Raw genomic sequence first — 122158 nt, forward strand, 5'->3', positions numbered from 1 at the left:
CCTCCAGAGAAAGGTCCCCTCACACATCAGAGAATATGGCCAGAAGTTCAGAGATTATATTTTCCTTCCTTCCCTCCCCGCTTTTTCCCTTTCTAAGCAAAGAACATAGTTCTGAGCTGCTTCAATCATCATGTTGCTACTTATTAATCTACCGTGTTTTAGGTACTACAGAATCAGAATTTCGTAGTGTGCATTTACTAAACATGTTCTGGAAAAAGCAAAACTATGGAGACAGAAAAAAGATCAATGGTTGCCAAGGGCTGAGACGGGGGGAGGAACAGCTTGCAGAAAAGTTTAGGGAAATTTGCAGGGGGGGTGATGAAACTGATCTAAATTTTGATTGTGGTGGTGGTTATGCCGATGTATGTATTTTTCAAAATTCACAGAGCTGTACACTAAAATGGATAAATTTCACTATATGTAAATTATACCTTAATCTTTGAATGAATAAACAAATGGGGGAAAACTGAACAAGATTCTAGACTCTTAGATTTTTTGGTACCTTGAAATCTTTGCAAGGGACTTCCCTGGTAGTCCAGTGGTTAAGACTGCCTTCCAATTCAAGAGGCATGGGTTTGATCCCTGATTGAGGAAGTAAGGTCCCATGTGCTACTTGGGGTGTGGCCAAAAATTGTTTTTTAAAAAAAGAAAGAAAACTTGACAGGTAACAGTGTCCTTAATCATTTAGTTACAGCATAAATTGCTATTTTTTCATGTACTCATTCATTTATGATAAAAATGAAAGTCCTAGAGTCCAACCCAAGAATCAGAACACCATTAAAAGTGAAGTCTGCTTATGGATTTCCCCATCATTTCTTTTTTTTTCCCCAAGACTTTATTTAGTCAAGTAAATATTTATTTCATCATGTATAGAAATATGAGCAATATGCAGTATTGTTGTTTAGTCGCTAGATCGTGTCCAACTCTTTCATGACCCCAGGGGCTGTGGCCCGCCAGGCTTCTCTGTCCATGGGATTTCCCAGGCAATACTAGAGTGGATTGCCATTTCCTTCTCCAGGGTCCCTGTCATTTCTGATCCCTCCACTACCCCACCCCCAGATAATCATTATTCTGAATTTTGTGTTCCTCATCATCTTGCTTTTTTAAAAAAATATTTTTTTCCACACATAAATTAGGCTGAAAGTGAAAGTTACTCAGTCGTGTTCAACTCTTTGTCACCCCAAGGACTGTAGCCTACCAGGCTCCTCTGTCCATGGGCTTAACCTTATGAATTATATATATATATATATATATATATATTTTTTTTTTTTTTAGGTCAAAAAGGGCTTCCCTGGTGGTCCAGTGGTTAAAAATTCGCCTTACAATGCAGGGGACATGAGTTCAGTCCTTGGTCCAGGAAGATCCCGTATGCCAGGGAGCAACTAAACCCATGCACCACAACAGAGTTCTAGAGCCTGTGCTCTGCAACAATAGAAGCCACCACAATGAGAAGCCTGAGCACCGCAACTAGAGAATAGCCCCTGCTCTCTGCAACTAGAGAAAGCCCGGGCAGTAATAAAGCTCCAGCACAGCCAAAAATTAATTAATCAATTCATTTTTAAAAACCGGTCCAAAAATAGCTATGCAATATGGTTCAACCCAATATTATACCTAAATATAGTACTTCCAGTTGTATTTGAACTTTATGAAAAGGATACCATTCCCCATGCACTCTTCTCTGACTCGCAGTTTTTTCACTCAGTATTATATCACTGTGATCTAGCCATGCTGCTATTTTTCATTCATTTTCTACTGCTATATAATTATTTCACATTTCTTTATCTCCTATCAACGGCATTTGGATGTTTTCACCACAGTTTGAGGTTACTGTGAACCATGTTTCTGCCACCGTTCTTGTACATGTCTCTTGGTATATATGTGAAATTCTTGTGGCTGTATCCCAGAAAACACTTACTGGGTCTTACAGTACACAGATATTCAACTGTACACGATATGACTCACTTTCTGAGGTCCAAATGAAGTTACAGTGGCCACTTGCCACCCCAGGTGAGAATGTGGACAAGATGTACTGAGAAGGACTGTCATGGAGGGTCTGTGGTGGAAATTGAGCGCCTACTCTGTGCACACGGCAGGGCACCTATAGAATAGGCCATGGTGCCCTGAGAGGTGAGATAGGGAAGGAAACCCCCCAGTCACCGTGGGAATTAGCTTCCAAGGAGTGTCCCACCCTGGCTGGGGAAGGGGAGGACTTGGCAAACCAAAGCGGGCAAAGGGTTCTCTCCTAATTGGCGGTATCTCCATCTGGGATTAGGAGGTAGTGAATCTTTGGCATACCTGGAGAAGAAGGGGCTCAGTGGTACTGAATTCCACTTACCCATCCTACCTCAGTGATCTCTTCCAATATCCTTTATCTCACTTTGCATCTGTACCCTTTTGAAATTCTCCCAGTTGGAGAGAGATACTATTATTTCCACAGATGAGGTTTGGAGAAGTCGTCTTGCCCAAAGTTACACCATTTGGGCCAAATGCCTGAGCAAATAATTTCCCCTTCCTAAGCCTCAGTTTCCTCACCTGTAAAATAAAAATGATAACACCTGAGGTGTTATTCTCAGGTGGAAGGATTAAATAATACTATGCAAGTAAAGGGTTAAGCATGGATCCTGGAGATGCTCCCTAGAGCATTGTTCACTGCTGCTATAGTTGCTATGAAGTTGGTATTAAGAGGAGTAGGAACCTAGAATAATCCGACTGCTGACATCTGCCGCCAATGACATTGTCTCTTACAGAGACCCCGTGGGATGCAGTGATCATGGCCTATTTTGGCCACTTCTGCTCATCTGGGATGTATTTCATGACTGCACAGCCCAGTCTGCTCTTCCACACTGCTCCTAGGCCCCAGAGCAGAGGCCCTTGTCTTCCTCTGCAGATTTCCTGGGACAGAGAAAGTGAACTGATCAGAACAGGCGAACCAGGCCCCCTCAGGACAAAGGGAGTCATCAGTGGTCATCAGAACCAGTGGTTCACTCAGCAGAGAATATCTGCTGAAAGTGTAAGTCACTCGGTCATGTCCGACTCTTTGCAACCCCATGGACTGTCCATGGAATTCTCCAGGCCAGAATACTGGAGTAGGTAGCCTTTCCTTTCTCCAGGGGATTTTCCCAACCCAGTGATCAAACCCAGGTCTCCTGCATTGGGGGCGGATTCTTTACCAGCTGAGCTCAGCATCTGCTATGTATCTGGTCCTGCTCTGGGCACCCAGGACACTGGGGAACATGACTATACCCTAGTCAGAGGCTAAAGGAGGAGACAGAAGAGAATAGTGTGCTGAATATTTTGATAAGGACTGCAGAGAACTGCTCTATATAACAGAAAACCAGACGGGCATAGTTGTAAAAGAGGAGGCTTCCCAGGTGGCCAGAGTGGTAAAGAATACGCGTGCCAATGCAGGAGACATAAAAGATGTGGGTTCAATTCCTGGGTTGGGAAGATCCCCTGGAAAAGGGCATGGCAACCCACTCCAGTATTCTTGCCTGGAGAATCCCATTTTCAGATGAGCCTGGCGGGGCTACAGTACACTGGGTTGCAGAGTTGGACACTGAAGCGAGTTAGCAGGCAGGCCAAAAGGAAGGCGTCTCTGGAGACATGCCCTTTGGGCTGAGCCTTTAAAGCCTGGCAGGCGCTAGAGACTGCTAGGACCATCTGCCCATTTAACAGAAAAGAAGACTGAGCCCAGCGTCTGTCCACGGTGCCCTCCAGGCCTCATTTAATCCGACTAGGCCGAGCGCTGCTCTCCGAGTCCGCAGGTCCAGCGCCAGAGCCCGGCCAACTTGCCCGCCCAGCTCCCGGGGCGGAGCCTCGGCCCAGGTGCGCGGCGGAGGCGCTTCGCGGAGGCAGGAAGTGTGTCCCCAGCGGCAGCCCGTGCAGCGCTCCCGCGAGACGCTCACCTGCGCCCCAGGTGAGCAGCGAGGGGGGGCGGGGGGAGGGGCCGAGCTGGAGGCGGCTCACCTGGCGGGACAGGTAAGCCCCGCGCGGGCCCGAGGGGGCGCGAATCAGGGCGGCACCAGTGTGGGAAGACCCCCTCCCGAGGCTACGGCCGGGCGGGCGAGGGTCCAGGGGCCGGTTCCTCCGGGGCCACCCTCCCACTTCCGGGGTGCGCGGGCCGGGCCCGGCCAGGGAGCGGCCTGAGCGGGCGCCTAGGCTGGGCGGGCAGACTGGGGGGTGAGGGGGCCGGGTTCGCCCTTAGGGTGGCGCTGGCTTGAGGTGGGAGCAGTGCTTGCTGGGGAGGCGGGGGCGGGCGGGGAGCGGGGGCCATGCACACCCCAAGGGGCCGTGTCTACAGGCTGGATCCTCCCGCGGGCGGAGGGCCCCTGCAGCCGGAGAGGGTGGTGCTTGCCCCGAGGGCACCGCTGGTGTAGGGGCTGTGCTAGCCCGAGCGGCAGAGCCGGGATCTGGTTCTCCCTTGCCCCCAGGACTAGGTGCCCGAGGGGGCGGGAGTCGGGGGACTGAGACTTTGGGGCCGGAGATCAAGGGTGCACGGATGCTCGGGCACGCGAGTCGACGGCTGTTTTGGTGAGCAGGGTTGGGGAGACCCTCTCGGCCGGTTGGGTGTGCCAGACGCAGCTGGGCTGGTGCGGCCGGGCCTCTCCTGGTCACCTTCGGAGGAAGGGGATGGAACAGAGAGAGACCTCCGATGTGTGTGTTCTCAGGGACTAAGGGGGAGTGGGAGAGCCCCAATTAGAAGTTTGGGGAGGGCTGCCAGGGTCTGGGGGCTTCTGACCCTGAGGACGATCCCTGCAGTGCCTTGGGGTGCCCAGAGACCCAGCCCCTCCCAGGTGCCAGGCACAAGCTCTAAGGCCCCTGAACGCAATATCTCATTTAAACCTGAAGGTGGCCCCTGAAGGTATTCCTCTCTCCCCTCGTTAAAGATGAGAAAACTGAGGCCAGGAGCCTTACCCCAGGCACAGCAGGACCTCCTGCTGAAGCAAGAGACTGGTGTTCCTAGGAATTTGGAGGTGGGGGCAAAAGCAGCAAGGGGGAGATAGAGCCAGGACGAAATGGCCTGAGATTGACTTCAGGAGGGTTCAGGGTCTAGAAAGAAGCGGGAAACTGGAGCCAGGCACTGTCCTTGCCCCAGGTCTTGTCCCCTTTCCTCCATCCCACCCTCCCTTCTAGATTTGTGGTGTAGAACAAACTACAGGGGCTCCAGAGTCTGGCAGACCACAGTACAAATCCAGCTCCATTCCCTCCCTGGTCTCTGGGCAAGTCACTTCACCTCTCTGAGCTTCAGAGTCGTGATGTGTAAAGTGGAGATATAATACTTACAGGGCAATTATGAGCACTTAAAGAAAGCAAAAATCCTCTTGAGCTGGAGCCTGTTTCTGGCCCATTTAGCACAGCCTTGGGCACATGGTAGGTGCTCAGTAAATATTTGCTGGATGAATTTGATGAATGGTGGTGGTGCTGTTCAGTCACTCAGTCACAGCCAACTCTTTGCAACCCCATTGACTGCATCACGCCAGACTTCCCTGTCTTTCATGATCTCCTGGAGCTTGCTCAAACGCATGTCCATTGAGTTGGCGATGCCATCCAACCATCTCACCCTCTGTCATCCCCTTCTCCTGCCCTCAATCTTTCCCAGCATCAGAGTGTTTTCCATTGAGTCGGCTCTTCGAATCAGATGGCCAAAGTATTGGAGCTTCAGTTTCAGCATTAGTCCTTCCAGTGAATATTCAAGGTTGATTTCCCTTAGGACTGATTGGTTTGATCTTGCTGTCCAAGGGATTCTCAAGAGTCTTCTCCAACACCATAACTCAAAAGCATCGATTGTTCAGCGATCAGCCTTCTTTATGGTCCAACTCTCATATCCATCCATACATGACTAGTGGAAAAACCATAGCATTGACTATATGGACCTTTGTTGTCAAAGTGATGTCTCTGCTTTTTAATATGCAGTCTAGGTTTGTTGTAGCTTTCCTTCCAAGGAGCAAGCATCTTTTAATTTCATGGCTGCGGTCACTGTCCACAGAGATTTTGGAGGCCAAGAAAATAGAGTCTGTCACTGTTTCCATTTTTTCCCCCATCTATTTGCCATGAAGTGATAGGACCAAATGCCATGATCTTAGTTTTGTGAATGTTGAGGGTTTTTTTTGTTTTTTTGTTTTTTGTTTTTTTTTGGTCTTTATTGAATTTGTTACAATATTGTTTATGTTTTATGGTTTGGTTTTTTGAGGCATGAGGGATCTTAGCTCCCTGACCAGGGATCGGACCCATACCCCCTGTATTGGAAGGTGAAGTCTTAACTACTAGACTGCCAGGGAATTCCTGGGTCTGGAGAATGTTGACTTTTAAGCCAAATTTTTTACTCTCCTCTTTCACCTTCATCAAAAGGCTCTTTAGTTCCTCTGCTTTCTTCCATAACAGTGGTGTCATCTACATATCTGAGATTATTGACATTTCTCTTGGTAGTCTTGATTCCAGCTTGAACTTTATCCAGCCTAGTATTTCACATGATGTACTCTGCATCTAAGTTAAATAAGCAGGGTGACAATATACATCCTTGATGATCTCCTTTCCCAATTTGGAACCAGTTTGTTGTTCCATGTCCAGTTCTAACTGTTGTTTCTTGACCTGCATCCAGATTTCTCAGGAGACATGTAAGGTGGTCTGGTATTCCCATCTCTCTAAGAATTTTCCACAGTTTGTTGTGATCCACACAGTCAAAGGCTTCACCATAGTCAATGAAGGAGAAGTAGATGTTTTTCTGGAATTCCCTTGCTTTTTCTATGATCCAGTGGATGTTGGATCTCTTGTTCCTCTGCCTTTTCCAAGCCCAGCTTGTACATCTGGAAGTTCTCCGTTCATATATTGTTGAAGCCTAGCCTAAGGATTTTGAGCTTTACCTTGCTAGCATGTGAAATGAGTGCAATTGTGCGGTAGTTTGAACATTCTTTGGCATTGCCCTTCTTTGGGATTGGAATGAAAACTGACCTTTTCCAGTCCCATGGCCACTGCTGAGTTTTCCAAATTTGTTGCCGTATCGAGTGCAGCACTTTCCCAGCAGCATCTTTTAGGATTTGAAATAGCTCAGCTGGAATTCCATCACCTCCACTAGCTTTGACAACTCCTAAAACCTTGGAGGTAGAGGAGAAGACAGTAAATGAAACCATGAATAGTAACCTCTTGTTCTTACAAATCCTGGGTACCCCAGAGCTCAGTGTAGTTCAAACAGGGTAGAAATGCCTACCCTCTTGATCCAAGGGCTAAGCCCAAGACTCAAGGCTCTCCCTATGCAAGCACTCCTTGAGCACAGGCTCATCCATGGAATTGGCAGCTGACCACTTTGACTGCCCCCTTCCTCTCAAATAATAGATGGGGTGGCATATAAATTGAAGTGGGCCACTTGCGTTCAAACAGATGTGTGGCTTTGGCAATTTAACCTCTCTTTAGCCTCAGTATAACGACAACAATAATACCTACAAATAGCGTTCTGAGAATTAATTGGTTGAGTACATTTAAGCATTGAGAACAATGTAAGCTATCAATAATTAACTCTTTCACTAGAATCAAACTCCTGAGGTTTGGAAATTTTGTCTGTTTTACCACTTCATCCACAGAATTTAGAAGTGTCCACCATATAGTAGGCTCTCAGTAAATATTCATTAATTGAGTGAATGAATAAATCCATACCCACCCCAGCATTGCTGAAACCAAGGCAGAAGGTTTTTAACCACTTGCCTCTCTGGACTGTGAGGGACTTTCAAGCCACCTATTACAGTTTCAGTTTAGGAACCTTTGGAGGGGGAGTTCACCTTACTCTCACCAGACTGCTGTTTCCCCCACTCCAGTCAGCCTGGAGCCCAAGCCCTTTCTCTTTCTACCTAATGGTCCTGGTTCTACCCAGAGGTCATGCAGAATGTAGCAGTCTCCTGAAGTACTTACTGTACCAACCCTGTTCTGGACACTGATGCAGAAAGGAGTCAGGCACAGTCCCTGTTCCCTTGGGTCATATAGGCTTATCTTCAAACAATGGGTTCAAGGCCAATTCAGCTGACTCAGAGCCAAGCAGAATGCTGTGGGGGGAGGGGCTCCCATTTGACTTGAGGTTCTGGAGAGTCCTTGGAGAAGGAGCGCTGAGTGAAACTAGAGGAATGGGTTGAAAAGTTGCAGGAATAAAGAACTCCTGTATCCTCCTCATCTGCATTCATCACACCTAACATTCCCTCCCTTTCTCTGTCTACGCATACCTTTCCTATTGGGAGGAACCTTTGAGATTAGGTTGCAGATACCATGCGTCTTTACCCCTAAATGCTTCAGTGTACACTGCCTAAGAATCAGAACATTGTCTTATTTCACAGTGAATTTAACATTGGTGATTTAACATTGACATGATGGTATTAAATAATATGCAGTCTAGTTTTAAATTTTACCGATTATCCAGATTGAATCCAAGATTCAATCCAGGATTGCACATTCCATTTACTTATCATGTCCCTTAATTTGGGCTTGTCTGATGTCTTTTCATGATTATGTTCAGGTTATACATTTTTGGCAGGAATACTCCATAAGCGATGCTGTATCCTTTTTAGCATGTAGTACCAGGATACACATCCTGTCGGTTTGTCCCATTATTAATAATGTTAACTTTGATCACTTGATTAAAGTTGTGTCTGCCTAGTTCCTCCAGATTCGTGATTGTTGTCATTGTTGCTGCTTTTTAAATTGTCACTGGCTGCAGTAAGTAGAAGGGAACAGAGGTGGCCAGAATGGGGGCCTTGATAGTATCTGGGTGAGAGATGATGGAGGCTGTGTGTAGGGAGGTAGCATTGATCTGCCCAAAGCACATCACCTGTTAAAGCCAGAATTGGGACTGGAATACAGATAGCCTGAGGTTCAGTCCCAGGTTCCCTTCACATCACCAGTTCTAAGACACTAGTAAAAGATTAATGTCTCAGAAAATCTAGGCCAAGGATAGTTACTGCCCAGCAAACCCTTCCATGTGATCAGAGAGAAAGAACGTGAAGTCACTCAGTCATGTCCAACTCTTTGCAATCCCATGGACTGTAGCCTACCAGGCTTCTCCGTCCATGGATTTTCCAGGCAAGAGTACTGGAGTAGGTTGCCATTTCTTTCTCCAGGAAATCTTCCTGACCCAGGGATTGAACCTGGGTCTCCCGCATTGTAAGTGGATGCTTTACCATCTGAGCCACCAGGGAAGTCCTCCACGTGATCAGTTCAGTTCAGTTCAGTCGCTCAGTCGCGTCCAACTCTTTGCGACCCCATGAATCGCAGCATGCCAGGCCTCCCTTTCCATCACCAACTCCCAGAGTTCACTCAAACTCATGTCCATCAAATTGGTGATGCCATCCAGCCATCTTATCCTCTGTCGTCCCCTTCTCCTCCTGCCCCCAATCCCTCCCAGCATTAGAGTCTTTTCCAAAGAGTCAACTCTTCGCATGAGGTGGCCAAAGTATTGGAGTTTCAGCTTTAGCATCAGTCCTTCCAAAGAACACCCAGGACTGATCTCCTTTAGAATGGACTGGTTGGATCTCCTTGCAGTCCAAGGGGCTCTCAAGAGTCTTCTCCAATACCACAGTTCTTTGGCGCTCAGCTTTCTTCACAGTCCAACTCTCACATCCATACATGACCACTGGAAAAACCATAGCCTTGACTAGACGGACCTTTGTTGGCAAAGTAATGTCTCTGCTTTTTAATATGCTATCTAGGTTGGTCATAACTTTCCTTCCAAGGAGTAAGCATCTTTTCATTTCATGGCTGCAGTCACCATCTGCACTGATTTTGGAGCCCCAAAAAATAAGTCTGACACTGTTTCTACTGTTTCCCCATCTAATTCCCATAAAGTGATGGGACCAGATGCCATGATCTTAGTTTTCTGAATGTTGAGCTTTAAGCCAACTTCTTCACTCTCCTCTTTCACTTTCATCAAGAGGCTCTTTAGTTCCTCTTCACTTTCTGCCATAAGGGTGGTGTCATCTGCATATCTGAGGTTATTGATATTTCTCCTGGCAATCTTGATTCCAGCCCAGCGTTTCTCATGATGTATTCTGCATATAAGTTAAATAAGCAGGGTGACAATATACAGCCTTGATGTACTCCTTTTCCTATTTGGAACCAGTCTGTTGTTCCATGTCCATTTCTAACTGTTGCTTCCTGACCTGCATATAGGTTTCTCAAGAGGCAGGTCAGGTGGTCTGGTATTCCCATCTCTTTCAGAATTTCCCACAGTTTATTGTGATCCACATAGTCAAAGGCTTTGGCATAGTCAATAAAGCAGAAATAGATGTTTTTCTGGAACTCTCTTGCTTTTTCGGTGATCCAGAGGATGTTGGCAATTTGATCTCTGGTTCCTCTGCCTTTTCTAAAACCAGCTTGAAGTTTACGGTTCACATACTGCTGAAGCCTGGCTTGGAGAATTTTGAGCATTACTTTACTAGTGTGTGAGATGAGTGCAATTGTGCCGTAGTTTGAGCATTCTTTGGCATTGTCTTTCTTTGAGACTGGAATGAAAACTGACCTTTTCCAGTCCTGTGGCCACTGCTGAGTTTTCCAAATTTGCTGGCATATTGAGTGCAGCACTTTCACAGTATCATCTTCCAGGATTTGAAATAGCTCAACTGGAATTCCATCACCTCCACTAGCTTTGTTAGTAATGATGCTTTCTAAGGCCCACTTGGCTTCACATTCCAGGATGTCTGGCTCTAGGTGAGTGATCACTCAATCGTGATTATCTTGGTTGTGATAATCTTGGTGTGATTATTCACCTAGAGCCAGACATGTGATCAGGGACCTTCCCAAATACATCATGACATAATGTTCCCACAGACAGTTATTTTCTCCCATAATGCTGCGTATATCCTACATGTTCCAGCTTTTAAGCATCTGTTTTCCCTACAAAACATGTGTGAATTACAGGAATAGCATCTATAGTTCATTCATTTTTGGTTCTATTGTGCCTAACACAGGGCCAGGTTCAGTGAAATTTGAGCTTGCTAGCAACCAAGTCAAAATGGGAAAGAAGATGCATCTTGAGGCTTGCTTTCTTGTCTAATCAAAGGCAGCAAAACAGTGCTTGATGTTAAATGTTGATAGGAGAGCCAGTCTGAGTCATACTGAAACATGGACAGGGGACCTGTTGATTCCCAAGTCTGATCTGAAGGAGGAGGGGAAGAAAGGGAAAGTGGTGAGGATCAGGTTCTGTAGCAAGTCAGATGGAAAGACATTTGTTGAGCAGCCTCAGGCTCTGTGCTGGTGGGCTTACCAACAGTAGGAAGAAACTCAGGGAGACCGTTACCCCAAAAGTGAGATCCCAGGAGCTTTTTCTTTTTATGTGGTAAAATATATCTAACATAAAATATACCATTTTAATTTTTAAGTGGTGTTGATGTTACAGGCCTGTATGTGACATTAAATACATTCATATTGTTGTATAACCATCACCACCGTCCATCTCCAGAACGTTTTCATTTTCCCAAACTGAAACTCTGCCCATTATATACTAACTTCCCACTCTCCCCCTGCCTCCAGCAACTACCAGTATACTTTTTTACTGTTCTAGATATTTCATATAAGTGGGACCATAAAATGTTTGTCCTTTTGTGTCACGCTTATTTCACCTAGCATAATGTCTCAAGGCTCATCTACATTATTTGTTGGTTGGTTGCTAAGTCATGTCTGACTCTTTGTGACCCCATGGACTGCAGTACTCCAGGCTCCCCTGTCCTTCACTGTCTCCCAGAGTTTGCTCAGATTCATGTCCATTGAGTTGGTGATGCTATCTAACCATCTAACTTTCTGCAGCCCCTTCCTCCTTTTGCCTTCAGTCTTTCTCAGCATTAGGGTCTTTTCCAGTGAGTTGGTTCTTCACATCAGGTGGCCAAAATATTGGAGCTTCAGCATCAGTCCTTCCAGTGAATATTCAGGACTGATATTCTTTAGGATTGACTGGTTTGATCTCCTTGCCATCCAAGGGACTCTCAAGAGTCTTCTCCAGCACCACAATTCGAAGGCATCAGTTCTTTGGCCCTCAGCTTTCTTTATGGTCCACCTCTCACATCCATACATGACTACTGCAAAAACCGTAACTTTGACTGTACAGACCTTTGACTGCAAAGTGATGTCTCTGCTTTTTAATATGCTATCTAGGTTTGTCATAGCTTTCTTTCCAAGGAGCAAGCAACTTTTAATTTCATGGCTGTAGTCACTGTCCACAGTGCTTTTGGAGTCCAAGAAAATGAAAGCTGTCACTGCTTCCACTTTTTCCCCTTCTATTTGCCATGAAGTGATGGGACTGGATGCTATGATCTTAGTGTTTTGAGTGTTGAGTTTTAAGCCAGCTTTTTCATTCTCCTCTTTCACCTTCATCAGAGGCTCTTCAGTCCTTTTTCACTTTCTACCATTAGAATGGTATCATCTGCATATCTGAGCTTGTTGATATTTCTCCCAGCAGTCTTGATTTCAGCTTGTTATTCATCCAGCCCAGCATTTTGCATGATGTACTCTACTGGTGCAATGGTAAAGAATCCATCTGCTAATGCAGGAGATGCAGGAGACAATTCAATCCCTGGGTCGAGAATATCCCCTGGAGGAGGCAATGGCAACCCACTCCAGTACTCTTGCTGGAAAAATTCCATGGACAGAGGAGCCTGGCAGGCTACAGGGGTGGTAAAAAGTCAGACACGACTGAGTGATTGAGCACACACACTCTGCATATAAGTTAAATAAGCAGGGTGACAATACACAGCCTTGTGGTACTCTTTTCTCAATTTTGAAGCAGTTGTTCCTTGTTATAGCATGTATCAGAATTCCATTCCTTTTTAGGGCTGAATAATATTCCATTGTGTGTATACAGCTTCTTTTTTTTTTTTTATTCATTCATCCATCAATGGACACTGGGTTGTTTCCATCTCTGCCTATTGTGAGTAATGCTGCTAGAACATTGGTATACAAATATCTGTTTGAGTGCCTGTTTTTCCATCCTTTGGGGTGTAAACCAGCTGGGTTATATGCTAATTTTACATTTAACTTTCCAAGGAAGTACCACGCTGTTTTCCAGAGCAGCTGTGCCACTCTGCATCCCCACCAGCAATGCACAAAGGTTCCACCCTCTCCATGTCTTCAAGGCTTGTCATTTTCTGTTTTTAATAGTAGCCATCCCAATGCGTATGAAATCCCAGGAGGTTTTGATATATAGGTTAGAGGCCAAAAAGAATTTCCTCTTTGGGGAAGCAAGGGGACAGGGTTCATGGGCATACTAGGGCCCATCCACATCACAGACCTCAGAAGCCAGAAGTGGGAAGCTCCTTAGGTCTCAGCGCAGGCACGTGCCCCAACCTCTGACCCTGTCTCCCTCCTGGCCTCTCCCTCACAGGCATCTGGCTACAGCAGACCATGCAGTGAGCCATGCCCCGCCCCGGACACCCCCGCCCATCATCCGGGCCCCCACGCTTGGGACCCTGGGAGCGGCCAGCAGAACTATGCCTGGAGACCTACGATGAGCAAGCCCGGGCCCCACCAAGCCGCCGCACCCGCAGACCAGACCCCAAGGACCCCGGGCACCACGGGCCCGAGAGCCTTACCTTTATCTCCGGCTCTGCCGAGCAGACTCCCGAGCCCCCCGCCTGCTGCCTGCTCTGGCGACCCTGGGTATGGGACTGGTGCCGGGCGGCCTTCTGCTTCCGCCGCTGCTGGGACTGCCTGCAGCGCTGCGGGGCCTGTGCACGGGGCTGCAGCCCCTGCTTGTCCTCGGGGGACTCCCCTGAAGGGGCCGCTGAAGCCAACTGGGTCAAGGAGCACAACGGCGTGCCCCCCAGCCCTGACCATGCGCCTCCCAGCCGGCGGGATGGCCAGCGGCTCAAGTCGGCCATGGGGAGCAGCTTCAGCTACCCCGACGTCAAGCTCAAAGGCATCCCGGTGTACCCCTACCGCAGCACCACCTCCCCCGCCCCCGACGCGGACTCCTGCTGCAAGGAGCCGCTGGCTGACCCCCCACCCATGCGGCACAGCCTGCCCAGCACCCTCGCCAGCAGTCCCCGGGGCTCCGAGGAGTACTACTCCTTCCACGAGTCGGACCTGGACCTGCCCGAGATAGGCAGTGGCTCCATGTCCAGCCGAGAGATCGACGTGCTCATCTTCAAGAAGCTGACAGAGCTGTTCAGTGTACACCAGATCGACGAGCTGGCCAAGTGCACCTCAGACACTGTGTTCCTGGAGAAGACCAGTAAGATCTCGGACCTTATCAGCAGCATCACCCAGGACTACCACCTGGATGAGCAGGACGCTGAGGGCCGCCTGGTACGCGGCATCATTCGCATCAGTACCCGCAAGAGCCGCGCCCGCCCGCAGACGGCAGAGGGGCGCTCAAGCCGGGCTGCCGCCCCAGCTGCAGCTGCCCCAGACAGCGGCCACGAAACCATGGTGGGCTCAGGGCTCAGCCAGGATGGTAGGTGGGGTGCCACGGCCCGAGGGGCGGAGCGGAAGAGGCTTTGGCCAGGGAGGGTTACACTGGGCTCTTTGGCCGCTGTGGATCCACCCCTCAGCGGGTCCCAGCTCTTTCTCCACCTTGCTCTCCAGCCCTCTACGTTCCCTCACAGGCTCCTTCTGTCCCCGGCTGCTACCTGCCAGAGGGGCTTCCAGGCCTAGCCAGCTAGTCTGGTTAACAGGACCCAGGTACCCATATGAATTTGGACCTCTGACCTGTGCTGGCCTAACTAAACCCCCCATCCACCATTGTACAGACAGACAGACAGACACACACACACACACACCCTCTGTGTCGCTTTTTAAACATCATTTCTCTACACACACACACACACATGATGTTTCTCTAACCCAGCGCACATGCACACACAAAACACACATTCCATGTCGTTTTTTAAACATTGTTTTTCTACACACTCACAGACACACACATGATGTTTCCCTAACCCACCACGTGCGCACGCGTGCACACACACGCACACAAAATGTTTCTCTAATCCAGCACGCGTGCACACTCACACACACACTCCATGTTGCTTTTTAAACATCATTTCTCTACCTACACACACACACACACACGATATACACACACCCTCCATGTCACTTTTTAAACATCATTTCTCTACACACACACATATGATGTTTCTCTAACCCAGCACACATACACACACACACACACGATGTTTCTCTAATCCAGTACATGTACACAAACACACACACACACACACACGATGTTTCTCTAACCCAATGCGTGTACACACACACATACACGATGTTTCTCTAACCCAGTGCGTGTACACACACACACACACACGATGTTTCTCTAACTCAGTGCGTGTACACAAACACACACACACACACTCCGTGTCGTTTTGTAAACTTCGTTTCTCTACACACACACACATGATGTTTCCCTAACCCAGTGCGTGTACACACACACACACACACACACACAATGTTTCTCTAACCCAGCAAAGGGCTGAGAAGTGGGGAGTGAGATTGAAAGGATGTGATAACCACCACTGCCCCTGGTGTTCCCTCCCTAGAACTCACGGTGCAGATCTCCCAGGAGACGACCGCAGATGCCATTGCCAGGAAGCTGAGACCCTATGGAGCCCCAGGTTTGGTCCTGACGTGATGAGGAGTGCGGAGAGGAGAGGGGACAGCCCTCGCGGCCCCCAACCTGCCCCTCTCCCAGCTTCCTCCTGGGGTGGGTGAGGATGGGTCAGAAAAGGAGGAGAGGCCCGAGCAGCCTCTTACCCTATATCTGTCCTGCAGGCTGGCTCAAAGATTCTGCTGGGAGAGATTCAGGGGGATGCCCCTGAGCCAGGAGGTGGGCAGGTGCCTAGAGCCTGAATCGAAACCCCGGTCACTGGAGAGGAAAGTGGAGGGCGGGGGAGACGGGCACCCACTGCTGCTGAAAAGGCACCCTGTGTGGTCTCTACAGCTATCTTCTTGGTTTTCATTCCCCTTGGGAATGACCCTTGGCAGGGTCATTCCCCTTTACAGGGAGCAAGACTGGGGTTGAGAGAAGCGAAGAAGCTGAGTGGCTCACCCAGCCAGGACGAACCTGACCCAGGCTCAAGTCCCCCTCTGTTTCTTTTCAGCAGGTTGTTCCCTGCCCGAGTGCTTTGCATGAGCTCCTCCCCATCTCTGAGCCTCTGTTTCCTCCTTCCTTCCCCCGCAGGATACCCTGCCAGCCACGACTCATCCTTCCAGGGCACCGACACAGACTCTTCAGGGGCACCCCTGCTCCAGGTGTATTGCTAACCCTCGCCAGGCCCAGTGCTGCCACCCCATCTGAGAGAAGTACAGTCTACAGCATGAAGAGAGGGACCAGAGCCCCACTTTGTGGGAGGCAGGGCCTGGAGCCCAGAAGCAGTGCCCACTCTGGCTCCTCCCGCCTTGGCTGAATGGTTCCCGAGCCACATGCATTTCACTGGGCTGTGGTGCCCACGTTCCCCCGGGGTCCCTCGCTGGCCTGGCCCCTGCCTGGGCCTGTTCCTTCCTGCCCAGTCTTCAGAAGGCCTGGGTCATGGAAAGCAAAAGCTGAGGAGGGGACTTCTGGGATTGAATCCCAACTCCACCCCCATAACACGCTCCCCCTGTAACATACAACCCATAATCTATCATGCAGTCCTCCCCCTCCCCAGGATAGAGGGGTAACAGCTCAAAGAAGCTTGTCTTAAATGTATTGGGTTTGAGGGCAGGCAGGACCTCTGTCTGGAACTCTGTGGACAGTGCCCACACCATGTTATGTTCTGTTGAGCAGTTAGGTTCTTGGCTGGTGTTCTACATACTAATGTGACCATAGTACAAACTTAATAGATATCTGTCTGCTCATCTTGGCTGTCATGCTGTCCTTTCTGTCTCATTTGCCTAACTGCTGCCTGGAGCAGAAGACCACACAGAGCATCCATCCTGGCTTAGTGCCATGGGGTTGAGATCAGAAGGCTGAACTGAGAGCAGTAAGGCCCATCTCTCAGGCTCATCACAGTGAGTTCCAGGAGATCGAGACAAGTGCAGTGTCTGTATCTTAGAAGGATTTATCAAGTGGCTTCTGTCATGGTTGAGAGGTCTGTCTAAGCAGACCTTTTGCCCCAGTTCACTGCCCACATGTGGCCGCTTCTGGCCATCCTTGCAGCTTCCCCAAACCCTAAGAGCATGTCAGCCTCCGCGCTCCCCACCTCAGGCCTGAGGCTCCCTCCATCTCTCCCTGGAGCCGACAGCACCGAGGATCCCTGGTGTCTTCTTGGGGTGGGGTCATTCTTTGACAGGGGCTGGGGCTCAGGGGCATTAAGGAGTTGAGAGGGTCACATACTAGTAACTGTGGCTCTGTACCCAGAAGCTGGCCTCTTGGCACTTCTGCCCCCAAGCTGGCAAACTGACCTGTATGATGTCCCCTGTATGGACATCAGAGCCCAGCTGGGTTCAGAAAAGTAAAAGTGAAAGTCGCTCAGTCATGTCTGACTCTTTGGGACCCTTGCCAGGCCAGAATCTGGAGTGGGTAACCTTTCCCTTCTCCAGGGGAATCTTCCCAGCCCAGGGATCAAACCAGGGTCTCCTGCATTGCAGGCGGATTCTTTACCAATGGAGCTCTGCGGGTTCAGAAGGCTCCTGCCACTCCTCACACACAGGGGTGTGTCTGTCCTCAGTGAGACCAGAGCAGGCCCGCCGGCCAAGTCCCCACAGATAAAGCTAGGTGTCCGGGGCCCCTCTCTGCCCCACTTCACCTGCAGCCGCCCCCACCGCCCTTTCTCCTGTCCTCAGGGGCACCCTTGGAAGCTGACTAGACAAACTGCTTGTCTGTTCAGTTTCCTACTGGACACAATGGATGGTCCCTGTGGCCATGACCGCAGGCTCAGTACCAGTGATAGAACTGGCCCCCCTCCTTAGGCTCTGCTGTTCCATCCAGGTCGTGGCCCTTGGTGATTGAAAGTAACCACAGGCCAGGAATTCCCTGGTAGCCCAGTAGTTAGAACTCTGCACTTCCACTGCTTCCCTGGTGGCTGAACCTATCTGCAAAGTGGGAGACTGGGGTTCGATCCCTGAGTCAGGAAGATCCCCTGGAGAAGGGAAAGGCAATCCACTCCAGTATTCTTGCCTGGAGAATTACATGGACAGAGGAGCCTGGCAGGCTAGTCCATGGGTTCATGAAGAGTCAGACACGACGGAGCAACTTTCACTTTCACAAGGGGCAAGGGTTAAATCCTTGATCGGGGAGCTAAGATTCCACATGCCACAGTGTGGCCACCAAAAAAATTTTTTTAAATGGTGAGGAAAATGACCATGGGGCACTGGAGCCCAGGGATATCACTGGACAGAGCAGAGTCATGCTACAGCCCCTCCACCTTAGCCTTGGCCCTTGTTCAGTCACTAAATCGTGTCCGACTGTTTGCAACCCCACAGACTGCAGCATGACAGGCCTCCCCGTCCCTCACCATCTCCCAGTTTGCCCAAGTTCGTGTCCATTGAATCGGTGACACCATCCACGTCGTCCCCTTCTCCTCCTGCCCTCAATCTTTCCCAGCATCAGGGTCTTTTCCAATGAGTCAGCTGTTTGCATCAGGTGGCCATAGTATTAGAGCTTCAACATCAGGCCTTCCAGAGAATATTCAGGGTTGACTCCCTGAAGATTGACTGTTTTGATCTCCTTGCTTTCCAAGGGAGCCCTCGAGGGTTGTTTCCAGCACCAGTTTGGTTCTCTGCTTTTCATGGTCCCACTCTCACATCCCTACGTGACTACTGGAAAGAACGTGGCCTTGACTATACGGTCCTTTGTCAGCAAAGTGATGTCTCTGCTCCTTAAGACGCTGTCTAGGTTTGTCACAGCTTTCCTGCCAAGAAGCAATCTGACCTTAGAAAATGGGCCTCTGGGGCCAAAGATTTTTTTGAGCCCCATTATCCAAGCTCAGCCTTGGGAACCACTACTGGCATTCCCAGAAAAAGGGGTTTGTAAGTTTGATAAACAGACAAAGCCAAATACTGCATAGCTTGTCTTTAACAAGCTATTCTGAGATGCCAAAAGGACACAGGCTGTGTCCTAGAAATTCAGGGGTCACCCGTGGCTCACAGGGCACAGCACCCTGGGCAAGTGAACCCATTCCTCTTGTTACCATAACCTCTATGGCACTCTGCACTGTGACCTGTACTTCCTGCCAAAGCGGGGCAAAGGTCAGCTCTGGTGGCTGGATTGGGGCAAAAGAGAACACCTCTCCAGCCTGAGCACAGCCTCAGTGGCTCACTCTGAGAAGCCCTAAAATCTGCAAGGGTCCAGGTCAAAGACACACAACAGGCTCCATTGGGCTTCCCCCTGCCTTCCCAGCCAGATCCCCACCACACACAAAGCCCATCTGAGGCCTAGGCAGTGCCCCTAGCCTTTGCTGCTTGCTCTCTGCCTCTGGGAAGTAGTGTGTAGTTTTAGAAACACTTGCTCCAGGACTAGAGGACAGACCCAGTGCAGTGGGAAATTGTCTCAGAGATGAAAACGGAAATCAAGTCAGGCTGGTCTTAAATGCTGCAGAGTCATGGGCCCCTGGGAGAATCTGACATATGTTTGATGCCTGTAACCAACACCTTTTGTTCAAAATCATACACAGACTAAAAGCCTTGTCTGAATCCTCTAAGGAATGAGAAACTGAGCCCAGGGAGGGGCAAGGACTTGCCCTAGATCACATGGCAGAGCCTGGGTGAGCAGCCAAGCCCCCAGGTCGCAGCAGCAGTCTTAAGAGGCCTGAACCCCAGAGAAAGGCCAGAGGGAAGAGAAGACACGAGTGGAATTGGGTAAATGGTTTTAATGTGTAACAGCAGGCCAGCTGGGGAGGACAAGACCCCCCCAAGGCCCCAACCCTTCTCCCATGATGGCCTGGGACCTGTGTGTGCCGGCCAGCCCCGTGCCTGCCCTGGCCCTGCGGCCCACCAGTCCCAGGGAGGGTGGGAGAGGAGAGTGGGGAGCCGGGAGTTCAGCCTGGAGAGTTCAGGGGAGCACACACAGGGGCTAGTTGAATCTGGCCTTGGAAAAGTCCATCTCTGGATGCTGATCCATGAACCTGCAGAGACAAAGCGGGAAGGTGGGACAGGCCATCCATCCCCCAACTTTGCCCCTTTCTCTCAGCCTCCAACATGAGGTCTCATCTGTTTACAACTCTCAGCAACCTGGAGCCATGCCAGGCAGGAGTGGGGCCCCCAAGGTCTCCCCAAGGTTGGATGCTGAGGTGCCAATACCGGCACTACTTTTTCTGTTGGTGACTGTGACCGCCTGTTACCCTTTCCTATCCTGTGGTGGCCTTGCCCTCAAGATGACCTCAGTAAGTGATTAGGGGAGGCAAGCCAAGGCTATAAAGCCATAAACTTGGCTGGCTCGTCCTGGAAGGGGCGGGGCAGCTCCTGTGTTCTGCTCAGTAAACAATCGTCGCTGTCACCCAGGTCCCAAACTGACACCTCCCCAAACCCCCATCTCTGCATTGCTCACTTCTTCAGGATCTCCTGTTTCTTCTGCTCATCGGAGGTAGGCAGCCCCATGGACTTCTGTCTCTGGTCGTACATCATCTTCTCCACCATGCTACGGGTCTCACTGTCCAGGTCTGACAGCTAGGGGCAGAAAGTGACAGGGTGGATGAAGCCCTGGGGCCACCCAGGCCCCAAACCTCCCAACCGCAGCTCCTCCAACCAGCCTGGGCTCACCTTGGAGTTCTCGGGGTTGATCTTCTTAGTATTGATCTCGGGGTCACTGGATACCAAGCGGCTCCACCACTCCATCTTGTTGATCTGAAAGGAAGAGGAGGGCCACCCGGGGACGGGTGGTGGCTCACTCTGGACCCTGGTGGCCACCCCCCGCTCTTCCAGAACCGAACGCTCTCCCAGCCACATCCTGCATCAGGGGCTTGCGAGGCTGAACTGGGACCTAGGGGCAGATGGGCAAGACCTCTGCCCTCCCCGGTGGCTGGGGGAGACAGACACGGAGACAGTCAGCATGATAAGGGAAAGAATAAAGTACAGAGGGAGATACTCACCCAGTGGAGGGAGAGGTTAGGACGACACACATGGGCTGGGCCTTAAATGACTCGCGTGAGCCACGTTAAAAAGCAGGGAAGGACATTCCAGGTGGGAGGAAACGCAAGGGCAAGGGCACAGAGGGCTGAGTGAGAGGCAGCCAAGGGGGTCAGGTAGGCTGGGCCAGGCAGTATGTGCCATGGGACACTTCCCTTGGACCCTGGCACTTCACAGAGACCACGTTCATTTACTGGGGTCTGTATCCCAGTTCTCTGAGAGGGGAGAACACAGGCTTCCCGAGGGGCATAGTTTTCTACGTCTTCTTCACTGTTTTCCCTCCAGCACTTAGAACAGTCTCTGGCACGTAGCAGGTGTTCAAGTATTTGCTGAATTGAATGCTTGTATCGATACAAACCTAATGGACGGACTTTCCTGGTGGGTCCAATGGTTAAGACTCTGAGTTCCCAAGACAGGGGGCCCAGGTTCGATGCCTGGTCAGGGAACTAGGTCCCATGTGCTGCAACTAAAGATCCCACACGCCACAGGGAAGATCCCGCACATGGCAACTAAGACTCATAATAAAAATTCAGACCCAAAGTAAAAACTAGAAGAAAACCTAATGGACCTGGAGAAGGAAATGGCAACCCACTCCCGTAGTCTTGCCTGGAAAAGTCCATGGACAGAGGAACCTGGTGGGCTGCAGCCCATGGGGTTACATGACTGAGCACGCGTGCGTGAGGGTGGAGGGAGATGGGTTGGTAGGAATAAACTGGTAGAACAACAACAAAAACCTAATGAAAAGGAAAAGGCTTTGCTACTAAAGACAATCCTGATCCTTAACTCCACCCTCTCCTAGAGGCAGGAGTTGGGCAGATCTCTTGGGCTGCCCTTTTTCTGACTCTAAAATGTGACAGACCTACTATAGAAGTCTTACTGTGGGGATGAAATAAGATATGCCCATCAGACCCCCCAAGTTCAGTAACAGCCAATCAGGACAGAGGGCAGGAGGCGGGGCCTTTCGCACCTTCTCCAGATGCACCGTCACCACCTTGCCGTCTTCGATGAGCCACGAGCTCTCCTCCACCTTCACCTCGTTGTAGAGCTCCCCGTCCACGATCGCTGGCTGTCCCTTGAGCCCCACCCGGAGATGCCGCCGCTGGATGTCCACCACCACGTCCTTCCCCTTCAGCCGGAAGTTCACACAGAAGGGCACAGCCAGCTGCATGGGGCAGGAGCAGTCAGGAGGCGCCCCAGGCCAGCTGCCTCCCCACCACCCCAGCCCCCGCACTCACGTCCAGCTCCGACAGGGTCTGGGTCCAGCGGTAACTGGGCAGGTCCGCCCCGTTGCCGAGGTTGGGCTTCAGTTTCCCTTTGTCCTTCTCGTCATCCTCCTCCTCCTCCTCCTCGGCCTCCTGCTCACAATTGGGGTGCTCGGCTGCTTCCCTGACAGACCCAGACTGAACCCCACTGGCTGGTACGGCACATACAGCCACAGACAACACAGCAGACCTGGTCCCTGCCCAGTCCAGCCCACTGCAAGTCAGAGCTAAAACCTGTTTGGCTCTCTGCCGGCTCTGCCCGAGAGGAGCTCAGATGGGGAGACCGTGGGACAGCTGGGGGGTGGCGGCACTCAGAGACAGACCCCGGGGACCCAGCCAAGGGACTTGGGAAGGAAGCCCAGCCCAGAGCAGGTCAGGAGGTGGCTCCAGCAGAGTTGTTCTAAAGGAAAACCAGCCTGCCAAATGGTCAGCTTCATTCTTCTCTGTCTGGAGGGTGGGGACCCAGCCCCAGACCAGAACCTCTGAAGAGCTGAAGGAGTGCCCCAAGGATTATGTGGGAGCGGGAGGAGCCCTGAGGAGAACATGCCCTAGGGGTGTCAGAAAAACCCACCGCGGACCCAAGCCCACCCGCATGGTGTCCATGCAGCACTGCCCATCTCTGTCTCTCTGGCTTTCCTGCCAAGGCTTAAATTAAGCCAGTGAGCTTTGGAGGGTTTTTTAAATCCCCCTTTGGCCCAATGTGGGGTCCTGGAGTATGAGGAGGATTCCCAAAGCTAAGGGAACGGTGGGGTGGACCTTCCAGAGAAAGGGAATGGATGAAGAGCCCCAGAAGCTCCCAAAGCCCTCCAGTCCATCTCACCTGCTTCCCTGGTGAGCCAAGGCTGCCATTCTTGAGCTGGGCCTCCTGATTCTCGGCATCCTTTTTCTGTGGCAAAGGGGAAAACAGGTGGCAAGAGGGGCCCCACTTCTAGTGTCCATGGGGTCAGGGGGCAGGGGAGGGAAGCCCATTCCTACCTGGTCAATTTCCAGCTGTAGCCTCTCAGCCTCCTCATCAGTCAGTTCTTTGATCTGGGGCCCAGAGGTCTCTGACTTGGCCTCCTTGGCCAACCTGGCTGCCCGCTCTGCCTTCTCCCGCCGCTCAGTCTCCTGCCGAGCTCGCTTCTCCCGCCGGGCCTTCTGTGCCAGCTGGTTGTGGTGGTTGAAGGTCTGTGTGATAAGCTGAGGAAGGAAGAGAAGGCTAAGAGGCACTGGAGGAGAAGACACGTTCCAAGACATGAAGCCAGTCCCATCTCTGAGTGCCTGGGCAACGCACTGCACTTAGAACCTCAGTTTCCACATCTTTAAAATGAGATTTAATACACATCTATCTCATTGAGTTGTAATGAGAGTACCTGCAAAGTATCTGCTTCAATAAATAGCAACCACTTAAAAAAAAAAAAAAAGGCAGTCCAGGAAATAAGACCCAACACTGAAGTTGGACAACCTGCGTTCTAATCCAGGCTTGTCACACACTAGCTATTTTGTTTTTGGCAAATTACTTAACCTATTAATGGTTTTAATGGGCTTCCCTGGTGGCTCAGTGGTTAAACAATCCACCTGCCAACGTAGGAGATGCAGGTTCGATCCCTGGGTCGGGAAGATCCCCAGGGAGCTTCAGAGTCCTTATCAGCAAGGATAAGTCCCTACCTCACAGGAATGTCGGGCAGACCAAATGATAAGTGCTTTGAAAGTCCTTCACAGCAGAGTGAAGCTGTCAGGAGAACTCCAGCCTCAGCCCCTCTGAGAAGCTTTTCCTCAGCTCTCAGGCCAGAAAGAGCATTCCGGAGGGAAAAGGTCAGCGGCTTCCTCCCCTCGGCCTGTAAGCTATCCATTTCAAATCCACCCTCTCCCACGCCTTCCTAGGATGCTTCTAACCTGCTTCGTGCTAGCTGCCCCCCTCTGCGGCCCAAAAGTGACCCCAAAACTGTTACCCCAGGGTCTGGCTCTGTGGCCTTGGACAAGGAAACAACTTTGACCTTTCTTAGCCTCAGTTTCATCAGCTGTCACGAAGATGCATATGACACTTGTCAAGAGACTGGCACAGTCCTAGCCACAAACCAACTGCCCATGAACTGCTGGCTTCCCAATACCCCCTGCCTGGCTGAGGCTAACCCAGGGTCAACTGGTGGAGAAGCACCTTCTCTGCTATGAAGATAACAAAAGGGGGAATGGTTACACCTCACGTTTTACATCAGGAGCTCCTGAAGTGTGGTTCCCTGATCCACAGAATATGTTGGCATCACCCAGAATTTGTTAGAAATGCTGACTCTCAGGCTCTACTCCAGGCCTACTCAATCAGAAGTCCCAGGGGTGTGGCCCAGCAATTTGTACTTTTAACAGGCCCTCCTGGCCAATTCTCATGCATACTTGAGTCACACCTGCATCTGAGATCCTGGCCTACTCCTTCTGCCTGTGTGACCCTGAGGTCATCTCTCTGTGCTTCTATCGTGTTATTTCTAAAAGCAGTCTTACATAGCTGTTCTTTGCCTACAATATCCTTGCCTCTACTCCCAGGTCACCTCACAAACAGCTTCTTATCCTCCAAGACCAGCTCAAGTGTCTGTTCAATTTCACCTCTTCTCCTTTGGCAGACTCAGGAATTTACCCAACTTAGGAAACCCAACTCTGTGTCAACCCACACACCTGGAGGAGCCCTCAAAGGACACCCACCACATGATCAGTGGTCAACAAACCATCTTTCAAGAATCTCTGAGCCAGAGCTACAGGGAAATGGATCTGCAAGAGTTGAGAGGAACCATGTGGGGCTCAGGGTCACCAAAGTCAGCCATGGGCTCCTAGGCCTAGGGTTCTGCCAAATGCCCTGTGGCTTCTCATTCATTGGGTGCCAATTCTTCCTGTTACCCTCAAAGCTCCAACTTCATGCCACATTACAGTAGCTCCACACTCTTCGAGGCTAAAGGGTACCAAAAGCGCCCCGAAACCAAATGGGTTAACAAAATGAGGTGTATGTAACAAAGAAATGAGCCACCTGAAGGCCACTGTGCTGTCAACAGAAGGGGCTGGTCATGGCCCAATTACGCCAGCAGAGGCTGTTCCACCCTAATCAGGGAGACCTTGAACTCAGGCCATCTGCTAACCAGTGGCCAAGGGGAGGCAGGAGCAGGGCCGTCCCCTCTCCCAGCTCCAGTGAATCACGTCCCATTCGTCCTGTTCCTTCCCAGCTCCTGGAGGGCAGATGAGGGCAGAGCTGAACCACCAGGCAGAGTCAAGGCCAGTCACAGCAGCCTCTGACCCTTCCTCCCAGTCTCCTCCCACCAGCTTTACCGGGGCCCAGGCCCAGGCCCAGGCCGAGACCCCAGCGAGACTGTAGCCTACTCAGGGTGCCAACTGGCAGGCTGTCAGAGTAAGCTTCTGTCACTGGACATGTCTTTGGGAACCAGAGCCCAGCAGAGTGAGAAAGGGGTGAGGAGGGCTGGGAGGCCCCCAGAGTGTTCGGTGGGCATACCTGAACACAGCTTTCCTGATCTAGCCTGGGTGATAGGAAAGTAGAGAGTGGGTCCCACCAGACTGGCCAAGGAAGACTCCAGAGAGATATTTAAGCTAAACCCAAAGGCATGAGGTCCTGGACCTGACCATGGAGTGGGGGGACACGTCTGAGGGAGAAGACACACTCCTGTTCTAGAACTTCATATAAATGGACTAATTCAGTATGTGCTCTTGTCTGTCTTCCTTTAGAAGGCTGAATAATATGTATGTATGTGTGTGCTCAGTCGTGCCCAACTCTGCAACTCCATGGACTGTAGCCTGCCAGCACACCCTGCTGCTATGGGTGTGCAAATCTCTCTTCAAGATCCTGCTTCCAGGGCTTCCCTGGTGGCTCAGTGGTAAAGAACCCACCAGCCAATGCAGGAGACACAGGTTTGATCCCTGATCCAAGAAGATCCCATATGCTGCACAGCAACTAAGCCCACGCACCACAGCCACTGAGCCTGGGCGCTAGAGCCTGGGAACCGCAATTACTGAGCCCACGTGCTGCAACTATGGAAGCCCACTTGTCCTAGAGACCACGCTCCGCAACAAGAAAAGCCGCCACCACGAGAAGCCCACGCACTAGAGGGTAGTCCTGGGGAGCAGCCCCCACTCGCCGAAACCAGAGGGAAGTCCACGCGGTAGTTAAGGCCCAGCACAGCCAAAAATTAAAAAAAAAGATCCTGCTTCCAATTTCAGGGGGTAATGGGATTGCTGGATCATATGGTAGCTCTCTTTTTCAATTTTCTGAGGCACTGCCATACCGTTTTCCACAGCAGCTGCACTATTTTAAATTCCCACTGGTAGTGCACGAGAGTCCCAATTTCTCCACAACCTTATCCAACACTTAGTGTTTCTGGGGGTTTCTGACAGAATCCATCCTAGTGAGTGTGAGGTGACATCTCACTGTGGTTTTTATTTGCCTTTCTCTAATGACTAGTGATATTGAGCATCTTTTATAATAAAAAAGAACTATAATTCACTTTTACCAACAATGTCTGAAGAGTACCCTTTTTTCCCCCCACATCCCTGTAAGCAATTAAAAAAATATATTTTTGTCAGTTTGACCAGAGAAAAGGGCATCTCACTGTTGAGTTCATCTACATTTCCTTGATTACTACTGAATATAAGCATCTTTTCATATGCTCCTCGTGGAATGGCCCATTTTTCCATTTATCCTTTTCTTGTCAACTTATAAGAGTTCCTGCATATTAAACTGGCTCCTAAATTTTATCTGTCCTCTGCATTGCACATTTTTCCCAGATCTATTGTTTTTCAAATGACTCTATATCACTGCATCTCTTCTGCCACATTTTCTATATCTGAAGAGACAAGCAGCTATCTTTTATTCTATAGCTTCCAGGTTTCTATCCTTGCTAGGTCTCTTCCACACAAGGTTATACATAATTTCCTAGCTTTCCTTACTAAGCTCTTCTTGATCTGGGATTTATTTTTAGATACGAGTACAACAGGCTTCCCAGGTGGCACTCGTTGGCAATACAGGAGACACAAGACACACAGGTTCTATCCCTGAGCCAGGAAGATCCCTTGGAGGAGGGCATGGCAACCCACTCCAGTATTGGTGCCCGGAGAATCCCATGGACAGAGGGGCCTGGCAGGCTACAGTCCACAGGGTCGCAAAGAGTCAGACACAACTGAAGTGACTTAGCAAGCAGCACATATGAATAAAACAGACGGTTTACACTTTTGGTACTTTTCCAAATAGCCAGTTGTAGCAGCACGACTTATCAAATCACCTTTGCCTGTGAACTGATTTACCTTCCTGGACACATCTTAACGGTAGACTTTTTCTGGGTTCTCTGTTTCACTAGTCTATTTGTCTCTTCCTATGTCAATAAAATATTGATTTGATCATTATGGCCTTTATGCAAATCCATAATGCCTAGCTTCAAAAGCTATAAAAACTAAAGTGTTTTTGTGTTTCTCTAAGTTTGAAGCATGAAGGTATTTACAGTCTTCATATCTTGGCATAAACATGGATATACACTTCTCTGCAGAAGTATCAATGTTTCATTACATTATGCTGCTCCTGACCCCTGGACTGGAGTAAAGTATATTATATACAGTATATGCACTGTGAAAGTGTTAGTCGCTCAGTGGTGTCTGACTCTTTGCAACCCCATGGACTGTAACCTGCCAGGTTCCTCTGTCCATGGAATTCTCCAGGCAAGAATATTGGAGGTAGTGGGTAGCGATTCCCTTCTCTGAGGGATCTTCCAGACCAGGGATCCAACCCAGGGTCTCCTGCATTGCAGGCAGATTCTTTACCATCTGAGCCACCAGGGAAGCCCAAGAATTCAAGTTCACAGACCCTTTTTTGAATCTATTGGGGCCAGATGTGTTTTGGGATTAGAATTCTTTTGGATTTTAGGAGGCAATACAGTGCATATTTAACCCTAAAATCCAAGAACTCTAAATTCCAAAATTTTGTTCATCTCTCTCCCTTCTGCCTGCTACCTCACTCAACCTTCATACCTCAGACATCTCCCTCAGCGTCTTCCCTGAGCGCTCAACCTAGGTTAGTCACCATTTTATGCTCCTAGGACAAACACCCACCACTTCCTCACAGTCTTATACATATTAATTAAATGAATGAATGCTGGTATTTTATGGTGAAGTCTGGCCCACAAAAAAATAGAAGGTGCTAGTGCTAATACAGAAAGCATATTTGAGCCAGAAAGGGTCCTAAAGGTCAGTGAGTCCACCTTCTTCTGCTTGACAGGTGTGAAGATTAAAAGGACCAGAGAATTGGTGGGAAATCAACCAGACCACACAACTAGACCAAGAACCCAGGACTCCTACTCCAGGACCACGTCCTTACTACAGAGTAGCCTCAGAGCAGGCATATTATCAAGCATTTCAGCTTGTTAGAACTCTGAGGCCGCAGAAAGCAGTTTGTAAAATGTCTCCTTTTGGTTATTATGTCTCCTGTTTAACTGAAAACAACTGTCAGTTTTCACAGTTCAGTGAAATGACATCTTCTTCATTATTTATGAATCTTCAAAAATATAATTACAACCTAGGCAATCAAAAGACATTCAAACTCTCAGAACCTGTACCATAAAGCACAATTCTCAGGAATCACCTAACAGCAATCAGAACGGCTATCATCAAAAAGTCTAGAAATAATAAATACTGGAGAGGATGTGGAGAAAAGGGAACCCTCCTACACTGTTGGTGCAAACGTAAATTGGCGCAGCCACCGTGGAGAAGAGGCTGCTGCTGCTAAGTCGCGTCAGTCGTGTCCGACTCTGTGCGACCCCAGAGACGGCAGCCCACCAGGTTCCCCCGTCCCTGGGATTCTCCAGGCAAGAACACTGGAGTGGGTTGCCATTTCCTTCTCCAATGCATGAAAGTGAAAAGTGAAACTGAAGTCGCTCAGTCATGTCCGACTCCTAGCGATCCCATGGACTGCAGCCCACCAGGCTCCTCCATCCATGGGATTTTCCAGGCAAAAGTACTGGAGTGGGTTGCCATATGATCCGGCCATCCCACTCCTAAGCGTATATCCAGAAAAGACAAAAATTCTAATTGGAAAAGACACGTGCACTCCAATGTTCACAACAGCACTACTTTTAATAGCTAAGACATGAAAGCAGTCTAAATGTCCAATGACAGATGGATGCACAAAGAAGATGTGGTGTATACACACACACACACACACAGGAATATTACTCAGCCATTTAAAAAAAATACCAGTTGCAGCAATATGGATGGACCTGGAGATTATCATACTAAGTAAAGTAAATCAGAGAAAGACAAATATCGTATGATATGATTTATATGTGGAATCTAAAAAAAATGATACAAGTGAACTGATTTACAAAACAGAACTAGATTCACAAACATAGAAAATAAACTTACGGTTACCAGGTAGCAGGGGTAAATTGGGAATTTGGGATTAACAGATACACACTACTATATACAAAAAAAAAAAAAAAAAAAACACCCCAAGGACCTACAGGGAACTATATTCAATTTCTTATAATAACCTATAATGGAAAAGAACCTAGAAAAGATACATATATATATAGGAGATAGACAATTAAAAAAATACACCACCACTATTCTCAAATCCCTGAACTTTGGGTCACAGCATCCAAGAAGACTAGGACTGGCTGGCTTTTAGTTTTCCTAGACCTCTGTCTTCTAAGCTCAATTTCTAACATTTGCCTACTCTCATCTCTCAGTGAGGTAATTAGATAAAACCTGGGCTTCCCTGGTGGCTCCACAGTAAAGAATCTGCCTGCAATGCACGAGACCTGGGTTCAATCCCTGGGTTGGGAAGATCCCCTGAAGAAGGGAATGGCTACCCACTCCAGTATGCTCGCCTGGAGAATTTCACGGACAGAGGAGCCTGGAGGGCTACAGTCCATGGGGTCACAAAGAGTCGGACACAACTGAGAGACTAATGCTTTCAGTTTCCTCAATGGAGAAAAAGAACCAAGAAGCATTGTGTAAGGGGCAGAATGCAGTTTTACAAGAGACTCTGGTTCCAACCCTGGCTCTCCCATAACTTGGCTCAAGAATCTGGACAACCCTGGCTTTCCTATAACTCACACCAATTTCCTCATTTGTAAATGGGGACAGTAACACCTGCCCCTCAAACAGTTAAAGGACCATGGGGAAGAGGGTAGGTAATGCAGTTGGCGAGGTGAGGGGCTTTAATAAACGACGGCTTGCTTCCCTTCCCCGACTCTTTGCCCCTGGCCTTTTACTTCTGCTAACAGTTACTAGTATGCCAAAGAAGGCCAGGTCAGCTCTTCTGGAGAAACAGAGCTGCCCAAAGGCCACTGGCCCCCAACACTCACCTTTTCTGCCATGCCTTCTTCTCCTCCAACAAAGAAGTCTGTTTTGCGTCGAAGGAAGCTGAAGAAAGTGTTCACCAGCTGAAAGGAGACAAAGACAGAAGCTGGAGAGATGCCATACTGGAAGCCCTTCAACTGCACAGAAGCGAACTCTCTTAGCCTAGGAGGGAACCTGGGACTAGACTGTTTCACCCCCAGCCTCTCAACTGGGGACACCTCCTCCCCACAGGCCCGGGCTCTGTCACTTCCGCCAGGAAGCCGAAACTAACTTTACCCGATCACTTGAAAGGCAGATTTCTCATTTCTTTTTAATTTATTTTTGGCTGCACTGGGTCTTCGTTGTGACACACAGGCTTTCTTCTAGTTGCGGTGAGCAGGGGCTGCTCTTCATTGTGGTTCACAGGCTTCTCACTGCGGTGGCTTCTCTTGGATGGACTCTTAGGCATGGACTCAGCAGTTGTGGCACACAGGCTTAGCTGCTCCATGACACGTGGGGCCTTCCCAGACAAGGGATCAAACCCGTGTCCTCTGCATTGGCAGGCCGATTCTTAACCACTGGACCACCAGGAAGTCCCAGATTTCTCATTTTCTTGTGTGCACGTGTATGTATATTTCACATTTTTTGTGGTGCTAGAGGCAGCCTGAGGATACGGGCATCTATAGCTTGAAACACTTGGGGCCCGCCTACCTTTCCTCTTCACATAGTAAAAAACCCATCCAGAGTGGCACTGGCTGAATTACTGGGGCAGAGCTAGAAGGAAGGGAACAAATGAAGCCATTTCAAAGAAAGTTCAGACCAACTAATTCTGGCTGGGTAGCCAAGTGATTTAAGAACATCAGTCTGGGTATCAAGACTGATAGACATGAGCTCTGTGACCTTAGGAAAGCTTCTTAACTCCACAAAAGAGAAACAGCAGCAGGACCTATTTCCAGGGATATACGTGAGGATCCTTTGTGAGAACCAAAGCAAGTAAAGGAGGTGAGGTCCCTAGCAGTGTCTGGTCCAGGGCAAGAGACCCTCTGCAGGAGAGTGAAGTCCACATAAGCATGCACCATGAACACCCTCAGCGCCCAGCATCAGACCTGATTCAGAGTACATGCTCAATAAACATTCTGATGAACAAAATGACCTAGTGGTGACCTAAGGTTAGCATCTATAAATAAGCCCTTTTATTTGTCCAAGAGAGTGGTTCTAAATCCGATGCTAGATTTTATCTCAATGGTTTCAATTCCTGCTTCTACACACTTTTTTCAGTTCACTCAAAAATGAATACACTTCAAATCCAGTTGTGTCAACAATTTGAGGCAGGGAGGGGAGAGGGAGCCTTTCACATCCTCAAATTAATAGTACTCTTCCGCCCTCAAAGGACTTAGAAGTCCTTGGTCACCACAGGTACCTACCTGAATGAGAATGGGAATGGAAAGCTCGAAACTTTTGTCCCCAGAGAGACACAGAACCTGAAATGGTCTGTGGACAGCACACACTGGCCTAAGGATGCTGGTCGCCTCCAGGTCAGGAGCCTGTTGGATGATCTTGGGCAAGTTCCTTCAGTGTCTTTAATAACAAGACTGATCTTGACAGGCTTTTCAACCTTTTGAACTTTTCCATGGTTCAAAACACCAATTCCAGAGCCCCTTCTAAGTTGGTCCGTATCCTTCATCCACTCTGTGTTACTGGGTCTGGTCACTACGCAGGAAATTATGTTCTTGCACAGATCAATCACTCGAACAAATACGTGTTGACTGTCCAAGCCTGGTTACTGAGAATTCCTCACTGTCCCTCCCTTCAAGACACTACTCTCCTACAAATTCAGGAAATAAAAGGATTCCCAGCGGTGTCTCAAATAAAGAAACTGAGGCTGGGAGACGTGGAAGGGTCTTAAGTTGGTAGGTGCAGTGTAGAACAATCGTGAACATAGGCCTCCTGTTCCCCCATTCAAAGACCACGTGTTAATATCGCCTCCCACTCTCACATTCTTTCGCTCGCTCCAAGTCTCCGTACAGGCAAGTCGTAATGTTTAGAAAGATTCATCCCAAGGGATGCTCTTCGGGGACAGCCACCAACGGAGAAACGGAGACGAAAGCATGTGGGGTGGGGGGTGGCAGGGGGAAAATCCCCAAACTCTGGGGCTTTTCCGGGGGCGGGTGCAGCGACGCCGGAGCTGCAAAGGCAGAAACTGCTGAGAGGTCTCGGGGGGAACCAGGCCTGGTACGAGTGAAAGCCCTGGTACGAGTAGGCCAGACCGGAAGCTCGAGTGCAGTAAGAATGTGGAGGGGAATCCCAGAGCCCGCGAGGCCCAGGGGTGTATCTCGGCTTCTCGAAGGCAGAGAAGGACGGAGAGAGCGTGGCTGGGGCCTTCCCCCGGGTAGGCCGGGCCCAGCCAACTCCGCGCGGGCCATTACCTCCTGCACGCCGCCCTCGTGCTGCTGCGCCATGGCCAGCAACATGCCGTCGAACCGATCCTCCTCCTGCTCCCCGCCCATCGTGCCAGCTGCTAGCCACGCTCCGAAAACCGAGCTCCGCACTCGCGTCCCGCGCTCCCCGATCCTTCGGATCGCGTCCGTCCAACGGCTCCAGTCCTCCGCCTTCCGCAGCGGAGCCGGAAACACGCAGGCGCCGTGCCGCCCAGGCCCACCCGCTCACTCCAACGTCCCGCCCCACTTCGAGCCTGCGGCCATTGACCGCGCGGCAGATAGCCCGCTTTGCCGGCCATTGGTCGACCTGCTGAGCCAATCAAAGAGCGCGTTCCTGAAGCTGTGGGCGGAGCAGAAGGCCCCGGAGTTTGGTGTGAGTTGCTATGGTTACCAGACGCTTTTTGGAGGCTTCCAGAAAGGTCTGGACACAAATCCGGCGTGGTTGGAATGGAAAAAAAAGGTACAAACTTTGTTCTTACGCCTTGGGCGTGACTTCCCAGCTTGCAGAAGGGTGAAGTGGAAAATGTTCTGTTATCTCCTCTAACCCTCCCATGGGTCAATTGAGGCCCAAAAAGGAGAATGGACTCGCCCAGAGAGCAGTCTGCCTCCGTCATCATCACATGCTCTATATAAATTGTGCAGTCGCAGGGGCCCTGGACTTAGAAGGACTCTGTGTTTGGATTAATCCTCTTCTGCTAAAGTCTGAAATTTTTAAACAAGAGAGCCCACATTGTCGGTTTACACTGCTGCTGCTTGCTAAGTCGCTTCAGTCGTGTCCGACTCTGTGCGACCCCATAGACAGTAGCCCACCAGGCTCCCCCATCCCTGGGATTCTCCAGGCAAAAACACAGGAGTGAGTTGCCATTTCCTTCTCCAATGCATGAAAGTGAAAAGTGAAAGGGAAGTCGCTCAGTCGTGTCCAACTCTTAGCGACCCCATGGACTGTAGCTCACCAGACTTCTCCATCCATGGGATTTCCAGGCAAGAGTACTGGAGTGGGGTGCCATTGCCTTCTCCCGGTCCCCGCAAATTATGTAATGAATGATGTATTCAACCTCACTTCTGTTAATGTGTGGGACAGGTCCCAGTCATCGAAGGCCAACCACTTTACTTTTTCATTGAATTTCATCTTCTCAGTCTCTTCAGGGATTCTACTCTTGTTATTATTCTTTTCTAAATCTCCTGCATCACAATTTTCTTTCTTCTAGATTATCCCCTTCAACTTACATTTAACTCCACTTCTTTTGTATGATCCCACTTTCTCTTCCTACTACCCCAATTTTCAACTCTCTTTCACACCAAAACTTGAAAAGATTGCTATACGTGTTTCTCCACTTGATGCTTTCCATGACTTCTTGATTTACTCTAGTCTTTTCTTTTTTATATATAATTTTATTTAATTTTGGCTGTGCCAGATCTTATTTGCTGGGCTTTTCTCTAGTTATGGAGAGCAGGGGCTACTGTCTAGTGGCTGTGCATGAGCTTCTCCTTGCAGACCACAGACTCTAGGGTGTGTGGGCTTCAGTAGTTGTAGCCTGTGGGCTCAGTAGTTGCAGTTTCCCCACTCTAGAGTTGCAGTTGCCATGTTCTAGCACACAGGCTCAATAGTCACGGTACCCAGACTTAGTTGCTCCATGGCATGTGGGATCTTCTGGGACCAAGGATGGAACCCATGTCTTCTGCATTGGCAAGAGGATTCTTTACCACTGAGCCACCAGGGAAGCCCTAATTAGTCTTTTCTTAATACTCTGAAATGGCAACCCACTCCAGTGTTCTTGCCTGGAGAATCCCAGGGACAGGGGAGCCTGGTGGGCTGCCGTCTATGGGGTAGCACAGAGTCCGACACAACTGAAGTGACTTAGAAGCAAGGTTACAATGACCTACTTATTGCCAAAGCCGGTAGACCACTATTATCTTACTCAGCTTCTCAGCTGCATTTGACACAGTTGACCCCTTCCGCCTTCTGGAAGCAATTTTTTTCCATAGGCTTCTCTTATGGATAGAATTTTATCCCCTCCCCCTAAATTTTTATGTTGACACTCTAACTCCCAATGTGACTATTTTTAGAGATAGGGCTATTTAAGGGGTAATTAAGGTTAATGGAATTCATAAGGGTGGGGCCCTAATCCAATGTCCTTATTGAAAGAGTAACACACCACAGAGACTCCTAAGCAAGCTGAGGAAAGGCTGTATGAGACAGCTATCAGCAAGCCAAAGAGAGAAGCTTCAGGAGAAAGCAAACCTGCCAACACCTTGATCTCGGCCTTCTACCCTTCGGAATTATAAGAAAATAAATTTCTGTTGTTTAAGTCATTCAGTCTGTAATAGCTTATTATAGCAGAGGTAGAAAACTAATAGGGCTTCCATGTATCACACATATCTGCTTTTTCTTCCCACCTTACTAACACTCTTTCTAAGTGTCCTGACCTACCCACATTTATAAATGCTGGGGGCTCTGTCCTTACCTCCTTTTCTTCTCTGTCTATACTTCCTCTGTAGGTGATCTCATGATGCCTCTGGCCCATATCAATCCTGAGCTCCTGGACAACCCCACTTGGGTTTTACAGTTTTTTCCCTTATTGTTGTTGTTCAGTTGCTAAATCAGGTCTGACTCTTGCAACCCATGGGCTGTAGACCACCAGGCTCCTCTGTCCATGGGATTTCCCAGGCAAGGATACTGGAGTGGGTTGCCGTTTCCTTCTCCAGGTGATCTTCCTGACCCAGGGACTGAACCCATCTCCTGCATTGCACTTGGGGTGACTAGCAGATATCTCAAAACTCACATGGCTGGTGATGGATGCTGGTGATGGTTGCATAACAGTGTAAATGTACTTAATGCCACTGAACTGTACACTTAAAAATAGCTAAAATGGCAAATGTAATCTTATGAGTATTTTAACACAGTAAGAAATTTTATAACTTTATGAGACAATTTGAAATCTGAACTCAATAGATACTCTATTATCATTTTCAAGAATTATTATTTTTAAAAACCAACATGGCCAATATTGATGCTCCCAAACACACACAAATTAATTCTTCCCAAAGTCTTCCCCATTAAACTAAATGGCCCCTTCAAGCACCGATTTGCAAAAGCCCAAACTTACTCATCCACCGATTTGGACCAGTCAAAATCTGACCTTATCTAATCCATTAGTAAGTGCTGTTAGCTCTCCCTCCAAAATACATCCTGATTCTCTTTCTCACCTTGCTGTTTGAAGCAAGATGCTATTACTAGTCTAAACCAGCATTCTCTCTTGCTTGACTTCTAATATATCCAACTTCTCACTGGTCTCCTTACTTCCTTTTTTGTCACTTTGTAGTCCATCCCAGTTTGGAACCAGTTTGGAACTATTTAAAATCCTAAAAGATGATGCTGTTAAAGTGCTGCACTCAATATGCCAACAAATTTGGAAAACTCAGCAGTGGCCACAGGACTGGAAAACGTCAGTTTTTATTCCAATCCCAAAGAAGTGAAAAGCGAAAGAATGTTGAAACTACTGCACAATTGCACTCATCTCATACACCAGCAAGGTAATGCTCAAAATTCTCCAAGCCAGACTTCAACAGTACATGAACCAAGAACTTCCAGATGTTCAAGCTGGATTTAGAAAAGCCAGAGGAACCAGAAATCAAATTGCCAACATCTGTTGGATCGTTGAAAAAACAAGAGAGTTCCAGAAAAACATCTATTTCTGCTTCATTAACTACACCAAAGCCTTTGACTGTGTGGATCACAACAAACTGGAAAATTCTTAAAGAGATGGGAATAACAGACCACCTTACCTGTCTCCTGAGAAATCTATATGCAGGTCAAGAAGCAACAGTTGGAACCAGACATGGAACAACAGACTGGTTCTAAATCAGGAAAGGAGTACATCAAGGCTGTATATTGCCACCTGCTTATTTAACTTATATGCAGAGTACATCATGCGAAATGCCAGGCTGGATGAAGCACAAGCTGGAATCAAGATTGCATGAGAAATATGAATAACCTGATACACAGATGACACCACCGTTATGGCAGAAAACAAAGAAGAACTAAAGAGCCTCTTGATGAAAGTGAAAAAGGAGAGTGAAAGAGTTGGCTTAAAATTCAACATTCAGAAAACTAAGATCTGGCATCCGGTCTCATCAATTCATGGCAAATAGATGGGGAAACGATGGAAACAGTGAGAGAGAGACTTTATTTTGGGGGGTTCCAAAATCACTGCAGATGAGAAAGGAAAGCTATGACCAATCTAGACAGCATATTAAGAAGCAGATACATTACTTTGCTGACAAAGGTCCGTCTAGTCAAAGCTATGGTTTTTCCAGTCGTCATGTATGAATGTGAGAGTTGGGCCATAAAGAAAGTTGAGAAAGCTGAGTGCTGAAGAATTGATGCTTTTGAACTGTGGTGTTGGAGGCTCTTGAGAGTCCCTTGGACTGCAAGGAGATCCAGCTAGTCCATCCTAAAGGAATCAGTCCTGAATATTCATTGGAAGGACTGATGCTGAACCTGAAACTCCAATACTTTGGCCATCTGATGCGAAGAACTGACTCATTTGAAAAGACCCGGATGCTGGGAAAGATTGAAGACAGGAGGAGAAGGGGACAACAGAGGATAAGATGGTTAGATGGCATCACCAACTCGATGGACATGAGTTTGGGTGAACTCCGGGAGTTGGTGATGGACAAGGAAGCCTGGCGTGCTGCAGTCCATGGGGTCGCAAAGAGTCAGACACGACTGAGCAACTGAACTGAGTTGAGCAGCCAGAGCAATTGCTCTTAAGGATAAGCCAGGTTTTGTTACTCCCTTGCTTAAAAGTAGCCCTTCATGGATCGCCACTGTATTCAGGATAAATTCCAAGCTCCCAACCACAACCTTTGAGAAGCAGCAACATCAGGGCCCTGCCTACCTTGCCAGCCTCATCTTGTCTCACACTCTCCTTCACACACCAGAATCTCTCTTCACTTGCTGCTTTCACTTCCTCAAATGCCCCGTCCTAATTCCAAGGCCTTTGCCAGCAACTCCTTTTTACCTATCAAGTCTCAACCCAAATGCCACTTCCTCTGTGAAACTTTGTGCTTAGTTGCTCAGTCGTGTCTGACTCTTTGAGGCCCCATGGACTGCAGCCATGAAATTAAAAGACGCTTACTCCTTGGAAGGAAAGTTATGACCAACCTAGATAGCATATTCAAAAGCAGAGACATTACTTTGCCAACAAAGGTCCGTCTAGTCAAGGCTATGGTTTTTCCTGTGGTCGTGTATGGATGTGAGAGTTGGACTGTGAAGAAAGCTGATCGCCGAAGAATTGATGCTTTTGAACTGTGGTGTTGGAGAAGACTCTTGAGAGTCCCTTGGACTGCAAGGAGATCCAACCAGTCCATTCTGAAGGAGATCAGCCCGGGGATTTCTTTGGAAGGAATGATGCTAAAGCTGAAACTCCAGTACTTTGGCCACCTCATGCGAAGAGTTGACTCATTGGAAAAGACTCTGATGCTGGGAGGGATTGGGGGCAGGAGAAGGAGACGACAGAGGATGAGATGACTGTATGGCATCACTGACTCGATGGACGTGAGTCTCAGTGAACTCCGGGAGTTGGTGATGGACAGGGAGGCCTGGCGCGATGCAATTCATGCGGTCACAAAGAGTCGGACACGACTGAGCGACTGATCTGATCTGATCTGATCTGGACTATAGTCTGCCAGGCTCCTCTGTCCACTGGGGATACTCCAGGCAAGAATACTGGAGTGGGTTGCCATGCCCTTCTCCAGGGGATCTTCCTAACCCAGGGATTGAACCCAGGTCTCCTGCATTGCAGGCAGATTCTTTACCATCTGAGCTACCAGGAAAGTGACCCTGATAAACAGATTGTCTCCATCTCCATGATTTTCACTGATCCTCTGTAATTACTTGCCACAGTTGAAATACACAATTAAGAAATTTTGGTTCTATATCCATTCCTTCTCCCTGGAATATAAACTTCATGAAAGATAGAACCTGTCTGATTTATCTGAGCATTCAGCACAGAGCCTCAAACATGGTAGAACCTCAATAAATATTTGAGGAATGAATAAATGGTCTTTGCCTGATACTGTTGACTTTTATTATAAAACTTATCAATAAATATTGGTAAAGTTATTTTACAAATTTTAAAATGTATTGGTAAAATTTATTGAGCACCCAGTACTGTGCCAAATGCTTTATCAACATTATTTGATTTAACATAATGCTCTCTTTAGGGCATCCCTGATAGCTCAGTTGGTAAAGAATCCGCCTACAATGCAGGAGACATGGGTTCAATCCCTGGATTGGGAAGATCCCCTGGAGAAGAGAAAGGCTACCCACTCCAGTATTCTGGCCTGGAGAATTCCATGAACTGTATAGTCCATGAGGTCGCAAAGAGTTGGACATGACCGAGCAACTTTCACTTCACTTCACTTCAGTGCTCCATTTAGTGGAGAGAAAACAGGGACAGAGAAGTGAAGTCATGTGCCCAGGGCCACACAGCTGAAAGGGAAGATCCAAGACTCAAACCCACGCAGCCTGACTCCAGAGGTCTTAGAGTTCTACCTCCCTGAATTGGCATTCTGATTTTATAATTCAGACCCAGGTTCTTATTTGATGTAACTATGCCCTGGGAGACCAAGGCCTGATCTTGAATCCTGGTAATTCATGGAAATAATAAACATTGCCCAGGAAAGTCTCTTAGTGATAAGTCAACCTCCCCTATTGCTCTCTGACCCCATCTACATTTGAACACCACCAGCAGCAGGTAAGTGGGTGATTACATCACCCACTAAGTGCTCCATTAGGACTAGATGACCCTGGGGAACTAAGGGAGGAAGCAATTTATTCTTACAAAGAGGCAGAGAGGGAAAACAGGCAAAGCCTGTGCTAGACCATAAAGGGTGACCCAGGAGCTTACCAAGGAGACAGGGTAATGGAAACATACCCCAGGCACGGGGAACAGCTTGGAGGGACAAAGTTGCATGACGCATTCAGAGCATGCAAAAGCACCTAGTCCTCACTTCCTACTTCGCAGTTCCAGCCCTTAACCCAGGCCCTCTGCTGCCCTGGGTCTCCCAGCTATACCATCAAGCAGTCTGAGGCCTCTGTACAGATGAGAGCAAACATGTGCACCCTGGTCATAGGATTGCAAAGTGTGTGGTCTCATAGGGTACTCCTTAATTTCCAAATGATGCCCAGCCCAGTGCCTGAACTGGGCAGTGGGTGCTCAGTGTCACTGGTAACGATGATGATGATTGTTGTCCCTGCTTGGATAGTAACATCTTCATCCATGAGGATGAAGTCACATGAGGATTAACTGAGATAACTGCTGTGAAGGCACCCTGTAAACCAGACAGTGCTGTACAGATGGGAAAGTGCTCTCATGGACTTTTCCTCCCAAAAGCCTTCCAGATTCAAGCTCTTCAGCCCCACTGCTCACGGTAGCGCTCCCACCCACCCCCCACCTATGCAGGCATCCTGGCTCCCCTCTTAGAGCTACTGGGAGTGGGGCTGTCTCTCTCTCCTCACCACAGGGGCTCCTGGGACTTCCCTGGTGGTCCAGTGGTTAAGACTCCATGTCTCTACTGTAGGGGGCCTGGGTTTGATCCCTGATCAGGGAACTAATATCCCAAATGCCACGCAGCACAATCCAAAAAGGAATGGGGGCTCCTCCAGGCTGGCCTGTGTTTCCCCGTTACACTGAAGGCTCCCCGAACCCAGGCTGATCTCCTCTATCAGACTACATCTCTGAGGCCTGGACTGTGTCACCCCCAATTAGATCTGGGGTTCCTAATGGTGCAGCTGTGTCTCCCTCTTGGGACTAGGGACTCCTGAGGGTTGACTTGTGTCTCTCCCTTCAGATAGAGAGCAGCTGAGGGGACATCTTGGCCCAAGAGACCTCCTATCCCTCCGAGTAAATGGTTCCAGTCAGGCTCTGGGCTCTGGAGATCCCAGCTGAGGTTTCACCTCACCTCCAGAGCCTCCAGGGCTGACATCCTGGCCTTCAGGCCAGACACAGGGCTCAGAAAACACAGCTCCTCACAGTGCAAAAAAGTGCAAGACTTAAAACTCAGGGAGCCAGCCTCCAGCTCAGTTTTACTATGACGTCTAGTGAAGTGTCTCCTCGCTCCTCTGGGTCTCCCTCTCCTGAACCTCCTCCTCCAGGCAACAAAGATGAGAACACCACCAATGACGATGACAACCGCCCTCCTTTACAGAGCACTTACTGTGCCAGGCACTTCATGTCCTCATAACACCTAGAAAAGGCATTCTTAGGGGCAGATTTGCTGTGAAACTAACGAGGCTCGAATTCCAGGGCCTTGCGTTTGCACGGGCCCTTCCAAGGCAGCACCAGGAGAGGTCCCAGTATCTTCTTAGGGTCAAATACATAGATTTTGTTTTTCCTTTTTAGCTTTTGAAAAATAAAAATTCTAAACAACACTGTTTCTTCTCACTCTACAGCTCTTCCTAATATGAATTATTCCCAAGACATCTGGAAGTATGTGGGTGGTGGAGAAACAAGGATTTGTGTGGGGCAAGAAGCAAATCTGTGCACAATTCTCTTACTCATCACTAAATTGTCATTTTATCTTCGACACTAACTCAAAAAGGAAGCTTCCTCCTATAAGTAATAGGCTGCTACTGCTAAGTTGCTTCAGTCGTGTCCGACTCTGTGCGACCCCATAGACGGCAGCCCACCAGGCTCCCCCGTCCCTGGGATTCTCCAGGCAAGAACACTGGCGTGGGTTGCTATTTTCTTCTCCAATGCATGAAAGTGAAAAGTGAAAGGGAAGTCGCTCAGTCCTGTCCAACTTTTCATGATTCCATGGACTGCAGCCCACCAGGCTCCTCTGTCCATGGGATTTTCCAGGCAAGAGTACTGGAGTGGGGTGTCATCGCCTTCTCCGAAGGAATAGGCAACATATGCAATTATAAATGCTTTTCTTTTTCAATAGGAATTACACAAAGTAGAATTTATCGTAATTCTGACTACAAACCTACAAGCAGTACTCCAGGTAGCGAACACATCTATGTGTGAAGGGGCATGTTTTATATCTCATTACTATCAAGAACAAAACTTAAAAAAAAATTAACCTGAAACTTAAATTACCATATGTAAAATAGATAATGAACGGGAATTTGCTGTATGGCTCAGGAAACTCAAACAAGGGCTCTGTATCAACCTAGAGGGGTGGGATGGGGAGGGAAATGGGAGGGAGGTCCAAAAGGGAGGGGATGTATGTATACCTATGGCTGATTCATGTTGAGGTTTGACAGAAAACAGCAAAATTCTGTAAAGCGATTACCCTTCAATAAAAAATAATTTAAAAAAATTAACCTTGCAGACTTCCCCAGTGGTCCAGTGATTGAGTCCACCTGGCAATGCAGGGGGAAATGGGTTTGATCCTTGTTCCAGGAAGATTCCACATACCCTGAAACAACTAAGCCTGTGCAAGACAACTACTTAACTCCGCGCTGAGAGCAGGTGCTCCACAAGAGAAGTCACTGCAATGAGGAACCCGCTTATCACAAGGAAGAGTAGCCCCCACCCGACACAACTAGAGAAAGCCCATGCACAGCAACGAAGACCCAGCACATCCAAAAATAAAATAGAATTTTTTTAAAAAAATTAACCTTGCAAGAGGAACGACAGAATCATCTCTCTATTCTCACTGTAGAAAATTTCCAAAAATCACTGACAGCTCTACCTCCTTCCCTTCCTTTCTCTTCCTGAAAATGTCCATCCTAAAACTACTGGGTAGAAGGGGGACAAGGTAAAAGCAGGCACCAGAGGAGGAAGAGCACCACACTGGCCTCAACAGGGACAGGAGGGTGTCCGCACAGAGCAGCAACCTGGCTCAGAGGGACAGGTCCAGCAGGGTGAAGGTGACCCTGAACGGGTGGAGGCAACCTGACCCAAGGTATCAGCACCCAGGTGGGAAGAGGAAGGCATCTCACAGCAGAGATGGTGCTGGCAGAGAAGGGAGATCAGTTACAAGTAGAGGCTTGATTCAATGAGTAAATAAATTAAGAATAATGGAAACCAGATTTCTCAATGTCAGAGAAGTGTGAGTCGTTCAGTCGTGTCGGAGTCTTCGTGATCCCATGGACTATAGCCCACCAGGTTCCTCTGTCCATGGAATTCTCCAGGCAAGAATACTGAAGTGTGTAGCCATTCCCTTCTCCAGGGGATCTTCCTGTCTCAGGGATCAAACCTGGGTTTCCCGCAGGTGGATTCTTTACCATCTGAGCCACCAGGGAAGCCCCTGTGTCAAGAAGGGAGGTATAATATATTTAATAGAAAGGGAGAAAAGTAGATTGAATCCCATTATAGTAGATTAAAATTACAGGTAATAGTATGCACTCATGAGCTCAGTTGGTAAAGAATCCGCCTGTAATGCAGGAGACCCCAGTTCAATTCCTGGGTTGGGAAGATCCTCTGGAGAAGGAATAGGCTACCTACTCCAGTATTCTTGGGCTTTCCTTGTGGCTCAGCTGGTAAAGAATCCACCTGCAATGTGGGAGACCTGGGTTCAACCCCTGGGTTGGGAAGATCCACTGGAGAAGGGAAAGGCTACCTACTCCAGTATTCTGGCATGGAGAATTCCATGGACTATACAGTCCATGGGGTCACAAAGAGTTGGACACGACTGAGCAACTTTCACATGTTTTTCAGTATGTATAAGTAAATATAACTGTGTGTGTGTGGACGCATGCACACTCAAATATTCCCTAGCTCTAGGAGGGCCTGAGAGCAGCAGTGCAGTGAAGTCGCTCGGTCGTGTCTGACTCTTTGCGACCCTGTGGACTGTAGCCCGCCAGGCTCCTCTGTCCATGGGATTCTCCAGGCAAGAATGCTGGAGTGGGTTGCCATTTCCTTCTCCAGGGGATCTTCCCAACCCAGGGATCGAACACGGGTCTCCTGCACTGCAGGCAGACGCTTTATCCTCTGAGCCACCAGGGAAGCTCTAGGAGGGACTAAGAGCAGTGGCACCCTAATAGCAATTAGCAGATCTTGGTTTCTAAATTATTAATTGTTTTATTTAATTAATTTTTTTTGGCTGTGCTGGGTCTTAGTTGTGGCACTCGGGATCTTTGATCTTCATTGCAGATGTGGGATCCTAGGGCTATGGAATGTGGGATCTAGTTCCCTGACCAGGGATTGAACACAGGCCCCCTGCATAGAGAGTGCAGCAGCCTAGCCACTGAACCACCAGGGAAGTCTCCAGATCTTGGTTTCCAAATATGATTCTGGCACCCAGATCATGGTTTTTAAATACTGCTGCTGCTGCTGCTAAGTCGCTTTAGTCGTGTCTGACTCTATGTGACCCCATAGATGGCAGCCCACCAGGCTCCCCCGTCCCTGGGATTCTCCAGGCAAGAACACTGGAGTGGGTTGCCATTTCCTTCTCCAATGCGTGAAAGTGAAGTCGTTCAGTCGTGTCCAACTGTTAGCGACCCCATGGACTGCAGGCCACCAGGCTCCTTCCTCCAAGGGATTTTCCAGGCAGGAGTGTTGGAGTGGGGTGCCATTGCCTTCTATTCCCCACTAAAACAGTAAATCAGAGCTTCTTTAGTACTGGTTGACTCCAGGGGCTGGAAAAGTGATATCTTCATATACCAGAAAACAAAAGACGTTTATAGAGTGATGGTGGTTGGTAGTGGCTTAGTTGCTAAGTCGTCTCTGACTCTTCTGACCCCATGGACTGTAGCCCGCAAGGCTCTGCTGTCCCATGGGATTCTTCAGGCAAGAGTACTGGAGTGGGTTGTCATTTCCTTCTCCAGGGGATCTTCCCAACCCAGGGATAGAACCCAGGTATCCTGCATTTCAGGCAAATTCTTTACAAACTGAGATACAAGGGAAGTCCCAGGCATGTCAAAAAGACATAGATCCCAGCTGGACGGGATGCCCATTGACAAGTCTGTGACAATCTGAGCATCAGAATAAATAATGAAAGTAACAGATTACAAGCCATTGAATAAAACAGGAGACCATGAATTCATACTTAAATATACACAAACACACATATTCAATGTATGAGGAGGAATGTTTACATAGTTTCAAAGTTCAGTTCAGTCACTCAGTCCTGTCTGACTCTGCGACCCCATGAACTGCAGCACGCCAGGCCTCCCTGTCCATCACCAACTCCCGGAGCCCACCCAAACCCATGTCCATTGAGTCGGTGATGCCATCCAACCATCTCATCCTCTGTCGTCCCCTTCTCCTCCTGCCCTCAATCTTTCCCAGCATCAGGGTCTTTTCCAATGAGTCAACTCTTCGCATCAGGTGGCCAAAGTATTGGAGTTTCAGCTTCAGCATCAGTCCTTCCAATGAACACCCAGGACTGATCTCTTTTAGGATGGACTTGTTGGATCTCCTTGCAGTCTAAGGGACTCTCAAGAGTCTTCTCCAACACCACAGTTCAAAAGCATCAATTCTTCTCCTTTCAGCTTTCTTTATAGCCCAACTCTCACATCCATACATGATCACTGGAAAAACCATAGCCTTGACTAGACGGACCTTTGTTGGCAAAGTAACGTCTCTGCTTTTTGATATGCTTTTTTTAAAAAAAGATCTTCATGACCCAGATAATCACAATGGTGTGATCACTCACCTAGAGCCAGACATCCTGGAATGTGAAGTCAAGTGGGCCTTAGGAAGCATCACTACAAACAAAACTAATGGAGGTGATGGAATTCCAGTTGAGCTGTTTCAAATCCTGAAAGATGATGCTGTGAAAGTGCTGCACTCAATATGCCAGCAAATTTGGAAAACTCAGCAGTGGCCACAGGACTGGAAAAGGTCAGTTTTCATTCCAATACCAAAGAAAGGCAATGCCAAAGACTGCTCAAACTACAGCACAATTGCACTCATCTCACACCCTAGTAAAGTAATGCTTAAAATTCTCCAAGCCAGGCTTCAGCAATACGTGAACTATACAATTCCAGATGTTCAAGCTGGTTTTAGAAAAGGCAGAGGAACCAGAGATCAAATTGCCAACATCCACTGGATCATCGAAAAAGCAAGAGAGTTCCAGAAAAAAAAAAAAACCATCTATTTCTGCTTTATTGACTATGCCAAAGCCTTTGACTGTGTGGATCACAATAAACTGTGGAAAATTCTGAAAGAAATGGGAATACCAGACCACCTGGCCTGCCTCTTGAGAAACCTATATGCAGGTCAGGAAGCAACAGTTAGAATTGGACATGGAACAACAGACTGGTTCCAAATAGGAAAAGGAGTACGTCAAGGCTGTATATTGTCACCTTACTTATTTAACTTATATGCAGAGTACATCATGAGAAATGCTGGGCTGGAAGAAGCACAAGCTGGAATCAAGATTGCCAGGAGAAATATCAATAACCTCAGATATGCAGATGACACCACCCTTATGGCAGAAAGTGAAGAACTGAAGAGCCTCTTGATGAAAGTGAAAGAGGAGAGTGAAAAAGTTGGCTTAAAGCTCAACATTCAGAAAACTAAGATTATGACATCCGGTCCCATCACTTCATGGCAAGTAGATGGGGAAACAGTGTAAACAGTGGCTGACTTTATTTTTCTGGGCTCCAAAATCAGTGCAGATGGTGATTGCAGCCATGAAATTAACAGACGCTTACTCCTTGGAAGGAAAGTTATGACCAACCTAGTTTCAAAGTACTTCCCCAAGAGATACTGATTCATTACAAAGAGGAAAAGAGTAACTGGTACATGGGAAAGTCTAGCAGAAATCCCCTTAATCAAGTAATCAAAGTGAACGAACCCTGGGACAAATGGAAATAGGTCCTCCCTGATATATCAGGGTGTATCAAGAACACAGCATCACTTCCAGGGACAGTCCTAGTAGGATACTAACCTGAGTCTAATCACAAAAAAGCCACAGACAAAACCTAATTGAAAGCCATGCTACAAAATAACAACTCTTCGAAAGTGTCAAGACTGTGAAAAGGGGAGGACAGACTGAGGATAAGTTTTCCTGACCAATAGAGGCTGAAGTGGGGCTTCCTCGGTGGCTCAGCGGTAAAGAATCCACCTGCAATGCAGGAGATGCAGTTTTGATCCCTGGGTAGGGAAGATCCCCTGGAGAAGGGCATGACAACCCACTCCAGTATTCTTGCCTGGAAATCTAGTAGACAGAGGAGCCTGGCAGGCTACAGTCCATGGAGTTGCAAAGAATCAGACAGAACTGAGCAGCTAAACAACAAGAGGCTGAAGTGTCATGGTGAAGAATTGCAACGTGTGATTCTGGACTGAGTCCTTTTACTACAGTGATTTCACTGGAGCATTTGATGAAATTTAAAAGGTAAAAACTAGAGATTAGGTATTAATTTCCTGATGTTATTCAATGAAATTAGATGTTAATTTCCTGGCTTTATTCAATGTCTGTTTCCTTATGTTGATTGTTACGTAGTATAGGAAAATGCCCTTGTTTGTAGGAATTGCACACTAAAGTATTTGGGGGTGCTGGGGCTCAGGTTGGCAACTTACTTTCAAATTATTTAAGGTAAGAAAAGTTCCCTGTACTATACTTGCAACCTTTTTGTGTCAGGCAGGATCTTAGTTCCTTGGCAGGGATCAAACTCACGCCCCCTGCGGTGGAAGCAGAGTCTTAACCATTGGACCGACCACCAGGGAAGTCCCAACAACTTTTCTGTGTTTGCATTAGCTTCAAAATAAATATCACTAACATGTGACGAGATGAGTAAAGAGTGTGCACGTAAAATATGTTGGCTCTTATTTCCAGGCACTTCATCAGTAAAAGTACTTTGGTGTTCTCCTGGGTTTGTGATGTTTGCATTTTTGGTCAGCTTATTTTAGTTTATAAATTATACTAACTTGTTTTTTCATTTATTAAATGTTCACTTTCACAACTGATTTTTCTACTCTTAAAGAAGGCCCTACAAAATTGTATGAGTTTCAGTCCCCATAAAACCAATATTCACGAGTGGCTTTCCTTTTAAAGGTAAGGAAGCTGAGGCACAGAAGCATGAAGTGACATGCCCAGGTCGCTCAGCCAAGTGCTGAAGCAGGGTTTAGACCTAGCTCATCTAACTCTAGACTCTCCTTCCAGGGAATGCTGTGAAGACATAGGAAGATATAAGGGCATTAAATGAAGTTTATAAGCGCAAGAATTAAGATTATTATGCGATTTCCGAAAAGGTCCACTTTCACAAATTTTATACAATTGTATGATCATGTGAACACATGGCTAGGGCTTCGCCCAGCGTCTTAGAGCAGCTTTTTTAGTATGTATGTGTGGCCATAAAATTGATGTCCTTAGTTTGACATTAAACCTAGGTGATCAACCTAATTATAATTTATCAAAATCTACTTGTGCTTTTTTAAAAAGATTATTATGCGACTTTAATTGCATGAAAGATGCGTGCCTGTCCGTGGGGCCTGTTTGCCTCAGTTCCTCAGTCAGGGGAAGGGGGGAGCAAAGTCCTCCTCCAGTATGCCAGAAACTGCTTGGAGTTTGACACCTAGGGCCTCACTTTGTCCTCACAGCACAGCCCTGCAAGCAGGCACTGTCCTGAGTGACGCTCTGAGGCCCACGGAGATTTGGGGTTCGGCCCACAGTCACACAACTGGGAAGAGAGAGAGCCAGGAGAGGATGTCGGGGGTGGCGATGGTTGCCCAACAGTGTGTCAGCAGAAGGCTTGCCAAGCTGGGCTTGCCAAGGTCCACAGACCTGACATAGCCAAGGACCTTGCCACCAGCATTCACCACCCGGGCCCCAGCATCCGAGACAGCTGCCTGGGGACAGAGGAGCCATGCAGCTGGCTGCAGAGCAATGTTTCTGCCCAGATCATAAGTGGGCAACATCTGCAGCAGTGAGGTGAGGGCCCAGGTCGTCACCAGCTCTGGCTGCACAACTGGCCCAGTGGGTCCAGGGGAACAAGTAAGGATTTTGGAGTCAGACTGATCTGGACTCTGTCTCTTTTTAGTGATGTGAACTTGGGCAAGTCACTTTACCTCTTTGAGTCTCAAAAAGTAAGAATCTTGCCTCAGAAGGAAGCTCTGAAAATTAGAGTGGAAAGTGCCTGGCACATAGTAGGTGCTCAATAAACAGTAGTATTTCACCATCATTCTGCCAGGGCTTCTCAGAAGACAAGGGCCCTTCAAGAGGTCCAGGAATCCAGGCTGGGGAGAAAGAGTTCTTAAGGACCTTATTTTTGCAGGCCTCCCCGCCACCCAGAACTTGGGGTCAGAGGAAGGGGGCCTCCTTCTAGACTGCACAGCCAGGCAAAGTCTTCCCAGCTCCCCCAGGATCCTGGCTCCCTTCCCTGCTGCCTGTTCCTTACTGACAACAGGAGCAGGGCCTCAAGGTTAGGCAAACAAGCAAGTGATAAGGCGCTTCCAGGTTGGGCCTTGCGTTCAAGGCTCGTCCGGCTCTGGGGCTGGCTCCCCTGCTGAGCGCAAGTCCTGCAGGCACCAATAGGGACACCTGCCATGGCCACCTGCTGATTGTGCACCTGAGGCCTTGGTGCCCTGGTACAGCCTGGGTTAATGACCCTGTTTATCCACTTGAATCATCTGATAAAGGGCAGCGGGGCCAGCGGGCAGGCGGCCCTGTGCCCTGCACCCGCTGCTTCATTGACTGAAGTGATATCGGGGCCACGTGGAGCTCCCAAGGCTCCCTCCCCCACCACTTCCCCCTGGGTCCTGCCAGGGTCAGCGTGAGTTTCTTTTTTTTTTTTTCAATGAACATGACTTTTGGAGTCAAGGTTGTTGGGCGGTTCCCCCCTCCCTCCCCCATTTGGGGATATAAATAGCACCCACGGCACCAAGCCGAGGGTGGGAGAGCCAGCAGGAAGGCGAAGCAGATCCTCGACCATGAGCTCCAGCCAGCCAGGGCCCTGCCCGTGCCAGGGTGCTGCAGGCCACCCGACCATTCTGTATACACTTCTGAGCCCCAGAGTCAGGGACCGGCCTTCCGTGGCCCCAGCCCGCGGCCGCTGCCTGTGCAGGCAGCACCGGCCTGTCCAGCTGTGTACGCCCCATCGCACCTGCCGGGAGGCCCTGGATGTTCTGGCCAAGACGCTGGCCTTCCTCAGGAACCTGCCGTCTTTCTGCCAGCTGCCCCACCATGATCGGAGGCAGCTGCTGCGGGGCTGCTGGGGGCCCCTCTTCCTGCTGGGGTTGGCCCAAGACACTGTGACCTTCCAGGTGGCCGAGGTCCCGATGCCTAGCATACTCAAGAAGATCCTGCTGGAGAAGCCCAGCAACGGGGCAGGCAGCAGCCAGCGGCCCGATCGGCCCCAGCCCTCGCTAGCTGAGGTGCAGTGGCTACAGTGCTGCCTGGAGTCCTTCTGGAGTCTGGAGCTGGGCCCCAAGGAATATGCCTACCTGAAAGGGACCATCCTCTTCAACCCTGGTGAGATCCCAGACACTCCTGGATGGGGGCCAAGGCTGGAGAGGGGCAGGGCTGAGGCAGGGAAAGACACATTCTAAGGACTTAACAACTGAAATCCCTTTGGGTCCTGATTATCTCCAAATAGCCATTTTGCAAAACAAGCTCAGAGAGGCTCAGTGACTTGTGAAAAGTCACACAGCCAGGTAGGGGAAGAGAAAGAATAGGGACTCAGGTCTATTGATGTCAGAATCTAGTCCTTACTGCTCTGCTAAGAAATTTCCCTGACCCTTAGGGCAGAAGAAGGGGAGGGGAGGGTGGGCAGACCTAGCTATGCCTTGGGCACGCCTTCATGAGCAGACTGCATGGAGAAGTTCTGAAGATGAAACTGTGGTTTCAGAAAGACCACGTAGAGAAAAGGAATGAAAATGGGGGTCAGTTGGGGGGAAGAGGGAGGAGTCTTCGTAAATTTCAGCCAGGACAACAAATAGAGGAAGCCTTCTTTTTGATCTGAAAGGCGCCTAGATGAGAATTCCTCATCAAAATGCCCCCAAGGAATGCATGATCAGAGTAATTCATTATAATAATAGCAAACACTTGCATTACATTTACTGTATGTTAGGTCGAGTTCTAAAGGTTTTATATACACTAGCTCATTTAAACCTCATAACAAGCCTAGGAGATAGGTACTATTATTTGTTCCAATTTTACCAATGAGGAACCCGAGGCACAGAGATTGAGTAAATTTCCCCAAGGGCACACAGCTAATAAGTGACAGTGTGGGATTCAAAGCCAGGCCACCCAGGGTCTTACCCATGGTTCAATCCTGCCTCTCCGTGGATGGATAAATGAAGTGAAAATAAATAAATGAAGGAGGTAGTGATGGGGCCTCAAAGGCGCCAAGCTGGTGGCCTCGGGTCTTGGGCCAGTCTTGCCCTGTGGTATTGGAGTAGGCCACTCACCAGCCATCTTTGCCTTCTCTGCCCGCAGACGTGCCAGGTCTCTACGCCTCATCCCACATCGGGCACCTGCAGCAGGAGGCGCACCAGGCGCTGTGGGAGGTCCTGGAGCCCTGGTGCCCAGCAGGCCAAAGCCGCCTGGCGCGTGTCCTCCTCACGGCGTCCACCCTCAAGTCCATTCCACCCAGCCTGCTTGGAGATCTCTTCCTTCGCCCTGTCATTGGAGACGTTGACATCGCGGACCTCCTTGAAGACATGCTTCTGCTGAGCTGACCTGCTCCAGCCCAAGCAGGGCCTGGGTGGAGGCTGGCAGCACTGATTCGGCCTGGCTGTCCCCTGGGTGACCCAGTGCTCCCAGAGGCTTCCCCAGAGCAGCTGGCCCCAGCCCAGCCAGGTGGGCCCTCACTCAGCCACACCCCACCCTGTCCCTCCTCAGTTTGGACACAGTGCTCCAGCTGTCTGGCCAGCTCTTGGTGGTTCCAGAACCTCTGGGCCAAGCTTCCTGTCCCCTCCTGGGGCAGGGTATAAGTTTCCACTGCTCACTGGGCCAGGAGTTCTACTGACTTTGCACAGAACTGACTTAAGTTATTGGTTTTTGTAATAAAAGTTGTGACACCCCTGGAACTGACAGTGTAGTTTGTACATGTGGAAGGGACTGGTTCATCTCCAGAGTCCCCCGCCTGTCAGAGGAGCCCATGAGGAAGGAACTACAGTGACACAGAAGCCAGAACTCAGGAAACTGGAGTTTTGACTTTTCAGGGTGGGACGGTGATTTCATTTCTGGCGGTGAGATTTATTTTACATGGATCTGATCCAGGAGTTAGTATCAGTTCAGGACCCCACACATCCTTGCCTTTATATCAAGGGGTAGGAGTATCCCTCCCTGTTCCTCAAATCCCCTGCTGATCCCTCCCTCTGCTCCTGCCCCAGCCTCCGTCTCACCTCACTGAGAATCACCAGTAAGGAAAATGAGGCAGCCCATTTCCAAATTGAAACAGTTTACGGGAATCTCTGCCATTTGGGATCATTCACTTCCCCTATGGCATCACTGATTCAATGGACATGAGTTTGAATAAACTCCGGGAGTTGATGATTGTCAGGGAGGCCTGGCATGCTGCAGTCCATGGGGTCACAAAGAGTCGGACACGACTGAGAGACTGAACTGAACTGAACTTCCCCTATTCTTGCAGCAGAGGGGAGTGGTCCCCTGTTCTCCTGATGGGAAGGGGCAAGGCAGTTAGGGCTGACCTGGGGGCTGCTTGGAAGCCAAGGCAGACCAAGGTTTAGCTACCACACCAGCTGTTAAAGTCTGAAACGCATCCCCATGGCAGCTGGCTCACAGCCACTGCCTGAAGGCCCCCTGCATTCTCTCCCACTGCCCCTCAGTGCTCACCCTTCTCCTGGTACCCATCCTCCTGTCCAGCACCTAGAGAGGCAACGCTTGGCACAGCCATGGCGTCCAGGGCTGCTCCATTCAGTGCATGGCTTGTGTCTATTCTGATTGGTCAATGTCTGTGCCTCACTGTTCATTAAATATTTTGAACATCACCCAGTTCAGGGTCAATGACCTGCAGGATGGGCAGGAGGGGATGATAACAACACACACGCCTATAGGACCCCCCTTTCTGGCCTCGCTCTTTCTCCAGCAATGAGGCCTGACCTGACCAGGCCCCACCCCCCTCACCACCACAGTCTGGATTCTTCTCACAGGGGGCCAAGTTAATGATTACTCCACAAGAGGTCATTCACTCAGGGACAACAGTCTAGGAGTCATCACTCAGACCTCTCCCTAAGGCCCCAGGGAAAGAGACCACAACTGAATAGGCCATAGACCCATTATGGGCACCCCGTGCTAGCAGCAAGGGTGCCCCTGTCCCTTACCCAATCACCCACTCACCACTCAGACACCGGAATGAGGCCGAAACTCACAGCTCAGACCCCACAGTGAAGACAGATGTGAAACTCGGACCTACACACACCCTAAGTTGAATAACTCAGACATTGCCTACATTGACCCGCAAAACAGACCTTCCATCAGCACACACACATCACAGAAATGCACGGCCCAGATACACTCACCCAGTGACACACGGCAAACACGTTCAGGGAAAGGAGAGACGCTCCCAAGCCAGATGTTCACACCTACGCCAACTCTGCAAATGAATGGGGCACACCAGGGCATGCTCACCATCTTCTGTGTGCCACAGGAAAAAGATCAGTGGCCCCCAGCATAGGGAGACCTGTGCCCGTGCACCTCCAGGGTCTACCCAGAGGCTACAAGTCCAGCCAAACTGCTCTGACCAGCATTAGGGCCTCAGTCACTCCCTTTTCCCATGGTGACCCCAACATCCACTGTCAGAAAGGCCATGTCCTGCTCAACAACCACCCCCAGCCAGGACTAATCATAATCCTTAAATAGAGACATCCTCTAGAGACCAGGAGCAAGCCCTACATCTCTCCACCCTCCTCCCCTCCACCAGAACCCCAGACCCAGACCTCAGCCCCAGGCACCCCTCCCAGCCCTGCCCCCTGCCACCCCTTGGGCTCATTTCACCTGGAAGATGGATGAGGCAACCCTTTCAAGAGCATATACCTTGGGGGACTTCCCTGGTTTCCCAGTGGTTACGATTCTGTGCTTCACTGCAGGGGGCATGGATTCGCTCCCAGGTTGGGAAACCAAGAGTTCACGTGCCCCAGCTAAGGATCCTGCATGCCACAGCTAATGAATAGAGAGGAGAGGCTCGTCTCCCCATGGGAGCCAGTTGCAGCAGTTCAGGGGTCCGGGGCCATTCTATCGTTTATGTCCCTTCAGTAAGCCCCCCAGTAGTTTACTGCGGCACCTCTCGGAACTCTCAGGCTGAGTTCTTCCTGCCTCTCACCCGCCACCGCCACCCACCCCCCCAGCTCCAATGCTGAGCAGCCATTAGACAGCGCTCTTCTCTGCTATCCACTCCAGCCATTTCCCTCAATTTACCTAATGTTTCCATCATCCAAATAGCTTTCCTTACTAGCCTACCTCGTTCCTTTGCAAATTTCTTTCCTACCCCTCCACACGATTGGGGAGCCACACTTCTATTTCTTGTCTGTGTCTCTTGAGTCACTCCCTGTACCCTAACCAAGCCTTCTAGATGAACATAAAGACAAACTGAGCAAAACTAAAGAAGTAAATTATAATACAGTTTGATAAAGGCAGTAATGCTTTCTCCATGAGACTGCAAGGTTTCCGAAGGTGGGGCACTGTGCCTTCATTATCAATATTTTAAGAGCAGGAATAGTGCCACATCACTCAGAGAGAATAGAGGAAGAAACAGGCTTAGACAGGGTCTACAACTCACTCAAGGTCTGCAGTGCTCACCCTCTGTGCTGGGATTTGAACTGTGTGACTGTGGAGGCCAGGCTCCAGCCACCAGCACAGGCTGGAGTGAGTCATGGCCAAGATCAGACTGTCTAGAGCCGGCTCAGTCACCATTTACTGACTCTCAGTCTGATTCCTGTCCTCAGGCCCAGCCAGGGATGACTCACTAGGAAGCAGGAGAATGGTATGGCTCTGGGTCAGCCTCAGGTGATTTGATTATCATCATTATTTCTACCTTCATTAGCCAAATCATTGACTGCTTATTAAGCAGTCAGGCTGCTGACATGTCCTGTGCCCTGTGCCGACACTCCCTGGCCTTGAAACAGTCACATAGCCTAGAACCTATGATGCCAGCAAAAAGCCAGTGCCCACTATCCATTCATCCATTCCTGCCATTTTCAACATCCTTCTCTATGTCCACTTGTACCACACCCAGTGCTAGATGCTGAGGAGCACAGAATAAATAAGATACAGTCCCTGCCTTCACGGAATATCCTATCTACAGCAGAGAAAGACACACGAGTAATTGCAACACAGAGTGATCTGAACTGTGATAGAGGGACATCCAACAGGCAGCAGGGGCTTAGAAATGTGCATGTAAGTGCTCAGTCACTCAGTCATGTCCAACTCTTTACGACTCCATGGACTGCCAAGATTCTCTGTCCATGGAATATTCCAGGCAAGAATACTGGATCAGGTTGTCATTTCCTACTCCAGGGGATCTTCCTGACCCAAGGATCAAACCCAAGTCTCTTGCATCTTCTGCTCTGGAAGGTGGATTCACTGTGCCAATCTGTCTGGATTTGGGAAAAATTCTTCAGCCAGGTGGTGACCACTATGACCTAAAGAGATTGAATAGGGGGTTGCCAGGCAAGCCAAGGGGGTGGGCATTCTGGACAGATGGAACACAGCTGCAAAGGCACAGAGGTATCAGAGCCCAAGAGTGTTCCACTCACTGCCAGTGGTCTAGGGCAACTGGATCCCAGGAGACCCAGAGTACCAGAGGATCCTGGAGAGGTGAAAAGCCAGCATGTCACAGAACAAGGCAGCAGAGAAAAGCCATCCCAGTGAAACTGGTGGAGGCAACAAGGTTAAGGTGTCAGGGAATCAGAGTTAACAAAGGGAACCCCCCACTCCTGGCAAGTCATTCTGGGGAGCTACTAAACAGTTATGGAGAGCGATGCTCTACACACGTTACATCGATTATGTTATTTAATTCTTACAACTCAGTGCTGGAAGTACTATCATTATCTCCATTACACAGATGGAGAAACCGAAGCACCGAGAAGTTAGATAACTTACTCAAGGTTACACAGTTAACAGTAGTAGGGTCAGGATTTGAACTCAGATGGTTATGATTTAGGTCCTGTGCTCCTTTTTTTTAAATTACTTATTTCTGGTTGCGCTGGGTCTTCATTGCTGTGTGTGGGCCTTCTCTAATTGTGGAGTGTGGGGGCTACCCTCTAGCTGCGATGCCCGGGCTTCTCATTGCAGTGGCTTCTCTTGTGGAGCACGGGCTCTAGGTGCTTGGGCTTCAGTGGCTGCAGCACAGGGGCTCATTAGTTGTGGCTCGTGGGCCCCACAGCGTGCACACCTCAGTAGTTGTGATGCACGGCTTGGCTGCTCTGAGGCATGAGGGATCCTCCTGGACCAGGGATCAAACCCATGTTCCCTGCATTGGCATGCGGCTTCTTATCCACTACACCACCAGGGAAATCCACAGCTCCTATTCCCTTAAACACTATGCTATCATGAGTCTTTAAAAGTCAGAGATGATCAAGTGGAGAATAAATAACAGCACCTAGACTCTTTCCTCTCCTCACTTCACTGCAAGGCAGACTGACAGTGAAAGTACCGTCTTGGTTACTTTTGGGTTTAAGTTTTTGATGAGAAATCTGGCCTGCTTGTTCCCCCAGGGAAGTGGCCAATTTCCCCCAGAAAGAGTCCTCAGCCACACTCAACAGCACATCCCCACGTTAGTGCCAGGAATATTCATTCCATCAATGATGATTTACTGAGAATCTACTACACACTGAGCATCATTCGGGGTCTTGGGAATTTCATCCCACAAATAACAGTTGCATGTAATCAAAAGTACATAACTTCTCGGGTCATCTAACAACTTTTCCAGAGCATGCCATCTTTATTTTGGCACACACTATTTACTGTATAACACTTACTTTTCAATTCTTGGATTTTTAAAAAAGATAGTTTTAACTAAACATTTTCTGTGTAATATAAATTATGCAAATCAAACCTGTATAACTTGGTGAATTATCATGAAATGAATACAACCTTGTAATCACCACCCGGAGCAGGAAATAGAACATTGGCAATGCCCCAGAAACCCTTCCCATCACTCTCTCTCCCTCCTGCCCAAAGGGTATCACTAACCCCTGATTTCCAACATGATAAACAAGATTGCTCACCTTAAATTAAAAAAAAATTTTTTTTTCAATTTACTTATTTCTGTTTTTGGCTGCACTGGGTCTTTGTTGCTATGCATGGGCTTTCTCTAGTTGCGGCAAGTGGGGGCTACTCTCTAGCTGTGGTGCTCAGGCTTCTTATTGCAGTAGCCTCTCTTGTTGCAGAGCACAGCCTCTAGGGTGTGCAGGCTTCAGTAGCTGTGGCACTCAGGCTCAGTGGTTGTGCTACATGGGCTTAGTGGCCCCAAGGCACATGGGATCTTAACGGACCAGGGATCAAACCGGTGTTCCCTGCACTGCAAGGTGGATTCCTAACCACTGGGCCACCAGGGAAACCCAAATTTTATATAAATGGAATTGTACAGCATGTACTCCTTTGTGTTTGTCTTCTTTTACTTGATATTGTATCTGAGAGCCACTCTATGCTCTATGTAGCAGTAATCTATTCATTTTCATTGTTGTAAAGTATTCCATTACACTACAATTTATTTATCCATTATGCTACTGAAGAACATTTGGGCCATCAAATAATATTGCTAGCATTATTCTTGCACATGTGTTTTGATACACAGATGTTTGCAGAACTGGTGCTATATAATAAGAATCGGAATTATGGAGTCACAGAATGAGTGCTCAACTTGAGTAGATCATGCTAGTTTTCTAAGAAAGTGAAAGTTGTTCAGTCGTGTCTGACTCTTTGCAACCCCATGGACTATGCAGTCCAAGGAATTCTCCAGGTCAGAATACTGGAGTGGGTAGCCCATTCCCTTCTCCAGGGGATCTTCCCAACCCAGGGATTGAACACAGGTCTCCTGCATTGCAGGTGGATTCTTTACCAGCTGAGCCACCAGGGAAGCCTAAGAATACTGGGATGGGTAGCCTATCCCTTCTCCAGTGGATTTTCCCAACCCAGGAATCAAACTGGGGTATCCTGCATTGCAGGCTGATTCTTTACCAGCTGAGCTGCCAGGGAATCCCAGCAATACTGGAGTGGGTTGCCATACCCTCCTTCAGGGGATCTTCCCAACCCAAGGATCAAACCCAGGTATCTCACATTGCAAGATCCCTGGGAGGGATCATTTCTTGATCCCTTCCAAAGGTAGCAAGTCCTCCAACAACCAACCAGCTTTCCCTAAGCACCTACTATGTGAAAGGCGTACAAAGATGAATACTGAAAATAAGAACAGAAAGCCCTCTCATATCTGCAGCTCCCCATTATCATGAAAACAACAGGGAACTTTTAAGGAGGGCTTACTGTATCTAATATTCTTGTCTGGGAACTCCCATGGATAGAGGAGCCTGGTGGGCTACAGTCCATGCTGCTGCCAGAGTAGGACACGATTTAGTGACTCAACCACCACCGCCACTGCATGCTAGGCAGTTACTGAGTACTCGTATATGCATGACGTTACATTCTCACCACAATCCTCCAAGGGGAGGCAGTAACTTTCCTATCCAGTAGATGAGGAAATGTAGGTTCAGAGAAGTTAAGTAACTTGCCCAAAGCCACACAGTTAGCTAAAGATTGAATTTTTGGCCATACCATGTGGCTTGCAGCATCTCAGATGGAACTCAGGCCCTGGCAGTGAAAGCCCAGAATCCTAACCTACCAGGCCACCAGGAAACTCCCTTTTCTTCATGATCTTAAAGTATACTTACATGTGTATCCTTAAAAAATGTTTTTGATTTGTACTTTTTGAACTTTATATAAGTGGAATATTCTGTGCTTTCTGACTTGCTTATTTTCATTCAATATCATACACCTGAAATTATTGTACTAAATGCCAGTTTTTGCTCTTACAAATACTGCAGCTATGAATTCATATATACTGTCAAATAAAAAGAAACCTGGACTAAGGAAGGAGAGATTTTATTTGTAACAGTTATTGCAAGGAAGGAAAAGAACTACTGTAATAGATACAGGGAAGCTATTGCAAAGAGAAGCTCTAACCATAAGATCCACATGTGCCTCAAGGGTCAGGCAAAGAGTTTTTCTTTCATAGGGAGGAGTAAATACAGCTAGAAAGAACTTAGTGTGACGAAGTGGGATGACTGGGAATGACATATGAGACAGTAGGTCAGAAAATGCTTTACTCTGAACCCAGACTATTCTTCGGGGGCAAGGGAGCTGTTAAGGAGGAGTTGCCCGCAGCTCAAGCTGGGGGAGAGAAACACAGGGCAAAGTTCATGGACCTGGAGGAAGGAGAGAAGCTAAACTATAGTTAACAAGCATTTTGTTTTTATTGATCTGTGGGGAAAAGCAGTTCATCTAAGCATTTATGAGGCAAAGAATTGGAATTTGGAGTCTGTATCCAGCCTTGCCACAGGTAAACAAGAAGGCACTCATGAGTTTTATCTAAGTCGTAAAAGGAAGGTTGTCTCTTTGCAGTAAGTTGGTTCCAGAACACAAAAGGGTGGAGGGGGTTTCTTAACTTCCACTGTTTTCCAGGATCACAGGGCTTGAGCAAGGTTCAACACTGTCAATACATCTCTTGATAAACACATGCAAGAATTTCTTTAAAATGTATAACTAGAGGACTTCCCTGGTGGTACAGTGGATATGAATCTGCCTGCCAAAGCAGGGGACACAGGTTTAATTCCTGGCCTGGGAAGATTCCACATGCTTCGGCCCAGGCAACTCAACTACTGAAGCCCATGCACCCAGAGCCTGTCCTCCACAACGAGAAGCCACCGCGATGAGAAGCCGGCATACCACAGCTAGAGAAAGACTGCACATGGCAGTGATGACACCGGGCAACCAAATAAATAATTACAAAAAAAAACAAAACATATAACTAGAAGTGGAATTTCTGGGTCAAAAGATATGTGGAGTTCCATAGGGTAATGCCAAACTGTTTTCCAAAGCAGTGGTACCTGTTTACACTTCTAACAATGTAAGGGAGCTCCAGTTGCTCTACATCTTCAGGATTTAAGAGAGGATTTGAGGATTTAAAAATGTTTGCCAATCTGCTGGCTATGAAGTGGGTCTCATTATATTTCCTTGATGAAACGAGATTGAGTATCTTTCATTATTAATTAGATGTGTTTCTCTTCTGTGAAAGGTCTTCCGCCCACTTTTCAATTGGATTGCCTTTAGTTGCTTCAGTCGTGTCTGACTCTGTACGACCCTATGGACTGCAGCCCGCCAGGCTTCTCTGGCGATGGGATGGATTCTCTAGGCAAGAGTACTGGAGTGGATTGCCATGCCCTCCTCCAGGTGATCTTCCCGACCCAGGGATCGAACCCAGGTCTACCGAGTTGCAGGATTCCTGGGAGGGATCATTTCTTGATCCTTTCCAACGGCAGCAAGGCCTCCAACAACCAACCAGCTTTCCCTAAGCATCTACTATGTGAAAGACGTACAAAGATGAATAATGAAAACAAGAACAGAAAGCCCTCTCATATTGCAGCTCCCCGTTATCATGAAAATATCAGGGAACTGAGCCACCAGGGAAGCCCCGGATTCTCTTCTTCGAAATGATTTGTGGGAGTTCACCAATACGTTTTGGAAGAATGAATGGATTAACGACTGAAAACGCTCTAAACTGATAATTACAATTAGGTTTGGGAAATCTTAAACACTGTCCCTCCCTCAGACTTCTGATTTGATCCTCACTAGTGTAAAAGAGGAGAAGGCAATGGCACCCCACTCCAGTACTCTTGCCTGGAAAATCCCATGGGCAGAGGAGCCTGGTAGGCTGCAGTCCATGGAGTCGCTGAGGGTCGGACATGACTGAGCGACTTCACTTTCACTTTTCACTTTATGCGTTGGAGAAGGAAATGGCAACCCACTCCAGAGTTCTTGCCTGGAGAATCCCAGGGACGGGAGAGCCTGGTGGGCTGCCGTCTACGGGGTCGCACAGAGTCGGACACGACTGAAGCGACTTAGCAGCAGCAGCAGTGTAAAAGAACGCTGTAACACCACTTCTCAGGTGACTTTTTTCCATCACCACTTGCCTGTCTGTGGGAAAGGGACAGAACGACTTCATTCGAACCTTCCCACCTCTCGGTTCCATAGGCACAATCCCAGCTGACTCATCACCGAATACGCAATATTGCTACGCCTCAGCGCCAGCTCGCGATGTTCTCGCGAGAGTTGGTTCCAGCCGATCATGTGACAGCTAAGATGGCGGTGTCCAGCGAGGCAGAAGAGGAGGCGGTAGTTTATTTAGTCGTGAGCGGTATCCCCTCGGAGTTGCGGTCAGCACAGCTTCGGAACTACTTTAGCCAGTTCCGGGAACAACGCGACTGTGGCTTCCTCTGTTTCCATTACCGGCATCGGCCTGAGCGGGCCCCTCCCCAGGCTGCTCCCGACTGTACCCCAACTCCTATCCGCCAGGGTCTTGCCCAGACTTCACTCAACGATGCCGGTGCTCTCTCCACTCAGGACTCTAACCCTACCCGGACCCGCACCTGCTGCTGTGTTGTCTCTGTACGGGGGGCCGCTCAAGCCCAGAGGTTTCTCCGCATGTACTCGGGCCGCCGGTGGCTGGATTCTCAGGGGACTTGGTTACCTGGTCGTTGTTTCATCCGCAGACTTCGGTTACCTACTGAGGCATCAGGTACCCGTGGGAAAGAGACTAGACTTGGCCTACGGGCACTGGAACAGAGGTACCTTTCCTGAGGAGTGATGAGGATAAGTTAGGTCCCTCGTTAGGGCTCTTCAAGAGTTTAGATAATTTGTGGACAAAGTTTCAGGCTTAGTTTGCACGGTAGAAAAACTTGGGGAGAGGGGAACCTATTCAGATGATCTTTCCAGTTTGTTAAGTCTATTCCTAGATCCTTTCGATTTTGCACTGACATAGAGGGGTGAAAAGGAAGTCAAGTATTGTTTTTGTTGCCCCTTCTTTGTTGTCCGCCGCCCAGTCCTCTCTTGGCAAGATGCAGTTGCTCAGTCTCCAGCTGTTTGCAATCCCATGGATTGCAGCATGCCAGGCTTCTCTGGCAAGACGCAGATGAAGAGACAAGGTTTTTTATTTGGACTGTTCCCATTTTCTTGGGAAATCACTGATATGGAAACAGGAACCACAGGGCAGGGCCCTCTAATTTATTCATTCAACAAATCTAGCCTGTATTTATAGACTGAGTATGACTCTAGCTGGTATGTAGAAAACAGTCCGACACAGTCTGTGCTTCGAATTCAAAAAGGAACACAGATTTATAAAAAGATAATTGTTACAGGGATGCCATTCTAATTGTTAACATTTACTGAACGCTTCCTTATTAGGCACTGTTCTAAGCCTTTCATTTTCTTATTGACGCCTGACAACAATCGTATAAGGCAGGAGCTATTGTCACCCGTTTTGTAAGTGAGGAAACTGAAGGATGCAGAAGTTATGTTATAAGATGACAATCACAATATTAATCAGGCATTTTGCTCTGGAGCCTGTGCCCTTTATCTCCCATTGCTGTGAGATGGCAGAGGAGAAACCGATTTCCTAGAAGGATTAGGAGATGTGGCTTTCCATCTGGATCTTGAAATATAAACAGGAGTTTGTGGGAAAGAATGGTATTCAAAGTAAGTGGTATTTACAAAGATACAGAAATGTGAAGTCCAAAAACTTTCAGGGCATGTTAAATTGTTTGATGTGATTGGAACACATGATATGAGGGTGTGCGTGGGATGAGGGTTAGTGGCAGTTGAGAATCAAAAGGTCGTCAGGAACCAGATCTGAAAGAAACCTGTGAGCTTACCGAGGTGATGAGAAATGGCATAAAATTACTAGGTGGTTCTGGTCAGGAAACAGAGGAAAGGACTCTGGAAATGTTTGAAAGGGAGAAACAGTATTAGTGAAAGGATTTAAGCCTTGTCCAGTTTCTGGCTTACGTGTGGCTGGAGACTTTCAGGTTTCAAGTGCCATTCTTCTCCCTGCTTTCCAAGGTTTGGGCTCCTTTCCCTTCAAGACCCGGAAGGAACTGCAGAGTCGCCAGGCTAAGAGTGAAACCTTCACACTGGCTGACCTGAGGCAGCTGCCAGAGCTGAATCCACCGGTGCTGATGCCCAATGGGAATGTTGGCACTCCCCTGCGGGTCTTTTTAGAATTGATCCGGGCCTGCCGCCTACCCCCTCGGATCATCACCCAGCTTCAGCTCCAGTTCCCCAAGACAGGTTCCTCTCGGCGCTATGGCAATGTGCCCTTCACTTATGAGGACTCAGAGACTGTGGAGCAAGAAGAGTTTGTGTACACAGCCGAGGGTGAGGAAATACCCCAGGGAAGCTGCTTGGCAGACATACCATCCAACTCCCGTGAAGAGCCAGAGGAAGAAGAGGAAGAGGAAGAAGAGTCACACTCAGATGACGTGAGTATGGAGCACCATCTTGTCCTTGCTGGCAGCTTAGAGAGGCAAACGCATTGCTGCTGCCACTCTTCAATTGTGTGTTCCAAGAGCTCTAAACCTGGGGTCCTCAGGAGGCTTCTAAAGACTTGGAACTCCCTGACATTGAATATAAAACTGCATTTGCTTGTGCAGGTGTATGTTCCTTTGGCAAAAGGGACCAGAGCTTTTTTCCAAAGATTCTCAAAGGCATCTTTTCATTGCTTCAGAAGACATGTGAGGAGGGTCTCTTTCATTGATGAAATCTACTGACTAAGAGATACGATCACCTAAGGAAGTAGAGGCAGAGCTAGGATGTGAACCCAGTCCCCTTCGCTCCTTGTCTGACCTCTGTGTGCTTTCATCATGTTGAGAACTCACCTCTGTTTTCTGACCTTGAATCTGTGGATTGAACGCTAGCCTCCAGTCTAACCTCATCAGTGAAAGAGACATTTCTTCTACCTCTTTCTCCAAACTTCATTGTTCACCCATTGAATCAGGAGATTTTGTTATTTATTGGGAAACTTTTTTTTAAATGCGTGCCTTGTGTAAAAAGCAATTGATCTATGTCTTCAAAGCTCCCCGCTCAGAGTTACTAACACATCTGGACCACATCCTTAGTGTGGTACTGTTATGCCTTTTCTCCAGCACTTTCTCTGCAGCAGTGATTCCTGAGGCCTCCTGGAGTTTAAATGGGGCAGGGGGCCCCCAGGATTTTAAGCCAGGAGTCATTCTATCATTCCACAAGTCCAGTCAAGCAGCCGTAAACACAGGGGCTAGCACAGGATTCCAGAGACCCTCTAAAGCTCATTTCCTTCCCTCCAAGAGCCTTCAGTCTCCCTGAAGAGGAAGAACCAGTATCTGCAAAGGGTACATGGTACAGAATGGGTTTGCAGGCTGGTGCTGCCCCTCTCTTGGTGTACCATCTTGGGCAAATCACTTTGCTTCACTAAATCGAAGTTTCCTTATCTGTAGAACGGGAATAATGGTACTTATTCACAGAGTTGTTCGGGTGATTAAAGGAGCTAAGGTATGTGAAGGGTCTGACACAGTTGACAGTAGGTATTAGTTCTTGTCCCTTCTTTCTTTGTGACATAATGTAGAAAAGCATAAACAGTGTATATTGATTAACACAGAAGTTCACAGACCAGTGAGAGTGCTGTGGGCCTCAGTGTGGGGGACTTCATGTGCGCTAAAGCACTTGAGGATTAAGGAGGTGGTGGCGGAAGAGCAGGGCAGAGAGGCCGGGAGAGCGACGTGACCAAAAGTGCAACGATAAGAGTGAGTCAGGCTTGGGACTTCCTGGAGGTCCAGTGGGTAAGATTGGATGCCAGGGAAGTGCTTCCAGTGCAGGGGACACAGGTTCAGTCCCTGGTCAGGGAACTAAGATCCCTATCTGCTGTGTGGTGCAGCTTTAAAAAAAAAAAAGACTAGTAGGGGAAGTGGCCAAGTATGTTGAGAAACACTCAGGGCGTGGAGAGATTGTCAGGTCAGGCCTCAGGGGCCAAAAACATGCTGCTTCTCTGAGAAATCGGGAGGAATAGAGCTGAGGTCCCATCCCTAGGACCTCCTGTGCAGCCAGCTGCCTACCTGTGGGCCTCAGGTCAGGAAGCTGGACAGGCAGGTCTCCTCTCTCCACCTTCTCCCAGGATGATGACCGGGGTGAGGAGTGGGAGCGGCACGTGGCACTGCATGAGGACGTGACGGGGCAGGAGCGGACCTCTGAGCGGCTCTTTGAGGAGGAGATCGAGCTCAAGTGGGAGAAGGGCGGCTCCGGCCTGGTGTTCTACACCGACGCCCAGTTCTGGCAGGAGGAGGAAGGAGGTAATGCTAGCATCAGGCAAGGGCAGGGGTGGTCCCTGCTGCTCACCCTGCTGGCGGTGAGCCCGACCAGAGGGCTAGGAAAGAGGCTTACATTGTTGTATTTGAGAGACCAGCCATCCTTTCTAGGGGTTGGGGGTCAGGGGAGTGGGGAGAAAATGCCCTCCTCCCAATTCTGAGTGACCGTCCCAGAGGAGAGATTTGAATATACACTCCAAGTTCTAGAATGTCTAGATTTAACTCTTGATAGAACTGAGAGTCCTTGGTTCACTCTGCTTGATGCTTTTCTCTCTGCAGACTTTGATGAACAGACAGCTGATGACTGGGATGTGGACATGAGTGTGTACTACGACACAGGTACTGGGCCCGGGCTTGCAGTACTTGGAGATGGAATGGTGCCCTGGCCGTGCAGTGACACTTTACCAGACCTGCTTAGCAGAGTCTGTGACAGGGCACCAGTCTCTTAAAAGATCACTAGTTGAGTGCATTAAGTGCTGGTTGTGGGCAGCATCTTTTTTCTTTCTGTGTGGAGGAAGGACATGTGGGCACAGCCCTCAGGGAGGTCTGGTTCTGATGGGCAGGCCCTAGTAGAGTGGGAAAATCAGGAGTTCAGGCTCTGGTTAAGAATTTAGATTCTGGAGTCAAGAATCACCTAGGGTTGAGACCTCGCAGTGGTTAAGATTCCCAAGTTTCCAGTGCAGAGGGCTTGGGTTCGATACCTGGTTGAAGAACTAAGATCCCACATGCAGCGCAACGTGGTCAAAAAAAAAAAAAATGACCTAGGGTGATTTACAGAGTGGGAGGTGAAGACCTGGGTCCTAATTCCAGCTCTCATTTTTTGGTTCTGTGACTTTTCTGCACCACAGTTTTTCCTCATCTGTAAGATGGGACAGCCATGGTTCTTCCTCTTGGCAAACTCCCAGTCTAATGAGAAAAATACAGTAATGACACACTATAAAGATGAATATGTAAATCTTGTGAGGAGGGCCTAGAAACCTGATTTTCCCTACTTCTGCTGAGAGAGACCCTTCCACAAACTGGGCTCTGCTTCCTCAGATGGTGGAGACAAAGACGCCCGAGACTCTGTCCAAATGCGTCTGGAACGGAGGCTCCGTGATGGCCAGGAGGCCGGCTCTGTGATCAGACACCAGGTGGGCACCTTCGAGCGCCATACCAAGGTGAGCATTGTGCCCAGCCCACTGACCCCTTTCTTTTCCTTCTTTACCCCCATTCCCTCCCCTGCCCCCACAGGAGCCCCATGTCTTGAGTCTTCTCTCTTTCCTCTGCAGGGCATTGGGCGGAAGGTGCTGGAACGGCAGGGCTGGGCTGAGGGCCAGGGCCTGGGCAGCCAGTGCTCAGGCGTTCCCGACGCCCTGGATAATGATGGCCAGCATCCCAGATGTAAGCGTGGATTGGGGTGAGTACGGCTGAGGGACTTCCCTGGGAGCCCAAGTGAGCCTTTCAGCTATACCCAGGTTCCCCATTTCCCTCTGGTTCTGGGTTGGGCGCTAGAGACCCCCCAGGGACTGAACTTTAAAGCAGAATTGGAAGAAGTTGATCTGGCACTAGTCTTTTCAAGACTGAGTCCTCAAGCTTGATTAAGGATGATTAATCTCCTGGAGGAGTCATTCCCTCAAGTCTGAGGAATTTGGACTTGATGATTGCTCTTAGGGAGTGACTGTAAGTCACGAAGTGGTAACAGTTGTTCTGAATTTTGTGTACTATTTAAAATGAAAGCAGTATGTGAGGCCCCTGGTTGCTGGCACCATCAACAGATAAGATGAGGGGGCAGGAGATTCAATGCTCTGTCTTTGGGACAAACCAGATATGTTGGTGATGGACAGGGAGGCCTGGCATGCTTCAGTCCATGGGGTCACAAAGAGTCGGACACAACTGAGTGACTGAACTGAAGAGATACATAGTAGCTATTACCCTGTTCTTTCCCAACCCCTTTACTGGGGTAAGAGAGCAACCCTCTCACGGAGAGCCCTTTTTTTGTTTCAGGTACCATGGAGAGAAGCTCCAGCCATTTGGGCAACCGAAGAGGCCCCGTGGAACTGGCTTGGGGCTAATCTCCACCATCTACGATGAGCCCCTACCCCAGGACCAAGGAGAGTTGCTGCTCCGCCGCCAGCCACCCACCAGCATGAAGTTTCGCACAGAGGCTTTTGTGAGGAGTTCCAGCTGTGCATTGAACAGCCTCTCAGAGCCTGAGTGAAAGGTTCAAGGACTCCCCTTTAATCAGGATCACTCATAACTGCACAGTGGCAGCCCTGTGCCCAGCCTTATCTTCCACTGAAGGCAGAAAGAACTCTGGGAGCAGCAGTCTGCACGGTTGTTCAGGATGCTTTGTTCAGAACTTGCCTTCTGGTTGTCTACCTCAGGGACATTTTTACAAAAAGCCCCCTTTATATACTTCCCTTTAATGAAAGGAATTAATGACTTCTCCTCCTTGGTCTCCTAACCCTAGTCCCTATTTTTTGGGCTTGCTTCTGTTGCCTCCCCCAGCCCCTTGAAAAGCTGGACTGGCTGAGGTTATCAGCAAAACCTTACTGGCAGGAGGTTACCATGAAGCCCATAAAGAGGGGCGTTAAGGACACGGAAGAGGAGAGGGCTCATGTTCCTAACAGACGGTCTTGGGGCGGGCTCCAGTGCTGGGCTGGGGCAGCGAACAACCCGCCGCAGATGTGCCGGGTCTGCGACCTAACGGGAGAATAAAAAGGTTAACTACCGAATTTCTCTTTCTCTTCGGATTTGGGCCAGGAGTACGGTGGGGAAACCCCCGGAAAGGTCCCTGCAGGGCCCCCAATCGGCTCCACGCCCCAGCGTCACCACTTGGGGCTCATCTCCACAGCTCTCGGCGCCAAGCTGTGTCGTCACCGTAAGGGCGGGACTTCCTCTCCGGGCCGGGCTTTCCCGACGTCATCCGGAAGTCGGGTGCAGGTCCTGTCGGTACCTGGCCTTCTGATCCCCTCACAGCGCGTGGGTTCCCTCCTCTTCCTCAGGCGAGCCCCCGGCATCGCGGCCAGCCCGGGGCGAAGCGCACGTTGGGGGATCCCGTCGTTGCCCTCAGAGGTCGTCTCCGGTGTGGCTCCCGCCTCCCTCCCCTGCCGCGCTCAGCTGCTCCGCACGGAGCCGTGTGCCGGCCGCCCATGGCGGGAGCCGCTCCGACCACGGCGTTTGGGCAGGCGGTGATCGGCCCGCCGGGCTCGGGGAAGACCACGTATTGTCTGGGCATGAGCGAGTTCCTGCGCGCGCTGGGCCGGCGCGTGGCGGTGGTGAACCTGGACCCAGCCAACGAGGGGCTGCCATACGAGTGCGCCGTGGACGTGGGCGAGCTGGTGGGGCTGGGCGACGTGATGGACGCGCTGCAGCTGGGCCCCAACGGCGGCCTGCTCTACTGCATGGAGTACCTAGAGGCCAACCTGGACTGGCTGCGTGCCAAGCTCGACCCCCTGCGCGGCCACTACTTTCTCTTCGACTGCCCTGGCCAAGTGGAACTCTGCACGCACCACGGAGCCTTGCGCAGCATCTTCTCCCAGATGACGCAGTGGGACCTCAGGGTGCGTCTGGGGTCTGGCGGGCCTATTTTGCAGATGGAAGAACTGAGAAAGGGAGGAGGACAGATGCCACGCCCCCATGTCCCTCAGTGAGGTAGGGGCCCAGACGCTTGGAAGTAAAACAGGTGTGAGTTCGAATTCTGGCTTTGCCACTGACTCCACACTATGTGGTCCTGTGCAAGCCAGTTTAATCCCTCTGAACCTGCTTTCTCATCTGTAGGATGGATGTGTCACTACCCAATTGGGGATTATTGGGAGTATAGAAGGGTTTAAGTGGAAAGTGGCATGATGATTGTTGTTGTGACTTGGTAGGCAAAAGAAAGTGAAACAGTGGAGTCAGATGCAGTGCCCACTGGGAGGCTCAGTGCAAGGCATCTTGTAGGAAAAAGTGTTCCACCTCTCCTGGGATAAGGGTTAGCAGTGGCTGTTAGAAGAGGAGGAGACTAATGGGAAGACTTGCCCTTTGCTCTCAGAAGTCCCCAATCTGATGGGAGGGACAGAGGCCCTAATGTTCCCTGCTTCCCTGGGCCACTCTCACGCCTTTCCCTTCCTCTCTTCCCAGCTGACTGCTGTTCACCTGGTGGATTCTCACTATTGCACAGACCCTGCCAAGTTCATTTCAGTACTGTGTACTTCCTTGGCCACCATGCTGCATGTGGAGCTGCCCCACGTCAACCTCCTCTCCAAGATGGACCTCATTGAACACTATGGGAAGCTGGGTAAGAGATCCTGTTCTGGAAGCCCAGGGCAGCAGGTGGGCTGGAGTGATGCAGAGATCTCTGCTGAAGGAAGCCGCTTCCAGGGACTGTGTATGGCCTGGTGAGAGTAGCCACAGGCAGATCTGACCCCTGCCCATTTATTTTGTGCCCCTCCGTGCCAGATACTATTCTGGGTTTTGGAGACAAGAGAGCTACAGATGGTGATATGTATTATGAAGGAATTAGAAGAAAATGATGCATAGTGAGTGAATGAGAAGGAGGGTGTGAACTGTACCATTTGAGCTGAGTAGTAAAAAAAAAAAAAAGGCAAGTCAAGGCAGAAGTGTCCTAGACAGGGGATCCAGTAACAGTAAAGGCCCTTAGGGAAAGAGCTTTTTGTGTTCAAGGGAAAGGGGATGGGAAGTGGGGGAGCCCAGTGTAGCTCAGAGAGTGATAGGAGGAAGCGAGGTCAGAGAGGTGGGCAGGGGCTAAAGAGGAAAGCCATTGATGAATATGAAGCAGGAGAACACCATGAACTGAAAAGGCCCTTTTGACTTCTTTGTGAATTGAAAGAGGCAAGAATGAAACAGATCCTATAGGAGGTTTTTGCAGCAACCCAGGCGGTGGTTAGTGGGAACGAAGAGAAGGAAATAGATATAAAACTTAACTCAGGAAATAGGATTTGCTGGTGGATTGGACATAGAGGAATTAAGAATGCCTCTCACATTTCTGACCGAACCAGTGGACGGATAAAGGTGGGAACAACAAAGGGAGAAGCAGGCTGGCAGGAGGCAGGGGTGTTGCCTAGGTTCTAACAGCCAGTGTTTTTCTCCTGCAAAATTAGTGCTCTGCTGACTGGAGCATCAGTTCTCTAAATACCATCTTCAGCCACAAAGAATGGAGAGAACAGCTGAAAGGAGGTTGTGGGGAGAGTGAAGTGTCGGGGCCTTGTCCAGGGAGGGTGACTGGGTGCCCGTCGGGACACGGAAGGATGTCAGCACCTTGGAGGGGCCGCCTCAGCCCAGAGTCTTGGTCCATCTCTTGGCAAGCCCAGACACCCCATTTTATCTGTGTACAGATTTATGCCTCTCTCCCCCTTGACAGCCTCCATTCCGATGGCCACGTTTGTCCTCTGCATTTCTAGCTCTGACTCTTGCCAGTCATCCTCACAAGAGATGGAGGGACACACCAGATCAGGCAGTTGAGACCCAGAGAAGTTACATGAATAGCCCAAGCTAGCATGTTAGCTGAGAGGAAATCTAAGTGCCAGTGTACCTGGCTGCAGTTTCTCCATTCTCAGTGAGAAACACACCTGTCAGGCAATCCAAGAAGTTTGTTGGAATGGCCACATTTTCTTCTTTGCAGACACAGGGGTGTCAGTTTCTAATCAGGGCTGGTAAAAATACAGAAAGCAGAGCTCAGGGTGTGAGTCAGTTGGTCCCGACAGCCAGATTCCCTCAACTGACTTTGGGACAGACCTGCTGAGTTCCCAGCTGCCTGAGTTTTCCAGGCAGAAATGGATAATACGGGAAGGCCCACTTTCCTTCTCTTAAGAGGAAGTTTGTATTCATAGAACTGAATTCAGGGACCTCTGAGTCATCTATTCTGATCTTCTCATTTTATGCTAAGAAGGAACTGGCCCAGAAAGGGAAAGTCATTTTCCCAAGAGGCCAGCTTGCTAGATCGATGACTTAGAGTGTGTGTGCCTGGTCCTGGGGGCACTGCCTGCCTGTGAGCCTCGTGAGGCAGGGGCCAAGCAGTGTTATTGGTACATGTTCAGTCTTATTACCGTTGATCAGGCACTTCTCTGAACCAGACACTGAGGTTTATGGCAGTTAATCCTCACAGTAGCCTCATGAGGTGGGTAACTGCCCACAGAGCTGGTAAATGGCAGCGCCAACAAGTGAAATCAGTTGTTTTCTTCTTAGTAAGTTAATTTCACTGCCTCAACAAATATTTGTTGAATGAATGAATGAATGAGTGAGTGAATGAAAGTAAAGGAAGAAAGAAAAAAATACGTTTTCTGTTCTCAGGTCTTTGCCTGATGCCAACTGCTCCTAATACCAGTTTCTCTTCTCTTTCTTCTTTTTTAATTGAAATATAATGGACTTACAATGTTGTGTTAACAAAGTGATTCAGTTATACATACATAACATTCAGTTATACATTCAGTTATACATATACATATATTCTTTTTCGTATTCTTTCCATTGTGGTTTATCTTTATCACAGGATATTGAATAGAGTTCCCTGTGCTAACCAGTTTCTCTTCTTAGCCTTCAACCTGGACTACTACACAGAGGTCCTGGACCTCTCCTACCTGCTGGACCATCTTGCTTCGGATCCTTTCTTCCGCCACTACCGGCAGCTCAACGAGAAACTGGTGCAGCTCATTGAAGACTACAGCCTAGTCTCCTTCATCCCTCTCAATATTCAGGTACAAGCATACTTCTTTTTTTTTCTTTCTCTCTCTCTTTTTTTTGGACATGCTGCGCAACTTGTGGAATCCCCAACCGGGGACTCAACCTGGGCCTTGGACAGTGAAAGCTCAGAGTGCTAACTGCTCACAGTGCTAACTGCTGGACCGGCAGAGAAGTCCCGAAGGACATCTCAGTTTTTTTGCACTTCACTTTACTGTACTTCACAGCTACTGCTTTTTTTTTTTTTTTTTTTAATGAATTGCAGGTTTGTGGCAACCCTGCATTCAACAAGTGTATGTTCCAACAGGATTTGCTCACTTTATGTCTCCATGTCACACTTTGATGATTCTCACAATATTTTAAGCTTTTTCATTATTATTATTATATTTGTTATGATGATCTGTGATCAGTGATCTTTAATGTTACTCTCTACAGTCGTTTGGGGCACCATCAACTACACCCATATAAGACAGTGAACTTAATCCACAGATGGCGTGTGGATTTTGACATGTATTTTGATAGCTTCACTGACTGGCTGTTCCCGCATCTCGCTCCCTCTCCTTGGGCCGCCTTATTCCCTAAAACACAGCAGTGTGGAAATTAGGCCAGTTAATAACCCTACACTGGTCTCTGTGTTCAAGTAAAAGGAAGAGCTTCACGTCTCTCACTTTAAAAGCTAGAAATACTTAAAATCAGTGAGGAAGCCATGTCGAAAAGCTAAGAAAGGCCAAAAGCTAGGCCTCTGGTGCCAAACTGTTTGCCACGTTGTAAATGCAAAGGAAAAATTCATGAAGGAAATCAGAAGTGCTGCTCAGTGAACACAGGAGCAGTAAGAAAGCACAACAGAAATCTTTCAGCATATCAGAAAGCTGATATGGAGAAAGTTTTAGAGGTCTGAATAGATCAAACCAGCCATAGCATTTCCTTAAGCCAAAGCCCAATCCAGAGCAAGGCCCTACCTAACTCCTTCTTGTTCTTTGAAGGCTGAGAGGTGAGGAAGCTACAGAAAAAAAGTTTGAAACTTGCAGAGGTTGGTTCCTGAGGTTTAAGGAAGGAAGCCATCCCAGTAACATGAAAGTGTAGGTAAAGCAGCAAGTGCTAAGGAGAAGCTGCAGCAAATGATCCAGAAGATCTCGCTGAGATAATTAAGGTGACGTCACTAAACAGATTCTCAGTGTAGACAAAACAGCCTTACACTGGAAGGTGTTATCTAGGACTTTGTAGCTAGAGAGGAGTCAGTGCCTGGCTTCAAAGGACAGGCTGACTCTTGTTAGGGACTAATGCATCTCGTGACTTTAAGTTGAAGCCAGAGCTCATTTACCATTCTGAAAATCCTAGGCCCTTAGGAATTCTATTAAATCTGCTCTATCTGTGCTTTATAAATGGAACAACAAAGCCTGGATGACAGCACATCTGCATACATGTTTTACTAAATATTTTAAGCCCACTATTGAGACCTACTACTCAGAGAAAAAGATGCTTTTCATAATATTACTGCTCATTGACAAGACACCTATTCACCCAGGGGCTGTGATGGAGAAGTTTTCATGCCTGCCAACACAACATCCATTCTGCAGCCCATGGATCAAGGAGTCGTTTTGACTTTCAAGTCTTAGTATTTAAAAAATACATTTCTGAAGGGTATAGCTGCCATAGATGGTGATTCCACTCATGGTTCTGGGCAAAGTAAATTGAAAATCTTCTGGAAAGGATCCCCATTCTAGATGTCATTAAGAACATCTGTGATTCATGGGAACAGGTCAAAATATCAACATTAAAAGGAGTTTGGAAAACGTTGATTCTAGCCCTTGTGGGTGACTCTGAGGGGTTCAAAACTTCTGTGGAGGAAGTAAGTGCAGATTGGTAGAAATGGCAAGAGAATTAGAATTAGAAGAGCCTGAAGCTGTGACTGAATTGCTGCAATCTCATGAAAAAAGTTGAATGGATAAGTTCCTTCTCAGGGATGAGCAAAGCAAGTGGTTTCTTGAGATGGAACCTACTGGTGAAGATAACTGGGAAGGATGAAATGGCAACAAAGGATTTAGAATATCACATGAGCTCAGTTGATACAGTAGCAGCAGGGTTTCAGAGGACTGACTCCAGTTTTGAAAGAAGTTCTACTGTCATGCTATTAAATGCTGTCAAACAGCTTTGCGTGCTACAGGGAGATGGTTCATAAAAAGAAGAGTCAATTGATGGCTGCACACTTCACTATTGTCTTATTTTAAGAAACTGCCACAACCATCTCAGCCTTCAGCCACCCACCCTGATCAGTTAGCAGCCTTCAACATGGAGGCAAGACCCTCAACCAGCAAAAAGATTATGACTCACTGAAGGCTCAGATGATAGTTAGCATTTTTTAGCAATAAAGTACTTTTTGATTAAGGTTTTTTTTTTTAGACATAATTGTACACTTAGTAGACTACAGTAGAGCTTAAACACGACTTTTATATGCACTGGGAAACCGAAATATTCATGTGACTCACTTGATGATGGGATTTGCTTTATTGGAATACTCTAGAACCCAACCCACAGTATCTCCGAGGTGTGCTTGTACTAGGCACTGGAACGACTCCTCCCTTGGCTATCGGCTCTGACGTGCCTGGGACTGCACTTGCAGACCAAGGATATAGGAAGCGTGGAGGCCTCGAACAGTAGTCTTTGTCCTGGTCTCAGCTCATCAGTCTCATTGGCTTCGAGGCCAGTGGGAGGCAGGATTCCAGTAAAGAGGGTGGACCAGACTTTGGCCCTGTCTGTTCTGTTTTGCTGGGTTCTCTCCACGTATGTTACCTCCTCTGTGTGAAAATGGAGGGGTTCAGAAAGTGCCCAGCAAGGGACTTGACCAAGGCCAGAGACAAGTCTTTCAGGCTCTTTCCAGATGGGCAACTGACTGTTGACTTTGCAAAGTAGTACCCAACTCTTGTGCCTCTCACCTTGTACCCTGCAAAGGGAACCTGGGAGGAAAAGGTGCGTGTTAGATTATCCTTTCTGCTGTGGTGGACTTAAAGAACTTGTCTCTTCTGTTTAATGCCACACTTCTCTCCTCTACAGTGAGGAGGTGAACCCTATAATATTAATCGTACAATTTACAGCTTGTTGAAGGCTTTCTGTATTAGACACTGTGTGTGTGTGCTGAGGACTGTTACATGTACTGTTTTGATCTCTTTCCCATCATGTGATATAGGGACCATCCTTACCACTTTTATATGGAGGAACAAATAAGTTACATGCATATTTACGGGTGCCTGCTGTTAGCTAAATGCTGTGCCAGGCACTGGGGATGTCTGGGCAAACAGGTTCCTGACCTCCAAGGGTGCACAGTCCAGTGGGGGAGTTACTAACTTGTTAATAGTAAGATGGTAGGCTCATAGCCACAGTGGGGATCAACCCAGGGGATGGTAAGTGTGCATGGAGGAGCTTATCTGTTCTAATTTGGGTGAGTTGGCAGTTAGGAAAGAAGGGGTGTAGTCGGGCCTCTGGCGACACTAGATATATTCCAGGCCAAGGAAGCTGCATGGATTAGAGGCTTCACGAGGCAAGATGGAGGGGGCATATTTGGAGAATGCAGTTGGTTTGGTACAACCTCAGTTCCACATACCTCTGTTTCTCTCCTCCCTGCTCAGGACAAGGAGAGTATCCAGCAGGTGCTGCAGGCTGTGGATAAAGCCAACGGCTACTGCTTTGGGGTCCAGGAGCAGCGGAGCCTGGAGGCCATGATGTCTGCCGCCATGGGAGCTGACTTCCACTTCTCCTCGTATCCTTCCTCACCAGCCTCCACCGTGGCCAAGAGCAGAAGGCCAGGGGCTGAGGAATGGCCACGTCTGCCCTTACAGATGATTGGTTTCCTGTTGACCAGTGGGCTCCCTGGTGGCTGGTCCCTTGGAAGGCTTCAGGGTTGTTTGTACCTGAGGATAAGTAGGACTCTGATCAGAAGGAGCAACAAATACAGAGGCCCAGCCATGAAGGGGCACTGGTCACTTGGGAGAGACACGAGGGCTTCAGTTTGCCTGGTGTCTTGAACTTGAAGGAGAAGGGGAGATGCAGTGGTCAAGGGAGGTGGGCAGTGGAGGAGTGTGGACTTTGGTCTGTGGGTGGCTGGTGGGAACCAGCATCCTCCCGATGAGCTGAGCGTGATGTGATCAGATGTCCATTTTTGAAAAGCACCTCCAAGTACAGAAAGTGCATTTAAGGGATGTGATTGGAAGCAGGAGCGTTTTTAGTCTCCAGGTGAGAACGGATGAAATGTTAGTATGAGAATAGAAAAAGGGGTGTGGCCTGGGAAAAATACTAAGGAGATAGACAACCAGAGCTGGTGACCAGGTGGTTATAGGATAGAAGGAGGTGGAGCAGAAGTTAGACTCCCAGGTGGTTGGGCTGGTTGTAGGCCTCCTTGGTGGCTTGGATGGTAAAGGATGTGCCTGCAACGCAGGTTTGATCCCTGGATGGGGAAAACCTCTGACTCCTGGAGGGGCATGGCTACCCACTCCAGTATCCTTGCCTGGAGAATTCCATGGACACAGAAGCCTGATGGTCTGTGGTCCATGGGTTCGCAGTCAGACACGACTAAGCAACTAACACTTTGACTTTTCGGGGTGGTTGTGCTCACTGAGGCCAAAAAAGGAAGAGGAGAGGGCAGGTTTGTCAGGTGGGTAGCAGGGATGGGAGCTGAGGGTTGTGCCATCTTTGAGGGGCATGGCTCCAGAGCACGTGCCACAACACAGAGCCGGAAGGTTGGCGCGCTCCAGTTCTCTGCTGCTTAGCACTGTGGGGAAAAGGCACAAAGAGGAGCGTGTGAGTCTGGTTGCTTCAAGGGACTTCTCAGACCAGTTGGTCCCCATGGCCTGAAGCTATAATTATGAGGAAGGGAACAGGATGGGAGGAACCTGCCAGACACAGTTGGGAGGCAGGCATCACAGAGATCAGATCCTGCCCAGACCAGTTCCCCATCCTTGCCTGTGCTGTCAGCCTTGACAAGCCCCCCATCAGCACCCTGGGCCTCCAGGAGAAGTACCTGGCGCCCTCAGAGCAGTCAGTGGAGCAGGAGGCCATGCAGCTGTAGCAGCAAGCTGGGCTCCGGAGGACGAGACACACGACCCAGCACTGGGGGGAGTGGCGGCTCCCAGTGACCAGCTGGACAGCTCAGCTGCAGCAGATCCAAGAGCAGCCCTCCGGGCTAGAGCTGGGAGACAGGCATGAGGATACCTAGGCCTGCAGAGGACTTCTGGCCTGAAGCCAGACGTGTCGCAAAGCAGAGCATCAGTCACACCCTTATGAGCTCTGGATGCTGCCACTGGGCATTCAGCACTGACCCACTTGGGCTGTGATGGGATGTGCTGCAATACAAGAGCTTATTTTCTACTTCTTGTGGCTTCCAAACTTTCTTCCCGCTACCCTGGCCAAGGGAGGTGGGAACGTGGGAAGGCCACCCTTCCCCAGAAGAGGCCTGTTTCTTGGTATTCCAGGGCAGGCTCGCCCCCAAGCCCAGGACCATGCTGGAGGGATGACCCAGTCTCCAGTGGTGCTCCTTTGTCCATCTTCAGCGCTAACAGTGAACTCAAGCCTGAGCTTTCACAAGCACCATTTCCTAGCAGATCTTGCAATGGTTTATTTTCATTGTATTTATTTCACAGTTTTATTCTTTTGAGGGGCAAGTGTTAATTAGTTTTCCATTTATAGTAATGATTAAAGTTTATTTTAAAATGAAGTTACTTATACAAAATATGTTGTTGAAAGAAAAATATTAGTATATAATACGGTATGAAGGCTGTGGCAAAACGATGACTTCAGGTTGGAAATACTGGTACTTGCTTCTTGTTGGGTGTTGCAGCTAGTTGGGGGCGATTCGTATTTTTAACCAGTAGGTGGCGCCCCAGGCTTTCTTTTCTTTCTTTTTTTTTTTTCTTTTTTAATTTTAATTTTCTTTCAGTTGTAGCCTGGAGGCAGAAGGGGACAGATGGCAGTTGTGCCAGTATTCTTATTTGCAGACACTCAGGCCTGTTAACACATGGGATGGGCTTCGCATTTCACAAAGAGCTTCCACACAGACAGTCCTCATATGACTCTCACAGGAACGCCTAGGGCTACAGATGAGGTGGGGAATGGTGCTAACCCCCACTTTATATGAGGAAACAGAAAACTGAGGAGTTTGAACCTCGGTCAGCCTGGCTCTCTCACACTCGCTTTGCTGACTTCTTAAATGGTGAATCCTTAGTGGTGAAAAGTCACGGCTCCTTCTCCCACAGGATTTGTAGCCACTCATGAGAAAGAATTTAGACACCTGTAGAGTATTCCTGGGAGAAGGCAATGGCACCCCCACTCCAGTACTTTTGCCTGGAAAATCCCATGGACAGAGGAGCCTGGTAGGCTGCAGTCCATGGGGTCGCTAATAGTCGGACACGACTGAGCGACCTCGCTTTCACTTTTCACTTTCATGCATTGGAGAAGGAAATGGCAACCCACTCCAGTGTTCTTGCCTGGAGAATCCCAGGGACGGGGGAGCCTGGTGGGCTGCCGTCTATGGGGGTCGCACAGAGTCGGACACGACTGAAGCGACTTAGCAGCAGCAGCAGCAGCAGCAGCAGCAAAGTATTCCTGAGTTGTAAATCAGGGGGAACTGTTCTGAAGTGGACTTGAAATGGTGATTGAGCTCTGCTTTCTTAGTTTTGGCCATCAGAGCAGAAGGCAGAGAGGAAGGGGCCATAAGGAGGCTCTTCGGACTGGAGCAGTGTGAAAGCAGTCGACCTGGACTCCCACGCCTGGCAGGATACAGGATAATAACTGGGTGCTACTTCCCCCACCTCTTTCATCTGAGGAGTTCAAAGCACCTCACCCCTTTTAACACTGTACACAGTAGGTGGGGAGTATCAACAGGGCAAGCCAGGGAAACTGAGGCCAGGAGGCACTGCCTGGGGCTGTCTGTGAGTCACCTGTGAGGCTTGGAGCCCGGGATCATGACGCCCAGGCTCTTGGACAAATCCCTCATCAATTAAGGCGTGAGGGTGGGTGCTGTGTGTTTGAAGCTGGTACCAATAGTTGTGGTCAGGGGTTTTGATGCTTACCCCGAACTAGAGGCCCCAGCCACCACCAAAGCACACCAGATGGAAGAAAGGCGTCATGTAGAACTTTATGGCCTCATATGCAAGCACCCTCAGCATCAGTGAGTGGGGAAGGATGGAAACACTCCAGGCTTTATTTTCAGGCCTTGGTGTGACAAGGGTGTGTCTCCTCCAGTGGATGGAGCTCTGACCACTTCCCACTGATAGCAACATGATTCTCTGTTCGCCTGTTAGGACGGGCTGGACAGCACAATGCCGAAAAGCAGAGGCATCTGGGTTCCAGGTGAGGTCTGCTCAGCATGATATAGGCAGGGTCAGAGAAAGACTGGGCTTTCCTTGTGGTAAATCCGTCTGCAATGCGGGAGACCTGGGTTCGATCCCTGGATTGGGAAGATCCCCTGGAGAAGGGAAAGACTACCCACTCCAGTATTCTGGCCTAGAGAATTCACGGACTGTGTAGTCCATGGGGTCGCAGAGTCGGACACGACTGAATGACTTTCACTTTAGGGCTTCTCTTGTAGCTCAGTTGGTAAAGAATCTGCCTGTAATACAGAAGACCTGGGTTCGATTCCTGGGTTGGGAAGATTCCCTGGAGAAGGAAATGGCAACCCACTCCAGTATTCTTGCCTGGAGAATCCCATGGACAGAGGAGCCTGGCAGGCTACAGTCCATGGGGTTACAAGAGTCAGACACGACTTAAGAGACTAAACCACCAGAGAAAGACTACCCTCGATTTGGCAGCAAGTGACAACTGTCCTTAAGATTTCTTTTTTTTTTCCCCCAATAGAAAAAGAAAACACTTGGAAAATGAAAATAATAAATTTTCTATTCAAATGTATAAATATATATTTTTTCTTTCAGTTTATTTTTCTATACATTCGGAAGGATAGCTATAGCATTTATATATGTGGGATATATTGTTATAGCTTTATAACCTTTTTGCAGTTAATATTTTTTCAGGTAATTAGAACTAGAAAAATCTTAGAATTTTTTTACCTTTTATATTAGAATATAACTGATTAACAATGTTGTGATAGTTTCAGGTGGACAGCAAAGGGATTCAGCCACACACATACGTGTATCTATTTCCCCAAACTCCCCTCCTGTCCAGGCCTGCCACATGGTGTTGAGCAGAGCTCCCTGTGTGCACAGAAGGTCCTTGTTGAAAACTGGAAAAACCTTTTTTAATGTCTACATGATAATATTCTATAGTGTGGTTAAAACAGTGTTTATCCAGACTCCCACGGTTAGCCTTTAAGTTGTTGCCAGTTTTTTGCTATTATAAATAAGGTTGTGATTAACCTTTGTCTGAGTCTCTGACTTTTAACTTACGATACATAAGTCCTAGAAATAAAATTACCAACATTTTCTAGGTTCTGTGTTCATGTTCCCAAAATGCCTCCCAGAAAAGCGCCACCTTACATCTCACATGCCCTGTCTGGAAGTGCTCTTCTCAGCCCCGACCTCACCTGGCAATCGTGACTTCTGAAGGGAGGAAACCACCCCTGAGTGTCTTCCAAGGGACCTTCTTGGTCATCTCTGTTAACCTCTGTGCATTTCCTGGCTCTGAATTGGGAACCTCCAACAATTGGAAGATAGCATTTGGAACCTATCAGAGACCACAGCTCACTGGAAAGCCTTCCAGCCCGGACAAAGAGGCTGAGGAGTGAGGATGACACCCTAAAGCCCACAGAGCTGAAGCACAACCAGTATGCCCTCTGCTGTTGCTGAAGTAGCAAAACGCTCACCCACAGTTGGCTGAGAATAGGAAGCCTGACCCCATTAGGGTCTGTGGGAAGATGAGGCTCCCATCAGCGTCTGAGAGATTCTCAAGGCTTCTGACAGAGATGGGAGTGACTTCCCAGCACCACTCAGGCCCACCCTGTTTTTGAAAGAAGTGGGGAGGCCTACCCACCTCAGAATCCCTGGTGGGAAATTCCCTATCAAGCTGAGTAGCTCTCCTCTCCTTTTTCTTCTCTTGCCTCTGATTGTTGAACCTTTTACTCAGTCAGGTCTGGGCTGCTCACCTCTTCTTCCAGTCCCCTTTGAGTCCCAGATGACACAGACATCAGTGGCATCAGGCTTGATGAGGGTAGGAGAGAACCATGTACCTCACTTCCAACCCACTGTGTCCTTCATGTCTGGCCAGCTGCACACAGTCCCAGAAGCCTGAGTTCCAAGTGACCTAAGACTGAGGGACTGTGAGGGATAGGCTGGGGGTTTGGAGCCCAAATGAGGTGAAAAATAAATGCTCTGGACTAGCACACAGCAAAGTCGAAATTTTTTTCTCCCCATCCCAAACCCTGAAGCAGTTACAGAGGAGGGAGATGAGAGGGCCCTTCAAAGTCATCCCAAATAAGCACATCTAAAGTGGTGTGCTCACTGTCCAAATACGGCTTCAAGAAATGTTCCCTAGCGCTCCCTTCACTCTGGATTGTCACCTCTGCCTCTACGTTAATCCTGGAGCCTCCACAGTGCTCTGTGGGGTCACAGAAACAGCAAAGGAGGCATATTGGGACAACTCGTCAGTCACACCCGTGGTCACATCATCGATTCTAAGCTAAAAACCAGTCCCTTTACAGTCAGACAAGGAAATTTCAGGTTAACTTTAGTCTGAAGGAAGAAAAATGGGGAAATGTATCTTCCTCTTGCCTTCTCTTTTAGCAAATATTTATTGAATACCATAATCTGATGTATTTTTAAACACTATGCCTAGCCACAGATTGAAGACTCCGTGTTCTCAGAGTCTGGGGTTTCTTCTTCTATCCCTAGACAAAAATCTCTATATTTCTCGGGAATTCCTGGGCAATCCAGTGGTTAGGACTCAGAGCTTTCACTGCCAGCAGACCCAGGTTCAATCCCCAGTGGAGGAAAACTAAGATCTTGCAAGCTGTGGCCAAAATAAGGAATTAAAATTTTTCAGAGAGCGGTAAGGGGAAGACTGGGTGGAGATGAGAGATGAATTAGCCCTCTGACAACCCCAGGGCGATAAACCTGTCTGCTGCCCCACAGACATTCCTGGATCCTGACTCAGTGGGTAGGTGGGGCTAGGGGGGTTTGTGAGAAGAGAGGGACTTAGCCCTGCAGAATCCTGCTTTCCTCAACCCCTCTCCTCCTACACACAGCAGGGCTGGGGGTGAAGACCCTAGGAACAGGGTGAAGAATTGAAAAGGAACAGAAGATGTAACCAGGTTAAGGAAATCTTAACTTGAGAACAAGCCAGGAAATTGGTCAACTACACATTTTTTTCTCATTTAAAACAACTCCTTTCTGCTGGGCCGTGGGGTGGCTTTAGATTAAGTAGAGGAAGAAGCCTCTCTTGATTCTTAGAAAGTCCAAGATAGGAGCAGGACAGCATAGCATAAGGTGTTTCTTTTCAAATTTATTTTTAACTCATGAAACTCCCAATGTACAAAAAAGGCATATGTGTGGCTATTTTAGCCAAAGTGTGGGGAGACTGGGGAACCCCTGACCACTGAGCCCATGTCCTGTGGCAGCTGCTAGGGAAACCTCTGAGCAAAGTTTGAAAACAGCCATTGTGGTTTAAAAAGCATGAGCCTTGGAGCTGGACCTGTTCTACTCCCCGAGCACGTAAGTCATGTGTAACCTTGATTATTAGGTTATTTAGCTGCTCTGAGCTTCAGTCTCTTCATAAGCAAAACCAAGGAGATAATATGTGAGGATTAAGGTATGAAACCGCCTGGCATATAGCAGTCACACCGTGTGCTCTTACAACTGTATTCTGTTCTCTAGGAAGAAGCAAGAATAGGGACTTTTGGTCAGAAGAGCAATCTTGGTGCAAGCATCTGAAATTAAGTTCTTCCAAAAAGGCACTGGACACTTGGGCAGTATATAAGTTTGTGTGTGAGTCTCTTGCCTTTCTGCCTTTTTGGAAGAAGCCACAGTAGCCTGCCTGACCCCAATGCCTTGTCCTTCCTAGGGTGCCTATTTAGTCCTGATAAAGTACCTTAACCCCTTCACCTTGCTTCCCATCACCTACTCCTGTGGATTTACAGAGCCAATTTGAACTTTGCTCTCTGAAGTAACTACATGTAAGAGAGAGAAGAGTAGATACCTTCTCGAGAAATCTTAGGTTGTAAATTTTCCCCATACAAGGCAAATTCTTGGAAGAGGAAGATCTTTGTAAGCCCTGGGTCTCTGTTTCCTGGGGGATTATCCAGCAATGCAAAAAGGATAGGACTCTGTTTACTTGACTCTTGGTGAGCCCAATCTCTGTCTAGACAGCCTTGCTTTATCCCAGAACTAGTCGTATTTCCATTTCCACAGTAGAGGACCTGGTACTAACCTGGTTTCCAGGCATTTGGAAGGATGATTTTAAAACTAAGTTTTGAGCTCCTTCCGGTACATGAAACCTTGCTGGAGACAAGGAAGAAAGGAGTAATGGGACAACGTTACCATTTTAAGGGAGCTCTCTGGGGAGTTAAAAAAATAAACCCAGGACATAATTGCAAAGCTAGAGGTAGAACCAAATAGATATGAAACCATGGCTGAATAAATATACCTAAGAGGTGAAAAGAGTTGATAGACTAGGCAGCATATCCAAAGCTTGGTATGTGTTAAAGAGAAAGGAATGGTGGCTAGTCATTTTTGACCTGAAGATGGCTTTGAAATTTGGAAAAGTTTAGAAGAAAGCGATCAAGTGGAGAGGACGATGAGAAAAGAAGAGTGGCCATCATGAAATTTCCATTGGAACTTTGCATTCTTACTGACTTTGCCCTCTGGGGCTGATTTTTTTTAATTGAGCATAATTCACAGATCATAAAATTCACTATAAAGTTCACAGTTCAGTATTTTTTTCCCCCCATATATTCACAAAATTGTGTGACCATCATGTTGCATGCTCAGTCGCTCAGTCTTTTCTGACTCCTTGCTACCCCATGGACTGTAGCCCGCCAAACTCCTCTGTCCATAGAATTTCCCAGGCAAGAATAGTGGAATGTGTTGCCATTTCCTACTCCATCATCACTATTTAAATCCAAGAAGATTTTATCACCCTAAGAGAAATTTCATACCCAATAGCAGCAGGACTGAAAAAAAATATTTTTTATTTTATTGAAGTACAGTTGATATACAGTGTTGGATTGTATAGAACTGAAAAGTTTTAAAATGTCAAATTTAGTCCAGGAAAAGATGACCAGAAATGCTCACTGAGGGCCCACCCTGGGTAACCTTAAGAAAGGTTTAGATAGAAAGGTCTGGGACCCAATTCAGAAGCTGGTGCCTAAGGCAGCTCACAGCTAGCTGTCTGGTGATATTCCAAACCATAGCATCTGCTTTTAAAATCTGTCAACACCAACACGCTACCTTAGAGTAGCTCGTTTCTTTCCCCATAGAGGGCAACCATGGGTGGTGTAAAGGGAGTAGGCAAAAGTCAAATGCAGAGAGAAAAGAAAAGAATTTGCTTTCCCAGGACCTACCTCATTAAGAGAAAGTCACCAGACCTGTCTGGTAAGAGAAACCAGGTCACTTCCAAAGCTAAGGGGAAGTCACCTGCTCTTTCCCAGAGTCTTTGACTGGTTTGAAAGCTTAACACTTAATACCCTTCTGAAAAGAGGAGACAAAGGACCCAGACAGCATCTGAGTGGTCCTGCCAGCTTCCCCTGAAGAATTAGAAATTCTATTAAGAGCCTTTTAGTCCATGAGTGTGACCAAACTTGGACTCTGAGGAACCTGATGAGGCTGGACTCAGTTCCCCCAATATTATCAGATGAAGGACTGACCACTTGTGTCAGGCCAGTATTCTCAGGTGATCCAGTGATCAGGCAGGTTGGCCTTGGCAGTAAAGCTGTTCCTCAGGACTGGGCCTGATTATTCTGCTTTTGGCACAGAAATGCTAGATAAATCCTGGACTACCGATGCTGGAAGGATTAATAATAGGTAACATGTATAAATATGTATTATGGGCTACTTTACATACATTTATTTTTCTTAAACTTCACAGCAACTTTTAAGAGGAAGGTACTATTTTTTAATCCTCACTTCACAAATAAGGACAAAAGGTAAGCATGGTTAAGAACGTTGGCCAAAGCAGGCTTGGAGTCAAACTAAAAAGCCATTAGTTCAAGCCCCTTATGATACAGAAGAGGAAACTGAGGCCCGGGGGGCGGTTAATGACTTTTCCAAGGTTGGTGGCTCAGTCGGTAAAGAATCCGCCTGCAAATGCGGGAGACCTGTGTTACATCCCCGGGTTGGGAAAATCCTCTGGAGGAGGGCATGGCCAGAGGAGCCTGGCAGGCTGCAGTTCATGGGGTCGCAGAGTCGGGCACAACGAGAGACTAAGCGCAAAGCTGCTGCTGCTGCTGCTGCTGCTGCGTCGCTTCAGTCGTGTCCGACTCTGTGGGACCCCAGAGACGGCAGCCCACCAGGCTCCCCCGTCCTGGGATTCTCCAGGCAAGAACACTGGAGTGGGTTGCCATTTCCTTCTCCAATGCATGAAAGTGAAAAGTGAAAGTGAAGTCACTTAGTCATGACTGACTCTTAGCGATCCCATGGACTGCAGCCTACCAGGCTGGAAATCCATGGGATTTTCCAGGAAAGAGTACTGGAGTGGGGTGCCATCGCCTTCTCCGAAGCACAAAGCACAGGGTTGCAAAGCCAGTGAGAGTCACATCCAAGCCTCCTGGGTCAGGTCAGGGCTGCTTGGGCTCTAGAGTACGATGGAGACACCTTGGTGGCCTTTTTCCAGCCCATATTGCCAGCCAGGCCAGGCCCAGGCACCGCCGGTTGAGCGGATGACTCAGAGGGCGGGGACTGCTTTTTCCGCACGACCCCGCCCCGTCCCGCTGCTCTGAGGATGTAGAGCTCTCGGGTCGGGCGGGTGGCAACTCGTCCGAGTGAAACCAGGAAAGCTCCGCCCCTGGCACTCGGCGGGTGGCGGGGGCCTCTTCTCCCCGCTGTGCATCCCAGCGCCGGCAGGGCCCGGCGGGTGATGGGAACACGCTCCCAGCGCGTTCCGCCTCTCCTTCTTCTATTGGTCAGTCTGGCCCCGGGGGCGGTACCCTGAGCAGCTCCTTCCCGTGATTGGATGACATCAGCCTCGGGCCCGCCTCTGGCCTCAGGCTGTGAAGGTGGGGCTTCACTAGGCGGCCGCAGGCCAGGGAGCGTCGCTGCTGGGAGCTGAGGTGCGGAGGCCGTGGGCTTGGCCCGCCACGGCCGAACCCGCTCTCGGCGGCCCTTCGCACTCAAGTTGCGCCTCTTCGTCAACGGCCCGTTTTATTTTGTCCCCATCTCCGAACGTTGGAAGGCGGTCTTCTCCTCAGACCTGTGCTTTTAATGGCGGCGTCATACCCGGCCCCTGGTGATAACTTCCCTCCGCTCAGATCTGATGGGACTGTTCCCCGCTTTCAGGTCTGAGGTGCTCAGTGCCGCTCACTGCAGCGTCCCCTCCGACCTCACCCCGGAGACTGTCCCCTCACACCTGAGTGCTTCAGCCTCCCACCCCGCGTTCCTGGCAGAGGAGTCTTCAAGCCGCCTTTGCGCTGCTCACCCGACCCTCCCGGGATAGGACCAGTTTGAGGGGACGTGACCAGACCCTGATGGAGAGAGCTGGATCCCCAGCCTCTCTCCTGGCTCCAGAGTCTTGCCTGCGGGTCACTGAGCCAGCCCCAAAGAGGTCAGGGTCTCTATAACTTACACACCAATCCCTGTCCCGCCCTTCCGCAATAACTGAAAAAGACAGGAGGAGTGTCACAGGGCAACTTTATTGAGAGGAAACATGGTCACACCCAGCAGACATGCTTTCCCTCTCATCCTGGGTCTTGGTTGCTGCACACACACACACACACACGCACAGGCACACACACACACACACACTTTCATCACCAACCTCTGCCACACAGTTCGGTTTTCAGCTCCAAGGATGGGACACTCCTCAATTCCTAAGATCCATAGGTAGCAGGGGCGGGAGGGGGTTGGAGTTGGGAGGAAGTGGTCAGGTTCTGGGTGGGGGTGGGGTCTGGAGTGGAGGTCGAGGGTGGAGACAGAGAGCAGGGCTGGATGATGACCAGTGGCCAGGAGCGCCTGACAGCTGGAAGCGTGGAATCCTCTGGCTCCAGGGGGGGCCTCGGCTCTGCTGGTTCCTCTCTATGGAGCCTTTCTGAGCTGGGCCAGAGCATTTGGGGAGAAGGGTCGGGCCTCCCACCCCATACAAGTCCTCTCTGCCGGGAGTGGGGGACTGGAGCGGGCAGGGCAGGGCAGGGCGTGCAGCGGGTGCGGCTCAGCTCTGGGGCTCCTCGGGAGCCTCGCCCCCTTCTTCCCCGGCGTTGTCGGCCGTCCACAGCGTCAGGTTGTCTCGCAACAGCTGCATGATGAGGGTGCTGTCTTTGTAGGAGTCCTCGCTGAGGGTGTGCAGGTCGGCCATGGCCTCGTCGAAGGTGGTCTTGGCCAGAGAGATGGCTTCCTCGGGGCTGTTGGCGATCTCATAGTGGAAGACGGAAAAGTTCAGGGCCAGGCCCAGGCGGATGGGGTTGGTGGGCGGCATCTCCTTCTTGCTGATGTCCATGGCCTCCTGGTAGGCCGACCGGGCTGAGTCGATGATGCGCTTCTTGTCGTCGCCAGTGGCCACTTCGGCCAGGTAGCGGTAGTAGTCGCCCTTCATTTTCAGGTAGAAGACCCGACTTTCGGCGTCACCGGCCTCCTTGATGAGGTGGGTGTCCAGCAAGCCCAGCACTGTGTCACACACACCCCGGAGCTCCGTCTCCACCTTCTCCCGGTACTCTTGCACCTCCGGGCCCTTCTCTTCCGAGCTTTCTTCATTGCTCTTTTGCTCGATACTGGACAGGACCCTCCACGCCGCCCGCTGGCCACCCACCACGTTCTTGTAGGCCACTGAGAGCAGGTTGCGCTCTTCGCAGGATAGCTCTTCACCCTTTTCCACCGCGCTCTTCATGAAAGCTGCCATGTCTTCATAGCGTTCGGCCTGCTCGGCCAACTTGGCCTTCTGGATCAGACTGGCTCTCTCCATGGCTCTGGGGTCAGGCAGACAGGCAAGCGGCGGGCTAACTGACTGCCTCGGAACCAAGGCCGGGTTCTGTGCCTCTCCTGCTCTCTGCCCGCCTTTTGGCTAGAAGGCCAGGCCCAGAGAAGGGTGGGAGGGGCGGAGGGCGGGGCTAGGGCCCTGGACCTGCCTTCCTCTCCTCTTCGCCCCCACACCCTTTCCGGCTCTTCCTTAAAGGCAAAAGGGCTGGGATGGGGGGTAGGGAGGCGGGGGCCTGGGGTGAGTCATCCGGACTGTCAGGGGGAGAGATTTGGGCGTTGGCCTCACCTGCACCGACACCTTTCCAGGCCCCAGGCTGCCCCCTCTGGTTCAGGGCTTCTATTACATGCCTACCATAGGTAGCTATCCCAGTTTCTCAAATCAGATCCTCCTTCACCGTGTTCTTTCAGGGGTTGAGGATGGCTTCAGCTACCTGGCCGCTATGGGCCTAGGCAGAGCCCATAAGCCAGGTGCAGGAGGCTGAGGTTCCCAGTCCTGCCAGGTATGTTTCCCCCATTGGTTCAGGAGAGATAACTCTTTGTTTAGGTAGGGCGGTAGCTTCCCAAGCGCCTTCATACCCATGATCTAACTTAATCTAACCTGCTATGTCTGTGTGAAATGGGCAGGTCTATGACACTACTCCCACTGTAGAGATGGGAACACCAAGGCTCAGAGAAAGATGAGAGTTACTCAGAGTCACACAGCTACTAAATTTGGCTTTGCTCCCATCAAGTCTTTTGACTTGTGAGCTCCAGACTATTTAAAAGTGACATGCAGGCTTCTTCCGGAGTCTACCTGAAATGGTTCTACCCCCCACCCCTCACTCCTCCTCAGGGTCCTGTCCCCTCTGAGCTGCCAGAATGCCCAAGTGGCAGCTTTCAGAGTGCCTCTTAATGAGGTGTTTAACGAGCGGCCTCTGACGCTCTGGCCCAGCCTTTGTAATTAGTCACCCAGTAGGTTTTTTGGATACCTTCCCCATCACAGCACAATTTTCCCTTTCAAGTTGGTGGCCTGTTGCCACTTGTCTGAGGACTTACCCTCTGGCTGTCCACACCAGGTCACCTGCCCCCTCTGTCTGCCATCATGTGTCAGGGGTGCACAGAGGATGGGGACCCAGCTCACTGGCTGTTCCACTTTCCTGCCTAACTCAGCCCCGCCCTCTGTCAGAGGCAGGGATGCAGGCCACCCGGGTACCCTGCCCAGCTGGGTACCAGGAGGTGGGGGGCAGGCTAGCAACTGGGGAGAAAAGACAGGACCGAGGAGATGGAGGTGGCTGTGACGCATGTCATTTCGTTTTATGGGGCAGCAGTCTCAGCTGAGTGCTGCCTTCCCCTCCCCCTTCCAGCTGAGTGAGCCTGCCTCTCAGAAGTTTCCCTGCCCCTTCCCTCTGACCACGGCCCCACTTCTGATTCCTGGCAGAAGCCTCAGAGATGGAGACTTCTCTGTTGCCAATCTTTTGTCCCTGTTCTCTGACACCCTGTCTCCGTGTCAGTTGAAATTTTCACCCAAAGGTGTTGGCATTGCACCTAGGAGGGTGGGTTCCTGCTTGTCTGCTCTACCTCTAGCCAAAGCTCAGATGGGGCTCAGGGCGGGGCTCCTCTCTCTGGGAGCCAGCCAGTTTAATGCTTGAACCAGAACTATTTCACAAGCCTGTCCCTCCCCAGTTCCTCTTGGTGTCTGAACACCCACCCTCTCCTCCTGGAGGGAGGCTTAGGCCAGAACTCTGAGGCCCAGAGGTGAGATCTGCCTCTTTGAAGGAAAAGTAGGGACGTGTCTGAGCTGATGCATGTTTTCCAAGGAAGCAAGCAGAAGGGATTTTAGGCTTGCCATCCTGAAGGCTTTGCCTAAATCAGATCACTGACAGAGAAAACAATGAAACATACTGGAATACCAATTTACAGTGTATGTCTAGGTAATAGGATTCTAAGTGGGTTTTTCTTTTTCCTTTGACTTTCCTAGTATCTTCAGGTTGTCAATGGTGAATGTGTATAATTTTTCTATGACAGAACAGCCTACAATCTTGGAATCAAACTGTCTGGGTTCAGTTCTTACAAGCTACTGTGGCTTTGGGTAAGTGACTTGGCCTCTATGAGCCTCAGTTTTCCTGAATAAAAATGGGGCTTGTTGTGAGCATTAAATGAGTTGATGGAAAGCATAGCAGAGTGGATGGTAACTATTAATATCATGTGAAAAGAAAACCGAGCCTTATTATTATAAACATACACACTTAAAGCACTAATATGGAGCTGATTTCTATGCAATAAGGAAGGGCCCCAAACCAAGTCTCAACCAAAGGCCAGACCCTGCCCAACTGGAGAGACGATGAACGAATGGTCAGAGGCACTCACTCAGCACTACCTCCGCCCTCTCCAGCTCACACATCCCTCTGGCCTCCACAGGCCTTGGGCCCTTGAGGACCTTCCTTGGTACTGTCATCCAGCCTGGGCTCTCCCAGGTCCTGGGGAAAGCTGGAGATTCCAGAACATTAGAAACCTGGAGGGCAGGGCCTGGGAGACCTAGGGATTTTGCAGATGTTTCTGTCTCAAGGCAGGAAGACTTCTCTTCCTGCCACTCTCGCCAAAGACCTGGTGGCGGCTCACACCACGAGCTCCAGGCCCTCAGTACAGTGCTGGGCAGGGAAAAGGGAGTCTCCTCACTCCTTCCCCTCCCCTGCTGAAGCTCAGGGGTGAATTTGGGAGCCAGGCTACCTAACACCTCCTGCCCGCTCTGGCCTGTCAGTCCTGACTCAGTTCCTGTCTCAGGCACCTCCCTTTGCCTCCAGGCCTCCCTTTCCCAAGTCCAGGAGCCCAGGCAGGCAGGAAGCAGCAGGCCCTGACAGGGCATGGGGTTCCACTGTCAGCTGCCTGAGTCAGCAGGGCAGGAGTGGGGTCTGCAGCACAAAGGGGCTTTCCTCATCCCGCCTGCTACCTCCCCACCCTCCCATAGAGCATCCTTCCTACCCGCAGGATCAAAGTCTCTCGTCCCACAGACAACCACTCCTTCTTAACTGGTAATAACAGGCTTTGAAGGGTTGTGGCATAGAGAAGGCACCAACCAGTTGCTATCTACCTCCATTGAGAACAAGGACAGGACTCTGATTGCAGCAGGAGGGACGCTGGTTAGACTTCAGAATGAACTTCCTTGGAAATTTTTTTCAGTCTTGGAATGAGCAAATTAATCAGGTAACTAGAGGAAACTAAAGTGAAAGAAAGTGAAAGTAAAGTTGCTCAGACATGTCTGACTCTTTGCGACCCCATGGACTGCAGCCCACCAGGCTCCTCCGTCCATGGGATTTTCCAGCCAAGAATACTGGAGTGGGTTGCCATTTTCTTCTCCAGGGGATCTTCCCGACCCAGGGATTGAACCTGGGTCTCCTGCATTGTAGGCAGACACTTTAGAGGAAACTAAGGGCTTCCCTCATAGCTCAGTCAGTAAAGAATCTGCTTGCAATGCAGGAGACCTGGGTTCAATTCCTGGGTCAGGAAGATCCCCTGGAGAAGGAAATGGCAACCCAGTCAAGTATTCTTGCCTGGAGAATCCCATGGACAGAGGAGCCTGACAGGCTACAGTACATTGGGTCTCAGGTCGGACACAACTTAGCGACTAGAGAGAGAGAGAGGGGGGAAACTATGGTGCCTTCTCCCATGGTTAGTTGTGAACGAGAGTTCAGTTATTCAGCTAAGAGCTCACTCTACTAGTTGGCTGTCTTTGGGAGAGATATTAGATCACTTTTAAATGACTCAGCTATCTGAGTCTTTTTTCCTCAAGGCACTGCTGTTTAGAGTACCCTACGTCTCCTTGGCCATTCCAGGACACACTGTGGAATTACTGGAAAGAGAATGGAATGAGGTCTGGGTGTGGAACTGCATCCCAGCTTCATTATAAGGCCTTGAGCAGGTCCATTCCTGTCTTTTGGCCTCAGTTTCCCCATCAGTTCAACACAGATCATCACTCAGCCCCTGCTAGCTCTGAATGACATTCTCTGATATTAAGATTTCTTCTCTAAGATCCCCTCCTTCCACAGCAGCCATCTTCATTTCTTAGGTGGTGCAGAAAAGTCAGAGATTGGGAGAGACATGGGGCAGGTGCAGATCGTGGATTGATCAGCTGCGAGACCCTGGGCAATTCCTAAAAAGGCTGTCATCACCTTCTTCATAGGTTTAGGTAAGAGAATGGGCCTGTACGTGTATTCTGATGTGGGGTGTCAGCTGGGCAAAGGCAAGATTCCATTATCACCCTGGGCTGGGCTCAGTTCAGGGTGTGACAGCCCCAGACTGGAGTTAAACCCGCTGCCCTGGCCTGGATTGGGACCTCTCCAAGTTCAGAGGTCAGCTAAGACTTGAAGGTCTCTGGAACTGAGACCAGGAGTTCTGGAGGGGCAGAGTGACGACAACCCTAGCCACTCTGCCTGTCCCCTCTGGCTTCATTGTGCCTCTTTTTTAAAATCTCTAGAATGGCTCTGACCAGCTGACTAGGCCGGCATTGAGGATAAGCCAGATGTTCTCCTGCAGATTCATCATAGGCCCCAGCCCTGGACCCCAAATAAAGGTGGTACTAGACACTCAAAGGTATGGCAAGAAGAGGGAGATCTTTATTTTGGTTAAAAAAAGGTACAGGACAGTAGACAAGCAGCCCCCCACCCCCATCCCGCCATGGGCTCAGCAGATTCCCTAGGCCCGCCTGGTTGCCTTCAGTTCCTCTAAAGAGCTCGGGGCTGTCAGCGCTAGCCCGCCCCTCGGTGCCTGAAGCAAAGAGGGACAGCGTCCTCCTTGCGTCCTACCTGCTGGGTGGGGGGTGGGGGGGGTGCCGTGGGAACAGTGTCAAACCAGCTATGCTCAGAACAGTCACCAAACTTGTTCAGCAGCGTCATCAACACCCCAGAAGGCTCCTGAAGAAACCTGCTCAGCTAGACTAGAGCTCTGCCTGATCCTGGGGGTGGGCAGGTTGTAAGGCAAGATTCCTAGAGTCTTAACTCTGGACGGATCTGGGGAAGGGGAAGGAAGGTGGAGGAGGGGAGGGCAAGTTTCAGCAGAGTCTGACATCATTGTGCTGACAGCTGCTTTCTGGCCTTCTACACTCTGGCCGTGCGCGTGGAGTAGGAGCAGGGGCAGAGAGGCCAACCCCTGCCTCCTCTTGGGGGGGGGCCCTAGAGAGAATACGTGTGGGGCAGGCTTGGGGGCAGACCCTGTAGGCACAGACGGTGGCAGACGGGCCACGGGTTAGGCAGGTGGAGGTGCCGAGGGCCTGGCGCCCCCCAGGCCGCTCCTGGAGAGGCAGAGAGCAGTGGTCCTCAGGAGGTCCTTAAGCCCCCGCATACACTGGAGATCCAGGGCAGGACAGCAAAGGAGGAGAAGAGAGAGGGTTAGCGCGATGGGGAGGAGAGAGGAGGCCGGCAGGGAGAAGGGGTGGCCACAGCACCTGCGTCTTCCCCACAGAAGGGCCGAGGCTCGGGCAGCAGGCAACCAAGCAGGAGAGAAAACGGGCAGGTGAGAGAAAAAGCTCAGCAGGACAGAAAGCCAGGACACAAGTTAGTGACCGAGGGCCCCTGCGCACCAGGACCCGCCAGAGCAGGCTCCAGCGCCCCAGGGCAGGTGTGCCATCCTCTCCCGACCTCGCCCTTCACCTCCTGCTCCAGCTGGAGAGCTGCTCTGCGTGAAGCCACTTCCTCTGTCCAGGGTGGGGCGGCTCCTAGCCCTGCGCCCACGCCCCGGCCCTTCTGCTGATGGGGGGGCAGTCCTGAGGGCCCTACCACCGCCAGCACACACACTGCACCACACACCAGACAGATGAATGGGCCCCGTGGGGGCGGCGAGGCATGCGATGAAGATGGTATGGTGTGTGAGGGGAGCGGGCAGTGCTGCTGGCCGACGGGGGAGATACAGTCTTACCAGCTAACCCTCTGCAAAGAGGCCTGTTAGCTCCCCTCAGGCTGTGCAGGAGATGGCAAAATCCTGACAGGTGTCCTCCTGGGGGAGATACCAGAGAGGTGGGCCAGGGTTACGAGCTGTCTGGTGGGGCCCTGCTGCCCAGGCGGGGGTGGGGGCCAGGGAGGCTCTGGCTCTCAAACTGCAATCTACTTCTTTACAAACATTTCTTAGCTAAGCAGTCACTGGAGGTCAGAGTGGAAAGAAAGAAAAGAAAGAAGAACTTAGGGGTTGCAAGCCCCCAGGGCCAGAGAAAGTAGAGGGGATGGAGAGAGGACCAGATGGCCTTTTCTGCCCTGCCTGCGGGGGCCTAGCTATAGCCCTCTGTGCTCGGCCTCCAGCAAGCAGACTCCAGCCAGGAGAGAGCTTCAGCTGGAGCACTGGGCTGCCTGCCCTCTTTCTGTCTACCCAGGCATCACCGACTCGATGGACAAGAGTCTGAGCAGGCTCCGGGAGTTGGTGATGGACAGGGAAGCCTGGCGTGCTGCAGTCCCTGGGGTCGCAAAGAGTCAGACACGACTGAGCGACTAAACTGAACTGAAGAGGAAAGACCAAGTCTGGCTAAAAGAACAGAGGGCTGCCAGTTGGGGCCTCAGCAAAGAAAGAGCAAACAAAAACCAAACCAAAGCAAATCAATTCTTAAAAACAAAAATTTTATTACAAGCAGGAACAAAGAAAACTGGCTTAAATAAAAGGCAGGTCAGAGTCCCCTCCTCTAGCCAGCTTCCTCCCCACCCCTCACTCCCACTGCAGCAGGGCCCAGGGCCCTGAGGCTGGGGCGAAGTGGTTTCTCCCAGAGGGGACTCCTGGTGGCTGTGACTCCTCAGCTGCCTGTGACCCACCAGCCTCTGGAGCAAGGAAGAACAAGGTGCGGGGACTTCCTATGTCCTTTTCCAAGGGCTTTGATCCTCTTAGAGGGCCAAGGAAGGGGACAGAGGGACAATTTCCTATCTATTGTGACAAGAAACTGTCGCTCCCAGGAGAGGAGGGCCATCGTCTAAGTTTCTGGCCCAGATTTAGGCCAACCTTCACTCGTTTCAGCCCACCCTGGTCCTTCCTGGAGGGAGGCCCTCAGTTGGCCACGCTCTAGCCCCTGGGGCTGGGTCCCATACTCAGATCCCGGAGGAGGGGCTGTGGCGAGGCAGCCACTCCCCACAGCCATTACCCCATCCAGCTGACCAGGCCCCAGCCTGTCTGGGCAGGTCCCAGCTGGAAGCCTGACCTGGGGGCTGGGTGGCCGAGTCCAGGCCACTGTTTGAGGTCCTTGGAGGGGGGCAAGGAGGATGGGCTGGACTGCAGCAGGAGCCCAGGGGTCTCCTGTGACCAATGCACACACTCCCCGTCCCCACGGCTCAGGCTGCTCCTGCTGCTGCCACCACCAGCTGGCACCCAAGGGCGATGGCAGAGAGTGAGGCAACCCAGGGGGTGTGGGAGCCAGCCACATTCGTACAAGAGCACCCACACGTGCACACACACACACTCGCTCACTCACAGCCAGAAGGCCTCTTGTAATAAACTTATTAAAACCAAGGTGCCTTCTGATAACCCTTCACCTGGCACTACAAAGATAGCAATGTGGCTGACTTTTTCTTTTTTCTTCCATTAAAAAAAATGCTATGTAGAAAAGAGGTCTATAAAATTGTGCAAAATACCCAGCGTTAATAAACCCGTTTCAAGTATTGCCAGCATGAGTAAAACCTGCCCATCCCCAGACCTGGCCTGGGAGGGAGGTGGAGGGGGGTGCAGGTTGGGCCCTTGGAGAACCCTCCGTGGGCAGAGGGGGGCGAGGCTCCCCCTTCCTAGTGTGCCGCCCAGGAATCATGCAGGAGCTGAGGTCTCGGGTGTCTGGCTGGCTGATTTGGCTTCCTCCGACGCAGGCTGCTCCTCCCACCCACCCCCAACTCCGCCCTCTCTACCTGGAGCCCCAGCTCTAGTCTACTGGCCGACTCCATACAAAAACAAAAACAGAACAAAGAACGACGGCTCTCCCAGAAGGAAGGAAGGGCCCAGACGCCCAAGCAGCCCCCAGAGGCATCCTCTCCAACAGCCTGCTGTCCGGAGCCGACTTCTCAGTCCAGCTTCACCCCCTCGGACCCCCGCTCAGCAGGGCCCAGCAGCTCCCCAACCCGGGAGGCGGCACACTCAGTCTGCAGCCTCACTCACACAGGGCACGGCTGGGCAGAGGCTTGGCGTGGTCTGCTGGGCAGCCTCAGGGGCCCTGGCCTCTCTCTCCTGGCACTCCTGCCACTGACCAGCTGGGGGAACTTAGGGCCCCCGGCCGTGTGAGCCTGGTCTGGGGAGCAGAGGGTACAGCCATGGCACAGTGTGGGGAAAGCCACGCAGGGTGGGAAATAAATACGAAAAGACTCAAGCAGTCTTGGGCGGCTCTGCTTCCCTTCGGGTGGAATGGGGAGGAGGTCCTGGCAGGTGTGGAGGGTGGCAGGTGAGTGCGGAGGGGCAGACAGGCCAGCAGGTGGCAAGTACTGAGCCCAGTTCATGGGTGGCTTCCTACCATGCTGGCATCGGGCTTGGCTCTGCAGGCTGGCTCGTCGCTTCTGACGGGCGAGGGCAACACGGTGTCGGACTGCACAAATCCCCTCCGGTCAATCAGGCTTCCAAAAGACAAGAGGGGGACACATGAGGGCCCTACCTGACACCACAGCTCCAGGTCAGGGCCTGGACAGCTGGGTCCATCTCCCAGACGAGGCAAGACCCAGCCCTAGAAAGGCTGCTCCAGTTGGTGGCTCAAGACCCTTCCTTTCTGGAAGGGCCCTCTCTGTACTCTGGACACCTGGCTTTGGGCCACAGAATTTATCCACTATTAATTCAAACTGCCTGGCTTTCTGTCGGGCTCCCAAGCTGCAGGCGAGAAGAGCAAGGACGAAAGGGCATTGGGAGATCCTGCAGTTCGTACTGTCCTTTCCCCAGGGGCGGGATAGGTGACAGGCATATGGGATATTGGGCGGGAGGAGGTGGGGAAGGTGTGAGGAAATCTTACCCCACCCCCAACCTGCCCCCACGGCTTCCAATTGAATTCCCGATCTGGACATCTGGCGCCCCCTAGTGTCCGGACAGATGGGGCGTTTCCCCGCAGAGCTGAGCCACCAGGAGGGAGATGAGGCTCCACCCAGTCCAGCCATCAGCACCGGACAGCAGAGTGCCTCAAGGTAGACAGAGCATTCATTGTGCTGATCCCTGAGGAGTAAGATTACATGTGATATCTAATACTCTTTCTGATATTTTGTACTTAACTTTTTCTACAATGAGCACACAGGATTACAAATTACAACCCTACTGAATTCCTTTCTGGGACAAGTGCCACACAGCAGGGGATGATGGATGGAGGGCATCTTTGGTGTGGAGAGGTCAGTGATTCCAGAACCTCTTTGAGAGGAGACTCACAGAGCTACCCCACCCCACTCCACACGCACACACTGGCCAGGCCAGGCCCTGTGACCTCCCACACACACCCCCTGGCTTACCTGGGAGGTAGGGGGCCACAGAGCACAGCACAGCAGTTGGTGATAACACTTTTATGGCTGTAGGGGTTGACGGAGGCCTCGCCGCCCCTCTTGTTGGACCACGAGCCTTTGATCTGCAAGCAGGAAGGAGCTCTGAGTCAAGTACTCCCTTCATTTCCCCTTCTAGAGGCTGGGGAAGACCAGCACATTCTGAAACCAATTCTGGCTAGCCTATTGGAGGGAATGTGCCTTTACCCTTTAGTCGTTCCGTGAGAATGTGGGGGTCTGCTGGGTGTCGGGGAGGCACCCAGAAGAGGAGGCTCTGACCAAGACAGAAGTCAGAGCAGAGCCAGAGAGATGCCTCCAGAGGAAGCTTTCGGAGTGCATCATTCCTTCTCTTGCCAGCCACCCAGGAAGGAGGCTAGTGCAAGGGCCCAGGGCTCAGGCTGACCTAGCTGTGAACTCTGGTTCTCCCAGACTTGCTCGTGACCCCGGACAGAGCACTGTTTCTGAGTCTCAGTTCTCATTTGAAAACCAGGGAACTCTAGCAACGCTGTCGAAGCATGAGATGAAACCCTGCCCCTCTCTAGCTCCACAGAGCTGGCTGTCAAAGGCACTAAGGAGACCAGCAGTGAAGGAGACCGGCTTGACTGCACCGTGGAGTCTTCCAAATGTATCTGGCCATGACGCCCATTTCTGCTTAACCCCTAGTGATATCCTGCAGAAACAGCCCCCAGGAAATCACCTTGGGAGAAGCTGGCTGATGTCATTTCTGCTCTGTACCAATCACCCAGCATGTGATACCCTGTCATGCCTGTTAAGTTCCTTTCTCCAAATGACAGGCTGAGGTCAAGGAACGTATTTTCCGTTGGTCCATGGGCCTCTGAGCAATATTAGATGCCAGCCCTGGGACAGATGCTCTCATTTATTGTTGCTTGGAAGGATGGGAGGGGAGGGGTCAGGTCTGGCCCAGGGCTCAGCACATAGTGGGTGCTCCAACAGACAAGGTTTGTTGGTAGAGATCTACAAGGCAGCAGGGGGAGTGGGGAGGCTAATGGAGCTTCAGGCTTCTCTCTTGACCGCCCCCCTCACTAAGGATGCCTCAGAGAGCCCCAGGACTCCCTGAGAACAGTGGAATCGCTGTTGTCTACGAGGACAGCGTGATGGGCCTGAGCTTCCGAGTGCAACCCTGGCTCTGTCCCTTTCCAGCTGGTGACCTGGGGCAAGTCACTCAGCTCGGAGGCAAAAGGACCCAAAGAGAGGATGGAAACTGCAAGAACTCTGGAAATGGTAATGAGCCGGCCAAGTGTATAGCAATGGGGTCAGTGCTGCTCTGGTGGGGTTAGGGAGAAAGCAACCTCGGGGCCTGCCCAGGGTCTCCCAGAGCCCAGCCCTGAGCCCTGGAGGGAGATGCTGGGCTACCTCGCCTCTCTGCCTGCATTTTCCCAGAAGTTTGGGGGTCAGGGCTGCACTGTGGCTGCCCAGGCTCCTTCAGCCCTGCCCCCATCCCAGGATCTGGCCCAGGGATGAGCTGCTGCTCGAGCCTTTACTCACATCTTCATTAGTTGTCAGGTTGGAGGCGACGAGGTAAGTGTGAAACCCTGAGAGGCCCAGGATGGACCAGATGGAGAAGAAGCAGATCACCAACTCCAGCACGGTGAGCGGCGCAGTCAAGGACCCACACGGGACCGGGGCTGGGAGCCTCCCTCACCAGCCTCTCTCACCCATCCCTCTGTGCAGCTACTCCCCCGGAAGGGAGGTAAGTTTGTAACCGTCTATAATCTCAGCAGATCCTCTCCTGGGCCACAAGGAGGGTCCAAGAACCCCCACAGGGCAGGACAAGCCCAGGGTCATGGACGGAAGAGGGAACTGAGGGTTTCAAATACCAGAGCCACGGACAGGGCACAGTCCAGAGAGCTGGGTATCTCAGGGGGCTGTGCTCCTGGGAGTTCCTGGCAATTCTGGCCCCACAACAGCCCATTCAGAATGGGCTCTAGCTTGGGGGTGAACAGGAGCAGCTGGCACGCTGGATTCCAGAGGACAAACATCAGCTCTATCCCATTGCCCTCTGTTTACAGGATGTGGTGTGGGGACCCGCCTCAGGGAAGGGGCCTCAGGTCCCACCAGGGCTCCCCCTTGCCGACAAAGGATATCTCGCTGGTGTCTCCTTCAGAGTGGAGAGGAAGTTGCTTCCCTGAGAGCCTGGGGAGGAAGAGACAGGAGAGGGCATGGCTCAAGGGACAGCGACCACGGTCCCTTGAGCTGGCTGAGCTTGCCCCTGGCCCTCCCACTTAGCCCTGACCCACCCCCCTCCGTCACCCCTAACTCACGCAGCGTCAGGTGGGTGACCACACAGGCGAAGATGAAGGCCGTCAGGAATGAGAGGGAGAGAATGAATGCATAGAAGAAGCGGTAGTTCCGTTTCCCCACACAGTTGCCCACCCAGGGGCAGTGATGGTCAAACCGTTCTGGAAGGGCCAGGGAGGCAGGTCAGCGCCGGGGGTTTAAGGCCTCCCGCCACAGCTGGGTGACCCCACCCCCTCACCCTGTCCACATGCAACTCTCAGTTCCTCGACACTCCTGGCCTCTGGCCCTTCACCTGCCGGTTCCTCTGTGTCTTGGCTGCAAGGCCACATCCTTGAGAAAGTTCTCCTTCAACCTCAGAGGAGAGTGAGGCCCCTGTTATTTGCCCCACTTCCCTGGCACTTGTCCTTTGCAGCACTTTGCCTACATGGGTTTATATGTTTATTTACAATTAGCAGGTTGGCTTGTAACCCCTTCCCAAGTGCCGTAGTGGTAAAGAATCGCCTGCCAATGCAAGAGATGCAGGTTCGATCTCTGGGTCAGGAAGATCCCCCACAGTATTCTTGCCTGGAAAATTCCATGGACAGAGGAGCCTGGTGGGCTACAGTGTGTGGGGTCGCCAAGGAGTCGGACGCGACCAAACACAATAAGCACAACTATAACCCCTGCTCCACTGTGAGCTCCATGAGAGGGCCTGGGCCGAACCCCAGGGCCTGGCAGAGTCTGGCATGAAGAAGACCCACAGAAAGGACTTGCTGCCTACGATCCTGGCCCCTTGGCAACAACCAATGACCCCTGCTCCCTAGCTCTAGAACAGAGGACCGGGGAGGGGCGGGCCCGCTATAACTTGTGGAGAAGCGGCACTGGAGGCCTAGTCAGAGGGCTGAGCTCACACCAGCACTGTGTCCCAGGGGTGGGGTCACGCCCAGGCAGGTGAAAAGTCCCCTGTGGGAATGTAGGTCACAAGCCTGACGCAGGCCTACACCGGGCCAGCGCCCTTCACAGAGGGTGGGTGGGGCAGATTCTCAGGGAGGAACGACACCCACTGAGTCACCCATTTCTCGGCCTGCTGTCCGGGTGCTCCCCCGGCTCCCCTGCTCAGGGAGTGCTGAGCTAGCGTCATGAGCTCACCGCCCTGGGGACTGTGCACAGTCACCATGGCTCAGCTCACCTGGGTCCTCTCGCAGAGCCTCTCCCTTACAACACCCTCCCAGAGGCACACCTGGGTCCCTGTCTGAGCTGCTGGGCCTCCAGAGAGTGGCGAGAGGGGACGAGACAGTCTCTGGCTCCCCAACAACCACGGCAGTCGTGGGTCAGGAGCTTAGCTTCCAATCGCAGCTCCACCCTCTCTACCTCACTGGCATGAACTCCTCGGTTCCCAGATTCTTGTCAGTCCAAAACCCAGGACTTTCAGCAGAGCTGGCCCTGGGCCACATGTCTAGAATGTCATGCTCCAGACTCTGGATCCTGGACCTGCTGAGGACCAAACCAAGGCGTCTCTATGTCCATTTCAGAGCTGGGGGAGGAATCCACCCACCCTGGGCTGAAGCTGCGATACCACTGGTCACATTCAGGGCCCCTCCCTGCAGCCCCTCCTCAGTCAGAGCAAATCTGAGGGAACCAGACTTCCTGCCCAGACGCCCAGGCCCCCCCACAAGCGACTCCCGGTCTCTAGGGCTCCATCCCTCTCAGGACTGCCCGCGCCCCCCTCTGCTGCCTCCCACTTACCCACACAGTTGTCGCAGACGCTGCAGTGTGAGGTGCGGGGCGGCCGAAACATCTTACAGGTGAAGCAGTACTTCAGCTTCACCACCTGCCCGTTGATCATCACCTCCCGGGTCCGAGGGGGTGGCCGGTACGTGGAACTGCCTGTGTTGTCTGAGAAGGGGAGGAGAGACAGATGGGGGATGGCCAAGCCCCGTCCGGGGGAGGGGGGAGCCAGTACTGCCTGGCCAGGACGAGAGAAGCTTCAGGGAAGCTGCTTTGGGGGGACAAACATTAGGGCAAGATGGCTGCCGAGGGCATCGAGAGCTGTGACCACCCACCAAGACTTGCTGTCAAGCGCTGTGGAGAAGCTTCACACCCCTGCTCACGTGCCACTTCAGGAAGGGCTTTCAGGGAGGGAGACCTGAGCTTCATCTGCATCTAAACATCCCAGCGAGCTTTATTTGCATCCTTATCGTCTGACCCACCAGGGACTGTAAAGAATCCACCTGCAATGCAGGAGACCTGGGTTCGATCCCTGGGTCAGGAAGATGCCCTGGAGAAAGGAATGGCAACCCGCTCCAGTACTCTTGCCTGGAGAATCCCATGGACAGAGGAGCCGGCAGGCTACAGTCCACAGGGTTGCAAAGAGTCAGACACGACTGAGCGACTAACACTTTCACTTTCTTTCAAACAAGCCTAGATCTGAGTTCTGGTTTCCAGGAGGGACAGAGGACACAGTGAGAGCACGCTATGAGGAAGCAGTCAGACGCAGGGTGTGTGGCGCCTGCAAGCACTGCCCTGCTCCCTGACGAATGCCAGTGTCACACTGCATTTCAACTCTGCTCCAGTTAAGAAAGAATTTTTTAAGAGTCAGTGTCGCTTACAAAAGGAGAAGGGAGATGCTTCTAAATTTAAAGATTTAAGAGATAGAAACCAGTGCAATGCTTGATCCTAGAACGGATCCTGTTTTCAAAAACAAAACAAAACAGGGGGCTTCCCTTGGTGGCTCAGTGGTAAAGAATCTGCCTGCCAGTGCAGGAGACGCAAGCTCGATCCCCGATCCAGGGAGATCACACATGCCTCGGAGCAACGAAGCCCATGAGCCACGACTACTGAGCCTGTGCTCCAGAGCCTGGGAGCCGTAACCACTGAAGCCCGTGGGCCCGAGAGCCTGTGCTCAGCAATGAGGGAAACCATTGCAATGAGACGCACCCCAACTAGAGAGCAGCCCCTGCTCTCTGAAACTGGAGAAAAGCCCGCGCAGCAATCAAGACCCAGCATGGCCAAAACATAAATAAATAAAATTATTAAAAAACAGGACAAAACACAGCAACAGAAGAAAGTTGGGGAGCAAGGGGGAACAAGTGACTATAGATTAAAAATCTGGGAACCATGAATTCTCCTAGACGGGATAATGGAATTGTCATTATGGAGCAGGGTATCCTTAAACCTTGGAGATACATGTTGAAGTATTTACGGGGTAAGTGTATATTTTACTATGTGTATAATTTACTATGAAATGGTTTAACGTGACATATATGTTTGTGTGACACATATGACACACTAGTAACAACGATTTAATCTAGATGGTGAATTTATACAAATTTGTTATACTAATTCTTCCCACTTTTCTGAACGTTTGAAATTTTTCATAATAAAAATTTTAAGAGAAAAAGAAATGCAGAGATACATGATATTCATGGATTGGCAGATTCAGTATTAGAAAACAATTTATTCTCTCCAAATTAATTTTTAGATTCAATATAATCCCAGTTGGGGTTTGTGGGTGTGTGTGTGCGGAAATCAACAAACTCATTCTAAAATTCATATAGAAATCAAAGGGCCAGGAATAGCCAAGGCACTCTTGAAGAACAAAGCCAGGTCTTATACAGCAAGACATTAACACTTATGATAAAGCCTTAGTACTTAAGACAGCTGGGTTTGGGTAAAAGGGGAGAAATGCTGACCAGTGGAACAGAACAGACTCCAGAAACAGGCCTAACATGTATATGATCATGTGATTCAGGACAAAGGCAACATCACAGGGCCAAGGAGGAAAATGGTCTCTTCCTGATAAAACAATGCTGGATCCACTGGATACACAAATGGGGGGGGGGAATGTGACTGTCAGAAGGGCTTCCCAGGAGGTGCAGTATTAAAGAATCTGCCTGCAATGTGGGAGACGCAGGTTTGATCTCTGGATCAGGAAGATCCCCTGAAGAAGGGAATGGCTACCCACTCCGGTATTCTTGTCTGGAAGATTCCACAGGCAGAGGAGCCTAGCAGGCTACAGTCAACGGGGTCACAAAGAGTTGGACGAGACTGAGCACACATATTACTGTAAGCCTGCCTCCCACTTAATACAAACTCAATTCCAGATGGACTACGGTGCTCAATACAAAACGTTTTGGATTAAAAAAAAGAAAAACAGAACAGCTTCATGACTCTGGAATAGACAAAGATTTCTTAAATAAGACACGAAGGAACTGATCATAAAGGAACAATTTGATAAACAGCATTTTATCACAATTAAGAACTCCTGTCCATCTAAAGAGATTATTGAGAATGAAAATATGACCTTCAGAGTAGTAGAAGATATGTGCAGTATGTTTATCTGACAAAGGACAAAGGATGTGTATCCAGAGTCTATAAAGAAGTCCTATGAGTCAGTAAGAAAAAAATCAGACAGCTCAATCTGAACGCGGACAAAAGATTCAAACAGGCATTTCATAAAAGAAGCTGTTCAAATGGCTAATAGACACATGAAAAAGTGCTCATACTCATTAGTCATCAGAGAAATGCAAATTAAAACCACAATATGCTACCAGTACATATGCACCAGAATGGTGAACATGAAAAAAAAAAAAAAAAATGTATATCTCAAGTGTTGGCAAAAATGTACAGCAACTCAAAATCTCATCTGACCACTTTAGACAACAGTTCTGCACTAACTACCAAAGCTCAGCATGTGCAGCCCAGCAGTCCCACTCAGAGGTGTTTTCCCAGCAGAAATGCACATGAGTTGACGTGCACCAAAGCCAAGTGCAAGACTGTTCTTAGCAACAATTCTCAAAATAGCCAAAATCTGGAACGACCCGAACTCCCATCAGTAGTAGAATGGAGAAAAAAACTGTAGTATATTCACACAACAGCATTCTATACAGCAGTGAGAATGAATGATCCTTAATTATACACAACAATATGAATGAATCTCACAAATGCGTAAGTGCACAAAATGCTCACAAACAGGTAACCGTAATCTATGGTGTTAACAGCCAGGACCATGGATATCCTTGCGGGGCGGGGGCGGGGGGTGACAGAGACTGGAAAGGGGAACAAGGCGGGCTCCACCACTGCTTCTTGGTCTGGGTGTGCTAATTACATGTGTGTGTTCCCACTGTGAACCCTCAACAAACAGAGCACTTATGAGTTGTACACTTTTGGCAAGCCCGTTATACTTCAGTAAAAGCCTAGGAAAAAGGAAAAAGAAAACAGAAAGTAACTTGTCCAAAGTCACATGTTGGGTCTGCTGGCAGAACAGGGTGCTGAACCTAGATCAAAACCCATAGAGCTACCTAGGGAGCCTCTTGGTGCCCCAGGCCAAGAGGACCAGTGCTCCCCAGAGCAGCGGCTCCTTCCCAGATGGAATTCTGAGTCCCAGGGGCGCCTGGGATCCCCAGCCCTTGGCTACGTTTCCAGCCAGTAAACGAGATTGACTCCCCGATAATACCTCTACTTTGGCCACTTGCTCCAGTGACTACTTACTGAGTGCCTACCATGTGCCAGGCACTATTCTAGGTGCTTGGCATGTATCAATGAACCAGATTCGTGTCTCACATTCTTAGCTACCAGAGACTTTTGCTAGGCTGTCTCTCCACCACCTCAACTGTGGCGTGTTTAAAGTGGAGCTAAACGTCTAAGCATCTCTTCCTTAGTAATGGCAGTATGGTCAAGGCAGGGGGTTTGAGGCGAACAAACATACTCTGAAACTCAGTTTTGCCACAGGCTGTGTGTGAGGCTGCAGTCAAATGAATTTTTCTCAGTTTTATCATCTGTAAAATGGGAATAACAGGGAGGATGAGACATGAATTCTAGCTGCACCTCTTACTAGCTGGGTTTCTTCTGATGATGCCATTTACGAGATGTGTGACAAGGCAGATCATTTAACCTCTCTGCCTCTGTTTCCTTGATCACTGAATGGGAGTAAGGGTACTTACCCCATAGGGCTATTGTGAGGATTAAATGAGTTAATGCACGTGAAGCAGCACAAAGCAAATGCTTAAGAAGTGTACACTGGGGGACATCCTTGGGGGTCCAGTGGTTAGGAATCCACCCTGCAACGCAGGGGACACAGGTGCATCCCTGGTCGGGGAACTGGATCCCACATGCCACAGAGCAACTAAGCCTGCGCGCCACAACCGTGAGCCTGTGCGCCACCGACTAGAGAGTCCGTGCACCACAATGAAAGATCTCACACGACAGAACAACGATCCCACATACTGCAACTAAGACCCCACCCAGCCAAATAAAAATGAATTTTTAAAAAAAGTGTGCACTGTTATTATCAGCTCATAGAACTACGGAGAGAAAGAAGGGAATGAGAACAGGTCACCGAGTGCTAGTGCGCTAAGCGCTTGCATATATTCTCCTCTTCAACATCTCCGGAGGGGCAGTTACCATCTTAATGTCCAGGCTACCGTTTAGGAGCCTTTCCAGTGAGGCGAGTGACTTGCCTAAGGCCACACAGTGGCAGAATCACGATGTGAATCCAAGTTCCTGAAGCTTGGGCTTGAGGTCTTTTTGTAAATTTGCAATTGCCACAATGAGTGTTATTCTTCCCTGCCCGGTTCCTTATTTCTCCTGATGGCACAATCCAAGGGCCACGAGGCACCTCAAACAGCATGTAACACGGTCCCCGGTCCCCAGCAGATACCCGATGCCGCTGCTCTCACTCTTTCAGCTCACAGATGAGGAAAGAGGCCCAGGGAGGTTACGGGATTTGTCCGAGGTCCCACAGCCGGTGAGTGACTGAGCCAGGGGAACCCAGTCTGGAGTTCCCCGGGCAGACCCTTCCTTCTCCTTCATCTGGGCCTGGCCAGTCACTAGGTCTGGTCAAGTTCTTTCTTCATCACCATCCCTCTCCACTCCCAACCCCCATCCCAGCCCAGGCCCGTATTACCGAACAGTACCCCCAAAAGACTCTTGCTCCCAATCCCGCTGCCTTTTAACCTGCCCTGCACTCACCATCACATTCCCCTAAATAACCCCTTTCAAGTCACTTCCCAGCTCAGAAACCGTTCACTGGCCTCCCCTAAAAAAAACAGGATAAAGGTAAACTTCTCGTCCTGATATCAGGGCCCTCCACAGTTGTGTTCAACCTCCGTTTCCAGCTTTGTTCCCGCCACTCTGCCCTGGCTTCCTGCCCCCCATGACCCAGCCGGGCCTCCCTTCTCTCTGCTCACCAGGACTCACTGGGCCTCAGCAGCAGCCTCTCTGACCACAGGAGCCTCACACACAGCACAGGACATGCCCTCGACCCCGTGCTGAGCTGTGACAGGACTGCTGTGTGCGTACACTGTCTCCCCAGCTGGACACTACATCGCTTGAGAGCAGAGACAGCGGGACCAACAGGCAGCCCTGGGGCCTAGGACCTGTGAGGCAGCAGGCAAGGGGCAGAGACACAGGCGGGCCTGCAGTTTACGCCCTGACCCTCCCACCTGGAGCTGGTGCCCTCTGGAAGCTGCTTAATCTCTGTGAACCTGCATCTGTCCAAGCAGACAAATAATGACGACCACCTTGAAGAATGGAAAGGATCAGCAAGGGTACAGGTCAAGGAACTGGCACTCAGTGAGTATGTACGTGTGCGCTCAGTCACTCGGTCGTGTCTGACCCTTTGCAACCCCATGGACTGTAGCCTGCCAGGCTCCTCTGTCCATGGGATTTCCCAGGCAAGAATATCAGAGTGGGTTGCCATTTCCTACTCCAGGGGATCTTCCCGACCCAGGGATCGAATCGAACCTGCGTCTCCTGCATTGGCAGGCGGGTTCTTTACCACTGCACCACCAGGGAAGCCCTGGTAAGTACTTACAACAGCTGTTTTCATGAGGAGCAGCAAGAATGTGCAACCTACCACACAACCGCACTCACTTCACATGCCAGCAAGGTCATGAACAAAATCCTCCAAGCTAGGCTTCAACAGTATGTGAACTGAGAACTTCCAGATGTACAAGCCAGATTTAGAAAAGGCAGAGGAACCAGAGATCAAATTGCCAACATCCGTTGGATCACAGAAGCAAGAGAATTTCAGAAAAACACCTACTTCTGCTTCATTGACTACACTAAAGCTTTTGACTGTGTGGATGACAGTCAAACAAACTGGAAAATTCTTAAAGAGATGGGAATACCAGACCACCTTACCTACCTCCTGAGAAATCTGTGTGCCGGTCAAGAAGCGACAGTTAGACATGGTACAACAGACTGGTTCAAAATTGGGAATGGATTGCATCAAGGCTGTATACTGTCACCCTGTTTATTTAACTTATATGCAGAGTACATCATGCGAAACGCTGGGTTGGATGAAGCACAGGCTGGAATCAAGATTGCCAGGAGAAATATCAATTATCTCAGATATGCAGATGACACTACCCTCATGGCAGAAAGCAAAGAGGAACTGAAGAGCCTCTTGATGAAAGTGAAAGAGGAGAATGAAAAAGCTGGTTTAAAACTCAACATTCAAAAAACGAAGATCATGGCATCTGGTCCCATCGCTTCATGGCAAACAGATGGGGAAACAATGGAAACAGTGACAGACTATTTTCTTGGGCTCCAAAATCACTGCAAACAGTGATTGTAGCCATGAAATTAAAAGACACTTGGTCCTTGGAAGAAAAGCTATGACAAACCTAGACGTGTATTAAAAAGCAGAGATATTACTTTGCCAACAAAGGTCCATATAGTCAAAGCTATGGTTTTTCCAGTGGTCATCTATGGATGTGAGAGCTGGACCATAAAGAAGGCTGAGTGCTGAAGAACTGATGCTTTTGAACTGTGGTGTTGGAGAAGACTCTTGAGAGTCCCTTGGACTGCAAGCAGATCCAACCAGTCAATCCTAAAGGAAACCAACTCTTGAATATTGAAAGGACTTATGCTGAAGCTGAAGCTCCAATACTTTGGCCATCTGATGCGAAGAGGTGACTTATTTGGAAAAGACCCTGATGCTGGGAAAGACTGAAGGCAAAAGGAGAAGAGGGCAAGCAGAGGATGAGATGGTTGGATGGCATCACTGACTCAATGGACATGAGTTTGAGCAAACTCTGGGAGATGATGAAGGACAGGGAAGCCTGGCGTGCTGCAGTCCATGGGATCACAAAGAGTCAGACACGACTGAGCAACTGAACAATAATAACAAGCAAGGCACAGGACCTGGAGTCTGAAACGTTGGGTTTGAACCTTGGTTTTGCTAGTCACTTGCTACTTTAGGAAGTCCCTTCACCTCTCTGAGCCTCAGTTTCCTCATCCATAAAATGGAGACAAGACTGTCTCACTCTCACAGAGCCATGGTGAGGGCTGAGTGAGAGGCTGGGAGGGCAGCCCTGAGCACAGCACTGGGTTCACAGGAGCCTCAGTCCTGACAAACAGCTCAGGCTGTGACACGTAGGGTATAGAACCCCCCAGCTCCTCCCAAAGCTGTTGATACTGCTGCAAACTCAACCATAATCCTGTTCCTCAGGCCCTAGGTCCCAGCACCTGCCCCTGCCCACTGGTGTCTCCCAGACTTGGATACAGGCTTTGGAGCCAGACAGGCACGTGGATACGAATCTTGGCCCAGACGCTTACTAGCTGTGTTGTGTGTCAAGTTGCTTAACCTCTCTGTGCCCTCATCTGCTGCAAAAGAAAATGGGCCATAATCGAATCCACCTCCTAGTGCTGTTAGGAGATCAGGCGAGAATTCATCAAGTGGGTTTAGCGAAGTGTCAAGCAGCTGGCAAGAGCTTAATGAACACTAGCCATTACTATTACTGGTGTTGTTTCTACGGAACACTATATTCCAAACAACTGATTTATGAAGAGACTTGACAACACAACCCAGCTGTGAGTGAAGAACAGCCACAGACCCTCTTCAGAGGCCAAGAGAAAAGTTACTGGACCCCTCACTGGATTCCCAGAGGCCCTCCCAGGGCACAGGGGTGCCCACACCTCTCCCCAGGGCAGGAAGAGAACTCCTGCCTGTATGCTCTGGCCTCCAGCAGCCAGGCCTCCTCCTCTCTAGAACTCTGAGAAAGAGGAAGTGAGGCTCTGTGCACCCAGCGTCTTCAGGCTGCTGGGAGCTGAAGGTGGAGAAGAAGAAAAAAGGGCCACACTGGTACAAGGGTGCCACCCAGATGCTGAGTAAGGTCACCAACTGCAGGGTCCTAGACGGGGCAAAGGAGGCCTTGTGGGCGTGCTGCTACACAGGGGAGCCCCACGTGGAGTAGGGGAAGACAAGCAACTGTTTGCTTTTTCTCAGGTCAGACAGTGCTGACCAATAACCGCCCTGGAGTTGGCCTCAGAATCTTCCTCAACCCCATTCCTCCTGGCACCCATCACCAGTGGTAACTTGTTAGTGCCCAGAGCCAAGGCCTCTACCCACGCCGACCACAAGGCTCAAGCCTCTTCACTTTCAGCAGAGGAAAACCACTTTCAAAGCGAGTGCACATTCCCTGTTTCACTTCTACCCAAACACCCGGCTGGGATGTGTGCCTGACTTTTATCCACTTCACTCCAACAGTACAAGGTGGGGCTGAAATTAGAACCCTTGTCCTCCAGGGCATTCATCTGTCCCTTCTTCCAGACACAAGCATCTGTGATGTCAAGTTACTGTACAAGGCCCAGGGTGGCGGGTAAGGGAGATAGGGCTAAGTACCCAGAGGTGAGTCAAACGTGGTTGCATTGTTACTCAGCGCAGAAAACAGTTGTTGCAGAAATGAATGAAGCAGCAGTAATGAGACAGGCTATCCCTGCCCTGCGGGAATCTAAGATCTCCTCCGGGGCTCCGTCTGGTGCAGGCTCTGCCCCAAGAAGTAAAAATGGCACCCCCAGGTGGGAAACTAAAGCCCCCCCGGACGTGGTAATGAGTGGGAGGCTCCTTCTCGCTAAAGGGCTGGGAGAAGGAAATGGATCTCCTACACCTTTCTCTCGACCGAGGGCCTGCTCTGGGTCTCTTCACCCCAACCCAAGCTCCAGAGACACGCAGCCCCAGCTCTGCAGAGTGAGCCTGAATGGCTAGGGCTGAACCAAAACCCCGTGGCTAGCAGGGAGGCCCCTGGGGCTGGCCATGAGCTACTGAGGAGGTGTTAGGAGGGGAGACCGAGCACTTCTACTTGCCCTGCTGGGCCCCGATGCTGCCCTCCCGTTGCCCCACCTGCGGAGGAAACAGCTGTGGGTGCCCAGCTCCCAGGCTTGATGTCAGCCAGGGCGGCCAGGCTGTGAGCACTGAGGTCATTGCAATCTCCGCCTGACCAGTTCTGTTCCTTATGGAGCCCCTGCCACAGGCAGGCTTCCTGGCAGGCCTGGGGATACAGGAAGAGCTTGGCCTGGGGGCAGAGTGAGCAGGAGCAGTGGATAATTACAGAGTCAGCGCAGGAGGCACTGAGTCAAGTACAGTGACTCTGGGACCAGCGTGACCTTATTGTGAAACCTGGCCTGGCCCCTCGTTAGCCTGTGATTTGGAGGAAGTTGCTCAACCTCCCTGAGCCTCAGCCTCCTCGCTGGGTGATGGCAGTTTCGACCTTGTCAGATGATGATGCCAATGAGAAATGGAAAGATGTAACCCAGGGATGGTCAATCAACGCTGTTACCAGTGTCTGCACTCAACACCATGAGAAGACGGAGTGGAATACGTGGGGCAGGGGACAAGAGGCAGCATTCAAGAAAGCAATGAGAGGGACTTCCCTGGTGGTCCAGTGGTTGAGAATCCACCTTGCAATGCAGGGGATACAGGTTCGATCCCTGGGTGGGGAACTAAGATCCCCCATGTTGCAACTACAAGCTCGTAAGCCTCAGTGAAAAGATCCCAATAGGGGCAACAGAGATCCTGCGTGCCGCAACCTAGACCTGGCGCAAATACACAAATAAATTTAAAAATAAACATTTAAAAGAAAAGAGAGCAAGAAGGGATGAAGAAGCTGCACTGGATGGGAAAACGGGAAAGAGTGAGACCTCAGGCTCATGCAGGTGGGGGCAGAACACGGCAGCAGAGGGGACCCCGGGAGCCAAGGCAAGAGTGTGCAGTGTGGCTGGGGAGCCGCGGAGTGGAAGGAGGTGAGGAGGGAAGGGTGGCCCCGAGCCCACCTTGGTTCTGAAGGCCAGTGTGCCTCAGGGGGTGAGCTTTCAGGAAGGTGGGGGACGGTGTGTCTCCGGGTCATGACACTAAGCAGCCCTGAATCACGTGATGAGAAAAGGCATTCCCAGTTTCAATTCTCTTTCACGCCTTGACTCCATCAGGGCAAGGTCTCAGCTCACAGGGCTGATCGTCACAGGCCTCAAAGTAACTGCTTTCCACAGGCAACTGTAACCACCAAGGATTCTGTAACACTGTTATGCTTTTGTCCTTATGATAATCTTCTACTTGGAACAAGTGGCTTCTGCTAACAGGGGTGATACACATTTTCCAATGGAAAAATACATTTAAAAGCAAGCCATTTACTGGAAAACTCTAAAGAAAGGAGGGTACCAAGGTGAGATGCTGAAAGGGCAAAACCACTCAGGTTGTACGTCAATGGCCGATCTTCCGGAAACAGGGCTGAGGGCACTGAGGGCGGCCCACGTTCTGAGCTGGGGGCAGGGGGCCGGGTCTAACGTGGATCTTGGAGAGAAGACTGCGACCGAAGGGAGAGCGGCCAGTGGAGCACTGAGCCAGCGGGGTGGACAATGAGCTGTCCTCCCCGGGGCAGTGGGCTTCAGAAGGACCCCCACGGGAGACATCCTGGAGACAGACAGGATGTGGTTTGTGACCTGCCGTGTGGCGGCGGAGGGAGAGGCAGCTTGTTTCTGTCGTGTGAGCTGTAACCGTGGCTAGGAGAGTGTCTATCACCCGGATTTGGGTGTTTCCATGACCTCCCATCACACCAGGGGCTTTCAGGGGCAATGCTGCCACCTCCTACCCCTTCTCCAGCTGCCCAGAGCCTGCAGGCGGTCCAGATGCCGGTCTCACCGGCTGTCAACTCAGGGGCTCAGACCAGGGTGGCCCACCACCGCCGTCGGCCTGAGCCTCTGGGGTTTCCCCAGACATCTACCGCTAAAACAGGGACCGTCCCGGGCAAACTGTGAGGCACTGGCCACCCCACCCCAGACGGTCCTTAGAGGGTGTGAACCCTCGAACCAGATCCTGTGCGGCTGGAATTGCTGTCTATGGGGCCAAAGCGAGAGGATCACACTGTCTGCATGGGTGCAGGTCCCCAGTGACCAGCTCATGTTTATATAAACAACTTCACCTGCCTCAGAGTCAGCCCCCAACCTTCTCGAAAAGGCTCAGGGACACCACAGGCCATGACTTGCTCCACAGCTCTGGGTGCTGCTGCGGCCACCACCCTCTCCACAACCACCGCTAAAGGGACAGCTCGTGGGAATTTGCCGTATGACTCAGGGAGCTCAAACTGGGCTCTGTAATAACCTAGAGAGGAGGGAGGGAGACTCCAGAGGGAGGGGACAGAGTTCACCTGTGGTTAATTCATGTTGATTTATGACAGAAATCAAACCCATGTTGCAAGGCAATCATCAATCGATAAAAAGTAAATAAACATTTTGTAAAAAGGCTCAGTGATGTTAGTCCTTTTAAAGAAAATATGTTTCACCTTGAGGAGAAGCCTCCAGCTCAAGTTCAGAATTCAAAGGCCCCAAAGATGCCACCTTCCAGGCTAGGGAACTGATCTCAAAGGGATGTTTCCAACCCTGACGCTCAGGGGTCCACAAAACTGTCTCCACCCCATGCTCCAAATTATCTGAAGCATCCGTGTCCAGCTAACACCGCCTGCTCAGCATCCACACCGGCCCCTTTGTCCCACTGTCCTCTCCTCGGGCCCCATTGATGGGGGGGGAGCTCCCCTCACACACCTTCCTGTGCTTGAAGTCCACTCACACCTCAGGGTTTGGCTCAGGGCACCTCTCCAGGAAGCCTCCCTGAAACCTCTCAGCAGAAGACACTCCTGGTTCCTTCTATCCTCTTCCAACACCCGATCTCACCTGTGGCGGCCAGACGGGGCTTCCCCCGGGGACTGAGCAAGCCTGGAGACCCCCAGAGGGAGGGTTCACATCAGCTTCGCACCCCAACCCCCACCTCCGTGCCTCCTCTCCCGGCAGTCAGGAGTCAGCATACAGAACTGACTCATGAATGGCCAAACCGATGACATCTAACTGGGAGACATTCCAACTGTCTTTCCACTGGTCACTGAAGGAAGCGAGGAGGGCCTCACAGAGGCTGGTGCATTCAGCCCCCACGTGCAGACAAAGTGAACAACACACTCACCACCCAGGAAAGACTGCTGGGCCTGCCTGACGATTCTGTAACGACCCAGGGCCAAGCCGGAAGGACGAGGCACTCTGGGAAGCTACTACAAAGGTATGGCCCCACTGGGGTCACACAGGGTTCCCAGACACTTGAACTGAGACTTAAGAACAAACAGCACATGGCATGGAAGACCAGGACGTGTCCCGGCCGCGATCCCAGGAGGAAAAACACAGGGTTTGGGAGCCGAGGCTCCGGGGCCATGGGACCCTCTGCCTCAGTTTCCGCAGCGGCACAGCCAGCCTCACAGCTGCAAGGATCTACGGGAATAAAGGATGGGATGCACTCAGCACAGTCAGGCTCTCCCTGAACCTGGGGATTATTCCGGTCAGTACGACCCAAACAGCTCACGGAGAGGCCGGAGGGTGCCAGGCAGCCAGGCCTCTGCGGCCCAGACTGAGTTGGACATTAATCCGGCCTCATTAGCCCCGACCTGAAGGGAGGAGAAACGGGGCTGCCTGCAACCAGCTGCCGGGTCAGATCTGGGACACTGGAACGGCGGACACCGGGAGGCTGAGTGACAAGGGCCCAGGGGTGCAAGAAGGAAGGAAGGAAGCTGGATGCAGGCTGGGGAAAAAGGCAACCGAGGGTGTGGCCGAGGACAGGCCAGGGCAGTGGAAGGAGACAAAGAACAGACAGGCATGGGTGAGCATGCCCCCCCAAGCTGCTCCAGAGCATCAGTGGACCGACTTCCAGGACAGATGCCGCAGGGCTCTGCCCCTCGCGGGGTTGCCATGGCTCTTCAGAGGCAGCTGGGCGTTTATTCAAAAGTCTGTCTGAGAGTCACCCTGTTAGAGGAAGGAGCCAACCACGGACCGGAAACCCCCGAGGTGTGCAACCATCCACGTCACTGCTCAGCAGGAAGGAGCCAGGGTGGAGCAGGCTGAGATTAAGGCCCTGGCTGCGGCGGTGCCCGGCCACCTGGGGGGGCAACCTGTGCAGCGGCTCTGGGAGGCCAAGGGCCACCTGGGTGCTGGCGGCACAGGTCCTCTGTGGCCATGCCGGCCTTCCTGCCGTCCCTCAAACACACCAGTCTGCTCACCGCTCCCAGCTTTTGCTTTTACTGTGTCCAGGCCACACGTGACTGGCTTATCTCAAGGCCACCTCCTCCCGAGGGCCGGCCTGACCATCTCATCTAGACCAGCCCACTCCCCACCCCAGCGAGCTCTCCCCAGACAGCGGCAGCGGCTCAACCCCTCATCTCTGCAGGTCCTCGTGTCTTTGCTCGGGTATCAGCTGCTTCACAAGGCATCCACCCCCCTATACAATTGTATACCCTCCCCCCAGCTCTCCCCCTGCCTCCCCAAGCTTCCTTCTTCTCTGTGTCGTAGCCTAGATATTTGCTAACTGTCTTTCTCCTCCCACTGGAATGTCAGCTCCAAGAAGACAGGGATTATCATCGGATTTGTTTGCTACTGTATCTAGAAATGGTGTCTGGCACGTAGTAGGGGCTCAGTAAATGTTTGATGATTGAATGAATAAGTGCGTATGAATTTTTAAAAGCAGGGGTTCTGGTTAGAGTGCCTAGGGTCCTATTTGGGCTCTTCCACTTACTGTGTGACTTGTGACCATTTACTTAACTTCCGAGAGACCCAAGGTAATCAATCAGTAAAAGGAGAATAACAACAGCACCTGTCTCACGGGATTACTGCAGGATTACATGAGATCATGCATATAAAGAGGTGAACACAGAGCCCAGCCTCCTGTAAGTACTCAGGACTATCTGGCTGTCAACACCAGCCCTCCCATGCAGGTATTTCTTGCTTATCCGCTCACTTGCTTATCCTCTGCTGCTTGCACTCTAGCATCAGCTCCAGCTGGCCCTGCTCGTCCCTGGACCCCCAGGGCCTAGCACACTGTGGGAAGAGAAAATCAGGCCTCCTCTCAAATCAAGGAAGGCGCAGTTTGCAGACACAGCCGCAGCTGGAGCAGGAGCCTCACCGATCTGTTTCTCCAGGGCAGCTGCCTCACAGACCGTGGCCCGGGGCAGGATTCCAGGGTCGGTGAAACTTGTCTGCAGCAGGCAGCTCATGACGAAGAAAAACAGGATGGCAGCAATGATGGGGATGGCGAGGGTCAGGTGGCGGGCCAAAAAAGGACAGCTGGAAAAAGAGAGGGAGAGAGGCGTGAGCAGATACCCCGGGGGCTGCCTGGGGCACAGGGTTGCAGCTCCAGGCAGGCGCTGTCATCCCAGCAAACACCCCATGGTCCTGAACGGATGCAGAGGTACGGCCCCTGGGTGAGTGCGGCCACATGCCTTTATGTCCTTCCGCCCTGCCCTTCCGTGCCTAGAGCAGACATCACTAATTGATCCTTGCACTTTCTCCCTGAGCACCTGGCAGACGTGACCAATAGGTCCTGGCACTCAACCCCTGCACTTGGCTGCAACCTCCGAATCCTTCTACACACAGAGTTTCAGGCAGGCGCCACCAATGAACTGGACTGTCACCTGAGATGACTCATCCATGACGATGTTCACGCATTTATTCGGTCACTCCACATGTGTTTACTGAGGTCTTTTCCGTCTTCCTGGTGGCTCAGGTGGTAAAGAATCCACATGCAATGTGGGAGACTGGGGTTCAATTCCTGGGTCAGGAAGATCCCCTGGAGAAGGAAATGGCAACCCACTCCAGTATTCTTGCCTGGGAAATCCCATGGACAGAGGAGCCTGGTGGGCTACAGTCCACGGGGTCGCAAAGAGTTAGACACGACTGAGTGACTAACATAATTCCAGTCTTAAAGGCAATACCTTTAACAAGCAGTAGGGATAATGGCTGCTTGTGAGGAAGACAAGAGTCCCCCTGCTCTTTCAATGAGGCTTAGTCTAGTGGGGAAAACAGATATGTAAACAAAGAATTGCCACACAGGGTGTAGCCTGTATAATGGGGAAGACAGAAGTAGCAGAACAGTTAGGAAAGACTGGCTGGAGGAGAGAAAGCCTGGGCTAGAACCTGAATGAGTCGGGTCCGCCAGGTAAAGGGGGGCTGAGGGGAGAGCCTGGTCCAGCCACTGTCACCCAGAGACCGGCATCCCCGCTCAGTTCTGCCAGGCCCCCTGGCCCCGGTGAGCCCCAACAAACAGCCCGCGCACAGGCCTAACGCTGAGGCCCACCTATAGTATTAACTACCGTCCTGCGTGGCCTTCCCTCCCAGGGCCAGGGTGGCCCCTGGCGGGCTGAGAAACTACTATCTGGGGATGACTGGGCGTTGGGAGGCCTGAGTCAGCCCAGGTTCCAGGAGCCGGCGAAGCAGCAGGAACAAACCTGTGGGTTATCTACAGTTTCTGGAGCCTCCGCTGTCGGAGGGTCTGGCCTCCAGAGAGGCCCTTCCCTTGAGGAGCAGAGACTGCCAAAACCAAGGGCTCCCAGGGGGCCACGTGCTGCTCCAAACACATCAGCGGTTCCCGGGCCTGAGCCTCAAACAGAGCTGGGCCCTCCATGTCACCCACATGACAACTCAGAAAAGTTCATGTACATAGACTTCTTGGGAGACGGAGAAGACCTGAAGTCTGAGACTTGCAGAGCCCTCAGAGACAGCAAGTTCTGGCCGCCTGGTTTTACTGAGGGAGGACCCCAAAGCCCATGGGCAGATCCCAAGTCATCTGGCCAGGCAACAGCAGGATGGGGGTCTCCAGGCTCCCAGCAAATGCTCTGTCCATTTCATTCAACAAATACATGTATTTTCTATTGTACTGTAAAATAGTTACTGTATCGAGTGCCTACTACATACCAAGCCCTGTTCTTGGCACTGTGGGTACAACAGTGAGAATAAATTCCTGTTCCCATAGAGAAAGGCAGGAAGCTAACCAAAGCATAAGTACCGTATGTCGGATGGAGGTAAATGTTTTGGAGAATAAGTCAGGGCAGAGGTGGCAGGAGGCTGGGGTGCAGCTGCCTCTGTTATAGGGATGGTCAGGGAAGGACAGGAGAAAGTGTGGGAGGGAGCCAGGTGGCTCTCTAAAGGAAGAACATCCCAAACCATGCAAAGGCCCTGAGGTCGGAGCGCACACGGAGGCCACTGTGCCTGGGAGGGAGGGCACAGGGGACAGTGGGAGGAGAGGGGACAGGGAGGAAGCCATCACCAGGGCTCCAGCTCTTATCTAGAGAGCCACGGGATATTCAGATCTGACGTGGAATTAAAGGAGCCCTCTGGCTGCTGCGTGGGGCAGGAAGCAGGGCAGAAGCTGGGACGCCTGTGCAATAACGCACCCAACCCAACAGAAGAGAACACCATTCACAGCAGGAAAGGTCCCTGCTGAGAGCCCTGGGAGAGTCCTCTTACCCTCCAGGCCCTCACCAACAGCGTTCCCCTACCCGGGGCCCCCACCGAGCCCCCACCCCAGTCCAGGCCCAGGTGAGCTCTGGGCCCGAACCCAAACCTTCTTGCCAACGCCACCAGCCCAGGTGAGGAGGAGCAGAGACAAAGAGGAGATGCTCTACCAGCCCTCCTGGAACCCAGAAGTCCTCGCTGCCCCTCCCTCTCTGGGGACAAGCCTGGCACCCGTGAAGACATCCCCCCAGTCCAGAGGAAGTCCTGCTTCTGAACGGACCAGATCCCACACTACAGGGTCACAGGGGCCAGGCTGAGCAAGCACCACCTCCTCCTGCCTCAGCTAGGGCCCTGGCTGGGAGGGCCTGGTGGAGCCCGAGGGAGGCTGGAAAATCCACTTTCAAAAGACCCACATGGGCCGGCCCAAGGAGGTGGATCTGAAACTCAGCCCAGGGGCCGTGCTGGGGACCCGTGGAGCTTCCCCAGAGCTTCTGCTTGCTCATTATTGCAGAACTTTTTAACCCACCCTGAGTCAGAAAGGCAAGCTGAAAGGGAGAATCTAATTTGTAGAAAGTCTTCACCTTGCTTCAAGGGGAAGCCCAAGGTTGCAGAAACAGGGCCTGGCAACTGGAAAGGGTACCTGGGGGCCCCTATCTTTGTGGCAGCCCAGCCAGGGCCCTTGGGAAGGGTTTTCTGGTGATGACAAGTAATAGCAGCAGCCAGCTCTAAACGCCTATTACCAGCTGAAAGCTTACCTGCCTAGATTCATGTCATCTCGTGACACCCTGAAGGGATGGGTAATGTCATAAATCCTGCTTTATAGATACGGAAACTGAGATCTGAGAAGCAAAGTGATGCCCCAAAGTCACTCACTTAATGCCTGGTGGAGTTGAAATCTGAACCTGCTCGCGGGCTGCAGAGATGGCGTTCCCGACCACCTGGGTAACTGAGTAAGACCACAAAGAAGGGTGGGCAGCAGAAGAGGGAGAGGTGGGACTCACGCAGCCCGAGTGTGTGTGCATGCAAGGAAATCAGGGAGAGGTGGGACTCACGCAGCCCGAGTGTGTGTGCACGCAAGGAAATCAGGGAGAGGTGGCTGAAGCTGGAGATCAAGCGTACAGTGGAAAACTTCTGATTCAAAGATGTGACCTGGTAAAGGGACACGCGTCCCTTCCTCCATCCCTAAAATGGAGAATCTGTGTGGGCCAGTCCTGGGTCACTGGGGACATGAAGAGGTCAAACGCCCAGGGAGACAAATATGACCTGTCACACAGAAATACTTCGGACTCGTGAAAAATAACAAGGCGCTACAGCTGTTCCTGCCATGGAACCAGCCAGAAGGTGCTCTGGAGTGTTGGGAAGAGAAGCAAGCCAGGAAGTCAGGAGGCGGGGGCAGGGGCCTGGGAGATGTCTGGGGGGACCACAGGAGGAGAGGGAAGAGCAGAAAGCTCTGGAGAAAATGAGGAAGGTGCAGAAGGGGAAAGGGGAGGTCTGAGAGGCCCAAAGATGAGGGTCTAGGGTGAGAACCACTGAGGGGAAAGTTAGGGGGTCGAGTCTGAGAGTAGAGAGATGACTAGGGGACCCTGGAGGGAATAGGGAAGATGGCTGGGGAAACTGGAGGTGAGAGTATATAGCCAGAGGCCAAGGAAGACATTCAGAAGTTGTCTGGAAGGGATACAGAGATAAGATGTCTGGAGGGGTCAGAAAGAAGCTGGTGGCAAGAGACAGTCCAGAGGCTAGGATAGGAACTGCAGAGGCCTGGGGCAGCTTCCAAGAAGGCAGAAAGGATGGGCGTCCAGGAGAGACACGGGGAGGGCGGTGTTCCTGGCCAGAAGCTGGCAAAGGCAGAGTGCCAGGGAAGGAGGGGGTACTAAGGGAGGGGCAGGGATGAGGCGGCTGGCAGGGACGGAGGGGACCAGCTTAGATGATGATCCACATGGGCAAGGGGGAGATGCCGAGTCTGGGAGGGTTGGAGGGGACCAGGAAGGAGAGATGGGGGATAAGCAAGGAGACGGGAGAGGCCCGAGGGCAGACTCTGAGAAGCACAGGGAAGATGCCGGCCAAGGAGGGGCTGGGAAAGGAGGGTGCCTGGCAGGTGCTGCAAAGGGTGGAGAGTCGGGGAGGTGGTAGAGGAGACGGGGTGCCCGGCAGGCGACCAGAGGAGCTGGAGTGTCCATCAAGGCCTGGGGAAGGTGAGGTGAGCGGCAGGAGGCAACGGGGACCGGAGGGGACGGGGCACCTCGGGGGGCGGGGACGGGGAGGGTTGGGGGGCGCCGCGGAACTCACTCGAAGACGAAGAAGAGGACGGTGGTGGTGAGGATGAGCAGCAGCGTGAGTGCGAAGACGCCGCCGTGGCCGGCCAGCATGAGGCGGCCGCCGCAGTAGAAGCGGTTGCGGCCCGGGAACACCTCCCACTTGCGCCGCGGGCGGCGGCCGAGGCTCCCGCTGCCGCTGCCGCTGCTGCTCCAGCGCGGCGCGGCGGCGGGCGGCGGGGGCCCGGGGCCCGGGCCGGGAGGCGCGGCGGGGCCGGGGCGGCGCGCCCCGGGGGAGGCGGGCGGCGGGGCGGCCCCGGGGCTGATCTGCTGGTACTCGCAGTCCTTCATGCGGCCGGCCGCGGACCTCGGCTCCGCGCCCCGCGGGCCGGCCGGGCCGCACGGGGACCGGGGCCGAGCGGAGGAGGTGGTAGCGCTGGCGGCGGCAGCAGCGGCGGCGGCGCGCGCGGCGCGCGCTCGCAGGGGGCGGCCCCATGGCCGGCCCGCCCCGCCCCGCCCCGCGCGGCCTCCCGCCGCAGCGCCCCCTCCGCCCGGGCTCGGGATGGCGCTGCGGCCGCGCGGCGGCCGGGTCCCGACCCGCCGCAGGGCCCGGACCCCATCCCGGGCCGGTCCGATCGCTGTTGCACGAGGACGCGGCCGCCGAGGCGCGCTCCAGGACACTTTCTGCTCTTTTGCAGTCAGACCATTTGTTGGGCGTCCCCTGGGTTCCGGGCACCGTGCCAAGCCCCGAGATTTGAGAGGTGATCTACTTCTGGCAATCTGGATTTCCAGGGCCAGGCTTCACCACCCATCTCTGAAGACTTAATGGACAGGCATCTCCGGGGCCGGCAGGGGTGGGCTCCGGACATAATCTGCTTGGAAGGCCAGCGGCCTGTTAATTACTGTCGTGAACTTCAAAATGCCCAAGGAGTCTGTGCGGCACATCTCTGCCCCCTTCACCCAGCTCTGCAATCAGGACCCAGACCCAGTCTTCCTATCCCCTGATGGGGTGGATGCCACAGGGCCCCAGTGTTTTTTGAGAGTTCAGGGTGTATTCGTTTTTTAAGTGCTGTGTAACAAATTACTACACACGTAGCGGCTTAAAACAACATCTTATATCTCACAGGTTCCAGGTCAGGGGCCCAGGACAGCTTAGCTGAGTCCCTTGCTTAATCTCAGAAGGCTGCAGACAAGGTGTCAGCAAGGCTGCATGCTCGTCTGGGAACTCAACTGGGGAGGAAAACACCTGCAAACCCACTCAGACTTTGTGGGCAGAACTTATGACTGTCTGACTGAGGGCCTGGCTGTCACCTGGAGGCCTCTCTGGGGTTCCAGAGGCCATCTGCAGTCAGTGCCTTGAGGTCACCCCAGTTCCTTGCCTCGTGGGCCTCTCCAACACGGCTGCTTACTTCCTCGGGCTCACAAGGAGAGTCTCTAGCTCCAGGCTGCTAAAGCAGAGTTTAAATAACATAGCTTATATATGTAACTGGAGTGACAGCCCGACACCTTCACCATGTTCTGTAGGTGAGAAGCAAGTCACAGGTCCCACTTGAAGTTGAGAGAATCACACAAAAGCGTGAATACCAGGAGGCAATCACTGAGGCTTCCCTTAGGGTCTGTCCACCACACTGGGATTACTGGAAAGCTTAAGGAAAAGTATAGGAAAAAGAACTGGAGACTAGGATAAGAGAAAGGAAGTCAGAATACAGGATGCAGAGGGGTAAATACAGCAACTGTGACGTTCAGATCA

At 50.6% G+C, this 122158-nt stretch overlaps 7 protein-coding genes across 17 annotated transcripts; 4 read left to right on the top strand and 3 right to left on the bottom strand.

The window, feature by feature from the left end:
- Nucleotides 1-3828: 3828 nt before the first annotated feature.
- Nucleotides 3829-16797, top strand: KDF1 (keratinocyte differentiation factor 1). Of its 4 annotated transcripts, none has more exons than XM_010802590.4 (4): nt 3829-3916; nt 13346-14416; nt 15501-15575; nt 16142-16797. In XM_010802590.4, exons 2-4 carry the CDS (start codon nt 13378-13380, stop codon nt 16222-16224), a joined length of 1197 nt encoding a protein of 398 aa, XP_010800892.1. In that variant the 5' UTR covers nt 3829-3916; nt 13346-13377; the 3' UTR covers nt 16225-16797. The 4 variants fall into 4 exon arrangements, 3 of the variants coding, with proteins under 3 accessions (XP_010800892.1, XP_010800891.1, NP_001092573.1); XR_233755.5 differs by lacking the exon at nt 3829-3916 and adding an exon at nt 3944-3978 and having other exon boundaries at nt 15501-15664; nt 16142-16227; XM_010802589.4 differs by lacking the exon at nt 3829-3916 and adding an exon at nt 3944-4530.
- Nucleotides 16798-19733: 2936 nt separating this feature from the next.
- Nucleotides 19734-33193, bottom strand: NUDC (nuclear distribution C, dynein complex regulator). Of its 2 annotated transcripts, none has more exons than XM_005203128.5 (9): nt 32987-33193; nt 30587-30664; nt 23241-23444; nt 23086-23151; nt 22239-22403; nt 21971-22165; nt 20638-20721; nt 20426-20544; nt 19734-20003 (listed from the first exon to the last, which is right to left on the bottom strand). In XM_005203128.5, exons 1-9 carry the CDS (start codon nt 33065-33067, stop codon nt 19952-19954), a joined length of 1044 nt encoding a protein of 347 aa, XP_005203185.1. In that variant the 5' UTR covers nt 33068-33193; the 3' UTR covers nt 19734-19951. The 2 variants fall into 2 exon arrangements, with proteins under 2 accessions (XP_005203185.1, NP_001069075.1); NM_001075607.2 differs by having other exon boundaries at nt 22239-22358; nt 32987-33174.
- Nucleotides 33194-49793: 16600 nt separating this feature from the next.
- NR0B2 (nuclear receptor subfamily 0 group B member 2) lies at nt 49794-51930 on the top strand. The gene is made up of 2 exons (XM_002685759.6): nt 49794-50371; nt 51338-51930. The coding sequence occupies exons 1-2, from the start codon at nt 49831-49833 to the stop codon at nt 51577-51579; spliced, it is 783 nt and encodes a 260-aa protein (XP_002685805.1). The 5' UTR covers nt 49794-49830; the 3' UTR covers nt 51580-51930.
- A 9261-nt stretch (nt 51931-61191) lies between these two features.
- On the top strand, nt 61192-67958 carry GPATCH3 (G-patch domain containing 3). Of its 2 annotated transcripts, none has more exon segments than NM_001098972.2 (7): nt 61192-61649; nt 62969-63387; nt 65052-65226; nt 65521-65580; nt 66280-66401; nt 66513-66640; nt 67228-67955. In NM_001098972.2, coding segments are annotated over 7 exon segments (1554 nt in total). In that variant the 5' UTR covers nt 61192-61213; the 3' UTR covers nt 67442-67955.
- A 199-nt stretch (nt 67959-68157) lies between these two features.
- Nucleotides 68158-77605, top strand: GPN2 (GPN-loop GTPase 2). The gene is made up of 5 exons (NM_001098973.1): nt 68158-68786; nt 69346-69502; nt 71758-71918; nt 75525-75655; nt 76888-77605. Exons 1-5 carry the CDS (start codon nt 68376-68378, stop codon nt 76958-76960), a joined length of 933 nt encoding a protein of 310 aa, NP_001092443.1. The 5' UTR covers nt 68158-68375; the 3' UTR covers nt 76961-77605.
- A 9052-nt stretch (nt 77606-86657) lies between these two features.
- SFN (stratifin) lies at nt 86658-88001 on the bottom strand. Its single transcript, NM_001075912.1, has one exon. The coding sequence runs from the start codon at nt 87937-87939 to the stop codon at nt 87193-87195; it is 747 nt and encodes a 248-aa protein (NP_001069380.1). The 5' UTR covers nt 87940-88001; the 3' UTR covers nt 86658-87192.
- A 4519-nt stretch (nt 88002-92520) lies between these two features.
- ZDHHC18 (zinc finger DHHC-type palmitoyltransferase 18) lies at nt 92521-120852 on the bottom strand. 6 transcript variants are annotated; one of them, XM_059879597.1, is made up of 10 exons: nt 120443-120852; nt 115830-115990; nt 101369-101518; nt 99667-99804; nt 99490-99538; nt 98891-98993; nt 97358-97470; nt 96388-96487; nt 93840-93917; nt 93254-93269 (listed from the first exon to the last, which is right to left on the bottom strand). In XM_059879597.1, the coding sequence occupies exons 1-9, from the start codon at nt 120757-120759 to the stop codon at nt 93876-93878; spliced, it is 1173 nt and encodes a 390-aa protein (XP_059735580.1). In that variant the 5' UTR covers nt 120760-120852; the 3' UTR covers nt 93254-93269; nt 93840-93875. The 6 variants fall into 6 exon arrangements, with proteins under 6 accessions (XP_059735576.1, XP_059735580.1, XP_059735578.1 ...); XM_059879593.1 differs by lacking the exon at nt 93840-93917 and having other exon boundaries at nt 92521-93269; XM_059879595.1 differs by lacking the exon at nt 93254-93269 and having other exon boundaries at nt 93762-93917.
- Between the last annotated feature and the right edge of the window lie 1306 nt (nt 120853-122158).

This window comes from Bos taurus, chromosome 2 (assembly GCF_002263795.3).
Source record: "Bos taurus isolate L1 Dominette 01449 registration number 42190680 breed Hereford chromosome 2, ARS-UCD2.0, whole genome shotgun sequence".
NCBI lineage: Eukaryota > Metazoa > Chordata > Mammalia > Artiodactyla > Bovidae > Bos > Bos taurus.

Excerpts from the sequence above, each read along its gene's own strand:
- KDF1 (XM_010802590.4), top strand. The coding sequence starts at position 13,378 with ATGCCCCGCCCCGGACACCCCCGCCCATCATCCGGGCCCCCACGCTTG. Across the intron at positions 14,417-15,500 it reads CTCAGGGCTCAGCCAGGATG|AACTCACGGTGCAGATCTCC; the intron begins GTAGGTGGGGTG and ends TTCCCTCCCTAG. Across the intron at positions 15,576-16,141 it reads GAGACCCTATGGAGCCCCAG|GATACCCTGCCAGCCACGAC; the intron begins GTTTGGTCCTGA and ends CTTCCCCCGCAG.
- NUDC (XM_005203128.5), bottom strand. The coding sequence starts at position 33,067 with ATGGGCGGGGAGCAGGAGGAGGATCGGTTCGACGGCATGTTGCTGGCC. Across the intron at positions 23,445-30,586 it reads AAGAAGGCATGGCAGAAAAG|CTTATCACACAGACCTTCAA; the intron begins GTGAGTGTTGGG and ends TTCCTTCCTCAG. Across the intron at positions 20,545-20,637 it reads TCAACCCCGAGAACTCCAAG|CTGTCAGACCTGGACAGTGA; the intron begins GTGAGCCCAGGC and ends TTCTGCCCCTAG.
- NR0B2 (XM_002685759.6), top strand. The coding sequence starts at position 49,831 with ATGAGCTCCAGCCAGCCAGGGCCCTGCCCGTGCCAGGGTGCTGCAGGC. Across the intron at positions 50,372-51,337 it reads GACCATCCTCTTCAACCCTG|ACGTGCCAGGTCTCTACGCC; the intron begins GTGAGATCCCAG and ends CTCTGCCCGCAG.
- GPATCH3 (XM_005203145.2), top strand. The coding sequence starts at position 61,452 with ATGCCGGTGCTCTCTCCACTCAGGACTCTAACCCTACCCGGACCCGCA. Across the intron at positions 61,699-62,968 it reads CTACGGGCACTGGAACAGAG|GTTTGGGCTCCTTTCCCTTC; the intron begins GTACCTTTCCTG and ends CTGCTTTCCAAG. Across the intron at positions 66,402-66,512 it reads CCTTCGAGCGCCATACCAAG|GGCATTGGGCGGAAGGTGCT; the intron begins GTGAGCATTGTG and ends TTTCCTCTGCAG.
- GPN2 (NM_001098973.1), top strand. The coding sequence starts at position 68,376 with ATGGCGGGAGCCGCTCCGACCACGGCGTTTGGGCAGGCGGTGATCGGC. Across the intron at positions 71,919-75,524 it reads TCATCCCTCTCAATATTCAG|GACAAGGAGAGTATCCAGCA; the intron begins GTACAAGCATAC and ends CTCCCTGCTCAG. Across the intron at positions 75,656-76,887 it reads GCTGACTTCCACTTCTCCTC|CACCCTGGGCCTCCAGGAGA; the intron begins GTATCCTTCCTC and ends GCCCCCCATCAG.
- SFN (NM_001075912.1), bottom strand. The coding sequence starts at position 87,939 with ATGGAGAGAGCCAGTCTGATCCAGAAGGCCAAGTTGGCCGAGCAGGCC.
- ZDHHC18 (XM_059879591.1), bottom strand. The coding sequence starts at position 120,759 with ATGAAGGACTGCGAGTACCAGCAGATCAGCCCCGGGGCCGCCCCGCCG. Across the intron at positions 99,805-101,368 it reads CGTCTGCGACAACTGTGTGG|AACGGTTTGACCATCACTGC; the intron begins GTAAGTGGGAGG and ends TGGCCCTTCCAG. Across the intron at positions 97,071-97,357 it reads TGTGGCCCCCTACCTCCCAG|GGATCAGCACAATGAATGCT; the intron begins GTAAGCCAGGGG and ends CTTACTCCTCAG.